Source organism: Astatotilapia calliptera, chromosome 6 (genome assembly GCF_964374335.1).
Source record: "Astatotilapia calliptera chromosome 6, fAstCal68.1, whole genome shotgun sequence".
Taxonomy (NCBI): domain Eukaryota; kingdom Metazoa; phylum Chordata; class Actinopteri; order Cichliformes; family Cichlidae; genus Astatotilapia; species Astatotilapia calliptera.
Genome location: NC_137427.1, coordinates 374,321 through 492,500, shown reverse-complemented (window position 1 = coordinate 492,500; position 118,180 = coordinate 374,321). Strand labels below are relative to the sequence as shown.

Below are 118,180 nucleotides of genomic sequence, written 5' to 3'. Positions count from 1 at the left end.
GTGCTGAGCTCTGAAACCTGACTGAAACTCTTCAAATAAACCTCTGCAGATGATCTGTTAGCTGTTTGACAACTACTCTTTCAAGGATGTTTGATATGAAAGGAAGGTTGGAGATTGGCCTATAATTAGCTAAGACTGCTGGGTCTAGAGATGCTTTTTGAGTAAAGGTTTAACTACAGCCAGCTTGAAGGCCTGTGGTACATAGCTGATCATTAGAGATAGTTGATCATATTTAAGATTGAAGCATTAGTCTGAAAGAAGCTGTTTTAGCTCCTCCTATTTTGAGGCCACCCTTTCTTCTGACCCTCAGCTGACCCTTCTCACCAATTAAGCATATTAGGTGATGTGCATCTCTGTAATGAGAAGGGGTGTGGTCTAATGACATCAACACCCTATACCAGGTGTGCATAATTATTAGGCAACGTCCTTTCCTTTGGCAAAATGGCTCAAAAGAAGGACTTGACAGGCTCAGAAAAGTCAAAAATAGTGAGATATCTTGCAGAGGGATGCAGCAGTCTCAAAATTGCAAAGCTTCTGAAGCGTGATCATCGAACAATCAAGCGTTTCATTCAAAATAGTCAACAGGGTCGCAAGAAGCGTGTGGAAAAACCAAGGCGCAAAATAACTGCCCATGAACTGAGAAAAGTCAAGCGTGCAGCTGCCAAGATGCCACTTGCCACCAGTTTGGCCATATTTCAGAGCTGCAACATCACTGGAGTGCCCAAAAGCACAAGGTGTGCAATACTCAGAGACATGGCCAAGGTAAGAAAGGCTGAAAGACGACCACCACTGAACAAGACACACAAGCTGAAACGTCAAGACTGGGCCAAGAAATATCTCAAGACTGGTTTTTCTAAGGTTTTATGGACTGATGAAATGAGAGTGAGTCTTGATGGGCCAGATGGATGGGCCCGTGGCTGGATTGGTAAAGGGCAGAGAGCTCCAGTCCCACTCAGACGCCAGCAAGGTGGAGGTGGAGTACTGGTTTGGGCTGGTATCATCAAAGATGAGCTTGTGGGGCCTTTTCGGGTTGAGGATGGAGTCAAGCTCAACTCCCAGTCCTACTGCCAGTTTCTGGAAGACACCTTCTTCAAGCAGTGGTACAGGAAGAAGTCTGCATCCTTCAAGAAAACATGATTTTCATGCAGGACAATGCTCCATCACACGCGTCCAAGTACTCCACAGCGTGGCTGCAAGAAAGGGTATAAAAGAAGAAAAACTAATGACATGGCCTCCTTGTTCACCTGATCTGAACCCCATTGAGAACCTGTGGTCCATCATCAAATGTGAGATTTACAAGGAGGGAAAACAGTACACCTCTCTGAACAGTGTCTGGGAGGCTGTGGTTGCTGCTGCACGCAATGTTGATTGTGAACAGATCAAAACACTGACAGAATCCATGGATGGCAGGCTTTTGAGTGTCCTTGCAAAGAAAGGTGGCTATATTGGTCGCTGATTTGTTTTTGTTTTGTTTTTGAATGTCAGAAATGTATATTTGTGAATGTGGAGATGTTATATTGGTTTCACTGGTAAAAATAAATAATTGAAATGGGTATATATTTGTTTTTTGTTAAGTTGCCTAATAATTCTGCACAGTAATAGTCACCTGCACACACAGATATCCCCCTAAAATAGCTCAAACTAAAAACAAACTAAAAACTACTTCCAAAAACATTCGGCTTTGATATTAATGAGTTTTTTGGGTTCATTGAGAACATGGTTGTTGTTCAATAATAACATTATTCCTCAAAAATACAACTTGCCTAATAATTCTGCACTCCCTGTATATAAAAACAGCAATAAGGAACCTGTAGCTGTGAGGTTTACTTATGTGTTTAATACCAGTGTCTGAATATGACAGGAAGTGAGGTCAGGCCCTCGGGTACTTGTCACATCATCAACTCTTCATCAGCTGTCCAGACCTCCATATGTGATTAATGCCGTATTTAAGCAGCTGTTTATTGTGACTGCATCTCTCTGACAGCAGGAGGTGGTGGTGGGTGGAGGCATTTACTCAGTAAACATGGAGCGCCGCCCGGCCCGGAAAGCAAACAGAGCTGCACAATCAGCGTTTCAGGTCAAAGTGATTTCCAAAGCTCACCGACCTCCAACACACTCGAAGCGCTTCATAACTGGGCTTTTATTTTAGAGGGCTCTGCTGTAGTTTCTCTGGTCATTTTTTATAAATGATATTTGGTCCTGAGCTTCTCTGCTCCTTCATCCTGCTCTCAGCTCCTCGTCCTCCTCTGTGGAGAACAGAAGCTCTCAGCTCTAAACTCATAAGTTCTAATATTCAGAGAGACGGTGGATATACACTACCTGTCAAAGGTCTGGACACACCTCACTTATTTTTACGACATTCGACAGCGTTGATACTGAAGACATCAAATATATGAAGCAACATGTATGCAATCATGTAGCAAAGAAAAAACAGATAAATGTGTTCATATTTTAGATTTCACCCTTTGATTTGTCGACAGCGCTGCAAACCCTCGGCCTTCTCCCAGTGAGCTTCATGATGTCGTCACCTGACATGGCTTCACCTCACAGGTGTGCCCGTCAGGGTTCATTGGTGGAGTTGGTACAGCTGACAGCCTATTTGACAACTGTTAGAATTCATCTTATGGGAGGAACCAATCAGCTAATTAAAGAGAAACAAGAGTCCATCATTACTGTGTGTATAAATCCTGCACTTAACACTATGTTACTCTGTTGGTGTCGGGGACCCGATCCTTTGGGTGGACCAGTTTTTGGCGCAGCGTGTTTTGGGGTTTAAAAGCCACAGAGACCCGGTATTTAGAAAAAATACATCTCTGCTGCTCCGATACTCCTGACACGTACGGGATCACTGCAGGTTTCTCTTAGGCAGCGGTTGTCCTTCTCTCCTGGATCGGCTGGAGCTTTCCCAGCTTTGACAAATGTCTTGACCATCAGTGACTGTTGATCAACGACAATCTGCAATTTTAATGATCAAGAAACTGACCTCACAGCCCATTGTTCACACAGTGGGCTGGTTTCAGTCTTTATTTCCTGTTTATAAGGTTGTAAACCTGCAGTCAGCTGAGACTGAAGGAGTCACCTGACAATGCTGAAACATCCAGATGAACAGAATCAACCTTTTGGGATTTCTGCACCTGGATAACCGCGCATCAACAACCAAGCAAAGGGTGGTGACTCTACAGAATCAAAGTTATTTCACACTTTTTGTTTCCCACGTGTTCATTCATAGTTCTGATGCCTTCAGTGAGAATCATGAAAATAAAGAAAAAAACCATTAAATGAGAGGCTGTGTCCACACTTTAGACTGTAAAAGGTCTGCAGCGCACATAGATTCGATAAATAGACAAATAGATGAGAAGTGAAACAGAAACTCTGAATGCCCCTCAAAGTAAAGCTTTGAGCGTTTTTGTGTCAGAGCCTGTCAGACCTCTCCCTCAGCAGCACTCAGTCACAGTGTGACGGCGCCCTCTGCTGGTTCCTCGCAGCATCTCAGCTGGACTCAGGCTCGAGTGCCAGACGTGCACCACCTTCTGTTGTCGTTGTGCTGGAAGGTGAAACTCATCTTCATCTTTCTGGGACCCCTGCAAACAGAAACCACCACACCACGCAGACTTTACAATATAGGCACCTTCAAGTGTCTGCTGTCTGTTTTGTGACAAATAGATCGAATTGAAATAAGCCTAATCTTGAAAGTAGAGATAGTGTCTGTCTCCTGAATCCAAACTGGAAGCTGGTTCCACAGAAGAGGGGCCTGAAAACTGAAGGCTCTGCCTCCCATTCTACTTTTAAATACTCTGGAACAACAAGTAGGCCTGCAGAGCGAGAGCGAAGTGCTCTAATAGGGTGATATGGTACTACAAGGTCATTAAGATAAGATGAAGATGCTGAGGCACTGAAATCAATATATAAATCATGATGTCACTGGCTTCCTGTTAATGTTACAGTGCCCGATGTCATTAAGCACCAATGACATCATGGAGAGGACCAGTCAGAGAGTAAATGAGTACATTTACTGTATTACTAATGTACTTGTAGTGAAGTTCTTCTGTTTTATTCTACTTTCATATGTTGGATTCAAATATTTCACTTTTTTTTCTGTCACTTTAATTATTGAAACATGCAGTCAGTTCTTTACTCACCAGGGGCCCACATGTTCAGTCTAGTGTCCTCTGACACTGAGCCATGTGTCAGAGCAGCTCTGAGCCACCGGCATGGTCCTCACAGGTGTCCCTGTAGATATGACTTCACGGAGACACCAACCCTCCTCTTCCTCCTCACTGCACTGTTAGCACTTGGCCCCAACCCTAAAAATATCCTTTTTTTTTTTTTTTTTTTGGCCTGTCCCGTTTGGCTCTTTTGCATCAGAATTGTTGTCTAAAGGCAAAGAAAGATGCCCAACGGATTTACTTTACCAAACTGACCATCCCAGCCTTGCCGTAATGGTCCATTTGATTCACCTTTTATTGTTCATTTTATTTTCACTTACTGAATACGGGACAGACTTGACTGGGGGAAAGAAGGGGAGAAAGAAAGAGGGAAAGAGAAACAGCTGAGAAGAGGGACGGGGGAGAAGGGCAAAAGACAAAAACCAACAGAACGGGCAGAGAAAAAAAAATGCATATATCAATCACCTGGATCACCTGCTGAGAAAGAAAAAAGAAAGCAAGCAGAAGAGAACAAGAGTAATAGAATAAACAACATCACAATGATATATGGGAATATGACAGTAGATACTAAATATTAAACATTATTGTGCAGCACATAAGATCAACAGAACACAGTGTGCTTTGAGGTAGGAGCCAAAAAAGGTGTAGTTTGTGGGTGTGATCACCCGTGTGTACACCTGTGAGCATGGACGTGCTTTCCACGTTTCAGATTTCCAGCTCGTATGAGACGGAGCTCATCAGAAGCTGGCCAAAGGCCACACCTACTCCATCGCGGCGGCCGAGCAGGTGAGGGAGAATCTGTGATCATGTGATCAGATCGACAGCTGGACAGATGCTCACAGGTGTAACGTTCTGCAGGTGCATCACTGTGGTTCTCTGGTGGAGCTGATCCAGATCAGGAACCCCTGGGGTCAGGTGGAGTGGACGGGCGCCTGGAGCGACAGGTGAGTCATGGTGCTCTGAGGTTCTGGAGCATCATCCTTAGCTGTGGTTTCACTGAACTTCCTGTGGTCAGCTCGAAGGAGTGGGACGGCATTCGGGCAGCGGAGAAGAGGCGGCTGGATTGCTGCGCCGAGGACGGCGAGTTCTGGTAGGTGGAGCCTGACGGTAGCGGGTTAAAATGTCTGCAGCTGCTGCAAACTCAGCCCGTCTCTGCCGCCTGCAGGATATTCTACCACGACTTCCTGAGTCACTTCTCCCGCCTCGACATCTGTAACCTGACACACTGACAAGCAACGAGGTCGGCTGCTGGAACTTTGCTGAGTTTGAGGGCACGTGGTGGGTGGGATCCATCGCCGGCGGCTGCAGGAACTACCCCGGTAGCCCACAGGAAGTGAAGCACTCTGGGTGATGATGTTTGATGTTCATGATGCAGAGCGCTCAGCTAACATGTGCTCCTGTGTCTCCGCAGCCACCTTCTTCATCCAGCTGGACGATGATCCTCACGATGGCGAGGAAGGCTGCACCATCCTCATTGGTCTGATGCAGAAAGATGCTCGAAGGGAGAGGCGCTTCGGACGTGACCTCAACACCATCGGCTTCGCCATCTACGAGGTTCAAACGCACCCGGCGCTGAGCTGATCACTTCCTGTTTAGCTTTGCTGTGCATCAACAAAGGTTTGGCGAGTCTCATGCTCTCTGTCGGTGTGCTTCCAGGTGCCCGATCAGGTGAGAACACAGCAGAAGTTCACCGAGTACACGGCTCCTGCGATGACCTCAGCAGGTTAGAAGGTCGATGCCTAAGGTGGACCTCATTCGTTAATATCTCCATGGAAACGCCCTAATGAGCATAAAAAACTAGCCCAAAAATCACAGTCACACTCAAACCTCTGTTAGCCAATCAGAATCAGGCTTCTTGACACATTCTGCCAACACCCACACCTGCGCATATAAAGAAACAGGTGGAGGTGCAGAGAGACGCCAAGCATCGCCATAGAAACAAAAAAATACAAGATGGCGCGGCCACGTCCAGACGCCTTCCTGACCGCTCTGCTCCGACTATCCACTTTTCTTGTTTTTTACCTATTTTTTGCTCTGGTTTACATCCCAAAATCCTCTAGTCTTATAGTATACGACAGCGGATCACTTGTAAACATCGGTGCCAAGGTTGCACATCTAATCTTGGACACTTTTAAACCTGACCCTTCCTGGCCGCCAGAGATTCTACACGGCGCGGAGAACAACAAAGGACGGGCTGCTCATCCGAGGCGCAGAACAAAGAAGCGCCGGGGGAAACGCGCTGGTATTAGGAACAGACTGAGACAGCAGGCGCATCGCGCACCACTGCCCAGTATCCTACTGGCCAATGTACAATCCATGGAGAACAAGCTCGATGACCTAAGAGCAAGGGTCACCTTCCAACGTGACATGAGGGACTGCAACATTCTGTGCTTCACGGAGACATGGCTGACCCCCACCGTGCCGGACCAGGCCGTAACTCCGTCGGATTCATTCTTTGTGCTCCGCGCGGACAGAACGGCAGAGTCGAACAAAACCAAAGGTGGAGGAGTGTGTTTCATGATAAACAGAAAGTGGTGTGATGCCAGGAGCATTTCTGCTCTCTCCAGCGGCTGCTCGCCACATCTGGAGTTCCTGAGCATTAAGTGCCGCCCTTTCTATCTGCCCCGTGAGTTCACCTCAGTCATCGCCACGGCGGTCTACATCCCACCCCAAGCGGACACAGGTATGGCTTTGTCCGAATTACATGATGTGCTGAGCTCGCTTCAAAACAAGGACCCGGGCGCAGCCCTCATTGTAGCAGGAGACTTTAACAAAGCGAACCTCAGACAAGTCATGCCAAACTTTTACCAGCATGTCTCGTGTCCAACGAGAGGGGATCGGATTTTGGATCACTGCTACACGCCATACAAGCAGGGCTACAAAGTGTCTCACACCCGGCTTTTGGGAAGTCTGACCACAACGCCATCTTCCTCATCCCCCAGTATAAACAAAGCATACGGAGGGAAGACGTGACCACGAGGGAGGTAAAACGGTGGACTGCCCAATCAGAAGCTACGCTACAGGACGCACTCAACGACGTCGACTGGGACATGTTCAGAGCATGCGCAGTCGACATCAACGAGTTTACGGAAGTAGCAGTATGCTTCGTCAGTATGCTAGCGGAGGAGATTATCCCCACTGCGAGAGTCACCACATTCCCAAACCAGAAACCGTGGATGGACAGATCGATCCGCACTGCAGTAAACGCCAGGACGCCTCCTACAACGCGGGTCTCGCCACTGGCGATATGAGCGCCTACAAAGCGTCCTCATATGGCGTGCGGCGCGCGGTGAGAGATGCCAAACGCCGGTACCGGGAACGTGTGGAGTCCCGCTTCCACAATGTACATTTCAATTCCTTTAATTTTAAATATGTTTATATTGTCTATCCTGTAAAATAGTCAGATGTCTATTCATATTAATGTACAGAATTCACCTGCTTGCTGCTACTACTGCACATTCACCCAGTGTATATACTATATATATATAATGTTCTTCCTCTACACCCCCCCCCCCCAATTTCTTTGCACATGTCGAGGAGCGTGTCAGGTTACATTTCACTGTGTGTTATACTTCTATAACTATGCATGTGACAAATAAAGAACCTTGAACTTGAACTTGAACTTGAACCAGGGCGACACACGGAGTATGTGGCACGGACTACGCACCATTACGGACTACAAAGCCAGGGACACTGCGCTGATCAACGCTGACTCTGCATTCACCAACGAGCTGAATCGGTTCTACGCCCGTTTCGAGGTTAGCCAGGCGGCTAATGCTAACTACCGCCTGACTACCGAGGACAGTGACGTCATCAGCGAGAGACCGGTGACCAGCATCGCGGAGCATGACGTCCGAGCGGCACTGAGGAGAGTGAACACAAGGAAAGCGGCGGGGCCAGACGGCATCACCGGCTGTCTGCTGCGCTGCTGTGCTGACCAGCTAGCAGGTGTGTTCACTTACATCTTCAACAAGTCCCTGGCGAAGTCTGTGGTCCCCACATGCTTCAAAAGATCCACCATCATCCCTGTGCCCAAGAACAGCAAACCCTCATCCCTGAACGATTACCGGCCAGTTGCACTGACCTCGGTAGTAATGAAGGTGTTTGAGAGGCTGCTGAAGAACATCATCTCCTCCTCCATCCCAGACACCACAGATCCGCTGCAGTTCGCCTACAGATCCAACAGATCCACAGAGGATGCCATCGCCCACGTCCTACACACCACTCTCAGCCACGTGGACAAGAAACAGGGTAACTATGTGCGAATGCTGTTTGTTGATTACAGTTCAGCGTTTAACACAATAGTGCCCTGCAGACTGTTCACAAAGCTGAGGGATCTGGGACTTAACAGCCGTCTGTGTGCATGGGTGTTGGACTTCCTCACTGGCAGAACTCAGGTGGTGAGGGTGGGCAGGTGCTTCTCCAACAGCATCACCATCAACACAGGAGCACCTCAGGGATGTGTCCTCTCGCCACTGCTCTACTCCCTCTACACTTCAGACTGTGTGGCCACCCATGGCTCCAACACCATTGTGAAGTTTGCTGACGACACAGTGGTGTTGGGTGCCATCTCCAACAACGATGAGGCGGCCTACATGGATGAAGTGAAGAATCTGGCATCGTGGTGCCAGGACAACCACCTCCAGCTGAACGTCAGCAAGACCAAGGAGCTGGTGGTGGACTTCAGAAGGGGTCAGCACAGAGACTACAAGCCCATCATCATCAATGGAGCTCCAGTGGAGAGGGTGCAGTCCTTCAAGTATCTTGGTGTCCACATCTCCTCAGACCTGACATGGGCTGCCCACATTCACGTCCAGACCAAAAAGGCTAGGCAGCGCCTGTATCACCTACGACAACTGAGGAAGTTCAGGGTCTCTCCAAAGATCCTCAGGATTTTCTATACAGGCGCTGTGGAGAGCATCCTCACACAGAACATGACATCGTGGTTTGGGAACAGCTGTGTGAAGGACCAAAAAGCTCTCCAGAGAGTGATCCATACAGCAGAACGCTGCTGCAGGATTGCTCTCCCCCCGCTTCAGGACACCTACACCAGGAGATGCCGGACTAGAGCAGATACTGAAGGACCCGTCCCATCCTGGCAACAAACTGTTCCAACTTCTGCAATCTGGTAGAAGGTTCCTCATCTTCCGGGCAAGGACAGAGAGACTCAAGAGGAGCTTCTATCCCCAAGCCATCCGTGCCCTAAACACACACACCCGCCCTCTCACATCATCTATAATTGACTGAGACAGGACTCTTCCAGACACTAAACCAAGGCACAATGTACATTTCAATTCCTTTAACTTTAAATATGTTTATATCGTCTATTCTGTAAAATAGTCAGATGTCTATTCATATTAATGTACAGAATTCACCTGCTTGCTGCTACTACTGCACATTCACCCAGTGTATATACTATATATATATATATATATATATATATATATATATATATATATATATATATATATATATATATATATATATATATAATATATATATATATATAAATATAAATAATGTTCTTCCTCTACACCCCCCCCCCCAATTTTTGCACATGTCGAGGAGCGTGTCAGGCTACATTTCACTGTGTGTTATACTTGTATAACTATGCATGTGGCAAATAAAGAACCTTGAACCTTGAAATGAACCAGCTGCTAGTTAACGAGAGACACCTGGAATGGCTAACTGAAGGCCGGACGGTCCTGATCCCCAAGGACCCCAAGAAGGGACCGGTCCCCTCCAACTACCGACCAATAACCTGCCTCAGTACTACATGGAAGCTCCTGTCAGGCATCATATTGGCTAAGATGAACAGGCACATGGGTCAATACATGAGCGGGACACAGAAAGGAATTGGCAAGAATACCAGAGGCGCAAAACACCAGCTACTGGTAGACAGAACAATCAGCCGAGACTGCAAGACCAGACTGACCAACCTGTGCACTGCCTGGATTGATTACAAGAAGGCCTATGACTCAATGCCCCACAGCTGGATACTGGAATGCCTAGAATTGTACAAGATCAATGGGACCCTAAGAGCCTTCATCAGGAACTCAATGGGGATGTGGCGTACAACACTAGAGGCCAACTCCAAGCCCATAGCACAAGTCACCATCAAGTGTGGGATCTACCAAGGAGATGCTCTGTCCCCACTGCTGTTCTGCATAGGCCTGAACCCCCTCAGTGAGATCATTAACAAGACTGGCTACGGATACCGACTACGGAACGGAGCAGTTGTCAGCCACCTCCTGTACATGGATGACATCAAGCTTTATGCCAAGAGTGAACGAGACATCGATTCACTGATCCACACTACCAGGCTATACAGCAATGACATTGGAATGTCGTTCGGACTGGAGAAGTGTAGTCGGATGGTAACAAACAGAGGGAAGGTAGTCAGAACTGAGGGGATTGAACTACCAGAATTAGAATTAGAATTAGAATTCAACTTTATTGTCATTGCACATGCACAGGTACAGGGCAACGAAATGCAGTTTGCATCCATCCAGAAGTGCTTTAGTGATATAGATATATTACAATATATATTAGCAATAATATAGATATGTGAGTATATTACAGAAATGGGTCTATTATGGTATGTTATAATGTACACGGTATGAAGTATGTTGTGAATATTCTATAACTATAAGTATGTACAGGCTGTAGTGAGTACAAGCTATGTACAGGATATGAACAGGATATAAATATAAAAAACTATACAGAATATGAGATAAATAACTTTACAGAATCTGAGATATACAGCTATACAGAAATGGGAACTATGCAAGTTGTAAACAGTTGTAGGATTAAAAATTATCGTATGTACAGAATGATTATTTACACAGAGCTATACAGTAGTGCAGTTAAGATAAGTGAGGGTGTAGATAGTTTCTACAGAGGCTATATAAAGTGCTAGTGGTTGTGAGTGGTGGTTCAGTCCATGTTATTATTGTGTTTGAGGGTACAGTTGTCCATTGTGGGTGTGTGTATGTTCAGTCCATGAGTTTAACGTGGGTCAGATGTCAGGAGGCAGAGTTCAGGAGTCTGACAGCTGTGGGGAAGAAGCTGTTCCGGTACCTGGTGGTCTTAGTCCGGAGGCTCCTGTGGCGCCTCCCAGAGGGCAGGAGGGTGAAGAGTCCATGTGATGGGTGACTGGGGTCTTTGATGATTTTCCCAGCCCTTTTCAGACACCGCTTCCTGTAGATGTCTTTTATGGCAGGAAGTGGTGCTCCGGTGATGCGCTAGGCAGTTTTCACGACCCTCTGCAACGCCTTCCGGTCCGAGGCAGAGCAGTTCCCGTACCAGACTGTTATACAGTTTGTCAGGATGCTCTCGATGGTGCAGCGATAGAAGTTCACCAGGATGTCTGAGGACAGGTGGTTCTTCCTCAGAGTCCTCAAGAAGAAGAGGCGCTGGTGAGAAGGCAACATTGCAGACATAGAGGACAGTTACAAGTACTTGGGGATCCCGCAGGCGAATGGGAACCATGAAGAGGCCGCTAGAAAAGCTGCAACCACCAAGTACCTGCAGAGGGTCAGGCAAGTCCTGAGGAGTCAGCTGAATGGTAAGAACAAGATCCGGGCCATCAACACGTACGCCCTGCCCGTGATCAGGTACCCTGCTGGGGTAATAGGCTGGCCAAAGGAGGAGATAGAAGCCACTGACATAAAGACAAGAAAGCTCCTTACCATGCATGGAGGGTTTCACCCCAAGTCCAGCACCCTGAGGCTGTACGCTAAGCGGAAGGAAGGGGGCCGGGGACTGGTGAGTGTCAGCACCACAGTCCAGGATGAGACAACGAACATCCAAGAATACATTGGGAAGATGGCCACAACTGACCGAGTGCTCAGTGAATACCTCAGGCAGCAGAAACCCAAGAAAGAGGAGGGAGACGAGGAACCATCATGGAAGGACAGGCCCCTGCACGGTATGTACCACCGGCAGATAGAGGAGGTGGCTGATATCCAGAAATCCTACCAGTGGCTGGACAAAGCTGGACTGAAAGACAGCACAGAGGCACTAATCATGGCAGTACAAGAACAAGCTCTGAGCACAAGATCCATAGAGGCTGGGGTCTATCACAGCAGGCAAGACCCCAGGTGCAGGCTGTGTAAAGATGCCCCAGAGACAATCCAGCACATAACAGCAGGGTGCAAGATGCTAGCAGGCAAGGCATACATGGAACGCCATAACCAAGTGGCCGGCATAGTGTACAGGAACATCTGTGCTGAGTATAACCTGGAAGTCCCGAGGTCAAAATGGGAGATGCCCCCAAGGGTGGTGGAGAATGACTGAGCTAAGATCCTGTGGGACTTCCAGATACAGACGGACAAAATGGTGGTGGCTAACCAACCGGACATAGTGGTGGTAGACAAACAGAAGAAGACGGCCGTAGTGATCGATGTAGCGGTTCCGAATGACAGCAATATCAGGAAGAAGGAACACGAGAAGCTGGAGAAATACCAAGGGCTCAGAGAAGAGCTCGAGAGGATGTGGAGGGTGAAGGTAACGGTGGTCCCCGTGGTAATCGGAGCACTAGGTGCGGTGACTCCCAAGCTAGGCGAGTGGCTCCAGCAGATCCCGGGAACAACATCGGAGATCTCTGTCCAGAAGAGCGCAGTCCTGGGAACAGCTAAGATACTGCGCAGGACCCTCAAGCTCCCAGGCCTCTGGTAGAGGACCCGAGCTTGAAGGATAAACCGCCCGCAGGGGCGTGCTGGGTGTTTTTTTTTTTTTATAATGTTCTTCCTCTACACCCCCCTCAATTTTTGCACATGTCGAGGAGCGTGTCAGGCTACATTTCACTGTGTGTTATACTTGTATAACTATGCATGTGACAAATGAAGAACCTTGAACCTTGAGAAACTGTATCATGTTGAGGTCTGAATGTTTCTAACATTTAATATGAACCCTGCTCTTTGGTGTTGATGTCTTTATTTCATCTTCCCCCTCCGACGTCACGTTCCCCGTCTGCGTTTGTTTCATGCGTCGCGTTCATCACTCAATGTTTCTCTTTTTAAATATTCAACCTTTATTGAACCAGGACGATCCCACTGAGATTAAAACTCTTTTTAAGGGAGACCTGGCCAAATATCACACAGTTACAAAGATTAAACACACACACACAAAAATAAAATGAAATGACAATCTACATGAAACAGTTACATGTTATGGAACTGGCCTCCAGGACTCTTAGTTTTGATTTAAAAAAACAAATGGTCCAAGGAGCGTGGAAAGAAAAGCGTCTGGACTTTTTTAAGGCTGTGTCCACACTAATGCGCTTTCATTTTGAAACGCGTGGTTTTCTCTCTCCCTTTTGGCCTCCCGTCCACACTGAGACGCGTTTTCCCTGAAAGAAAACGAAGTGTTTTGAAAACGCTGCTTTTGTGTCGCAGTGTGGACAGCGAAAAGGGAGACTTTATAAAACAATGATATATGTTAGTCATGTGATGCAGTGACCAATTAAACTAAGATAGTGGAGGGCATTACACAGCATTGTTTTGTCTGCCCTATTAAAGATTAACATCAGTCTGTATGCGCTCCAGAGAGCTTTTCTTCAAATTCTTCAATTCTCACTCGCTTTTGCAACTTTGCACTTTTGTGTTACTCGCAGCAACAACTCCACCTCATTGTTAGTCCATTTTAAAAACTCGGTGCTTTTCCTCGACATTTTGCCGCAACGTTTCAAAGAGCTGGAAAGTAAATAAATGGCAGACAGAAATGAGGCAGGTCGAATCTTCTTGCGTTTCACACATGCACAGTACTGGAACGTCAGCGTTTTGGGCCGTTTCAATGTGAATGAAAGACTCTGTGAAAACGATTGAAAACGATAGCGTGGACGCGTTTTCAAATCTATCCAGGCTAGTGCGGACGTGGCCAAAGTTGTCTGTGAGGTGTGAAAACAGGTGTGGGTCACAATCACCCCAAACCTTGGCTGATTGTGACCCACACAGTATCAACCATTCAAAGACACTGAAGCATTCATATGTAGAATATCTCCATAATGCAGCAACAGTAGAAATGTTGCAGCAACAAGTCGCTTCTTTGTATTAACAGAAAAACAACTTATTGTGAAAATCAAAGTTTGTTTGTCTACATGTGGTTTAAAGGTGAGTCATCAATAAAGACGGGGTGGCTGTAACTCAAGAGGTACAGCAGGTTGCCTACTAATCGGAAGGTTGTTGGTTTGATCCCTGGCTCCTCCAGTCTGCATACCAAGTATCCTTGGGCAGCATAATAAGCCCAAGTTGCTCTCTGATAGAGTATGAATGTAGTTAGGAAGCATCTCAGTTTAGAAGAAGTGCTTGTGTGAATGTGGCTTGTTGTATAGAGCGCTTTGAGTACTCCGGGAGAGAAGAAAAGCGCTATATAAGAATCGGTCCTATTAAAGATGCCTGGATATTTATACGTGTGAACCAACTTCCTTGATTGGGAAAACAACATGAGCTTTGTTTTGTCTGCATTGAGAACAGGTTTAAGTAATGAGTGCTGGACTTTCTGCAAGGAGTCAGAGGCTTGGACAGCAGTTGGACCACAGCTGTAAATAACTGTGTCATCAGCACAGAAGTGCAAGTTTGCATCTGGCACAATGTAAATGATGAATAGAAGAGGACCTAATACAGAGCCCTGTGGCACTGACACTTTCACTGCAGCTGTGACAGTTCTGTGATTTTTCCTCAAACATGATTCAGATAAAATATCATAGGTGTACAAAAACTGCTTTAACTACTCGCACACAAGAGCTTCAAGAACTTTGGCCAGCACAGATAGATTAGATGTTGGTCTAATCCCCCCCCCCACTCCGATGCGTTCATCGGAGTGTGAATTTAGCTTGTGTGAGTGGGTGAATGAGAGTAGAAAAGCGTTACAGTCTATTTACCATTTTACGCTGGAGGGTTTGTGCTGGATTTTACAGAGAGTCAAACACAGAGACAGACGATATATAGTGCTTGTTAAAGCAGTTCATAATCTCCTTCCTATCGTAAACAGGAACAGAGTCCTTAAAAACATAGGTGGGTAGAGCATTAGAGCTGTTGCTCACTGAAAGAGACTTAATGATTTTCCAGAACTGCTGTGGGTTATTTAGGTTCTCCATCCATCCATCCATCCATCTTCACCCGCTTTATCCGAGGCCGGGTCGCGGGGGCAGCAGCCTAAGCAGAGAGGCCCAGACCTCCCTCTCCCCAGCCACCTCCTCCAGCTTATCCGGGGGAATACCAAGGCGTTCCCAGGCCAGCCGAGAGATATAATCTCTCCAGCGTGTCCTGGGTCTGCCCCGGGGCCTCCTCCCGGTGGGACATGCCTGGAACACCTCACCCAGGAGGCGCCCAGGAGGCATCCTTGTCAGATGCCCGATCCACCTCAGCTGGCTCCTTTCGATGTGGAGCAGCAGCTGCTCTACTCTGAGCCCCTCCCGGATGGCCGAACTTCTCACCCTATCTCTAAGGGAGAGGCCAGCCACCCTTCGGAGGAAGCTCATTTCTGCCGCTTGTATCCGCGATCTCGTTCTTTCGGTCACTACCCACAGCTCGTGGCCATAGGTGAGGGTAGGGACGTAGATCGACCGGTAAATTGAGAGCTTCGCTTTTACACTCAGCTCCCTCTTCACCACGACGGACCGGTGCAGCGTCCACATTACTGCAGCTGCAGCCCCAATCCGTTTGTCGATCTCCGGCTCCCTTCTCCCATCACTCGCGAACAAGACCCCGAGATACTTGAACTCCTCCACTTGTGGCAGGAACTCATCCCCGACCCGGAGTGGGCACTCCACCCTTTTCCGGCTGAGAACCATGGCCTCAGATTTGGAGGTGCTGATCCTCATTCCCGCTGCTTCACACTCGGCTGCGAACCGTTCCAGTGCGAGCTGGAGGCCCTCACCCGATGAAGCCAACAGAACCACATCATCTGCAAAAATCAGAGATGAGATTCTGAGGCCACCAAAGTGAAAGCCCTCCGCCACTTGGCTGCGCCTAGAAATCCTGTCCATAAAAATTATGAACAGAACCGGAGACAAAGGGCAGCCCTGGCGGAGCCCATCACCCACCGGGAACGAGTCCGACTTATTGCCGGCAATGCGAACCAAGCTCTTGCAACGGTTGTATAGGGATCGAATGGCCCGTAGCAATGGGCCAAACACCCCATACTCCCACAACACCTCCCACAGGACACCCCGAGGGACACGGTCGAATGCCTTCTCCAAGTCCACAAAACACATGTAGACTGGTTGGGCAAACTCCCATGCACCCTCAAGTATCCTGGAGAGGATAAAGAGCTGGTCCAGTGTTCCACGACCAGGACGAAAACCGCATTGTTCCTTCTGTATCTGAGGTTTGACTTGCGGACGAACTCTCCTTTCCAGCACCCTGGCATAGACTTTCCCAGGGAGGTTCTCAGTGGTGACAAATAGTCTTCTGATTTAGCTTTCTTAATAGAGGAAATACATTTGTTTCTTAGTTGTCTGAAAGAAGCCAATCAGTGGGAGAACCTGTTTTCCTAACTTTGGCCAAGGTTACGCTCATGAATGATATCTGCCAGCTCTGGGGAGAACCTGGCATTTTTTCCTAAATCTCTTTAATGGAGCATGTTTATACACAATTTACATCCCTAAAAAATTGTCCACGCTACTCCTACACCAGGGATCAATCCTATTTTCCTCCAGTCATTGTTGGGACTTGGGCACCTCAGTGTTTCTATTAACAGCAGCATCACAGCGGACACTTAAGTCACAAGACCCCCAAGGATGAGAATTTATGAGAAACATTTGTCAGAATCAGGATAACCAAGGTAGACTTTTCAGGGCTTTGAACCAGCTGGGTAAGATTGATAGAATCACAGAAAGATTTGAAATCATGAAACAGCTTTGAGCCAATCCCAGTTAGAGTCACCGGCTAACCCAAGCTCACTGTAGTCTGGACAGGAAACGCTCCTGTAGAGGCAGAAGGACAACAAACAGATGAACCATTGTGGCATCAAACTTTAACATAAGCAGCAACAGTGCCACCTTTCTTAAGCCTGTAAGCCGGTACGATAAACACTGTATCCAGTCATGCTAATATAGTCATCAGAAATATACTTAGACACATTTCAGAAATTAAATATCCACATCTGTTGATCGAACCCAAACCCTGACCATATCCATTTAACAAACTGCACACACTAAGATGAACAATCTTCAGGTGAGGATTTAAATCCAGATGGTGTCTGAGCTCAGGGCCAGGTTAGGTTGCACATTATCAGATAAGAGCAGTAATAAGACGGGAGTCTTTGCTTCGTAATATTACGTACTGAATTGGACTTTTCGAATGTTGAAAGTAAGCACAATGTTTCATAACTCGTGAGGTAATCAGGCAAAGCAAGGAGGTTTTGAAGTTGAGGTACATCTTTGGGTGAATCAGGTGATAAGTTCAAGTCCTGTGCCAAATGCATTGATGGTTGTACAGGATGTAGAGCAGCAATGATGTATGTGGACCTGGGAACAATGAGCATGCTGTTAAATGTGCTCAGTGCCCCAAAGTCCCCCAAACCAATAAGGAAAATAAGGTCACTGTCATGGTCCTGCGGCCATGACTCAGTGACTTTGTGTTTGTGTTCTTTATTGTTATTACTTTCATGATTATTCGTGGCTGTTTTGGGATGGTTTGTGTTTGGGATTTTAGATACTGGGTTCTGGGTTTGTGCTCCCTCTATTGGTCCCTGGTGTTAGTGTTCCCCTGTCTCGTCAGGTTAATCAGGTCCAGCTGTTTCCCCCACCTGTGTGTGATTCCCAGTGTCTCTCTGTGTACTTATAGTGCGTGTTTTCCTCTGCTCCTCGTCGCGTCGTCTGTGTTCATACCCTGTGAAATTCCCTGCGTGCTCTCCCTGCTGTTCTCCCTTCATGTTCAGGTTTGCCACTCCTTTGTGTAGTTTCTCCCAGTTTAGTTCGTCCTTAGTTCAGTTTTGCCATCTCCACTTTATGCTTGGTATTGTCAATAAATCACCCTTCACGTCTGAAATAGTGCTGCGTTTGAGTCCTCCTTCCACTCTTCACACGGCCGCTGACCCGGACCGTGACAGTTACAAAGAGCCAAGAGCTATCTGTAACACACACTTGTTGATGCAGAGTTAAGCAAACATCAGCGAGCTGCACAAACCTAGACAAGCAACAAAGGCTTCACTGGAGCACATCTAAGACTAAAGATGTGATCACTGATTTTGGGACGAGCACTTACACATGAAGTCCTCTTCTAAAGTGCAGGGGTGTGTTTATCGACTCAGGGCTGAAGTTTAAAGCAAACTGAAGCTGTGTGTCAGAAGCCTCATTGGCGACTCTCGAGCCTCAGAGGCTTTCTCACTCGCACTTTGATAAAAACACGATGGTTTCATTTCATCAGCTTTTACTGATTACATGTTTAAGTAACAGCTGATTGGTGAAGCACATCCCTGTACAGCAGTTAGCCGTTTGCACGGCGAGTCTCAGCTGTTGTTGTTGTTTGCTGCCTGTGAGGATGGATGACTGCAGAACAAACGGCCTACAGGTGCAAATAAAATAACCACAACCTGAATCAAATAAATGCCTTGGTAGGACTCAGAGATGCCTCCGTCTCCAGGTCTCACCTTCTTATTCTTCTGCGGTCCGTATAAAGGTCGTTCTAACGTCCGCCTGGGCCCGGACGTCCTCCTGAGAGACCAGTCAGTGGCTCGCAGTCACGCCTTCATCAACCTGAGGGAGGTATGCGATCGCTTCAAATTGCCACCCGGAGAGTACGCCATCGTCCCGTCTACCTTCGAACTGCACCGCAAAGGAAGCTTCGTACTGACGGTGTTTACGGAGAAGGAAGCCCACACCAGGTCCCGACTTCAGGGTGACAGGGTTACGCTGTATAACCGCTACACAGTCTGACATCTGCTCTCCTGTTTCAGCCCCATGAGCTCCAGCAGATTTTGGACAAAGCGGAGTAAGAAGAGTTTAACGTTTCACCGGATTGGGCCCACAGGAAAGTCCTGCTGATGGTTGTGCTCTGCTCTGATTTCAGGGTCGGACATTACAACCGATGGCTTCAGCCTGCAAACCTGCTGTGACATCATCAGCCTGCTGGATGTATCCTTCATACGAAATCATGACACGCAGACAGTATCACATGCTAACGTGTGTTTGATAGAGTTTTAGGACACGCCTCCACTGGAAACTACAAAAAACACAGAAAACCAGAATTTTCTAACATCCATGCAGTTTACAGCCCATCAGCAGAAAACTGATACGTGATCCAGGAGTGATCGAACTGACTGAGCAGTTACAGAGTGTGAGCCAACCATCGATGATGCGTGTGACTCACCTGTGTGGCGTCAGGTGATCAGGTGTGCGGTTCCTGAACTGACCTCAGACTGACGGCAGCTCCAGACTGGGCCTGCTGGGTGAAGATGCAGACGTACCTGGTGAGTTCTCGCCTGTGTGTGAGCACTGTTACAGCTTCTGTCAGAGTCGGCATGGCGATGACCTCACTGCTCGCTGCTGTCGTGTGCAGGAGATCTTTAAGAGTCACGACTCGGACGGGTCTGGCACGATGAGCAGCCACGAGATGAGAGCGGCTCTGGCTGAAGCCAGTAAGACTCCTAAATTCAAATTTTATTTGTCACGTACACAGTCATACACAGTACGATATGTAGTGAAATGCTTGGACAACTGCTCGTGACCTAAAGAAAACAAAAAAGGGAAAGGCTATGAATAAGATAGGAAATAAATATGAAAAATTAAAAAGGGTAAATTTAACTAGGAAGGAATAAAATATAAATTAAGGTTAAAAATAAAATAACTGTACAACAAAATACACAATATAGAACTATATAAGAATGTATGAAGAAATCTAAATATAAATAAATATATACACAATAACAGCAGCTGTACAAGTATTAACCGGAAATGAAGAATATAGTGACCAGTATTGTGCAAAACCAAAGTCCAGAAAGTCCAGTGTGTGTGTAAGAACCATATGTGTGGGTCAGTACTGTGTGGTGGTGTGATTGAGAGACCGTATCGCCTGCGGGAAGAAGCTCCTCCTCAGTCTCTCTGTGTTGGTCTTCAGGGAGCGGAATCGCTTTCCTGACCTCAACAGAGAGAACAGTCTGTTGTTGGGATGGCTGAGGTCCTTCACCATCTTCCTGGCCTTGGTCCTGTAGATTGAGTGCAGGTCAGGGAGCTCGGAGCGGCCCCGCCCACTCTGGGCGGGGCCAACCGACGGCCCCCTTTCAGCCCACTCCACGCACTTCCACAAACTCTCCTTCAAAGCTGACATCTACTGCTGTGGGAGGAGCTACAGCAGGAGACGTATCCATGATTGGCCCTCTCAGGTGGAAAACAGAGCTCCTGGACAGGTCTACCTGGCATGCGTGTCTCACCTGGTGGCTCCTCCTCTTGTGTTTCAGGGTTCCAGCTGAACAGCACAGTGATCCAAGAGATTGTCGCTCGCTACACCGAGAGAAGCTACGCCATCGACTTCGACCGTTTCATCGGCTGCTTGATCTGTCTGGAGATGCTCTTCAGTGAGTTCCCACCGCTCCTAGTATTCCCACTGCTCACACTATTCCCAGTATTCGAACTGTTCCCACTCAGTGTTCCCACTGTTCCCAGTGTCCTCAGCTGTCTGTGGTTGTGCTTGTACGTAACGTTTTAAATGTTTTCTTATTTCCCACTTCAGGGATGTTCAGGACTCTGGATCCAGCTGGACCTGCAGCAGGTAAACCACACCTAAGCAGTGCAGTCCCTCTCTTATTGGCTGACATACATGAAATCATCACTGACCTCATTTCCTTCTGCAGTGGCTGTGCCTCACCATCAACTGACAGCTGCCACTCCAGGAGCATGCTGGGAAAATGATTTAGGCAGCACTGTCTTTGGTAAGCTGAAGGCATCGTATCCAAAGCAGCGTTAGCATCATGCAGTAGCTGAACAGTTTAACGTGCACGTTTGTGTTGGAGGATAATGTTGGCAAAAAGTCTAAAGAGGCTCCAGCGAGCATCGCGAACATGTTCACTGTGAATGATTTTGTTTCCTTGCAAGTAAAATAAACACGTTGGATTGGCTGCTGTGTCTCAGTTATAACAGATACCATGGTTACCGTGCAAAGGACAGGAAGCTGATGCTGCGGTCGCTGACTCTGAAACAGTCCAAATAAAATCTGAAGAAAAGCTTTTGTGTTTGTTTTCTGTTTGCGGCTGTTACCCAATCAGCACTCTGCCTCTGCTGGACGTCAGAGGAACTGCAGTGAGTCAGTGCCCACAGACTCATGCTAACATGTTTACAGCCTGATACACAAACTGGTCACAACACCTGCACCGTTGACTCACCTGTTGAAATTATCACCCGAACTCCTCCAAGGTCCGCGGCGTGTCCTGGAAGAGACCCACGGTCAGTACCCGCTCCAATCCCGCACCTGTCGCACCTGCGTTACCTGAAACACGCTGATCAAACGGGCCGCTGTCAGGGTTGATTGGCAGATTGATTGATGATCAGGCTGAGCATGAGTGAGTGATCACTTTTATCTGGTCAATGAAACTGACCTGAGAGCAGCCGAGCTACCTGTGGCTCTGCTCGGCTCTCAGGTGAGTCTCACCTGAGCGCCGCTGCTTAAATTAGATGTTTTTTGCATGGAGTCTGGTTTGATAGCAATCATCTGTTTTTGCTCAGCCTGCTTCCTCAGAGCTGATAATCAGCCGTGACATCACACACCTCTCAGACCACTCAGAGATCAGCTGATCACAGGTGTGATTAAAGTGCCTGAAGGAGAGCTCCTCAGGTGAGCTGACCCTGTTTCTTGATCACGAGCTTTCACTTTGATCAGTGAGATTGAACTGTCACAGAGCCGCGTCTGTCTGGTGATTATTGATCACTACGGAACGAGTTGGCGGCTGTGTGATGAAAACGCTGTTTCAGGTGCACACAGGAAGCACGATGACCTCACGCACAGGAAGAGTGACCTCAGAGAGCTGGCTGTTTAAAAACCCTTTTGCTCAGTTTTCTCCACCATCAATCAATCAATCAATTAGTCTTTATTTGTACAGCAGTGTTGGTGCACGTCAGGCAGCTGATGATGACTGTTGCTTATGTGCAGGAGCTGACCTCTGACCCAGAGTTCATTGTATCCGGGGCCTCGAGGACCGACATCTGTCAGGGAGCTCCGGGTGAGAAACTGCTGTTCTTTGATTACCTGCGCAGGTAACGCAGGTAACTTGATGACTTGATGTTTTTATCCACAGCGTTAATGTGCGCAGTGAAGGATTCCACTTCTTGTGTCTTGATTTTGACCCAGGTGTCGTCCACATATCTGTACCAGTGGCTGGGTACTCTTCCTTTGAAAGAGCCAAGAGCCTTCCTTTCCACTTCCTCCATGTAAAGGTTGGCTACAATAGGTGACACGGGGGAGCCCACGGCACAGCCATGTTTTTGTCTGTAAAAGCCTTCGTTGTATTTGAAATATGTAGTGGTGAGGCAGAGGTCTAACAGTGTGCAGATCTGATCGGGTGTGAAGTTGGTCCTGTCCTCCTTCACTGCGCACATTAACGCTGTGGATAAAAACATCAAGTTCACCAGGGAAGACACAAAGGACAACTGTTTGCCTTTCCTGGACTGCGCTGTGCACATTGAAGAGAACGGCAAACTCAACATCGAAGTTTACCGGAAGCCCACACACACGGACCAGTACCTCCTCTTTGACTCCCATCACCCTCTGGAACACAAACTTGGAGTAATCAGGACCCTACACCACCGGGCAGAACATGTTCCCTCTAAGCCTGAAGGGAAAAAGAAGGAACACACACATGTAAAGGAAGCACTCAAAACATGCGGCTATCCTAAATGGGCGTTCTTAAAGTCAGCAAAGAGGCACAGAAAAGAAGCTCAGACACCAGCGAGGGAGGATAAGAAGGACAGACGCAACAACACTGTCATCCCCTATGTAGCCGGTGTATCAGAGAAACTCAGGAGTTTTCTCCAAGCATGACATCCAGGTGCATTTCAGACCCAGCAACACGCTCAGACAGAAACTGGTTCACCCGAAAGACAAAACGCCAAAACACAGACTTAACAATGTGGTGTTTGCTGTACAGTGCAGCGAGGAATGCCCAGACCTCTACATTGGAGAGACCAAACAGCCACTTCACAAGCGCATGGCACAACACAGAAGAGCCACCTCCACAGGACAAGACTCAGCAGTCCATCTGCATCTAAAGGTCAAAGGTCACTCTTTGAGGATGCCAATGTTCACATTTTGGACAGAGAGGACAGATGGTTTGAAAGAGGAGTGAAAGAAGCATCTGTGTCCACTGTGAGCGACCATCTTTGAACAGAGGCGGGGTTTACGACACCAACTCTCTGCCATCTATAATCCAGTTTTGAGATCCCTTCCCAGACGCCTTAACGCCCACTCACATCCTGGGCCATCTGACCTCAGGAATTCGCATGATAAGGTGGGGCCAGGTTTCACAATGAACACACCCGAAACCCTGGCTGATTGGGACCCACACCCAGTTTCACACCTTGGCTCATGTGATTAGAGGATCATCAGGGGGTCCTTTTGTCCCTCTGTGGGGGGAAACTCCCACTAGGTTTATATCTGGGATTCTCCACCATTTGACCTTAGAACTGAAGAAGCTTCTCGGATGAGAGGTGAAACGTCTTCAAGCAACTTAAAGAAGTCCAGACGCTTTTCTTTGCAAGCTCCTTTGACTACGATGACCTGGATGACTGAGAACCTTCACAGACATCTGATAACGTTAGTGGTTCATATTAAAGTAGATAAAAGTAAATTCTTTTAATCGTATCTGAGTCGATCAATCGATGATGCCAGTCGTTAGAAAACGCACTCATGTGCGGGGGACACCTGAGACTGTTTGTGTTTCACATCCACAGCAGAGCTGGAAAATTCCACTCAGCTGCGTGTGTTTTTTAACAGGTGTGTGTGTGGCGAGTGTCATCTTGTCAACACAAACTATAAACATGCTGACAGGTGAGTGGGTGGCAGCTACTTCACTGTGACGTGAGCCTGTAGTCTAGTAATAGTTTCTATAGTAACAGAGGGAGACGCCCAGCAGAGTGTAGCCAATCAGACGGCAGCTTCCCCTGTAAAGGTGTCTGACTCCAAACAAGGAAACGGGTGAAGTTTTCTTTGAAAACAGGTGTGAAAAACGCCTGAGGCGGGTGTGTCATCCACCTGTCAAACATGTTCTGTTTACATCTTACAGCCTGTAGAGTAATCAGAGTATCAGCTGACTGCGTGGCATCACAGGCCCATTGGCAGGTTAAAGGACCAATCAGATTTGGCTTTGATGTCCATCAGCAGTTTCCCCTCGCCGACTTCATATTCTGTGTGTGCATTTTGTTTATTTGACTTAAGTCCCCCCCCTGTCTGTCGTCGTCCAGGTGACTGCTGGCTGCTCGCCACCATTGCCTCTCTGACCCTGAATGAAGAGATCCTGGCTCGAGTGGTCCCGCAGGGTCAGAGCTTCAGAGATGGAGAGTACGCTGGCATCTTCCACTTCCAGGTAGACTTTCAGAAATTGCCCCGCTGACACCTGCACGCCGTGGCGGCGGCTTTGCACTCACTAACACGTCTCCGGTCACTCTAGAATAGAATAGAGTAGAGTAGTCCTTTATGGGTGCTCCACCCGACAGGAATTCAATTCAGTTTTATTTATAAAGCACATCAAGGCGCTTTATATTACACAATAATACATACAGAGAAAAACCCAACAATCATATTACCCCCTATGTGCAGCACCTTGGCGACTGAGGCACCGACCACAGTTGGTAGGTGGGGTTATTAGGGCTTACCTGTGATGGTTTACCTGAGACAGGAGGATCTGGCGATGGGCTCCAGGGGTGGCAGGGGTCAGCCAATGATTTTTTTGGGTGGTGTTAATGACCCTCTGGGCAGACTTCCTGTTCTCAGTCATACCAAACACCAGGAGAGCTCGCTCTCCACTGATCATCCTCATCATTTCTGCTTCACTGGCAGGGCTAGGGGCCAGGACTCTCCTCTTCGTGTTTTTGGGGATGTTGCTAACTCCGGGTCCGATAACAGGCACCACACCCGCAGTAGATGCGCTCGGTGTGAGGTCTCGCAGCAAGCTATCAAATACGGCGCATTTCTCGGCTTTTTAAGAAAAAATGCTATGCATCGCCAGGTGTTTCATCGGATTCGAGGTGTTGCCTCCTTTGACAGTATCAGCTTAAAGCACTTGTTGCTGCTGAGTTTGCATATTTTGTTGTGAAGTACAGCCAGACTTTGACCGCTTCACCTTGGGCATTTTTAATCTGTAGCTCTGCTCTAAAAGAACGTACGTACCTGGGCCCGCCTACTATCCTTGGAAACGTAAAATGATTGGCTAGAATCTAAAGTGTGTCACAGCTCAGGAAAATAAAGCACCGAAATGTGCGCTGCTTTTCGGTCTGGTTACTACCGTTTATGTCAGAACCAGTGCCATCATGGCACCGGACACCGGTACCCATCCCTAGTCACGTGTGCTCCGCGACATGTCTGTGTGGCTGCGAGCAGAACATGAGCACAGCATGAGGTGCTCTCAAAGCTGTTTTGACAGAATGAGTCACCTGAGGAGGTGTCCGTGAGTCTGCCCCTCCCTGCTCAGGCGGAGGCTGAGTGTCTGCTGCCTCCTGCTGGCAGGTCGTTGCAGGAGTGAGACTGGAGAGTGGCAGGTTAGGTGTGAGGTCAGACAGATGCTTAGATTACAATAGAAGGCCTTTATTGTCCCTATACAGATGGACAATGATATACAGAGAGGAGAGGAGAGGGCAGTCGATGATCTTTTGTGTTGTCTTGACTACACTTTAGTGCAGCTGCCGTACCATACTGTGATGCAGTAGGTTAGCAGGCTCTCAATGGACGCTCGGTAGAAGGTCAGCAGCAGGTTGGAGTTCAGCTTGTACTTCCTGAGGACCCTCAGGAAGTGCAGCCACTGTTGGGCCTTCTTAATGACCGCTGAGATGTTGTCTGTCCAGGAGATGTCAGCAGAGATGAGGACACCAAGGAACCGGAAGGTGTGGACCCTCTCCACACACTCCCTGTTGATGTAAAGGGGGGCCAAGTCAGTGCTGTGTCTCCTGAAGTCAACAATGAGCTCTTTGGTTTTCTTAGTGTTCAGTGTCAGGTTGTTCTCTGAACACCAGGCCTCCAGCTTCAGGACTTCCTCTCTGTACTCTGCCTCGTCTCCCTTCGAGATGAGTCCGACTACCGTGGTGTCATCAGCAAACTTGATGATGAGATTGTTGTTGTGGGTCGGACTGCAGTCGTAGGTGTAGAGAGAATACAGGAGGGGGCTCAGCACACAGCCCTGTGGGGAGCCGGTGCCCAGTGTGCGAGTGGAGGAGAGATGGGGGCGGAGCCTCACAGTCTGGGGCCGGTTTGTTAGAAAGTCCTTTATCCAGACACATGGTGCTGGCGTCCACGGTGCGCTCAGGTCATCTCAAGCCTGCGTGCTGACAGCTGCTGACAGCTGCTGATGGCTGCTGTGCGGCATTGGTCTGTCAGGGTCGCCTTGAGGCGACTGCTGTTGCGATTTGGTGCTATAAAAACAGAGCTGAAGCCTCTTTCATCAGATGACCATGACCTTTAACCTTTAACCTGACTCACAGGTTAACACACCTGAAGGTGGCGGAGCTGTAAACTGCCCAAACTCCTGCCTTAATAGAGCTGCTCACACTGATCAGAATCAGAATCGTGTTTATTGGCCAAGTATATGTGCAGACACATACAGGGAATTTGGTTCCGGTAGATGGCGGCTCTCAAGCACAGCAATGTAAAACACACACACACACACACACACACACACACACACACACACACACACACACACACACACACACGTCTATATATACACATTACACATACGTACACAAAGCTGTGTAAACCAACTATAAATAACGAATCTAAACTTATATACATAAATACAGAAATGAATGAGGTGGAATGAATACTACAGAATGTACATAAGGTGCAGCTGCAGTCTGGCAGTGGGAGCAGTGTGACAGGTCAACTGTTAAGAAGGGAGATGGCGAGGGGAAAGAAACTGTTCCTGTGTCGGGTGGTCCTGGTCTGCAGGCTTCTGTACCGTCTGCCAGAGGGCAGCAGATCAAAAAGTCTGTGTGCAGGGTGTGAGGGGTCTGCGATGATTTTCCCTGCCCGTTTCCTGGTTCTTGAGAGGTACAGATCCTGGATGGAGGGCAGGGGCGTGCCGATGATCCTTTCTGCTGCCCGTACAGTCCGCTGCAGTCTGCTCCTGTCCTGTTTAGTGGCTGCTCCATACCAGACTGTGATGGAGGAGCACAGGACAGACTCAATGACCAGTGTAGAACTGGATCAGCAGCTCCTGTGGAAGACTGTACTTCCCCAGTTGTCTCAGGAAGTACATCCTCTGCTGGGTCTTTGTGAGGATGGAGTTGATGTTGGTCTCCCACTTCAGGTCCTGGGAGATGGTTGTACCCAGGAACTTGAAGGTCTTCACAGTCGACACAGGGCTGTCTGATATGGTGAGGGGGAGCAGAGTTGAGGGATGTCTCCTGAAGTCCACTGTCATCTCTACAGTGTTAAGAGTGTTCAGCTCCAGATTGTGCTGACTGCACCAGAGTACCAGCCGCTCAACTTCTTGCCGGTTAGGCAAGATCAGTTAATCAGTGTATTGATTATTGTCACCTGGCTGCTGCTGTGAGGTGGACTCACAGGTCTGTGACCCCGACCGTTTGTCTACCTGTAGACAACTGTAGCTGCCTCCACCAGTGTGTGAATGTGAGAGTGAATGAATAGTGGCATTGTAAAGCGCTTTGGGTGCCTTGAAAAGCGCTATTTAAATCCAATCCATTATTACCTGAGCGACAGACTGCACATTTTCCACAGGTATGTGGAACAGGTGACGTCAGTGGTTCACATCAGTGGAGGAGGGAAAACAAATAAAGTCCAAATAAAAGTGTTACACGCTGGTATCATTTCAGCGTCCAACAAAAACATGAAACCACTTCAAACGAGTGAACAGGAAGTGCAAAACACTCATTCCTGCAGCTCTGTATCTGTAAAGCTTTTATTCTGAAAGCCTCTTCACCGGTCTGTCTGTGATCAGAGGACTCTTACTATGAAAAGTCTCTGAGGTCAATTCCCTTCCTGAACTCTGCTGCAGAAAGATGGCACTGGGAAGCTGGGGCTGGTCGAGTTTAAGGTGCTGTGGACCAAGATCGAGAACTATCTGATGAGTACAGGCCGGGAGAGCGTGATGAAGGCGAGGGTGGTGGAAAGATTAGTACACCGGTTCCTCTGCGCGCTCACCAAACCTGACACGCACACATTCTCACTAATCAGGTGTTATGACACCTAGCAGCAGGCTGCCGCTCTTTCATGGCGATAACGTCTCATTTGTAGCCACAAAAGTTTAACATTATCTCATGCAGAGCTTAAATAATGCATCAGAGCACCACCTAGTGTTGGGTTTTTGCCACAGCTGCCCCAAATTACCAGTATCAATAGTTAATCTACCAGTGTGCACAAACACTTTAATCTAAATTAAATTTTTAACTAAAATAGATAATTACTGCTGTTACCATGGACTCAAATGTACTTTTTTACTTAAAAAATAATAAAGCATATTATTGTCTGTGAAGGTTCTCAGTCATCCAGGTCATCGTAGTCTAAGGAGCTTGGAAAGAAAAGTGTCTGGACTTCCTTAAGTTGCTTTAAGACATTTCAACTATCAGCAGAGAAGCTTCTTCAGTTCTAGGATCAAATGGTGGAGAGTCCCAGATTCAAACCCAGTGGGATGATAATAATAATATGTTTTATTATTATTGTTTTATTATTATTTTTTATTATTATATGTTGTTAAGATAAATTATTAGTTAGTTCATTCCTGAACAGAAGCAAATTTTGGTGGTTTGACGTTGTGATTTATTAATTAGTGACGGCTCAGAGACGTCCACACTGTAAAAAATATTCTTAGTTTGTTAACTTGTTTTTGACAGGCGCTTTAAATCTGTTCAGGACTGTATATGATCATGTTGCCTGGCAACCGCATTAAAATCCCAGGTGAAACCAGAGCGCGTCACTGTCAGATCTCTGGAAGGTGGCGCGACCGCTCGCTGGAGCGACCGCTCGCTGGAGCGACCGCTCGCTGGAGCAGCCCTCTTTGTTCTACAGTCTTTGTGCAGCTGATCGCACAGCTGGTGTTGGAGCTTGTTGGTCTGGTGACTCAGGCGGGCTCTCCATCAGTCCTCGTTTATAAAGTGCTTTAAGAACAGTGGCGCTCAGTGGGGTAATTAGCCTGTAGCGCTTCGCGGCCCGTTTGACTCGAGCTAAACATGTAAAAGAATGTTTGTGGCAGCTGCTCGAAGCTTTATTGATCTGCTGTGATATTGATAGTATCGATTAGTTTGGTCCTAGCGCTCCTTCATCCTCCATCCGCTGCGCTGCCTTTACCCTAAGATACACAACTTCTTTGTGCCCAATTACAAAAGAGGCAGAGTTTGCTGCAATCAAACTCCGCCTCTTTCATGTGATCTCGCTCGTAGCTAGAGTAATGAATCCCAGACGTGTGCCTGATCATGTAATTGCACACCTGCTGCTTCAGTGACGCCGGACAGCGAACCCATCCTGGAGCCAGAGGTCATTCCACCGGGCATAGGCGTGCTGATCTGACGCCGCTGTGATGCGTTTCTGTTGTCAGAGTCTAGCGTGACAGGGACGTGGACAATTCAGGGTCCATGAGGTCGGCGGTGGAAGACGCAGGTGAGCTTCGTCAGGCCTGTTTGCTTGCTTGAGTGCTTACCTGTATGTGCTCACATGTGTGACCTCTGACCTCTGTGTGCTGCAGGTTTCTCCCTGAACAATCCGCTCCATCAGGTCCTGTGGCTTGCTACAGCGAACCTGATCTCACCATCGACTTTGACAACTTCGTGGGCTGCTTGGTGCGTCTGGAGGCCATGTTTGGTGAGTCGTCGCAGCCCTGAGTCACAGATGTTTCCATCTTCATCCTCCTCTTCATCCTGTCCATTTCCTCTCTGCAGAAGCTTTCAGCGCTCTGGAGAAAGACGGGTTGGGAACCATCGAGCTCAACCTGATGGAGGTACCATCTTCATTATTAACCACACAGCCATCCTCACTCAGCGCTGAAGCAGGCTCCACCTACTGGTGACTCTAAGCAATTAAGAGTTGACCTTTTCATGACCCTTGAAGGGTTCCTCACCTGTAAGGAGGCGGAGCTCTGAGTGTAATGAAATGACAAAACGGTGAACAAAGTTTTTTATTAATATTCAAACCCAAAACAAAGACACAGCACCTCTGCAGGACACCTTTAAAGCTGCTGAGACTCTTATTTAGAAAGTCTACATGTTTACTTCCTGTTCACAACAGGAATTTCAGGTGAATGTGAAGCTGCTGGTTTCTCGTTTATAACCAATCTATGGGTTGGACGGGTCGTAGCTTTATTCAGGAAATGAAACTTTATTCTGAAAAACAAAGTTTGGTTTTAAGCTGAGTTGTCACCCCTGGCAGGCTTTTATTTTGAAAGCCCAGACTTGGTGCGGGATCACCTTTGAAAAGATTTAGGTGTGTTTGGTCACATGATTTAACACCTGTGTTTGTGTCTTTGCAGTGGCTCAACGTGTCGCTGCTCTGAGGTCCTCGAAACGCCAGGTGATGAACCTGCTGGGTGCTGGTTTCTGATTGGTTAATCCTCCCTGTGCTGTGATTAGCTGAGTGTTTCATAATGTAACCTTTCACAATAAAGAGAATATCGAGAGCAGGGCTGTCTGTCCTCTTTGAAATCAAACTTCATGTGTTCAAAAAGTTCGCCTCAGCCTATCATCCAATGAGAAGAGGGTCTCTTTATGACATCATCACTGCATTCTCTGGGAGGCGAACTCCTTGGCCCACCTCAGAGCCTTGGTGATGTCATTGCTGTTTCCTGTTCCCTTGGCAACCACCTCTGAGCCACCGGCGCTCCCGTTGAGGTGGTAACACACAGCCACTGCCCAATCAGAAGCGACGAGGGATGGCGAGACCTGCAGAGGAAGGGGCGGTCAATTAGGCGCTTCCTTTTCCTGATCAGACATTGTCCAAACAGCTCTGAGAATGTTCACCGTGTTTTAGTGATAGAAAGCTACCGTCAATAGAGCACTGTTACCACGGTAACTGACTGAGCATTTAACTGTCTCCTGGAAGCAGAAAAGTTTGATCTCAGAATTAACAAACTCAGAGTTTCATTTACACCTTTGTTTAAATAAGAACGGCTTTTTTGATGTCACATCCTGTTAAGCCTCACATTTAAGACAAACATCACAGTGGGCGGAGCCTGGCTGCTTAATGGTAGTTACCTTGGGAACCTGACAGGCACACAAAACCTTGCCAGAATGCCTCTGGTGAGCGAGCAGCATCACATGACTGAGAGGAGCAGTGGAGCTCAGCTGGTTCACCGTCTTCATCAGAACCTGAAACATTAGAACCACATCAGAGCAGAACCTCAGTGATCCGACAGAACCAGGCTCAGGATGTCCCCGCCCCTCCCTGAGCCTGGCTCTGCCGGAGGTTTCTTCCTGTTAAAAGGGAGTTTTTACTTCCCACTGTCGCCAAAGTGCTGCTCATAGGGGGTCATATGATTGTTGGGTTTTTCTGTCTGTATTATTGTAGGGTCGACCTTACAGTATAAAGCGCTGTGAGGCGACTGTTGTTGGTGCTGCATAAATATATTGAATTGAAAGTTCTTCGTTCCCACTGTCACCTAGTGGTAGGATGCTTCTTGAGGCACCTTCTGTGATTTTGTGCTGCATGAATCAAACTGAACAGGGATTAAAAGCATGAATTTAAAGTGTGTGAGGCTTCATTAGGAACGGTCTCTACGTACTGACAGAGAGCTGGTCTCCACCAAGTCCACCAGCAGCTCCGTCCTTCCGTGTTTCTCCTGCAGGGCCTGAGCTTGCACTGCCGCCTGAGAAAAGCATGATGGGAAAAGAGTGTCAAAGCAGCCACACACTCAAACTGTCCCCCATCACACAGTCAGGTGGATCACACGTAAATCACCTGGGTTTAATGACATCATCAGCAGAGCACCAATGGGTGGGGGTGTAATCAGCTCTGATTGATTAGCTCTGCGTGCGTCTCAGGGCGTGCTCACCTCTCTGGTCTCCAGTTTCCTGACGGCGGTGTTGCTCGTCCTCTGCAGAGCGCGGAGTCGACTCTGCAGCTCTCTGCGCTGCCACTGTGGGATGGGGGTGTTATCCACAGCCTGGGAGACACAGCACAGGGTCAAAGTGCACACAGGCTCACACGGGACGCTGGGACGTGTGCTGTTCCTGGGTCAGTCCACAGCCTCATACACAAACTGTTTGGGTGTCTATAGATAATATTTCCTCTGCTGATTATAACTCACCTGTTTAAACTCTATAACGTTTGGATTGTTAGGGGCGTGGCTTCTCTGACTGACAGGTCATCGTACTTACATCTGAGAGGACGCCCACCTCCTTGGAAAAGCACTGGGCAGTGTCCAGGCAGGAGGGGGCGGAGCGTCCAAGTCTGGCTGACAGCGAGTCGACGTCCTGAGATAAAACGTGCCCCGCCTCCCGAGCCTGAGAGCACAGAGTGTTAAAAGAGCTACGTCTCATTTTATTCCACCTAATCATTATGTCATGACTTCACTGACCCGTGCCGCTTCCTGTCCCGTCACGGCAACGATCCGACTGATTCCTTTCACCAGCTGCCTCTCAGAGACGATCACCAGGTCCTCGATGGCGCCGGTCTGCAGCAGGTGACTGAACACAGAGACGGCCGGCAGAGCGCCAGGTGACACGTCTACACCTGCTAGTTAAACTTAACCTCTCAAACAATGACAGGTCACATGACATCTGATTATCCTGACTAATGGCAGCTGTAATATAACTGTAAATAAAAGATGGAATGGCTGCTGTGACGTCATCCCCTGGTTTCTTATTTAAAGCATGTTCACCTCCTTTTAACCTGAGGGGCGTGTGTGTCTGTCTGTGTGTCTGTGCCTGTGTGTGTGTGTGTGTGTGTGTGTGCCAGTGTGTGTGTGTGCCAGTGTGTGTGTGTGTGTGTGTGTGTGTGCCAGTGTCTGTCTGTGCCTGTGTGTGTGTCTGTCTGTCTGTGCCTGTGTGTGTCTGTGTGTCTGTGTGTGTCTGTCTGTGTCTGTGTGTCTGTGTCTGTCTGTGTCTGTGTGTGTCTGTGTGTGTGTGTCTGTGTGTGTGTGTGTCTGTCTCTGTCTGTGTGTCTGTGTCTGTCTGTGTCTGTGTGTGTCTGTGTGTGTGTGTCTGTGTCTGTGTGTGTGTGTGTGTGTCTGTGTGTGTCTGTCTCTGTCTGTGTGTCTGTGTCTGTCTGTGTCTGTGTGTGTCTGTGTGTGTGTGTCTGTGTGTGTGTGTGTCTGTCTCTGTCTGTGTGTCTGTGTCTGTCTGTGTCTGTGTGTGTCTGTGTGTGTGTGTCTGTGTGTGTGTGTGTGTGTGTGTGTCTGTGTGTGTGTGTGTGCCAGTGTCTGTCTGTGCCTGTGTGTGTGTCTGTCTGTCTGTGCCTGTGTGTCTGTCTGTGTGTGTGTGTGTGTGTGTGTGTGTGTCTGTCTGTGTCTGTCTGTGTGTGTGTGTCTGTCTGTGTGTGTGTGTCTGTGTCTGTCTGTGTGTGTCTGTCTGTGCCTGTGTGTGTGTGTGCCAGTGTCTGTCTGTGCCTGTGTGTCTGTCTGTCTGTCTGTGCCTGTGTGTCTGTCTGTGTCTGTCTGTGTGTGTCTGTGTCTGTCTGTGTGTGTCTGTCTGTGTGTGTCTGTCTGTGTGTGTGTGTCTGTGCCTGTGTGTCTGTCTGTGTCTGTCTGTGCCTGTGTGTGTGTCTGTCTGTCTGTCTGTGTGTGTGTGTGTCTGTCTGTGTGTGTGTGCCAGTGTCTGTCTGTGCCTGTGTGTCTGTCTGTGTGTGTCTGTCTGTGTGTGTCTGTCTGTGTGTGTGTGTCTGTCTGTCTGTGTGTGTCTGTGTGTGTGTGTGTCTGTCTGTGTGTGTCTGTCTGTGTGTCTGTCTGTGTGTGTCTGTCTGTGTGTCTGTGTGTCTGTCTGTGTGTGTGTGTCTGTGTGTGTGTCTGTGTGTGTCTGTGTGTGTGTCTGTGTCTGTCTGTGTGTGTGTGTGTGTCTGTCTGTGTGTGTGTGTGTGTCTGTGTGTGTGTGTGTCTGTCTGTGTGTGTCTGTCTGTGTGTGTGTGTCTGTTTGTGTCTGTGTGTGCCTGTGTGTGTGCCTGTCTTCATGAGGACCAACAGTCACACACACCGGTCCTCACAAGTTTGAAGCCTTCTTGAGACTCAAAATGTGGTTTTAGTGTCAGGGTTATGTCAATGAAGGTCCTCAATAAGATAGACACACATACAAGCCCGTTCAGCTGTCTGTGTGTGTGTGTCTGTCTGTGTGTGTCTGTCTGTGTGTGTGTCTGTGTCCAGGTGAGCACAGACTCACGTTCCACAGCAGAGCTCCACAGACGTCTGTCTGTCCGACTGTTTGTCCAGAAGCTCGGTCACCGGCAGCTCCACTGACACGACCCGAACAGGATCAGGATACACCTGCAGAAACAGGTGACGGTGGCAGGTGAGACAGCAGGTGAGACAGCAGGTGACCCAAAATGCGAAGTCTGAGCTCACCTCATCCACTGTCCTCAGGCCGCTGATGCCGCGAGCTCTCTGGAGGGGAAGCTCCTGACTGTGAACGATCTGATTGGCTGAGATGATGTCATTAACGCACCTTTCCACTTGCTGCAGCTGTGACACGCTCAGAGAGCCCTGAGGACAACACACAGACGCATCAGAACCTGCGCGGCCTGCACCATGCCGCCATTGTCGGGCTCACGAATGGCGGCCTGACCTTTACGCTGAAATCGAAGCGAAGGCGATCGGCCGACACGTGCGAGCCTCGCTGCTGCACCGAAGCACCCAGAACCTTCCTCAGGGCGAAGTTCAGGATGTGCGTGGCCGTGTGCTTAACCATGCAGGACAGCCTGTGCACCTGGAACCCCAACAGGAAACAGGAAGTCAGCAGAGGAAACAAGAAACACTCTTACAAGGTGAGATCAAATCATGAAAGGCAGCAACAAAGAAACTGAACACGGCTACACGACACAGCGCCGACGGTAAAGAGTGAGATCAGCACAGGTGGAGGTGACAGAGTCGCCACCAGACCCAAGGCAATTCTGGAGGAGGCGGTGCCTCGAGTCAGCGTCGCAGGGAATCAATCTGTTTCACTCGTCCAGGATTTGAGGTTGATGGAGGAATTTGAGAATTCTCACCGCTTTTGTTCATCGTGGTCACAGAATTGTGGTCTGATTAAACTGAAGGTTAGATGTGATGAGCGGAGAGATGATCCCAGCCCGACTTTGGAGCCATCACCGTTTGTCCAAAGCATCGGGTCCACATGTGAATAAATGTGCGTGTTTAATGTGCTCAAATATGTTTCTCTTCCTCCTAAAGTAAAAGACGTAAAGAGAGATCGACCCACCAAGAGTCGCCGCAGTGATGTGACTGATATCAAACTGTGGACGCTGACACAGAGGTCACAGATGCTTTAAAGCCAACACGTGGCGGCTCAACAAATTTAACGAAGCGAGCCCGAGATTCTCCGTTCAGATGACCGTAGCGTCTCCATCGCTGTTGAGTAGTCGAGGTTTTTTGCTGCCGAACTTTTCGTGCTGCTGGTTTTTGCATTGTTGTTTCACCTTCAGACCGAACTAACTGAGCTTCAGAGCGACAGCGGCCTGAGAGCAATCGAAGCTGCAATCAAGCACTTTGATGCCACAGCTCCGATTTCATGCTGCTCGTGTTCGGTCCGTGTGTGGGAGCGCTGGGCTGTGCACACACCGTTACTCTGGCCCTTAGTGAACTGCCCCTTTAAATGTCAATTGAACCCAGCTGTTTACCTGATCCAGGTGCAGCTGGAGCTGGTCGCCGGTCTTCAGGTTGTCGGCCACGGTGACCCGATGGACCACGTAGCCCCCCGCCCAGACCACCGCCTCCACAGGAAAGAGCACGTCCTGAGAGACAGGAAAGAGGTGGAGTCATAGGGACACAAAAATGTTTCTCACGATGCACTGAGGGAGGCGCCTGCTGACCTGCAGCTCATACAGGGTGAAGTAGCCCTGGTCATGTGACTGGCCCCCCTGCTCGGCGTAGAAGCAGGTACGGTCCAGTATGACGCTGCAGCGCTGACACTCGGAGACCTCCGACACCAAAGCCTGCCCGTCGTAGAGTGCGAGAACTGTCGCACGGCACGGTGGGAACACTGGGAGGAAGTATGTGGACATCATTAGCTGACCACCGAGGCTCAGGTGTGTTACCTGTGCAGGTGGAACATACCGTATCGACCCTCGGCCAGGCGGTAGTCATATTTGAGACTGTCGTCGGTGTGAGGAACGCCAAGACGCTGCAGCTCCGTCAGACTGAGGACGTCCAGTGTCACCTGGGCACGGTCACCTGCCTGCAGCTCTAAAGCCACCTGAGACACACAGACAGGTGTGTGGATCTCATTCCAGTAGGCAATGAAAACCTTTGTCTTTTCAGAATAAAAGCAGCCTTCTCTGTCCTTCACAGTAAAAGCCCTCACTGTTTCCAGATTAAGACGAGTGAATTAAGCCCCACCTTCTGGTTCTCGGCAATCAGGCGGTCCAGCTCCTGGCGGTCTACATGGACCCCCCTTTCCTCCAGGATCAGGTCCACCAGGTCCAGAGGGAAGCCCAGGTCCCGGTGGAGAGACCAAGCCACTGAGGCTGCCGGAAGAAAGGAAATAATTAACCAGGTATGAACACCTGAGCCCAACAGGTGGGCTCGGCTCAGGCCATCGTCAACCTCAGACTGTTAATTAAAGGCTTCATTAACATCCTGATTAACTCAGGTGTGTTCACGAGGTGTGTTCACGTGTCAGAGTCTGGACCTGGACTGACCGGGGAAGACTCCATGTTTGTAGTCCTTCCTGCTAAGCGTGCGCTCGATCAGCCTGCTGCCCTGCTGCAGAGACGACAGGAAGTGAGCCTCGTTCTCGTTGATGATGTCCACAATCTGGAAGACAAACACCATCTGATGACAATTTCCTGCTATATCACGTGACCCAACTTTCATGATCTGACTCTGAAAGTCAGGAGCGATGAGGTCAGAGGTCATAATACAAACTCACCCGGTCTGTCTCCTGGTGCAGCTCTGGATAAATGTTACCCTGGCAACAGAAACCAGGTAATCGATAAAACAGCCTTCAATTTACTGTAAAATGCAAAATAATGTCAGTTCAGAGGCATTATGGGATGGTGTTTTACCAGCAGGTCGGCGACGGTGGGAACTAGGCTGGCGAGCGTTCCCTGGGGAGCACGAAGGACCTCGACACAGAACCGAACCGCCCGCCGTAAAATCCTCCTCAGCACCAACCTGACACCCACACACAGGTAAACATAAGATGCCTGCTTCTGGCGTCACGCTGACAGCTGATTGGTAGGTGACTCACTCGGCTCCTGACATGCCCGGGTAAACTCCGTCAGCGATGCACACCGATAATGTCCGGACGTGGTCAGCTACGACTCTGTAGGCCAGATCCACCTGACCAACATCCACCGCCCCCATCCTGCCCCTATACGGCTCCACCCCCGACCTCTGAGGACATGGTACACGTGTCACCATGACAACCTGTGCAGGACACCTGTGTGTGCTCTTGTGTGTGCCGGCATACCTGGTGGATGGCGTGCAGCAGCGGTGTGAACAGATCTGTGTCATAGTTGGAGGTTTTGCCCTGCAGGACGCTCACCAGTCTCTCCAGACCCATCCCAGTATCCACGCTGACCTGGGGCAGCAGCCGCAGACTGTGGTCCACCTCCCTGAGACGGGATGGGACCAAGATTCAAGACAAAGGAAGTGCTCTACGCATGGACTAAAGTAACTACGCATGGACTAAAGTAACTACGCATGGACCCTAAAGTAACTACGCATGGACTAAAGTAACTACGCATGGACTAAAGTAACTACGCATGGACTAAAGTAACTACGCATGGACCCTAAAGTAACTACGCATGGACTAAAGTAACTACACATGGACTCTAAAGTAACTACGCATGGACTCTAAAGTAACTACGCATGGACTAAAGTAACTACACATGGACTCTAAAGTAACTACGCATGGACTCTAAAGTAACTACACATGGACTAAAGTAACTACACATGGACTAAAGTAACTACACATGGACTCTAAAGTAACTACGCATGGACTCTAAAGTAACTACGCATGGACTCTAAAGTAACTACGCATGGACTAAAGTAACTACACATGGACTCTAAAGTAACTACGCATGGACTCTAAAGTAACTACGCATGGACTAAAGTAACTACACATGGACTCTAAAGTAACTACGCATGGACTCTAAAGTAACTACACATGGACTCTAAAGTAACTACACATGGACTCTAAAGTAACTACACATGGACTCTAAAGTAACTACGCATGGACTAAAGTAACTACACATGGACTCTAAAGTAACTACGCATGGACTCTAAAGTAACTACACATGGACTCTAAAGTAACTACACATGGACTAAAGTAACTACGCATGGACTCTAAAGTAACTACGCATGGACTCTAAAGTAACTACACATGGACTCTAAAGTAACTACGCATGGACTCTAAAGTAACTACGCATGGACTCTAAAGTAACTACGCATGGACTCTAAAGTAACTACGCATGGACTAAAGTAACTACGCATGGACTCTAAAGTAACTACGCATGGACTAAAGTAACTACGCATGGACTCTAAAGTAACTACACATGGACTCTAAAGTAACTACGCATGGACTAAAGTAACTACGCATGGACTAAAGTAACTACGCATGGACTCTAAAGTAACTACACATGGACTCTAAAGTAACTACGCATGGACTAAAGTAACTACGCATGGACTAAAGTAACTACACATGGACTAAAGCAGACCTTCCCAAAGTGTGGGGCCCGCCCAGTGCTTTAAAGTTTGCCATACACACACAGTACGGTAATATTACGTTGAAGCACAGTACGTGGGAGGGGGAGATACAGGAGAGGTGGAGGAAGATCTCAGCCTGGTTTTCTCTGTGGTGGGGTTGGGTGGACTGTCCCAGGCTCTGTGGGGCCGGGGGGCGCTGCTGCACTGGGCCCCGGTCTGGATGGGCCTGGGCCCCCTTTCCCTGGCGGGTCGCGGAGTATGGGGGTGCCTACTGGGGTCAGCGGGGGAGCTGGCCCCAGGGAGGGGTCACTTGCCCCTCCCTTCCTTCCCTGCCCATCTCCAGCTGCCTCCCTCTTCCCGCTCCACCACAACCACCCACACATGCAGGGCCTTGGAGTAGGGGTATGTCACCAGGGTGCAGAGGAGGCTACCCCCCCCCCCCCCCCCCCTCTGTCCCCTTCTGGCTGCCTCTGCCTCAATTTTATCCCACAACTTAGACATTCACATTACTCACACTCTCATTACACATACATATAGGATCTTGGGGGTGGGCACGATACACGGAGTCCAAAGTACCATCAGGGTGTACACCCCACCCCTGGCATCGTTGCCCACCTCTCAATTTTAAATACACGTAGACATTGAGGGCTAGCAGGAGGGACTATGCGCTTACCTGCTGCTCTCTGGCAGGTAGCTCTATGCCCTCCTGGGTTTTAAATGCACCTTAGAACACACATGCATCAACACTACAATGAGCGGGTGGAGGGAGGTTTGGAGTCTTCTCTCACCCCCGTTCTCTGCGGCCTGCTGGAGCAGGGGGGGCTAGGAGGAGGAGTTGGCCGTCCGACTGCGGTCTGGAGTGTGGGGCCTCCCTGCTGCTGCGGAGTCAGGGCGGTCTGCCTCCCCCCACTGCAGGGAAAAGGGTAACACCACCTGGGTCTGGGTGCAGTTCCCCCCCCCCAGGGGCAAGGGTACCTAGACCCGGTTCGTAGAGTACGCTTGGGGAGTGTGATCGTGTGTACAACGTCTCTTTATGTCTGTCTCCACGTTGGTTGAGTGTGGAGTAAGTGCATATGAGAGCATGAGGGTGGGAATGGATGTTTGTGTGTGCCTGTATGTCTGTGTCTATATGTCAGGTTGGGTGTCAGGCGCCACCTCTCTGGGGACATCTCAGGCCCTCCAAGGTTTGGAGGCCTATCTCCACCCACCACCACTTCCCCTGCCAGTGGCGGACTCCCTCAGGTGTTGGTGTGTTGGTGGTTCTTTGTGTCCGGGGGTGGGTGTCCAGGTACACACCGGCTCACTCCTTGGCGGCCGCTTATCGGGGCCTGGAGCCTGGGGCTCGCTCGGGCCACTTCGGAGGTGGGGTGCCCTCGGCCTCTCGGCCTGGGGCTCGGTCACTCAGGCACAGCTGGCTGCCGGCGTCACTGCAACCCCCCCTGGCTTCTGCTCCGCGGCTGCTGAGTGAGCCCTCATCTGGGACTCTCCTCAGCTCTTTCTGGGACAGTGGCGCGGCTGCCCCTCTGTGGGTCTTCCTTGGTCTCTTGTGTTCTGGGGGCCTCTGGATGTCTGAAGTTTTGATCTCCTCCATACCTGCTTCATGCCCTGGAGGACGGGGCTGTGGCCCCCCCACACTCCCTAGCAGATCGTTACATGGAGAAACCTTTGGAATGCAAGCATGCTGATCCACACAGGTATGCACACAGGTGTACACACGGGTATTCACAGACGCGGACTACAGCTTTCTTGGCTGCTGCCTCAAAGCACATTGTACGCTGTCTATCTTGCGTGCTGCACAATATCGTTTATTATTTAGTATCTACTGATATCTACTGCTAGCTAGTTTATTGTGATGGTGCTTTTTTTTATTATGTTGCTCTTTGTTGTTTGCTTTCTCTTCTGTTTTTTTTCTCCATACAGGTGGCCCAGGTGTTTTTTTTCTTTTTTTTGTTTTTTCTTTCTTCCCCCCCTTCTCACCGTCTCTTCTCCCCTTTGGTTTTCTTTCTCTCCCTCTCTTTCATTCTCTCTCCCTGTCCTATCCCCCAGTCATGTCTGTCCTGTTTGTAGCAACTGAAAATAAAATAAATTCATAAATATAATAAAGGTAAATCAAATGGACCAATATGGCAAGACCATGATGATCCACTTGGTAAAATAAATCCGCTTGGCATCTTTCTTGGCCTTAAGACAACAATTCTGATGCTAAAGATCCAAACAGGACACAAAAAAGAGAGAGAGAGAAAAAAAAGGAAGCACAGTACGTATCACTCCGCGAGGCTCCTCGGTAGCCGTAATGCTCCGACAATCCATCAAGCCTCTGTAGCTTAGCAAAGTTGTACTAAAACATTTTTTGACAGATTGCTGAGCGCCGTGCAGCACATAAAATCGGTTCGCGGCCATCAAGCACAACCAGAATTCATACATAAGGCGCGCTGTCAACTTTTGAGAAAATGAAAGGATTTCAGGCCATGCATGGCGTTAGCGTGGTTAGCTCGTTAGCGTGGTTAGCTTGTTAGCACGTTGACGCCGTCCAGCCCCACGCACGGGGCGATGTGCAGTAACTCGTTAACGGAGATTTGCCGTGTCCAGCTTGTCGCTGCCTGCAGGCGAAGCGATGGGGGAGGAGGGGGAGCTGTGTTCAGTGAAGGAGAGGCGAGGCCGAGTAACGTTGCGTAGAGACAAAAGTGGACGAAAGAGAGGCAAACCTATGGCTCCACAACTATAATTATAACGTAACATAGACTATATTGATATAAACGATATTGTCACATTTTATATCTCGTATAAAAATATATCGATATTTTTAAAGAACCTCGATATATCGCCCAGCCCCAACTACACATCACCTTGTTTTACTTACACATATTACACAGGTAATGTTCCATTCAAACAAAATCGCGGGTCTTCCTCTGCATCACATAGGTATCACTTTCTAGTTTTAACATATTGTAACGATGGTTAAATGTTATTTTACAGTGACAGGTTGGTTATCTCTGCACGCTGTTGTTGTTTCTTTAAGATACATACTTGGTTGTGCTGCAGGAAAAAGGGAGTTAATGTGTGCAGGAAAGGGAGGGGGTCTTCGTTGTTGTGTGACTGTACGCGGCTGAAGTGAGGTGTTATATGAGGGCACTCTCCCCTGAGTTAACGGCCCGTTTGCCTGTGTTACGGAATAAACGGACAAACTGAGATCAAAACGTCTGGTTCTTGAGAACGTTAAAGTGTAACGATCCCATCTTTCCCAAAGTCTCTCTCCTTTCTCCCTCTGCAGCTGCAGTGAGAAGGTAATCTATTCCATATGATGGATTACGTTAATAATGTCTATGACCAGCTTCCGTGTGGGGGGGCTTGTCTGCAACCAACATTTAGTAATCGCCTTTTTGCATGCAACCATAATTATTTTCAGGAGTTTTCCCAAGGTACATGGTACTAAAGGAGAAGTCCAGTGTTACTTCAAGCACATCCACCAGTATTTATCTCTTCCCAAAAGGTCTTCAGTTTAGGGCATGACCAGAAGACATGGAAGCAACCTGCAGCGACCTCCCCGCACTCCCTCGAAGCGCCTGAACCACTTATTTTGGATTTCTGCTTTGGTGTGATGAAGAATCTACTTAAATTCTGCCATCCAAAATCTCGCCATGTTAAAGAATTTATGCCTCGAGGTGCTTTATATAATCAATGACTGACATATGTTGTTGAGCTCTTTTTCATAGATATGAAACTTCTGTACACTTTGCCTATAGTACCTCTTATAAGGTTCTCACCATAAGCATCCACAAATATTTGGATCACCCCCTAGCATCTGCGTCAAGCATTCTAATTTCCTTCCGGAAGAAGCTCTGAACCTGTAGGTAACGATAAAAATCTTCCCTGCCGATCTCGTAAATCTGACACGTCCTCAAAATTGATCAGCTCCCCATGCTTCACTATCTTACAGATCGCAGTGATTCCATGCCTGGACCACTCCCTGAATTTATGTTCTAACAATGCTGGAAGGAAGCGTGGGAGATACGCTGGCCATCCCAGCAACCCTATTTCCCTATTAACTCATTCACTGCCATTGACGTCTATAGCCGTCAATGGCAGTGAATGAGTCAATGGGTTTAACTCATTCACTGCCAATGGCTGGCAGTGAATGAGTTAACACAAAGAATTGTAATCACATCTGCACATTTTTTCAGGGAAAAACTTACACATAAATTTTGCATCTGATATGCCTGTCGCAAACTCTCAAGAGACCCCAGAACAGACTGTATTGGGAAATCCATCAAAGAAAGCTCAATGTGCTTCCATTTTGCCTCAAACTTAGAGTTACACCAGCACAGAGGTCTGATCTGGGCTGCCAGATAGTAATCCTCAAAGCACGGTAGAGCCATGCCCCCCCGCTCACCAGGCAGCTGCATTGTTGCATATCTCACTCTCGGCCTTTTATTTCCCCATATGAATCTTGAGCAATGCATATCCCACTCCCTAAATTGTTTTGCTGGAACCTCCAGTGGAAGTGCTGCAAACAAATATAGCAGCTTTGGGAGGATATTTATCTTTATCGCTCTAACTCTGCTGCCCAGATCGAGGTGGAGCAGACCCCACCTCTCCAGATCTTCATACATCTTCTTGTTCGCCCGATTATAATTAACTTCATATAACAATGCAAGGTCTTTTGTCAGCAGGATCCCCAAATACTCCATTTGAGATTGATGCCATCCGAATCTATATCTTGCTACCAATTGTCTTGAGGGGTTAAAAAAAGAACGTCAAGATGTGAGTTTTTTGAATGTTTAGTCTATAACCAGACAGTCTGCCATATTCTTCCAGTATTTCCATAGCAGAGGAATTCCCTCTTCCAGGTTTCCTAGTGTTACCAGCACGCCATCCCCGTTGTAACCCCCTCGAGTGTCTTCCCTGATGCATTGAGCCAACGGCTCAATGAAAAGGTTAAAGAGCAGCGGGCTCAACGGGCAGCCCTGCCTGCAGCCACGTTGTAGTGTTATCCGATTTGAAAGGCTTCCATTAACTTTGATCCTCGCTGTTGGAGACATATAAATCATTCTTATACACTGAATAAACCCGTCACATAGCCCAAATCTCTTCAACACATGAAACAGAAACTCCCACCTGACCGTATCGTATGCCTTTTCCGCATCAAGCCCAATGAGAACTGTTCCAGTTTTCCCTTTAAGTATCTGGCCAATAATATGAATGGCCCTTCTGATATTATCGTGTGTTTGTCTGTTACCAATGACGCCTGTTTGATCCTCCAGCATGGGCATCAATGTACTCAACCTCCTAGCCAAAATCGCGGCAAATAGTTTATAGTCTATATTTAACACGCTAATAGGTCTATAACCTCTGGGGTCAGTTTTATCCTTCCCTGCTTTTGGTATGACAGAGATATACACCTCCCACCACGATGGTGGGAGCGCCCCCCCACTCAGAGTGTAATTAAAAGAGGCCTTTAGTAGTGGGATTAAGGGTTCCCTCATCTGCCTATACCACTCTGGTGGGAATCCATCACATCCTGGGCTTTAAAAGTCTTGAGTTTTGAGATCCCAATGTTGAGCTCTTCTGCTGATATTTCTCTGACGAGTTTTTCATTCTGCTGCTTACCTATAAATGGCAGATCTAAGCTGGATAAGAAATTCTGAATCTTATGGTAAATGGCCTGTATTTATATAGCCCAAAGCGCTTTACACATCCAGTCACACACAAATTCACACACTGGTGATGGCAGCTACATTGTAGCGCATTGACAGAGGCGAGGCTGCCGGACACTGGCGCCACCGGGCCCTCTGACCACTGGGCTGAGTCTCCATGATAATAGCCTAGCAGCTTTGGGTCCTGCCTCATACCACCGTTGTCTATTATATTTTAATTTTCTTTCAATTTCTTCACTTAAAATTTTGTGGATCTCCTGTTTAACCGGCCTCATCTGCTCCAACACACGGGGGCACCTTGTAACGGTGTGCAGTTGCTCCAATTTTTGCTCTCACCTTCTTTAGGACTGCACATTTTGCAATAATTTTACCCCTAAGGCATGCTTTAGCTGCTGGTCATGATGTCGGTTTGGATATGTGGTGAGAGGGAAACATGAAGGTGATACAAATCATACATATATACCAACAACACAGTGTACATCACCGTCACAACAGCGTTTGTTTTAGTTCAAAGGCTTTATGGTTTTTCCTGTAACACCTGGTGGTGTAGTCGGTGATTTTTTGTCAGTTCAGCCTTTTATATTATGTTTAACCCGAGTGACCACCCGGTCAGCTGGTGGGTAACAGGCATCTCCAAAAACGTTAGAGCACTTATGCAAATATGTGATGTCTTGATGAGTCGAGCAGATATTTGAAGTTTACACAGAAACATTCTCACATGAAAATATCTTAAAAGTTTATTTTGTGACCCAGAAAGAGTAACATTTCAAACTCCGCCCCTCTGTGTCCCTCCGCCACTGCTTCCTTTGAGTTTTGGACCAAATGCATTCTGGGATATTGCATTTCGTCATTTCGAGCTGATTGGAGACCAAAACAGCCAATCAGATTTTTTTGCATCCAAGTCTGTGATTGGCTGGTTTTGTGGCACAGATATAACGGTGTAGAGAAAGAGTCGAGCGCACACGGGCAGAAATGTTGAGAGCGCGAGCGACACAATGCGAGCGAGCGCAAATGCAAAAACTGAGTGAGAGGGGCTGGTGTTGTGTGTGTGTGTGTGTGTGTGTGTGTGTGTGTGTGTGTGTGTGTGTGTGTGTGTGTGTGGATAATAGCAAACACTGAAATACAGTTTTTGCATGCAGCAATGAATTTTGTTCACTCAAATTCAGCTTTTCTTCGCTCAAAATAAATTTCTCCTCAAAATGAAACACTTGCACCTGCAAACTTTTTTTACGTGCGCTCAGAATAGTGGCACAAAAATGACGCCATATTTCTGGGGCTAGCTTTAAACCCAATCCTCATAGTAATCCCGAATGATCAGATAAATCTCTGTCCTATTAAACAATCCTTCACTCTGTGGAGATCTTTACTAAAAGTAAAACAATAATCAATCCTCGAGTACATATCACGTCTCGCTGAATAAAATGTAATGCGTTCATTTTTGTGTAAATATCTCCAAATATCTATAAGCCCCAACTCAGCATTGTTTATACTTGTTTCTCTAATTTAGTTCCCCTCCGGTCTCGGCTAGTTGTATCCCATTTTGGATGGAGAATTGAAATCTCCTGCACATATACATGTTCCAACACTTTCTGCGGCAATAAGCCTGAATATCTCCTTAAAGAACCCTGTACTACTACCAGGGGGTGCATATATATTACACAGCGTGACGTCTTGCTGTTCCATTTTCCCTTTCACCAACACAAATCTTCCCTCTTTATGTTCTCCAGTAAACTCAAAAGCTTGTTTGGTATCAGAATGGCCACTCCTCTTTTTTTCCCAGTTCTATGTGAGGCATAATAAATATTTTTGATCCCCGTTCTCTTCCACTCCTCATGTTCTTCGTTTGATATTTGATATTTTGATTTTTAAACTTTGAAACTATCTTATGACTAAGGTAGTCTCATGTGGACTAAAGTGGTCTCAGGCAGATTAAAAGGTCTAGGTGAGTCATGTACAGTACCTGTTGTACTGCATGAAGACCAGGTTCCAGATCTCCACCACCTCTGGGCTGTCAGCGTTGACGAGCGCCGCCGCCTCTCGCCCACCGACGTGGTCGTAGTGGATCTCGGTGCAGGGACCACAGGGCCCCGTGTCCCCCATCTCCCAAAAGTTGTCCTTGAGTCCGAATGGCAGCAGACGGTGGGTGGGGACCCTGAAGGGACAGCAAGGGTCAGCTGACCTGTAGCAGTGCGGCCCCAGCTGCAGACAGATGTGCACCTACCCGATCTCCAGCCAGATGTTCCGTGTATCCTCATCCGCTGGCAACCCTGCTGCTGCATCACCGCCAAAATAAGAGACATACAGCCTGTCAGCAGGTATCCCGTAATGCTCTGTGAGGAGGCTCCATGCCATCTGACACGCTTCCTCCTGAGTGCACACAGAGCAGGGTGAGCCTCTTTTAAACAGGAAGTAAACTCCCACCTTAAAGAAAACAGGAAGGGGACCCACCTTGAAATAGTCTCCAAACGACCAGTTTCCCAGCATCTCAAAGAAGGTGTGGTGGTAGCCGTCCCGGCCCACGTCATCCAGGTCGTTGTGTTTGCCGCCGGCTCGGACGCATTTTTGGCTGTTGACCACGCGGCGGTACGACGCCATATTGCTACGAGGGTCCGCTGTGCCCAGGAAGATGGGCTTGAACTGTGAGCGCCACACAAAGATGGAGAGAAGGCTCTGATTGGTTAAATCACAAGGTTTTTTTTAAAAAAAAGTGCTTCTCACACGCGCGCACACACAATAAAACATACACACAGAAGGACATATACGCAGACCACTTCCTCCCCCGCCATCTGTGTTTACCTGCACAGGTGTGACAACTGTTGTTAATCTGGACTAAAATATTCAATAAAACGAAACATCAATAAAGTCTAATCGATCCGCAGTCAGCCTCTGACAGGCTCTTATTTTGAAATCTCCCGGTACCCCCGGACCGGGTCGGGTCTGTACTGACCTGGTTCATGCCGGCGTTGACGAACAGCAGGCTCGGGTCTCCTCTGGGCCGGACCGGGGAGGACGGGACCGGCAGGTGTCCGTGTTTGTCCCGGAAAAACTCCACGAAGGCGCTCCGGACCCGGGCGGCGGGCAGCGGCGGCGGTGAGCCGCTGAAGGAGCGCTCTGAGGCGGCGGAGAGGAAGCCCGGCGTCCCGCTGAGCGGCCGGAGCCTCCGCAGGAGCAGCATCATCATCCAGATCACAGCGAGCCGAGCCGAACCGGTACCGCAAGGACTGCAAGCTGCCAAGACACGCATGCGCACAGCCAGCCGTTTCTTCTTCTCGTGAGGGTGTAAAACCGTCAGAGCTGCGCCGCCACCTGCTGGTGTCACGGTGGAACCGCAGCGTGACGTCATACACAGCTGAGCGCAGGTTCTCCTGCAGAACATCAGCTGATCACGGAACCAGAGAGAAAGGTGACGTCACGGGTCCCCGTCGGAGAGTAACTAAGAACTTGTACTGCAGATTGAGAGTAGAGCTGTCTTTAAAGTCACGCAGCAGCGCGTTTCTGCTGTTTCATTGTTTACGCCTCTTGTCCTCGGCCTGGAAGCTGCTGTCCCCGCGTGAATCTCAGTGACACGTCGCTCCGTGTTATAAACACAAGTAAAACATCAGCAACCAGTCACATAATAACACAAACATGACGTTAAACAAAAAGCAGCGCTGGTATTTCCGAGCCCGGGCCGGTCCGCGAAGGCCTCAGCAGCACCGCGAGGCTCCGCGCGCCCATCAGACCTGATTAATCCCACCTGAGCTCGCGGGCTCGCGTTCAGTCCGTGTGCAGGTGACGGAGTGGCGGCGCGATGCAGAAAGGCCTGAAGAAGTACTTCGTGAACATGGACGAGTACCTGTGCAGCCTCGGCCTGTACCGGAAGATGGTGGCACGCGATGCGTCCAGCCTGTTCCGGGCCGTGTCCGAGCAGGTGAGCTGGGTGGCGGGAGGGAGGCGTACCGAGTACAGTTACGGTGTGAGGGAACTTTGTTTAAACTCTGGGTCAAACTGGGCGAGGTCAAAGGTCACAGACGTCAGTGCACACAGTTTCATTCCGCCGCACAAAGCAGGTCTGCGGAGAGTGTGGGCCGAACCAGAACCAGGAGGCAGCGAGCTCATGAGGAGGGACAGCAACACTAACACGTGTCAGTGACCTGTGGACTCCTCAGAGGTTTCACCTGTCCTCAGATGTCTGTGTGAAGCTCCTCCCATCAGCTTCGCTTGTTACTCTGAGTAATCCATTACCTGTGACTCTTACCTCAATGGGAGTGTAGTGGATTACTTTTCTCCTGCAGGAAGAGATTGTCACTCTTGTGTTTTGTTAGAGGTGCAACTTCCTGTTTCCTTCCCGCTGAGGCGTTTGGCAGGTTCCCCAGGAGCGACACACCTGAGCTCACCTGAGCTTTGCTGCTCAGCAGTCTGAGGTTGTCCCTAACTCGTCCCCCTGACTGTTAGTGACGGCTGTTTGTCATCTCGGAGTGGTTTCTGGGTGTGTGCGTCAGCGTGATGGCGACCCGCGAGGCTAACCTCAGAAAAACTGTTCTCGTGTGTGTGTGTGTGTGTGTGTGTGTGTGTGTGTAGTTGTATTTCTCTCAGAATTACCATCAGAAGATCCGTCAGGACTGCGCTAACTTTATGAGAGCCAATAGATGCAACTTTGAGCCGGTGAGTTCAGAGTATTCTGAGTATGAGAGAAATACTCAGTTACTTCATTGTGCTGTGTTTTCTGTCCTCTGCAGTTTGTTGAAGGCTCGTTTGAGAAATACCTGGAACGTCTGGAGGATCCAAAGGTGAATATCTCTGACCTTTGACCTTCAGTCAGCTGTTCACCTGCAGGCAGTGTGTTAACCTGTGTGTGTTTTCAGGAGACGGTGGGTCAGGTGGAGATCAAGGCTCTGTCTCAGCTGTACAGGTGAGTGATGCAGGTATGCTGTGTTTTCTTCGATGACCTCAAAGCAGTCACGGCGTGTTTCGAAACCAGCTGACCTGAGGGGTGTGGCTACCAAACCAGAATTTTCCTTTTGTTTCTTTTTTTGTTTTATACCATCCTAAATCACAATACAATTTTATTTATATAACGCCAAATCACAACAAGCAAGCACTTTGGCGACAGTGGGAAGGAAAAACTCCCTTTTAACAGGAAGAAACCTCCGGCAGAACCGGGCTCAGGGAGGGGCGGGGCCATCTGCTGTGATTGGTTGGGGTGAGAGAAGGAAGACAGGATAAAGACATGCTGTGGAAGAGAGACAGAGGTTAATAACAGATATGATTCAATGCAGAGAGGTCTGTTAACACATAGTGAGTGAAGAAGAAACACCCAGTGCATCATGGGAATCCCCGGCAGGCTACACCTGTTGCAGCATAACTAAGGGAGGAGTTTGAAGCCTGATCTTGAAAGTAGAGATAGTGTCTGTCTCCTGAATCCAAACTGGAAGCTGGTTCCACAGAAGAGGGGCCTGAAAACTGAAGGCTCTGCCTCCCATTCTACTTTTAAGATAAGATAACCTTAATTTCCCACGTGTGGGACTAATATGTTTTGTTACAGCAGAAAGTGGACAGTGCAAAGTTATATATATCAAAAATTAGAGAACACTGAAATAGAATAAGATACTGTACACAACTGTACAGAATAAAATAGAATAAATTATACAATAGGATAAAAATAGAATACAAATGCTATATACAACTGAGTAAAAATACAGCAGGTACAGCCTGCTCTGCCCTTTCCTGTAGAGGGCGTCTGAGTTATGAGTCCAGTCCAGTCTGTTGTTCAGATGAACACCAAGGTACCTGTAGCTGTCCACAGCCTCGATGTCCATACCTTGGATGTTCAGTGGTTGCAGTGGAGAATGCTTGTGCCTGCGGAAGTCTACCACCAGCTCCTTGGTTTTACTGGCGTTGATCTGGAGGTAGTTCAGCTGGCACCAGTCCACAAAGTCTTGAGTCAGTCCTCTGTACTCCTTGTCGTCCCCATCAGTGATGAGGCCGACTATTGCAGAGTCGTCAGAGAACTTCTGCAGGAAGCACTGGGTGGAATTGTGGGAGAAGTCTGCAGTGTAGATGGTGAAGAGGAACGGAGCCAGAACCGTTCCCTGTGGGGCCCCCATACTGCAGACGACCCTGCCTGACACACAGCCCTGAGTCCTCACATACTGTGGTCGGTCGGTGAGGTAGTCCAGGATCCAGGTAGTGAGGTGATGGTCCACTCCAGAGTTCACCAGCTTGTCCTTTAGAACCGAGGGAAGAATGGTGTTGAAGGCACTGGAGAAATCAAAGAACATGATTCTCACAGTGCTTCCAGCGGTCTCCAGGTGAGCGAGGGAACGATGTAGGAGGTGAATGACGGCATCATCCGCTCCAATGCCAGGCTGGTAGGCAAACTGAAGTGGGTCCAGTGATGAGCTTATTAGGCGCCGAAGCTGAGCCAGGACCAGCCGCTCCAGGGTCTTCATCAGGTGGGATGTGAGAGCCTCCGGCCTGTAGCTGTTGAGGTCCTTGGGGCGTGAAGTCTTTGGCACTGGTACAACACAGGAGGTTTTCCAGAGCTGTGGGACTCTTCCCAACCTCAGGCTCAGGTTGAAGAGGTGCTCCATCACCCCACACAGTTGGTCCGCGCAGGACCTGACGACCCTCGAGCTGATGCCATCTGGACCCGCTGCCTTCTTGCCATTAATCCTCCTCAGTTCCCTCCTAACCTGGGTGGTTGAGAGAGACAGGCTGGAGCCTTGTGTTGAGTGTGTATTGGATGCTGTTGTTGGGGGTGGGGGGGAGTGAGCAGGGTGAATAGAGGAGGTGTGAAGTGTCTGAGGTGGAGCAGCAGCAGTGGGGGTGGGTGAGTCTGCAGCCGATGTTGCAGACTGCCTCATGGTTGAATCAAATCTGTTGAAGAAATGATTCAGTTCATTTGCCCATCTCACATCCCTCCCAGGCAGAGAGTTCTGCTGTTTGTGGCCTGAGATGGTTCTGAGGCCTCTCCAGACTTCACCAACGTTGTTTTGTTGAAGCTGGTTCTCCATCTTCTGCCTGTAGCTCTCCTTCCCATTCCTTATCAGTCCCCTCAGCTCTCTCTGCACCCTTTTCAACTCCTCTTTGTCCCTGGCTTTGAAGGCCCTCCTCTTCTGCTTAAGGACGGCTTTCATTTCTGCGGTAATCCACAGTTTGTTGTTGGAGAAACTCCGCACAGTCCTGTTGGGTGCGGCGTTATCCACACAGAAGTTAATATAGTCAGTAATGCAGGTCACAAGGCTGTCGATGTCCTCTCCGTGGTAGTCACAGGTCACCTCCCACACAGTAGATTTAAAACAGTCCTTAAGAGCCTCCTCGCTCTCCTCCGTCCATCTCTGGACTGTGGTGGTGGCTCCCTGCGCACTAAGGGCTCATACACAGGGACAAGGAGCACCAGGTTGTGATTAGGGGTGGGTTTTGATAATCGATTCATCGATTAAAATCGACAAGCTGATTCTGATGTTTCGGCGGGTCCGCGCTTTGTGTTTACGTCCTTTTTGCGCTGATTCTAGAGCTGTTAGTTTTATCTCTCAGTATATTTCAAGAACAGTTTCCCGTTTAAAAATCTGTTTTCTTCATTATTCGCTTGCTTGTTACGCACAAGGCTGCCGTTGTTCACAGCCTGTCGGCCGCTGTTTTTTTCCCTTTTACCTACTTCCGAAGAGAAAACCTCATTTCTGCCGTTCAACAGGTTACTGAACAAATTTAAACTTTCTAAAATTATGCAAAATGCAAAACGCTGTGTCTCTAATAAAACCGCTGTAACTCAGAGGTAATGTTCATATGTTGATTAATGGTTTTCTTTCGTTTTTGATCTACTGCAGAATATTTTTTATAAAATCCCAGGCCAGGAAAATCTCCTTCATGTTTTTCTGTTTTATCTTCAGCTACTTTGACACAAAGGCCTCTGCTGTGATGCTCACACCTTTGATAAAGTCTTGCGAGTGTCAGCTTCCTTTATATAGATACAAAAATATGTTAATGTACAGATCTGAATTATAATATTTCTGACTGTCTGAGGCAAAATTTCCCAGATTCGAATCGATTCGATTCGGGACCTTGTAAATCGGAATCAAATCGATTCTAGAAATCAGTGACGATACCCAGCCCTAGTTGTGATCAGAAACCTTTAAATACTCTAGGAACAACAAGTAGACCTGCAGTGTGAGAGCGAAGCGCTCTAATAGGGTGATATGGTACTACAAGTGTAAGAGCCAAAGTCAATGTTTATGTTTTTCCTTTTTGTTTTGGTGGCACAGGTGTATAGTTTTACCTGCGTCTCAGGTGATGGTATGTGGGTGTGGTCACAGTCTATTTACCTGATGTCGGTGTTCGCAGCAGGTGTGTTGGGTGAGTGGTTTGTGGGCAAACTTTTCTGTTGACCGTCATTTTTTGGCACACCAGTTAATCCATGCGCTAGTTGGAAATTGATTGAAAGCGCAAATGTTTGTTTTTGTTTTGTTCTTAAAATAAATGCGCAAAGTACAAGTACGACTCATTATGGATTATTGGAGGCGCGTCACAGGGACGCAACCAACTCAGCCGGCCGCGGCTTTATTTACGGATGAAAGTCGCAACAACAAGGTTATTAAGATAAGATGGAGCCTGATTATTTAAGACCTTGTATGTGAGGAGCAGGATTTTGAATTCTGGATTTAACAGGAAGCCAAAACAGGAGAAATCTGCTCCAAATGACTCCAAGGTTCCTCACAGTGTTACTGGAGGCCAAGGTAATGCCATCCAGAGGAAGAATCTGCTTAGAGACCATATTTCTAAGATTTTCAGGGCCGAGTACAATAACCTCAGTTTGATCTGAATTAAGAAGCGGAAAGTTAGCGGCCATCCAGGTCTTTATGTCTTTAAGACATTCCTGCAGTTTAACTCATTGGTGTGTGTTATCTGGCTTCATGGACAGATAGAGCTGGGTGTCATCTGCATAGCAGTGTAAATGTATGCTATGTCTTCTAATGATGCTGCCTAAGGGAAGCATGTATAATGTAAACAGAATTGGTCCTAGCACTGAACCCTGTGGAACTCCATAATTAACCTCAGTGTGTGAAGAGGACTCTCCATTTACATGAACAAACTGGAGTCTATTAGATAGATATGATACAAACCACTGCAGCACAGTACCTGTAATACCTACAGCCTGGTTGGAGATTGGCCTGTAGTTAGCAAAGAGCTGTGTGAACAGATGACTTTTACTCAGAAAGATCAATTGGAGAAAAAGAGTCTAAATGAACATCAATGGTACTAAGAGTAGCTGTAGATAATATTACATCTGTGGGATGATTATGGTAGTTGCTCAATAGCTATTCAGGTTGCAGGTTCATCATCTCTCAGATTATTTACCGTTGTGTTATCATCATCATCATCATCTCCTACGTCGTTGATCGGAGCAGACGACACTCACAGGGATCATTCTGTGTAGGGCTGCTCAATTAATCGAATTTTAATCATGATTACGATCTGGGCTTTCAACGATCATTAAAAATGACTGAGCCGATTATTAGCCCCTCCCTCATTTATCCGCGACACCTCAAAGGCCGGTCCGTGAAAATATTGTCGGGCATAAACCGGTCCGTGGCGCAAAAATGGTTGGAGACCGCTAATTAAGAGGAAGCTCGGAAAGCTAAGCAGAAGTTATTTGGAGAGTGACTGCTGTTGGTTGAAAAGAGAGGTAAAAAAAACTTCAGTGGTGTTGCACACTATTTTATATTATTTTTTAAAGTCATTGTTAACCCTTTAAAGCCGGTCAGAGCAGCACGCTCCGATTTGTGTAACTATTTTTAAATCCCTGTAGAACCTGAACCGTGTAAGCTAGCGCAATAATTTGTTTTGCATATGAAACCGGAGGAGTTGTACTTACATCTGATGCCATCAGCTTGTCCTCGGTCACGGTTTCCTTCCACATAAAGCTTTGCAAAAATTGCATTAAAAGCGCTTGCAGGAACAAAAACATAATATTACAGAAACAGGCTTTGCCAATCCGATCAGCTGTTCGTAACACTTCCCACAGTGAAACAGACGTCAGCGCGAACTATCACATGTCCGCCATTTCCTCCCCGAAACCGGAAGTGACGTCATTTTCGCGGAAATTGTAGTTTTTTTTAATGGTAGGCCTTAAAAGCCTATACTGGTCATGTTTGACTTTTCTGAATAGTTGCTGGGATGCTTAGAACTCGAATTGCACTGCTGGAAATAGTTTATTTTGATGCACCTGCTGCTTTCTTTGCAAATTTGCATCATAGGATTGTTTTTTGTTTTTCCTGCAGTATATAAAAATTGCTGTATCTCCAAAATAAAACTATGAAGACACTCAAAATAAATTTCCTGTTGTTGTAAACTATTTTTGCAACTTTATTGTATTTAAAGTTTTGAGGGATAAACCTCTTAAATTTCTCCAAGTAGAAATATATATGTAAAAAAAACAAACGATTTTCAATTTTTTTGTAGTTTATTGCACTTTTTTGCAATTAATGTAATTACTATGCACTTAATGCAGACATATTATTAAAATATGGGCTATAACAGTTGTATAGCAACTTGAAATGCTCCCACAAACGGCACTACAGACTGTAAAAATATAATATAAGCTCTGGCGGACTTGGTTCTATAGTAGGTCTTAAAGGGTTAAATAAATATCGTCAAATAATCGAGATCTCAATTTCAGTGAAAATAATCGTGATTATCATTTTTGCCATAATCGAGCAGCCCTAATTCTGTGTAGTAGAAGAGTCACATGACCTGTGAAACGCCTGTTTTTACTGAAGCAGAGTTCATATTCAGCGTGGGGATCCCGTTATCTCTGACTCGAGTGCTAAGATTTGTTGATGGAGCTAAAGCAGAGAAACGGCTAACACGTATTGAACTTTGTCCGTAGCCACACCCCTTAGGTGATTCACTCCGAGGGGTGGAGCTTCACACTGTAAAGAGGTTTAGATTGGTTTAAACTGTTTTGCGCTTCATGATGTTTAAATTAAAGCATTTGAAACACACTTGACCATCTCTGCTTCTCAGTGAGGAGGTGCAGGTGAAAAGTGAACATGTTATAGACGTGTGAGGAAAAACCTGCTTAAACAGGACTGGGGATTGGCACTAAGGGGCCACTGTAGGGGGCGCTGTGCAGAGCAAACACATTTACTGCTGGCAGTAATAGGAACATATCCAGGGTTGCAGATAAGTGGTCCGCAGGTGTGCATTTGTTGTCAAAATAAAAAACACACACCAGATAAGAAGTTGCAACGCGCGTCCATAAGATTCTCTGGAGGAGGACAGACATTTGTTTAGAACTAGGTGTCGAAGAAGCAAGCCGCTTTGGTGTTCCTCCACCTCCAAAGAAATGTCAGGAGTCCGAACCGCAAAAGAAGCGCGTATTCTCGGAAGGGTGGTTGCAGGAGGTGAGCTGGCTTCAAACCAATGGTGAACACACAGAAAGGAGGTGGAGGAAAAATAAAAATGCAATCAACCATCAAATACTTTGCGAGCAACTTAAAATGTACAATAATACACTAAGGAACTCAAGAAATTCATACTTTGCCAAAATAATCAGTAATAACAAAAATAATCCCAAGGTCCTCTTTTCCACCATAGATCATTTATTTAACCCTGATTTTAACAGCTCCCAAAGAAGCCCCACAGACTCGCTCTGTGAGCAGTTTGCAGACCACTTCAGGGGAAACGTCAGCGCCATCAGATCTGATATTTTATCTAATCGCGATATGTTTGTAAACACATCTGAGGGCTCGATTGTACCTGAGGAGACACTGGACAGCTTTGTCCTGGTTAATGCTGAGAACCTTCAGAAAGTTCTCTCCACAGTGAGACCCACCACATGTCTTTTAGATCCAATTCCTTCTTCACTCTTTAAAACACTTTATGGATTTTTTGAGGCTGAGCTTTTATACATGATGAATTGCTCTCTTCAGTTGGGTGTCTTCCCTGCTGCCTTTAAAACGGCGGTGGTGAGGCCCCTTCTGAAGAAGAGCAATTTGGACTGTAATGATTTTAATAACTACAGACCTGTATCCAACTTACCATTTTTAAGTAAAGTCTTAGAAAAACTTGTTTTTACTCAGATTAATGACTTTCTCAATGATAGACAGATCCTGGAGATATTCCAGTCTGGATTTAGGGTGAACCACAGCACAGAGACGGCTCTCCTAAAGGTTTTAAATGATCTTAGATGTAACTGGGACGCCCAAAAGCTCTCAGTCCTGGTGCTACTGGATCTAAGCGCAGCCTTTGATACAGTAGACCACGCTGTTCTTTTAAAACTGGATTTTATCATCTAAAAAATATAGCCAGAGTCGCCCTATTCTCTCTCGGGCCAACACGGAGATGCTGATGCATGCTTTTATTACCAGTCGCATTGATTACTGCCCTGCTCTCTGGTCTTCCTAGGAAGAATATTTCAACTTTACAACTCTTGCAAAACTCGGCAGCTCGTGTGCTGATGAAGACCAGAGGGCGGGCCCACATTACACCGGTTTTAGAATCGCTGCACTGGCTCCCCGTGTGTTTCAGGATCGATTTTAAAGTTCTTTTATTGGTTTTTAAATGTCTTAATGGTCTTGGGCCTTCTTATCTCTCAGATCTGCCTTTACCATATGAACCCTCGCGGACCCTGAGGTCCTCTGGTGCTGGCCTTTTGATTGTCCCTAAAGTCAGGACACATACTCACGGAGAGGCAGCGTTTCAGTGGTATGGTCCTCGTCTGTGGAACAGCCTGCCGGAGGAGCTCAGGGCCGCAGAGAACGTACATGTTTTTAAGAACAGGCTCAAGACCCACCTTTTTAATTTAGCTTTCACCTAACATTTATTTATTTTATGCTTATTTATTCTATCCTGTTATTCTATTTATATTGTTAATTTAGGTTTTACCTAATATTTATTGATTTTATTCTTATTTGTTTTTTATCTTCTTACTCTATTTATATTTATACTGTATCCCATTCTTATTTATTTTATCTTTTTATTCTGCATATACTCTTATTAGGTCATATCTCCAGTGTTTCCTCAGAGGGGGCTCTCTGCACCGGGGCTGCTGGGGCTCTGTGGGTCCTCTCAGCCTGGCTGGGGGGCTCCTTTGCCTCCCTCCTGCCGTGTGCCCGGCCTGGAAGCTGCGGTCTGTGACCGGCTCCCTGTGATAGTGTTTCCTCACCTGGCTCATGTGTGCCCAGCCCAATTTTACTGTGTGTGTGTGTGTGTGTGTGTGTGTGTGTGTATCCATGATCGTTCATGTTAATGAGAGTGTGGGGAGTGAGTGGTAGGGTGGGCTGCTTTTAACCATGTAAAGCACTTTGTGCTACATTTTTGTATGAAAAGTGCTTTATAAATAAAGACTGATGTGTTGCAGAATGTGCTGTGAAAATCCTGCTCAAGCGGACAAAGACACTGCCTTTTGTATGGACGCAAACGCGCGTTGCAACTTCTTATCTGGTGCGCGTCTTTTATTTTGACAGCAAATGTGCACCTGCGGACCACTTATGTGCACCCGTGAATATGTCAGTATCAGTTTGAGTCTGTGGCGTGATGACATCATAAATGAGGCGTCCCTTATCGCTCTGGTTCAGTACGACTCTGAGTCACATGACTCCATGTGTGCAGGCGCTGCTTCCTGATCTACCGTTACCCGGGGAAACCAGCCACCATCATCTCGGAGGACGACTTTGTGGACAAGGTAAGGTCACGTGACCCTGAGGTCTGTGAGGTAATTGGCTGGTGCTGACTGTCAGTCTTTTGTGTTGCCGAGGTGACGCTGTGCTGCTCCATCAATGGTCACTATGACATTGTTTACCCAAGGAGTTACCCCGCCTCTGCCGCCCTCTGTCAGTGTGAGTGCTGCTATCTGATTGGCCGAACACAGAAAGTCTATAGTTCCTCTGCACTCAGAGTGTGTGTGTGTGTGTGTGTGTGTGTGTGTGTGTGTGTGTGTGTGTGTGTGTAGCTCTTCTGTATGAGCTGCTTTACACTCAGGTATTTGGCTTTGAGGAGGCGGAGCTCTGCCAGGCCATGGAGGCCTTCAGGGTCGGAGGTCGTCGCTATAGAAACAGTCCATCCATGTGCAGTGATGTTGACCTTGGATATGACACACCTGAGGACCGCGGGCACAGGTAAACACATACACACCTGAGGACGTTGCGGCAGAGCAGCTCTGACCTGGAATCATGGTAACCAGGGCAACGGTGACAGACGAAATCAGAAACTGATGAAGCAGCCATCGTCATGGAAACATCAGAACTGAGGGCCCATTTGTTTGTGCTCTGCAGTGAGGAGGCGGAGCCAGGCGGACCCATCGAGGAGAAACCACGAGCTGTGACGGACGACTCAAAGGTAGGAATGCTGATAGATGCCGATTGGATCGCCCGAGCATTCGTGGATAACAACACTAACAGCAACAAAAGTACCAAAAACTTAAAGAAAAATGAAACTTAAAAAACAACCACAGTGCCGAATCCTCCAGAACGTTCAGAGGAGCCACCAGGGTCTTTAGAAACACGCTCTACTTCCTGCTTCACGCCTGAGGCTCTGCATTGACGACCTCTGCTCTGCAGCTTTTAATGTCTAGTTTCAGCCTGAGTTTGTTCAGAGTCCTAGGACGCCATCAGCAGGACCTGGAACACGTGAACTCGTCATTGGTGAAGTAAGAAAGGTAAAAATGCAAAGAGCCAAATGATGCCAGAAGAATCCGTGACGTGCAAGTCAGTGGCATCCAATCATAACTGTTGAATTTCACTCATTAAACTGGAGCTCCGCCTTCTTGGATGATCTGTTGGTACGGTAACCTCACAGCAGCCATATTATTGGTCAGGTGAAGCTAGCAGTCAGCAAACATGGAAGTTTATGGGACTGACTCACTGCTGCCTCTGCTGGACATCAGGAACTGCAGCTGATGTAATGTTTTTGTTGTTCAGCCTCCTGCAGAAGCTCCGCCTCCCTCCAGACTGTCTCTGCCCTACAAGGTGATGAAGTCTCTGGACGGGGACGTTTACAGAAACCTGGAGTTCGATGTGTGGCAGGACACCTGCAAAGGTAACGCAGGTTTAACTAATCCAGACCAGCGTCAGGATAAAGTAATGCTGGTGAACTGAAGCTGGACACTGTACAACTGACAGCTGTGTAATCTGATTACTTCCTGTGACGGTCTAATCTGATCACTGTGACAGAGATGCAGAAGACGGACTACATGGTGTTTGCAGGGAGGCAGTACTTCCTGGGAGACAAGTGTCAGGTAAGAAGACTGTATTACTGAAAACTTTATAACGCGGATGTGAACAAGGTTCAGACACAGAGGTCAGAGTTCATTCACACCAAACCGCCTCAGGCTCTGACCTCACAGCCGGCAGGTTATCTAGATGCTACAGGATACAAAGGGAGAGTGCCCAGTGATGCTTAATAAGGCTGGCGCTGTTTATGACATGGTGAATTATTATTATTTTTATTCTGATTTATATCGATGTGCAGAGACGGACGTCCTCGTCAAAGCTCTGTCAACATTTTACATGACAAGAAAAAAAGGAACCGCTCTCTGACCTTTGACCTCACCTGCAATAAAATAATCCACCAGTGCATCTAGGCTCAATCTCCTTTACAAACTCTTGACACTTCCTGTATTCCTTTCAAATTAAAAGCTGTCAGCATTTCACTACACAGGAGAACTTCACTTCTAAAAGAGGCTTTTATGCTGAAACATTTGGAGGAAGTAGTTTTGGAGAATGTAATTATCAAGCACGTAAACATCAAGGGGACTCTGGGTTTCGTGACCTGGGGCCCGTTCTTCGTACCTCGCTTACTACATCCAAGATCAAATGACACATCCAAGACCAAATCATTGCGCTAACCGTGAGCTCGCTAATCCGGTTCTCCGAACACACCTGCTGTTGACGATTAGTACAGCTGGACGCAGTAATGTGAGATCACTGGGTGTCGTAAAAGGGGCTACGCATCGATAGTAGAAACATTGATCGGCAACCCGCTGATTGGTCGGCAAAAATGTCGAAGGAGCGCGCTCGGTATTTTCCAGCAGCAGAGCAAGAACTCTTCATTGAGGGATTTCAGGAGTTTCAGAGTTTAATTAAAACACAAGGGAACACTGCAAAGGCTGCAAAAGCAAGGAGAGAGGGCTGGCAGAAAGTTGCTGACAAATTAAACTCGTAAGTAATTTAATAATAACAATAATAATAATAATAATAATGGATTGGGTTCATATAGCGCTTTCCAAGGCACCCAAAGCGCTTTACAATGCCACTATTCATTCACTCTCACATTCACACACTGGTGGAGGCAGCTACGGTTGTAGCCACAGCTGCCCTGGGGCAGACTGACAGAAGCCAGGCTGCCATATCGCACCATCGGCCCCTCTGGCCAACACCAGTAGGCGGTAGGGTAGATTTATCATATCACACCATATTATCCAATATTATATTACATTATATTATATTATAATATGTTATATTATATCCCCTTTCACATTAGAGCCACAACAGGACCCACTAGAACATGGGAACAAGTAAAAGTGAATAATAAGAATATTCTACAGAATGGTAATATTTATCACTTATATTGCTTTGAGTCTCTTGGAAAGAGACCCTGGAATAATCTGTTTGTTTGTTTATAACAGCAACCAAGAAAAGGGCAGAGCAAAAAAAGACAGGTGGTGGTCCTGCACCCCCTCGTCAACAAGTTGGTTAAGTAAATAATATCCTCACGGGAAAATCGATATCTCTCTATGAGCACACTGTCGCGCTGAGCTAAAGGATCCTGTCTGTCCCGCAATATACGCTGAATTCTGAGGACTCTCCTTATCAATCTTGCACCTTCCACAATGGGTTGCTCGCGTATACGGACAGGACATGGCTGCGACAGGCTTCCCAAATCCACCTTCGCTTTTATAGCCGTGGTCTCTCATCTTGATTACACGAAGTAATTTACAATTACTACTGTGAAATATGAATTAAATCTGTAATAATCACATACATGTAATAGAATGTTAATAGTACATTTCCCTTTTTTAGGAAATGACCTGTGTGAAATCAATAAATGGATCAGGTGCTGCATTATCTTCAGTTACATTGATGTTATTTATTTATGGTGAAACAGTGGTGGAATATCGCTGTTGCTTTCGTATGAATGACGCGGAAATACCTGCGTGGCCGCGATCTAATCCTGTTTACATAAAGTAAACCTGCTCCCCAGCAGGTTTACGCTTACGGCTCTGTTGCTATGACAGCAAGTCCCGGATGAGCTTCGGGGAACCGAACGATCCAAGATCACGCGAAATCGTCAACAATCTAATCCAGCTAACCTACTTAGCGCGGTACGAAGAACAGGCCCCTGAGGCGTCTCGGTATGCGTGTTGTGAGTTTTTGGTGAGGTCACTACAGCGAGGGGTCAGAGGTCAAACTTTAATCAGCTGTTCAGACACGGAAAGCACTGAAAAACAGTTACTGTCTGTGGTTACTGGCTGTAACTCTTATGAATGAAGCTCCAAAAACATTTGTGGTACTATAAGATAGGTGGCATTTTATTTTTGGCTCCACCCCCTAGCCACCATGTTTGTGACATCAGGAATGAAACTTGTTTCAGGTGCGTCTGGAGCCGAAGGGCAAGTACTACAACGCCTTCATCCAGGAAGTGGGAACGCACTCATCCGCCGTCACGGTGTTCATCGAGGAACTGGGCGAGAAGTAACACACACACACGGCAGGATCACGTCCATCAGTGCCGCTGTGACATCACTCACGTGTCTTTCCTCACAGACACCTGGTCCCTCTGACGGACCTCAAACCCGTGAATCCGGTTCCCGCCTGGAATGTGGCTGCGCCCTCCAGAAAAGGAGACCTCGGTGCTTCTTTTTTTTTTTCCCCATCCACTCCCTGTTTTGTTTTATCCTTTTCCTGTGTTACTCACCTGACTTCCTGTACGGTCTCTTCCTGTCTCTCCCTCAGACCCGGACTCTCGTGGTCAGCGGCATCACCGCCATCGCTACTTCAGGAAATCTCGTGGGATGAAGGGAACAGAGCTGCTAATCCCACCTCCTCCTTCCTATGGAGGCCCCGCCCCCTCGAGTCTGCCACCTCGCTTCCAACCGGCGGGCCACCCCCGCCCACCCCCTCCTCCATCACCTGGAGCTATGACCTATGACCCCTATGCCCCCCCTCACCATCACCATCCCCCCCCAGCCCGAACACCACGCTACGGAGCCTCAAGGTGAGACTTTACCTGAGATGCACCTGTGCAGTTTGACTCACAGACACAAATGTTTTAAATGCACTTTTCTAAAGGTGGGACCCGCCCCCTTAGTTTCCTGATCGATGTCAGTGGCTCCGACCATCGGTAAAAAATATCATGTTAATGAGGTGTGTGTGTGTGTGTGTGTGTGTGTGTGTGTGTGTGTGTGTGTGTGTGTGCGTGCATGCGCGCAAATGTTTCTGGTCAGAAGCTCCACCCGTTTCCTGAACCGTCACCTGATTGGTACTCAGCTGACCTATTACCATCCTGGTCGCAGGTATTATCAGGACTACGAGAGCTTCACCTTCAGGTCCCGGTAAACGCACGACACGCCAACACGCACGACACGCCAACACGCACGACACGCCAACACGCACGACACGCCAACACGCACGACACTGATGTAACCACCAGGAATGACCGGTCAGCTGATCTCTGAAGCAGCTCCTGTTTTTAAAATGAATCGAGTCATGTGACATGAGGTGCTGTAATCGCAGACAAAGTCACTCTGGCCTGAAAGAGGATGTGATGTCAGTCGGTGGGTTTTTATTTTCTCCTCCGTGGTTTTTTCAGGCGCAGTCGGCGTCAGCTGGCAGCGGCTCTGAACAAAGAGTGTCAGTTTGGTTTTCCCGAGGCGGTGGAGGAGCCGGCCGATCTGGACGCAGCCATCTCGTACTACCAGCTCGATGGCGCCGGCGACGGCGTCTTCCCTCCGCTGCCAGTGAGTATGTGCTGGGAAAAATCCTCCGATGATGGCGGCGCGTGTGTGCACGGAGCGCTGAGGCAGGTGGGAGGGGCCGTGTACTTCACGTGGTTTATGGTAAACACGTTTAAATGATGGTTACTCAAAAACCAGATTCTACATTACTGAGGACAGGTGAGGTAAGCAGCGACATCACATCTTTAAGAGTGTCCCAGATATTTGTCCTCTGAGACGTCAGACTCCATTTTATTGTGTGTGAGCTGAGATGAGTGACTGAGGTTTTTTCCACTTCCACGTGACCACAGCTATCGCCCCCTCTAGGCCATTAACAAGAATGCAGTTTTAAACTCCTACAAACATGTCTATCTTTTATATACAGCCTTTTCTTGGTTGTTGCTGGCAGCCAATAGAAAGGGCCCTTGAGTGAGGCGACTGATGATTGGTCACAGACTTGTTGTCGAAGAAGAAGACTCAGGTGTGACATTTTCAGGTCACATTTTACTGTTTCCTATGCAGGGCCCCACTGTGGCTCCTCCCCCCTCCATTGGTCCCCCAGCCCCTCCCTCTGGCTCCTCCTATAGAGTTCAGAGAGGCTCTGGGCCCCTCTCCCCTGCCCCCCCACCCAGAAACACTCCCGTGTGCTCGTCAGAGGAGGAGCAGGAGGACATAAGCACAGTGGAGGACCAGGGTGAGGACGCCACTGCTCACTTCAGATTTTCACTTCCTTCCCCTTAGTAACCTTTCACAGTAAAAGTCTAATGAGAGGTTTTTACTGTGAAAACTCATCAGAAACTGACTTTAAGTGTGTGTGTGTGTGTGTGTGTGTGTGTGTGTGTGTGTGTGTCTCCCGCATGCAGCCGAGTACACGGAGGACTTCATCTACAGTTCACAGGGTGAGTAACGTGATCCCGCTGTGACACGCCTCCCTGCAGCAGCCATGTTGGTGACTCCGTCTCACACTATTTCAGATCAGAGTTTCCAGACCTCCGGAGTTTACAGCGCCACTGAGACCTCCACCAATCAGGTAAGAGCTGACCTCTGTCTCCTGTTAGTGTGATGCAGGTCAGCATAATGTTGCACATGAAAACTGGTTTGAAATTCGCACGTGTGAAGAGGTCATGTGATCAGTGACCCCATGAAGCTGTAATCAGTCTGTTTTTATTTTATTTTGAAAGGATGAGCAGGAAGGAGGCGTGGCTGACTCTCCCACGAGATCAGACGTGAACTTCAGCTACAGCCAGCAGGTACGTCCCGCAGCGTAGCTTGAAGGTGACATCATCGCGTGTGTGACAGCAGTGCCAGGGTAGCTCAGTGGTTGGCGCTGCTGCCTCGCAGTCTGAGCGTCTCGTTTCAGACCCGGGAAAGTTCAACTTCCTGCTTCAGACTTCAGGAGAATATCGTTGCGACCGCGCCATAGACTGCAGCTGCCATCTCTGCTCCGCCTCGTCTCGGTGGGCGGCGACAAGCTGGACAGAGAACGGCCCTAAACATTGTTCGTCCAATCAAAAACCTGTACAGCAGGCCTAAAGCGCCTGTCCAACGTCATCCTCCAGAGGTCGCAACCTCTGAAGGTGGTGGTGCTTGGACTTTGAGCACTTCCTGTTCCTGTGACGCGCCGAGCTCTCTTCTTCTCTTGGTTTTGGTCTAACGGCAGTCGGGACAAAGTCTGAGTGTGCATTTCCTGTTTTTGTTCAAAAACATAAACACATTCATTCCTTTCTTTCTACATACGGGAACAGGGATATCTGGCGATATCTGCATCTGACTGAAAGGAGTATTCCTTTTTCTCTAACGTCCATCACACTTTTTCTAGGATAGACTACTTGACTAGTATTGCACGTGCCTGTGAATACCGTGCCATAGTTATATCAGACCACGCCCCTTTAATTCTGACTGGCTATGCCTGACTTACCTAGAACAGACAGGAGTTGGCGTTTTAACCCCACACTACTATCTGATAATACCTTTCTGGAATTTATAAATAACCAAATTAAGCTCTTTTTAGACGCCAATCTTTCCCCAAATATTTCTAGCCTTTTAGTTTGGGACTCAATGAAGGCCTATCCCCGAGGGCAGATCATTTCATATACAGCTAATGTAAAGAGGGTAAACTTCAAAGAAAGGCAAGAATTAGCTGATAAAATAAAACACTTGGACCATCACTATGCATACAATAAGGACTCTGAGGTTTACAAGAAACATATTGAACTCCAAACCAAATTTGAACTTCTTTCAACTCATGCCGTGGAGTAGAACTATTTATTTGCTGTGCTGGAAAGATATGGGTTCGGTCCCAACTTCATCTCATGGATCAAGTGCCTATACTTGTCCCCTGTTGCGTCTGTTTGCACTAATAGCCAGAAATCAAAACCATTCAAACTCAAACGTGGCACACGTCAGGACTGTCCCCTTAGCCTGTTGTTATTTGATCTAGCTACTGAACCTTTAGCAATGCTTTTTCGAAGCAGTAAACTTGTCCAGGGCATACAAAGAGGTCAAACTGAACAGTCTCTCTCTATGCTGACGATTTATTGCTTTTTATCTCAAATGCACATGCTTCCCTAACGTCTATATTGTCTCTACTCACGCGTTTCAGTCAAGTCTGTGGTTATAAATTAAATCTGTCCAAGAGCGAACTTTGTCTATCAAATGAAGAAGCGTTTCCAATAGATTTGTTGGGTTTCCCCTTTAAAGTGGTCAAGGAGCAGTTCACCTACCTGGTATTACAATTACAAGAAAGTATAAACAACTTCTCAAAGCCGACTTTTTTACACTATTGAAGAATGTCAAACAAAGCCTTCAACAGTGGTCACCCCTGAACACAACTGTGGTCGGACGAATTAATTCAATTAAAATGAATATCCTTCCTAAATTCTTACACTTCAAATCAAAATGTATTTATAGAGCACATATTAAAACAACAGTGTTGACCATAGTGCTTCACAGTCAGTGAAAACACAAGACAATTAAAACAAACAATAAAACAGGACAACAAACAATAGGTAACAACACAATAAGCTAAAACAGCCAACGAGTTAGAATCAAAGGCCAAAGTAAAAAGATAAGTTTTAAGACGTGATTTAAACGACTGGATCGACTCGGCAGTACGAACATGAACAGGGAGGTTATTCCAGAGTCTGGGTGCCACGGTTGCAAAGGCCCGGTCACCGCTCGACTTCATTCGAGACCTAGGTTGTGCAAGGAGCCTGTGATTGGACGATCTAAGTGCTCTGTTGGGATTGTGTAAGTGGAGGAGTTCAGAGAGATAGCTGGGCGCTAAATTATTCTGAATTTTAAAAGTGAACAAAAGAATTTAAAAATCTATGCGATATTTGACAGGGAGCCAATGTAATTTGCTTAAATTGGAGTTATGCGTTCATAGATTCTCGTACCTGTTAAAAGACGCGCAGCTGCATTTTGAATTAACTGAAGCCGGTAAAGAGAAGAGTGTTGGAGGCCCGAGTAGAGGCAGTTACAGTAGTCCAGTCTGGATGTGATAAATGCGTGGACAAGCTTTTCAAGGTCCTTTAAAGGAAGTAATGGCTTTGCTTTGGATATCTGACGCAACTGGCAAAAGCTGTTTTTACCACAGTGGAGACGTGTTTCTGAAGTTTAAAAGGGCCCTCCAGGAACACTCAGGGGTTCCTTACAGTGAGCGAGAGATGGCTAGCGAGAGGGCCAAGGGCATCAGCTAACCGGTCTAGCAGAGTGTGACTACCAAAGACTATGATTTCGGTCTTATTTTCGCTCAATGTAAGAAAATTATGTGATAACCAAAATTTAACTTCATGCAAACAGTTGAACAGAGGTTGCAAAGAAGCAGACACATCGGATTTCAGAGGTGAATAAATCTGGATATCATCGGCATAACGGTGAAAGGAGATGTTGTATTTACTAAAAATTAATCCCAACATGTACAAAGAGCAGGACCGAGCACGGACCCTCGAGGCACACCACAGTAAATAGGGGCAGAAGCCGAGGAGTGTTGCCCCATAGCAACAGAGAACGACCTCTCTGAGAGGTAGGATTTAAACCAAGTTAAACCGTACCTTTGAGACCAACTTATTTCAATCTTTACCAGTCTTCATCCCCAAGTCTTTCTTTACAACTCTAGACTCTCCTGGAATCTCCTCTTATATTTGGAAGGGTAAACGACCTGGAGTAGCTAAGGTGCATTTACAGAAACCTAAGATTGAAGGGGGTCTGGCACTCCCCAACTTCCGCTTTTACTATTGGGCTGCCAATATTCGGTCCCTGACCTACTGGTTCCAGTCTGGGGAGGGTGTGGGCCCCACCAGCTGGCTGGCAATGGAATCAGGCTCAACTCAGGGAATTTTCTCTTGCCTTCTTTCTGGGTTCTTCTCTTCCTTCATCCATTGACAACTTTACATCTAATCCAATAATTCGGCACTCCCTCAGGGTTTGGGCGCAGTTCAGGAGACATTTCAATCTTAATTATTTTTCACTTAAAAGCCCCATCCTTTCAAACCACCTATTCCTCCCCCAGCTTTGGACAACTTGTTCCAGGTCTGGTTTAGAGCAGGTATTATTTACTTTAAAGGTCTCTTTATACACAATAAACTATCATCATTCGATCAGCTGGCAGGAAAATACATCTTCCCAAAACTCACTTTTTTAGATAGATTTTACAAAGCAGACATTTTTTGCAATCCCACCTCTCAAATTTTCCAGAAGCTCCAGCTGCTAACTTACTGGACGAGCTCCTTAATTTGCAACTATCAGGCAAAGCTGTAATGTCTCGCATCTATAATAAACTGTGCAGTGTAACCCCAGCTCCCATTCTCAAGTCCATGAGGTGGACTTGAGAGGTGGAAGGCCGCTGCCCCGCCCTCCCATGTTCGGTGGCTTGCTGATCTCATGTCATGTCTCAGTCTGGAAAAGATCCACTGCTCCATCCAGAACCAAAAGGGCTGCCTGCAGAGCTGCAGGTGTTCGCTCACTGCTGTGTGTGTGTGTGTGTGTGTGTGTGTGTGTGTGTGTGTGTGTGTTTCAGGTAGTGAAGCCGCTGTCAGTCATCTGCTCGTCTCCATCTTCCTCTTCCTCCTCACCCTCCTCTTCCTCATCACGGCTACCAGCAGCTGCTCACCTGCCGTCAGCCACACATGCGCAGACACGCTCAGGTAAGCAAACACTGCCCACCTCAGTTACTTCTCTCAGAGCTCTGCCCTGTTTAAGGCCCGAACCCGCTTTAATTGGCTCTGATTGGCTGCACCTCTAAAACAGGAAGTCTGAATATCAGGGGGAGGGACTTCTGTCACCTCTGAGAGCTTTAGCTGACACGAAGTCTTTCAGTCTCATTGGTTCTCAGTAGGTTGCCATACACTAACACGTTTTCTGGTTCCAGTTGCCATGGCGATCCCAGCTGCTTCTTCCTGGTTGGTTAATGAGTTGGGTGAGCCGCTCTGCACTGTGGTAGCCCCGCCCCCTTATTCATATGACCCTAATGGAAGTGATTTACCAAGAGGTCAGAAGTCAAAAGCTTGTGTTTACAGTTTGTATCCATATGGATCAGTTTGATTTATGTGTCTGTGTGTGTCTGTGTGTGTGTGTGTGTGTGTGTGTGTGTGTGTGTGTGTGTGTGTGTGTGTGTGTGTGTGTGTGTGTGTGTAGACTGCAGAGTCCTCCAGTATTACTTCAATTTGGGCGTCCAGGTAAGAGACACCTGAACAGTAAACAGCAGTCTTTGAAGCGGCGCTGACAGGTGAAGGTGAGACGCCTGAATGAACTCACGGAGCATCACAGAATGTTGATTCTGTTCTGGACGTTTTCAGTGGGAGAAACCTTTCGTTATCATCCAGGTGATCCTTCAGTCTCAGCTGACTGCAGGTTTCCGACCTATAAACAGGACATAATGACTGAAACTAGCTCAGCTCCTCCACTGGCAAATCTGTTTTAGCAGCAGAAGTCTGAGTGCACCTGAGTCACTTGCAGGTGTGGTAAACATCTTCCAAGGACACTCTGATCACCTGGGTCCTGTGGAGGTCATGTGACTGGTGTTCCTCTCCTTTAACCTGTGGCTGCCGTTTCAAAGAGACACACGTTTCCTTCAGGTTCTTTGAATGTTTATAGATGATTCTGCAGGTGTTTCAGGTTCAGGTGATGACATGATGCTGTGAATTTGTCATGTGACCGTCATGTGACCATCTGTCTCCTCAGTGGTACCATCAGAGCTGCTGGCAGCAACAGCAGCAGGTGTATCCCGCCTCCTCACCTGAGACTGCCTACCCCTACCAGCCCTACACGCCCTACCTGGGCCAGGAGCCCCCTCTGCACGGTAAGAGTGATCGGTTCCAGCAGGTGGTGCTGCACTTCCTCCACCTGTATACAAAAGATGCAAGTTTCATCTTTTAGCTGAGCCTTCACTTCCGTAGCAAAGCCTTTCACAATAAAACAGTGCGATCAGGTAGGCGGCAACTGTGGGGAACACATGACTAACAGGAAGATGTGTGCAGTGATGTCATTACAGCATGGATGGTCCCTCAGGTGTTTTAATTTAAGCTCCACCCCCTTTACTGTGACTTGATCTGTCCCATCTTCCGTCCCCAGCTGCCTCCCAGCCGTTCTCTGAGACTGGGCGGATCTCCCATCAGCCCGCCAGCTCCTACCCAGAATCCTCCAGGTCTGCAGATGGACAGACAGAGGGACACAACGGCGGTCAGTACTAGTGACACACCTTTACCTTTGGAGTGCACACGCTGCCAAAACAGGAAGTGTTTGTCAATAAAACAGTGTAGAAGTGCCGGAGGTCAGCAGGTCTGTTGGTGAAGCTTTACAGCTGCATAACGGTGAGAGTGGCGTGATGAGGAAGGAAGGGTGGGGCGAACCCTACACCATCCAGCTGTCACATTCCTGTACCGAATGACTACTGTATTGTTATTAAGGTGAAATTTGACCGGATGAACATAGCAAACAGGCGTGGCAACAGACAGGAAGTGCGATGCAGTAATTCTGGAGTCAGGTGCAGTGTAAATGAAGACAGAAGCACAATGGGCCAATTGCAGGCGCTGTTAGTCATTGGTCAGGTCACATGATTAGTCTGCCTCCACGTTAAAACCCAAATTTTCTGCATTATAAACGAATTTACTTTGAAAATATAAGCATGTGGTTTGTCTCCTCAGGTGTCTCCATGGAAAGCTCCTCCTCCATCAGTCCTACTCCTCCAGGCTCCGCCCCCTCCTCTGCTCTCCTCTACCCAGATCAGTCGCCCCTCCCTCCTCCTCTCCCACTACTCCACCTGCCATATGAAGCTCCACCCCCAAGCACCTACCTGACTACAGCCCCTGCACCTCCTCTTCCACATCCCGCCCACCACCCTCACCACTCTTCCTACCACCCATGCCTCCCTTCCTCTGTCCACTGGGGGCCAATATCGACTGGAGGCCACGCCCCACGACTCTACTGCCCTGCCCCCAACCCTTCTCACGTTGTTGGATACATTGCTGCCCCGTCCCCTCACCACACAGCCACACACTACATCCCACCCACTATGTAACGTGCATATTAGCTCAAGGCTAAAACCCCTTTTGTTTTGAATTAGTGGTAACATTATTATGAACACTTTTCCTGCAGCAAGACTTTCAAAATTAAAGTTAGGATTTAAAGGTAAATATTGGCTGGATGTTAATGGATGTTGCTGTTGGTTAAAATTCATGTTGTGACAGCCAATATGAGGTGGTGGGTGTGACCAGTCCCTATTTGTGGAGGGATCTCTTTGTGTTGATGTTTTGTTGTTTGGGTTTTGGGTGAATAAAGTTTGTTTCACCAGCAGATGGCGTTTTTGCTTCATCTGGTCACATGACTATTGTCCAGTTAACAGTCCCAAACATCAACTTCCTGTTTTTTATGTTTTGAGCAAACAGGAAGTAAAATAATAAAGCCAGAAAGGTGCGATTCTCCACAGGGCGTGAGAGGGGGGGGATCAGAGGGGAGTTACAGATGATAGGTCGTCATCTCTGGCGAGGGGCCAGCGCCTCAGTGTGTCAGTTTGAGCTCTCAGGTAGAAAACTCTCACCTGTGCAGGTTAGGGGTGAGTGTGATTCATAGCAGCAGAAAATTTGAGAGCTTTGGAGGCTGACTCTGATTTTCTTTGTTTCCATGGAAACTAAAATCAATAAAGGCATTTTTTTCCATTACAGCTGCTGTGACATTGAAGTTCAGTAAGTAATCTGATTACACTGATGGATGTTTGCACGACTGCTTTGTCCAGACCTGTGATGAGCAGCGAAGCCTGAGACGACCCCCCCCCCCCCCCCCCCCCCCCCAATGAGTCGCCTGTCGTCATTTTTTTTAAACCTTTATTGACACAGGAAGTGGCGTCACAGCCAAGAACAGAAACGCGGTGATTGAGGGACGTCCCTCAGCCCAGGAACTCTTTATCTGGATTTGCTTATGGTGACATCATCATTCGGGATGAGCTCACGTGGATGTAGCTGCTCCATCCACCGCCGCTTGTTTCAGAGAGAAAAGCGCCACAGGTTGTATGAAAATCTGCAGATGGTGTGTTGACTCAGCCTGATACATGTTTAAATTATACTGTATGTGTATTGATCACTGTGGTTTTTATAGATCTGATTGGTTAACGGGTGCTGGTTTCATACCTGCTGATAAGGTACCATGGTAACATGCAGTTACCTGGATTAGAGGTCTGTTTGTGTGTTTATCCATTTGTTTTGTTGATGGAACCATGAATTCTGCAGTTTACCATCCTGGTTTAGTCAAAGTCCTGATGGCTTCATGCTCTAAAACCCTCCAGTGTGACTGAATTACAACAATTCTGCACAGACTGTTTTCTAAAACAGCGAGAGAACAATGAGCAGAACAGCAAGCATAGCAAAATATTACCTTTTAATTTCAGTGTAACATACAGCCGCCTGATAACAGCACCACAGGTAGGTTACTTACACAAACACTGGACGTTTGGAACGTGTCCTTATTAACCCACCGGCAACAGTTGCCGTTTTAACCCCCACACATCAACAAAATTAAACATACAGTGAGTAGGACAAGTCTAAGGAATGAAATGCATTCACTTATTTTGCAGTGAAAAATCTGGGATTAGACGGGTTCCATCATTTCAAAGAAACAAAGAACTGGACAGGTTGGACTTTTATCGAGCTGCTGTGAAGCCTCTGGTGCTCCGGGACGACGGCCCCAGGAGCTCAGATCATTGGTCTGACCCCCACCCCACCCTCAGAGATGGAAGACCTCGCTCGACCACAAAAATCAGGTGTGCTGATGACATCACAGTGACCTGATCTGAGGTCAGCGCCACCGCTGTAAAAACCAATGTACTATGACAGAGAAGTCGCTCCGGCCTCGGTGCTCGGGTAGGTTACGTATGTGTTGTCACGGTAACAGTTTTGCTGGGATCTCTATGGTCCAGAGGTCGCGACCTCCCGGAGCTCTCAGTGGGGCCTTCAGCCAGCGAGGGTTGGACAGGTTAGTCAGGTGCTTCTCCTGCAGACCAATCAGCACGGCCGACTGCTCCAGGCACTGTAGGTCCTTCCCCTGGAGGGAGGCGGGGCAAAGCCAGGTCCGGCCCACATCCACCAATCCTAAAAGAGACCACAGGGTTCGTTCAGGGATGTGTAAATGTGGCAGAGTAAATAGGGATTCTAACCTGCCACCACGCCGCGGCCAAACCGCTCCCCGGACTCCAGAAGTGCCTCAATCTGAGCGCTGTCCATCCCCAGCAGGCCGCTTAGCACCGCCCTCCAGTCCGACCCCTCCCAGTTACGCTGAGCCACGTGGACCGCCAGCGTCTGGTTCTCCAGTGGAGCGAGCAGCGGCCTCCAGCGGCTTTCCACCGTCTTTACCCCGTCCAGAACCAGGCCGGCATACGGCTGCCGGAACGACAGGCACGGCACCTGCACCGCCATGTCTGCAAAACAAGCGCACCCAAACAGGACGCACTTTTCAGACGTATGAAACATTTTCAGTTTTTTTTTTAGCCCCTTTTGCATTAGTGCCTGCTCGACTCGCCACAACTCGACTCCACTGGGTTTCCACTATAATCAGTACCATCTAATATGGGTGCTCGTTGTTATAGCAACGTGTAAGCTTAATTAAAATGTGACACGAATGCGGGGGCTGTTTGTCAGATTCCGGGAGCACGGCGTTGTTTCTTGGAGCAAACCGTCCTAGCGTACATTCCTGCGGTCACACAATAATTCCAGCATAAATTTAAGTAGATAGGACGGGTTGCCACTTAATTTTGTGTTGTGCACATGCGCAGAAACAACAGGTAGGATGGTTTGTGAGGTTGGATGGATTCCCAGAACACATTTCTCTCGTTTTTTTGTGAAGTAGATGTTCTCATGACCCATCCAGTGACACCACTGACCAGCCAATCAGTGGCATGCTGTCCGATGATGTAATAGTTTAATACCTGCTCGGATCGCTTGGAACCCGTCCGAGCAGGTACTAAAACAGTACCAGGAACTAGTGATGTGACGTTCTGTATCGAGGCTTCAAATCTTGTGTCGCGTAATGGAGGGGGCGTTTCCCCGATACGCGTATCGAGGCTTGCTTCATTGATGGGAGGAGCTGAAAATGATGACGTCCGAAGCCTCGCTGCCCAGCTGTACCACGTGACTGGTTCAGGAAGTGGTTCGAACTTTGCCGCGAGCTATGACAGCGATATAAACCCCTCAGACCCCATTCAAAATGTGGGTGTTTGATGGAGGCAGGGTACACCCTGGACAGGTCGCCAGTCTGTCACAGAGCTAACACATAGGGACAGACAACCATTCACACTCACATTCACTCACACATTCACACCTAGTGGCAATTTGGATTATCCAATTAACCTATCCCCACAAGCTGCATGTCTTTGGACGGTGGGAGGAAGCCGGAGTACCCGGAGAGAACCCACGCAAACACGGGGAGAACATGCAAACTCCACACAGAAAGACCCCGGCCTGATGGTGGAATTGAACTCAGGACCTTCTTGCTGTGCGGCAACAGTGCTAACCACCGTGCCACCGTGCTGCCTACAAATTTCTACAGAAGATGTATTTTCATAATACTGATGGTGCAATACAATTTATGTTAAGCTGTCTTGACTTTTGTACAAGGTGAAGTGTTTGCTATGTGCCAGGGAGCTGGGCTATAACAACAACACCTCATCCATGCTTAGGCACTACAGAGCTTTGCATGAGAATAAGAGGAACACCGATTGTGGAGCAAGACCAGGTGAGCCATCAAATGCAATGATAATATAGCATGCAGTAATGTTACTAAATGATATAACAATATTATACAACTGTTATAAGTTACGTGTGTGATATTTATATTTGTGCTTTGTTTTTATTGATTGAGGACTCTCAGCCATTTAGCATTGTGGAGGAGAAAGGATTTAAAAGATTTGTTAAATCATTAAATCCTAGCTATGCTCTCCCCACTAGAAAGGTCACAAGAGCAGTGAAAATTTAGTTTTTACAGAAGAAAATGTGAACAGGCAGGACTGAGGCCTCAGTGTGTAGCTGTCCATACCTCAACGTTACAAAAGCACAACTACTGTCCACACCCCAACCACACCTCACCTCACAGTAAATGATCGTTCCCATACTGCCAGTATAAATATACACAGTATACTGCATCACTACAATATACATGTTTTACACACTCCTTTTGTTGTTGACATTTACAGGCTGTGTGCAAAAGGCCACACTCTTCAAATTCTTGCCAACTAATATTTTACGTCCAGTAGGTGTCCTACTAGAGCAAATGAAGCTTCAAGAAGCTTTGCACTGGAGTGAACCAACTGGATGAAAAGCTTCAGTGCTTCATGAAGCTTCATCTGCCCATCACTACCAGGAACTGTGACCGAATGTAAAACCCTGAAAGCCGAGCAGCTACAAATGGAAAAGGGGCTGCAGTGCAACGTGAGGCGGTACCGGACTGTAACCGGAGCTGAGCCGCTTGTTCCGCCTTCACCACAAAGGTCTCTCCGTACAGGAGCAGAGACTCACTCGAGCAGGAAGCCGCTGGTTAGCAGAGAGTTGGCTCTCGGAGCTTCTTCCCGGCTGTGTGTGTGTTTGTCGGTGACGGCGTGACCTTTAACCCGGCGGTACTCAAACAGAAATGCCGCTCCGCTCCCGCTGATTTTTCTCACTTCCGCTCTGGCGGCTGCTCTTCTTCTCTGTGGGAAATAACTGCAGTACTGGACTCTCCTGCCCCCACAGGAAGAACTGAGACGAGTATATAAATGGATGAATGTAAATTTGACTCTTCCTCATTATCAAAGCTTTGTATCAAAACTTTATTTAACAGTACAAAAACATTCCTCTGTCTCGATGCATGCCCGATGATCCAGGTAAGGCTGAAATGACGGAGCAGATCCACCACTGAAAACTCGGCGTCCAGGTGAACAGAATTAAAAGTGTGAAAAGGTGTACACTGCACCCGTTTTAAACAACAACACACCTGATGTCATCATCAGGCTGAAACCAGCGTCGCTCGCTGTAACGATGACTTCAGCAGAAACTGTGGGCGTGTTCCTCACTGAGATACGTGACCATGATCGGAGCTGTTCCACCTCTCCAAACTCCATGGAAAGGAGCTTTAGTGCTCCCTTTAGAGTAGGATACACCAAAGCATCCTTGATGAAAGGAGAGGAGAAAACGCCATCCCATCCGACCATTCATGAAAAACATAACCAAAGCAGAGCAGATCATGTAAACGTTCATCATAACGTTCCATTTTCCATTTCAGCCATAAGGTGCTGATGTATTTCTAGTTTTTATCAGCAGCTGAACCCTGAACGTCACACTGCTGGAATACAAACTACTTCCTGTTGAGTGGTTCCTGCATGAAGAGCGTTCATTAGTAATGACTTTTGTTGTGTTACAGTCTGTTTACTTCAGGTCAGCTGGGATCAGTGATGATGGAGGAATTTTACAGGGAACGACCTCCACAGCAGGAAGATATAAGAACATGATATGGATTTCATTTTATAGTTGTATTGTAATTTATATACAGAAATGCAGCCAGTTGGCTTCAGTAAGAATCAGCAGAGAGAATATGTGACTCAAAAACACAGAAGAGCCTACTAACCAAAATAATGCAGTGTGAGCTCATGTTCAGGAGAATCAGTCTGATAGAAGAAATACTTCTGAGCACCGTGCAAAGGTCTCAGGATTAGGACTTGGGTGGAGCTCCGATTTATCCCGAGGAGAGCTGCATCATGGGGCAGGGATAGCTCAGTAGGTAGAGTGGTTGCCCCATGATCGGAAGGTCGGGGGTTCGATTCCCCTTAACAGCTACCCTGAGGTACCCCTGAGCAAGGTACCGTCCCTACACACTGCTCCCCGGGCGCCCAATGGCTGCCCACTGCTTCACTGAGTGAATGGGTTAAATGCAGAGAGCAATTTCCCCACGGGGACCAATAAAGTACAATAATAATAATAATCATTACAAACTGAACTCTGTTACTATGGTTACTGTGGCACATGCATGAATGTGTGCAGCCCTTAGTTTGAATAGCACAGGGCAATATTGAGACAATGTGACGCACTGGCAGATTTCGTGCAGTTTGCAGTAACCTGTGTGTGACAGAGTTTGAAGCGACGTTTAAAATTCTCTCCTGGGAGTGAAGCAAACACGTGCATAAGGCCCAAAGTGCTGCTGTTCACAGCTGTCAGCACAGACTCTGTTTGTCTCTGTGAGGCAGTAAATCGGACCCAAATGTTCCTCCGGCTTTAAAATTCCCGCCTCTGTGGTGAAGGATATTTACACAGGCTGTTCTCGTTCATATGACCTCCACCAAACAATAGAACACGCTGAGACAGAGGACGATGCACGTTTGTAGTTTCAACACGGCGGACATCCTCACACCGTCAAGGAGAGAGAGTGTGAGGTCGTTCCACTTCTCTTTTCCTAAGTCCTCAGCAGGAGGTGAGGAAAGGAGACAGATGTATGGTGAGGTAACACGTTCCTGCTGTATTTTACTTGCATCTATTTGAAGGAGTGAACGTAAACACAAATATTGTTATTTTATATGCAGGAAATAGGTTTAAATGTTAAACACATTTCTTCAAGTCAAAGACCGTTGAATATAATGTAATTTTTCCTTGATGCATAAAGTTAAAAGATTAAAACTAATAAAACAAGTTTTAAAAAGAGACTTTAAATATTTAATGATTGAAATAAATCACAAAAATCAACTCTTGATTTTATCTATAACTTTTGTTCTATTTTCAGTTTTTTTCACCCACATGCAGGTCACAGAAACAGCACTGCACGAACAGCCAATCACACATGGTACAGGACAGGGAGGACACGCCCCCTCTCCACAGCAGCAGGGATGATTATGCATGATGTCAGTAGTTACTATGATGTCATCACATTGCATCTCACACTGTAGAACAAGATGCATCATAACAGAAGAAATAAAAGAAATATAAAAACTAAAGCAACAAATATAAAGAATATGAAGAATAAAATATAAACAAAATAAAATGTAAAAACAAATAAACAAAAATATTAAAAACTGAAAATGTATTTTTAAAAGTTCTGATAAATTGAAAATGATGACATTTGATGTCCAAGCAGCAAAGTGATACATAAATCCAGGTCAACTTTTGTTTCATCACGAACACAGACGGTCGGCGTCCTGAGGGGGGCGCTGTGCCAAGGGTTCATTTTCTGAGTAACGTCTGTTAAACCTGCTGCTGTCAATAAAGTTTCTGCGTGTCACCATCAGCAGGTTCATAAAACACCATTGGATGCCACGCTGACTCATTAACATCAAACAGGAAAACAAGAAAGAAGTTTTGGCTCTCTGACGAGTCACTTCCTGTCTGGCGCACTCTTCCTCCTCCTTAGTCGGACCACTCCTGGTCCTCAGGCTCAGACTCCTCTTCTGATTCGCTGTATTCCACGGCAATACGTCGTGACAAGATGGTGGCAACGTCGTTTCCTGTCGGCTCTCGTTTCTTGGCCTCTTCCTGCTCGCGCTGCTCCTGAACCTTCCTCAGCTGGATCCCTGCAGACACGAGACATTGCATCAACACGCAGGACCACACCAATCCACACCAGATCACACACACATCTGTCGGACCACACCCACCAGGTCACCCTGGCCACACCCGCCCACACCAGACGAGCATCACCCAGTGACCACCTCTATAATCTGTGAACTGTCTGCGTCCTGACTGACCTCTGCGGATAGCGGCGAGGAGGTCACTGCGGGCGTCATTCATTGGCACGTTCAGTCCTGCGGCTAGCTTCCTGCCATCCGCCGCCGGGGGCACCGGGGGCGCAGCAGCAGAGGAGGGAGCTTGGCTGCTAGGACGGGAGGGGATGTAGTTAGCTGGGGGTAGTGGTGGAGGGGAGGGGCTATAGGGGTGGGGCTGGGCAGCAGTGCCACCTGTGGATAGAAAAGAGCAGGAGCTCCTGATTTCACGTGGACATGCAAAAGCGCCATCAGAAACCAAAAAATAGCTGGGTGCTTGTTACCTTGGTTACCAGGCACAGCTGCAGGGTGCAATGGTGTTGCCATAGCAGCAATGTGGATGGAGCTGTTTGGAAACACCACCTGTCCTGCTGATGGCATGAGAGGTGGAGGCGGCGGAGGGGCCGGAGGGATTTGATGATCACTGAGGAGGGATGGAGGTTAAAGGTCAAACATGTATATGTGCATAATGATAGTGATTATAATTTGAAGTGTGTGTTTACTTGGCTTCCTTTGCCATGTTGGAACGTGCTCCGTTCTGATTGGCTGGACCAGTGAGCAGCTGTGGGCGATGCTGATGCTGATGCGGCTGGTTGCGGCCCAGAGAGTGCTGGCGAGCGGTTGCCGCGGATACTGCGGAGGTGGGTCTGAGGGCACGGTCCAATGACTGAGTTTGCCCAGACCCACTGGTCGCCATGTCAGCATGATCTTTTCTATCATGCCCATCGTGGTGAGGACTGGCCGGGAAGGAGAGGTCATCTGACATCCCTGACCTTTGGGGGAGGAGTTAAAGTTCTGATGTCAGCTTATTGGACTGGGAAGTAGGTGTGAACATGCAGGTGTTTACCTGTCGGGTGACACTGAGCCGTCAGATGTATGGTGAGGTGATGGCGTGACTCGAGCATCTGGGCGGAGCTCCTTGTCATAAGCCATCAGGTTCCACTCCTGCCGCCGGTTTCGCGCTTTCCGGACCTTCCCAAGAGAAACAGTAATGACAAGTAATGAGATTTAATGAAAGTTCACAAACTTATCAAAACATGCGACTTAACAAGTTTTAACCAAACACAAATTACTTCACCTTCTTCACCTCCCGCCCTGAGGACTCCTCCACATGTCTCTGCTCCTAGAAATAAATGACCAGTTAAAGCAGCACCTTATTTTCACATACATGGATGGATGATCGTGGTTGGATGCATGGATGATGGATGGATGATCATGGTTGGATGCATGGATGATCGTGGTTGGATGCATGGATAGATGGATGATCGTGGTTGGATGCGTGGATAGATGGATGGAAGATCGTGGTTGGATGCGTGGATAGATGGATGTCGTGGTTGGATGCATGGATAGATGGATGGATGATTGTGGTTGGATGCATGGATAGATGGATGGATGATCGTGGTTGGATGCGTGGATAGATGGATTATCGTGGTTGGATGCGTGGATAGATGGATGATCGTGGTTGGATGCGTGGCTAGATGGATGGATGATCGTGGTTGGGCGCGTGGATAGATGGATGGATGATCGTGGTTGGGTGCGTGGCTAGATGGATGGATGATCGTGGTTGGATGCGTGGATGGATGGATGATTGTGGTTGGATGCATGGATAGATGGATGGATGATCGTGGTTGGATGCGTGGATAGATGGATTATCGTGGTTGGATGCGTGGATAGATGGATGATCGTGGTTGGGTGCGTGGCTAGATGGATGGATGATCGTGGTTGGATGCGTGGATAGATGGATTGATGATCGTGGTTGGATGCGTGGATAGATGGATGGATGATCGTGGTTGGATGCATGGATAGATGGATGGATGATCGTGGTTGGATGCGTGGATAGATGGATGGATGATCGTGGTTGGATGCGTGGATAGATGGATGATCGTGGTTGGATGCGTGGATAGATGGATGATCGTGGTTGGATGCGTGGATAGATGGATGGATGATCGTGGTTGGATGCGTGGATAGATGGATGATCGTGGTTGGATGCGTGGATAGATGGATGATCGTGGTTGGATGCGTGGATAGATAGATGGATGATCGTGGTTGGATGCGTGGATAGATGGATGATCGTGGTTGGATGCGTGGATAGATGGATGATCGTGGTTGGATGCGTGGATAGATGGATGATCGTGGTTGGATGCGTGGATAGATGGATGGATGATCGTGGTTGGATGCGTGGATAGATGGATGGATGATCGTGGTTGGATGCGTGGATAGATGGATGATCGTGGTTGGATGCGTGGATAGATGGATGGATGATCGTGGTTGGATGCGTGGATAGATGGATGGATGATCGTGGTTGGATGCGTGGATAGATGGATGATCGTGGTTGGATGCGTGGATAGATGGATGATCATGGTTGGATGCGTGGATAGATGGATGATCGTGGTTGGATGCGTGGATAGATGGATGATCGTGGTTGGATGCGTGGATAGATGGATGATCGTGGTTGGATGCGTGGATAGATGGATGATCGTGGTTGGATGCGTGGATAGATGGATGATCGTGGTTGGATGCGTGGATAGATGGATGATCGTGGTTGGATGCGTGGATAGATGGATGGATGATCGTGGTTGGATGCGTGGATAGATGGATGGATGATCGTGGTTGGATGCGTGGATAGATGGATGATCGTGGTTGGATGCGTGGATAGATGGATGGATGATCGTGGTTGGATGCGTGGATAGATGGATGATCGTGGTTGGATGCGTGGATAGATGGATGATCATGGTTGGATGCGTGGATAGATGGATGATCGTGGTTGGATGCGTGGATAGATGGATGATCGTGGTTGGATGCGTGGATAGATGGATGATCGTGGTTGGATGCGTGGATAGATGGATGATCGTGGTTGGATGCGTGGATAGATGGATGGATGAACCTTCTGCCGTCTCTTCTCCTTGCGTTTGTTCTCGGTGGCCTGCAGCATCTTTTCCTTCCACAGGTTGAAGAAGTACGATGGGTCGGTGTAGAACTTCAGACCAGCCTTCTTGTCGTCCCTGCAGACACAACAACAAAAACTCTGAGTTTAAATTACCTGCAAGTAATTTAAACTCTTCCGCCTACAACCTGCAGGACATTGTGGGCGGAGTTTAAACTAACCTGTAGGCTGTCAGGATGTTGAGGGGTGGTGGCTTGTCACAGCGTTGGTACATCTCCAGCGCTGGATTAGGGATGGAGCTCCGTGACACCACCTGCTGGTCCTGAATGGTACTGCTTCTAAAAGCTTTCCGCATATTGATGTCCTGCAGCGAGACTGGAAGCACACGGAAGAGATACAGAATCTATAAACAGGTGGAGGCGCTGGATGGTCACATGATCTGAGGGCAGTGATTCTCACCAACCTTCCTCCACGGTGGAATCCAGCTGAGTGACCTTCACAGCCAGCAGGTCCACTCTCTCCTGCAGGCTGTTCATTCTCAGGTAGAAGCTGTTAGCCTCTGTGAACAGCTCGCCAAAAATGTCCTCCGCATGGCGACCTGCATGCCATCATCAGGAAGTAAGACATGTTATTACTACGCCGTGGACCGAGTGAGCTCACACAGACTTCTATCCACAGAAAACGACCCTAATTCAAATTCAAATTCAAATTTTATTTGTCACGTACACAGTCATACACAGTACGATATGTAGTGAAATGCTTGGACAACTGCTCGTGACCTAAAGAAAACAAAAAAGGAAAAGGCTATGAATAAGATAGGAAATAAATATGAAAAATTAAAAAGGGTAAATTTAACTAGGAAGGAATAAAATATAAATTAAGGTTAAAAATGAAATAACTGTACAACACAAATTAGAATGAAGGGTAAATTTAACTGGGAAGAATAAGATAAAATATATAAATTAAAGTTGAAAATAAAATAACTGTACAACAAAATACACAATATAGAACTATATAAGAATGTATGAAGAAATATAAATAAATATATACACAATAACAGCAGCTGTACAAGTATTAACCGGAAATGAAGAATATAGTGACCAGTGTTGTGCAAAACCAAAGTCCAGAAAGTCCAGTGTGTGTGTAAGAACCATATGTGTGGGTCAGTACTGTGTGGTGGTGTGATTGAGAGACCGTATCGCCTGCGGGAAGAAGCTCCTCCTCAGTCTCTCTGTGTTGGTCTAAAGGTCAATTCTAACGAGCGACCGGGAGCTGTTCCTGCACCCATGCTCCCGTTAAGCAGAGCCACTCATAATGATTACGGCTTTGATTTTAATCTGATTTTATGAAGTTGAGCTCAGTTTTCTGGGAACACAAACATTCACCACGAGCTTCTGTCAGTGACAGGATGAATGTGTACACCTGCACACAGGTAACGCTCACACACAACTGACAGTCAAGGTTTTGAGAGGAGGTGTTTGTGTGTGTTTGGACTCCCACACCTGGGCTGTAGGCGGAGCTTCACTCCACGTATTTTTAGCATGTGATGAGAGCGATTCCTGCTTCAGTATGACCACAAAAATAAACTTCCTGTTTTATTCAGTCAGACTGAGACCAGAGGAGTCCTCTCCTACTGGGTCTCAGAGATCTACTGCCATCTTTATTTACAGTCTGTGATACTGGGTTCTCTGTTTTTACCTGGCTGCACTAAGCTGATTGGTTAGCTGTGGCTTAGGTTACTAACAGAAGCAAAATGAACAGAAAAGGTTTGAGCATCGATGGTGTCTCACTGCAGGAATGATCTCATCACATGATTTGCATTGAATAAACTTTATTAAACTGTAAATGCAGAGTGCATGGAGGTTAGCTGAAGCATCGGAAACCTTCAGCTCGTCCCCTCATCGAGAACCAGAGTTACAACGATAACCGAAACTTACTGAGTCCTCCCAGCTGTTTGATGACCGCAGCCAGCGTGCTGTTGGTGACGCACTCCAGCTCACTGGCGACCCCATCAGGCAGAGAGCCGCGGCACAGGTACCGAGGCTCGATGATTCGCTTCACCAGCGGCATGGCTCACCTGGAGACAGAGAGACGGATCACTTCCTGTTTCTCTCTCATTTAAACGCTGACGCTCCTTTGAAAAACTAGTTCATGCATTTATTACTTCCAGGCTGGACGACTGTAATTCATTATTATCTGGAAGTCCTAAAAACTCCCTGAAAAGCCTTCAGCTGATCCAAAATGCTGCAGCAAGAGTCCTGACAGGGACTAGAAAGAGAGAGCAGATTTCTCCTGTTTTGGCTTCCCTTCACTGGATTAAATAATCAGGCCCCATCTGATCTTAATGACCTTGTAGTACCATGTCACCCTATTAGAGCACTTCGCTCTCGCTCTGCAGGCCTACTTGTTGTTCCTAGAGTATTTAAAAGTAGAATGGGAGGCAGAGCCTTCAGTTTTCAGGCCCCTCTTCTGTGGAACCAGCTTCCAGTTTGGATTCAGGAGACAGACACTATCTCTACTTTCAAGATTAGGCTTCAAACTTTCCTTTTTGCTAAAGCATATAGTTAGGGCTGGACCAGGTGACCCTGAATCCTCCCTTAGTTATGCTGCAATAGACGTAGGCTGCCGGGGATTCCCATGATGCACTGGGTGTTTCTTCTTCACTCACTATGTGTTAACAGACCTCTCTGCATTGAATCATATCTGTTATTAATCTCTGTCTCTCTTCCACAGCATGTCTTTATCCTGTCTTCCTTCTCTCACCAAAACTGGCCGCATGTTTACATGTTGACACAGTTTCTTCCCCCAGGTCGTCAGACTCCTGAACACTCAGTGACTGGAATGACACACACACCTTCGCACATGTTACTACCAAGCACTTATCTGCAGTATCTCACACACATCTATAGACACCAAGTTACTTTTTGCACAACGATCAGTATTTTGCACATTTCTTGTCTTGTATCTGTCTTGTCTCGTTTTGTTGCACTTTAAGTCCTGTGTTCATCAGTTATATGTCATATGTAACACCAGGGTGTCGGAGGAACACTGTCTCGTTCCACTCTGCACTGTACCACTGCACATGGTTGGAATGACAATAAGAGCCACTTGACTTTAACAGTTCCTCTTAGGATCCAACATCATTTAAGATAAATCACAACAGCGCAGCCTCAAAAACTGTTTGATGCTTCCAACCAAAACAACACAAAACACATATAAGGTACACATAAGGTAACAAACACAGGGCGCCGTATGATTGTGGAGTTTTACTATGAGTCTTTACAGTATGAAGCAGCTTGAGGTGACTATTGTTAGGATTTAATGCTCTATAAATAAAATGAATTCATTCAACTTCAGACTCTGCTGATAAATACTGATCAAAACTATGAGATCAGATCAAATCAGTGAGTTCCTACTAAAGCTGGGCAACCACTGCGATTTTTTCAGTAGCGTTATTCAGCTCCTGCTCAAACTATACAATTGACTCGCAGGGGTTAGAAGTTGGTAGGTCACGATGCAGGTCTATACGGCCTGACGCTCTGATGCGACCTGAGTGCTCACACTGTGCGTCCATAACATGAAGGTAATCTGTGATTGAGCAGCAACGTAAATCCAACCATTTTCACGGTTGTTGTGGTCGTGATGATTTTGTGAGGCCACATGGAAAAGGCTCGGATGAGCGAAAGTTCTACAAGTGCCTCCATCGCTTGTGTCCAGATCACACGCTGCACTGCTGTGCTTCTCAAGGTTCAAGGTTCAAGGTTCTTTATTTGTCACATGCATAGTTATACAAGTATAACACACAGTTAAATGTAGCCTGACACGCTCCTCGACATGTGCAAAAAAATTGGGGGGGGGTGTAGAGGAAAAACATTATATACACACATATATATATATACATACATATAGTATATACACTGGGTGAATGTGCAGTAGTAGCAGCAAGCAGGTGAATTCTGTACATTAATATGAATAGACATCTGACTATTTTACAGGATAGACAATATAAACATATTTAAAATTAAAGGAATTGAAATGTACATTGTGCCTTGGTTTAGTGTCTGGAAGAGTCCTGTCTCAGTCAATTATAGATGATGTGAGAGGGCGGGTGTGTGTGTTTAGGGCACGGATGGCTTGGGGATAGAAGCTCCTCTTGAGTCTCTCTGTCCTTGCCCGTCTTTTTCACCGACGTTTATGTGTTTGCGCGTGCGCAGTGTGAGAAGCTGCGGTGACACCCTCACGACGGTCGTGAGGTGATGATTGGGAGCTGGTCGTGAGGTGTTAATCGCATCTCGTTAACCCACGTATACTACATGACGCACGATGAAGGCCAAAATCGGGCCGATCACCAAAACGGTCGCACGACTCAAAAATCGTCTCAAAATGGGCCAAAAATCGCAGAGTGTGAGCCCAGCTAGTACAGCAGCTCCTCTCATGTACAACAACAGGTGATTACAGTCATGCACCATGACATCACTGCCTGACCTCTGACCCCCAGCTGTGCTGAGTTCTCACCGGGAAACTGCTCAGATTACACCTTCATCACCCTCATCATCATCCTCAGTAACCGACAGTGATTGATTGGCTGCCGGTCCTCAGTGGTGCAGAGGAATCTGTGTGTGTGTGTGTGTGTGTGTGTGTGTGTGTGTGTGTGTGTGTGTGTGTGTGAATGCTATCTCAGAGGCAGCGCCATGGAAACAGCACATTATGCTCTGCTGCCCACAGACAGCACCATGGTTACTGTTGCTAGGAGACAGTGGGAGGTCGTGCATCCCTTCACACAGCCATGAATAGAATGTAATCAGATTACTGTAACTACCATCTGCTGTTTCTAAAGCTGTACGATAGATACCTGTTAATCAGTGACAGCCAATCAGAGTCCTTCCTGGATTGTCTGTTACTACAGACTGATGTCATTTAACTGCTCCAACAGCACAAACACAGTCCAGAGGTCCAGTTCAGGTGAAGCTATCTGTCAGTCAGAGAGGCCACGCCCCTAATGATGCAAACTTGAAGCTTTAATTTTAACAGTTGAGTTATAAAAACATCCTCGTGTGTGTGTGTGTGTGTGTGTGCGTGTGTGCGCGCGCGCGGTTCCTCCAGCCTCGAGTCTGGACTACACTTCCCAGGAGTCCACTCAGGCGAGAGTGATGTCAATTTCATCATCAGCTGATCTACTCCAGAACTCCTGTCGGAGAACCACGTGACCCACAGAACCCCCTGCTGTCTGCAGATATCTCAAGACTCATGACGTCATGTCTCACAGGTGCACTTGCAGTTACGCGCACACTTGCAGAAATGAGTGCGTGACCAAATGCAGTGTGTGTGTGTGCTGATCAATAGCCGATGACGTCAGGGTCGGATATTATCACCATCATCTTCCTCAAAAACAGACGGTGTTTGATTGGCTCCTATCGTCAGTAGCGTGGATAGTGTGTTTGTGTGTGCGTGTCAGAGAGACCCTCACCCACGCGGATCGATCATGGTAACGCTTTCAAACCGATAGGACGGATCGATCAGACTCACCGGGCTCTGGCGGTTCCACTCCGGTTCGTTCCACTGAAGCTGCCTCGTCACAGAGCAGCGCGCGGCGGACTCCTCATCCTCCTCCGACCGGGATGAAGGCTGGAGAGGCGGGGGCGGGGCTGGACCCGGCTTCTGTCCGCAGTCACGGAGCTGCAGCGCCGCCTGCTGACTGCGCGCTGTGACACGTTTACCACAAATCCGCGTGAACGTGCACACCTGCGCACGGAGGTAACGAGCTTGTGTGTGTGTGTGTTTGATTTTTGCTGCAGACTCACACTGAAGCCTGGACTGTGATTAGCGGTCAGACTGAGGCTGATCATGTGACAGCCTCATCTCGGCCCCCTCCCACACAGCCTTAATTGGTCAGTTCATTCTGACCAGCAGTCGGGAGACGTGTGTCCGAACTCTGAGTGCTCTTTGACTCCACAGGAAGCACACCCACCCACACCCGCCTACCATCATCCAGCAGGTATGCAGCTGCTCTGTGTGAGCTCATGCTCCTGTGAGTCTCCATCAGAGGAGCCGTAGATGATCGCTTTGTCCTCCACCTGTGGAGGCTCTCTGAGCTGAACTCTCCCCTCCTTCAGCTCAGAGACCCTCAGCCTCTGTGAGAGCAGCTTTCTGCTCCCGTCATCACACTACTCCACCCCATTGAGACGACTCCAGCTGGAGACCCACGCTCCACAGGATTCAAGCCTCAAATCATTTCCTGCGTGTCCTCTACGACTTCCTGTCCAGTGCCTGGACAGAGAACGGCCAACATTCAAAAAACGACACTTTTGTTTGCTCCTAAAAAACTTTATTGAAACATGTGACTCAATCAAATTCACACTGAGTGGTTATCAAAACTGAGACTTTATATAAAACATCATCAGGGTTTTATGGGCTCTTCCTCTCCTCGTGGTCACACACAGGTGTCTAACGCTAACCTCCACTCCTCGCTCACCAAACAGAACGGTGCGAGCACTCGATGGGGCGGAGTCTCTATAGACCAGACTTAACGAGGATCGATATTTCAGTCGTCCATCAGAGTCTCTCGCATTCAAAGCCAGAACTGGTCTCAGAGGGGCGGGGCATGTCGATGTAGAACACCTCCTTGTTGACGGGTGGCGGCGTGGATGGCGGACTCACTGCCCCCGAGTCCTGGGTCAGGGCCTCGTGGGGATGGTTCACTAACGAGTACTTCTTTTCAGGCCGGCTCAGATGAACTTTGAATCTGGCCCCGCCTCCTGTGGCAAGACGACCGTCAACCTTGGGTTTGAAACGCTTCAGCTTGACGGTGTCTTTGGCGTCACGCGTGCACGGCAGCAGGACCGCCACGTCTTTGCGGAATTTGGAGCTGAGACCAAAGTAGATGAGCGGGTTGTAGAAACTGGCAGATTTGGCAAAGAGGCGGGTGAAGATGCTGGTGAGGTTGGGCACGTGGAAACCCCAGGCGGACCACATGGACACCACGGCGTACGGCGACCAGGCCAGGATAAAGGCTGTGCAGATCACTATGGAAACCTGCAGAGACAGAGAAAGTGATCGAACTTCCCGAACGGCACTCTGGTGGGCAGGAGATGACAGCGACAAACACTCACGACGGTCACGTCTCTCTCGATCTTCCGCTGGCGGTCGGTCAGGTCTCCCTCGGCCGACAGCGCGTTGCCTCGCTTCACCGTGTTGATGATGGACACGTAGCAGAACAGCATGACGAGCACGGGGATGAAGAAGCAGCACACAAAGATGGAGACGATGTAGGACTTGTAGACGCTCGAGTAGTTTGCCTTGGCCCAGTCAATCTCACAGGTCCCATAGCCGCGATCTGCACAGACGACAGACACTGTCACTAAAGGAAGGCCTTCCACTGCTCACTTCCTGTTCTATAAGGGCGCAGCGGACCCCTGACAGACCAATCAGCACGCGGCAGCAGGACACTGGTGTTTTATGGTCCCTGCTTTATCTGAGCCTCATTCACTCTAACGCACCGCCCTGGAGAGACCTGCAGCCACTTCCTGTACTGTGAGGGGGTCAGGGGTCAGAGGTCAGGGTATTCTTGCCTGTGTAGCTGCCCCAGCCGAGCAGCGGCGCCCCGGACCAGAATCCAGCTGCGATCCAGATGAGCGACAGACACACGAACACACTGGTCCTGGTGATGTGATGCGCTGAAACACACACACTCACTCAGGTGACATGGTAATAACATGTTAACACTATGATGGTGAACACCTGATGGGCGGACCTCTGACCTCGGCTTGGGTGGCATCCTTTGATGTAGCGTGTGATGCTGATCACGGTCAGCGTGTAGATGCTGCTCAGACCGAACACCAGCGTGAAGAACCCGTCCACCTGCGTGAGAACACATCACAGGTGAGCCCGTCACGTCCCACCACAGGCTGAGTCTGAGCTGGGACGTCAGTACCTGGCAGGTCCAGATGGAGGAGATGAGGTAGCCGCTGTCCTGGAAGACGTTGAAGATCTCGATGATTCCTCTGGAGTATCCGAACACGGAGATGCTGGCGTCTGAGACGGCGAGGTTATAGGTCAGGTAGTCGGTGGGCAGCAGCGAGGCTCTCTGCCTGTAGAGGACGAAGAGGACGATGCTGTTCCCGAACCAGGACATCCATCCTGGAAACACACAGGTGCATACAGGTACTTCAGTGTGTACAGTAAGTACACAGTGTACACACAGTACTACACAGGAGCAGCTGAGGGTAATCCAGCAGGTCACTACTAAGAACACTTAAAGTGCAGCTGATGTCCAGCAGACAGGTGAGAGCGACACCTGCTCTGTTACCCACAGCCAGAGAAGCTCATCAAAGCTGCTGCAGCTGAGAGTGCTGCTGTGCCCACAGCATGATCAGAGTATTGATCGCTGATCACTGACAGACTGAAGCCAAATAACATCACACAGATGCAGGACACAACGATGACACAGCACATGTGTCTGTGTGTGTGTCTGTGTGTATCTGTGTGTGTGTTTGTCTGTGTGTCTGATTGTGTGTGTGTCTGTGTGTATCTGTGTGTGTGTGTGTCTGTGAGTCTGTGTGTGTGTGTGTGTCTGTTTGTTTTTGTCTGTATGTGTGTCTGATTGTGTGTGTGTGAGTCTGTGTGTGTGTGAGTCTGTGTCTGTGTGTCTGTGAGTCTGTGTGTGTGTGTGTCTGTGTGTGTGAGTCTGTGTCTGTGTGTCTGATTGTGTGTGTGTGTGTCTGTGAGTCTGTGTGTGTGTGTGTCTGTGTGTGTGAGTCTGTGTGTCTGTTTGTTTTTGTCTGTATGTGTGTCTGATTGTGTGTGTGTGTGAATGTGTGTGAGTCTGTGTGTGTGAGTCTGTGTCTGTGTGTCTGATTGTGTGTGTGTGTGTCTGTGAGTCTGTGTCTGTGTGTCTGATTGTGTGTGTGTGTGTCTGTGTGTCTGTGAGTCTGTGTGTGTGTCTGTTTGTTTTTGTCTGTATGTGTGTCTGATTGTGTGTGTGTGTGAATGTGTGCGTGCGCGCTCACCCAGCAGCAGTAGGTAGACTCCTATGATGGTCTCCCCCTGGTCAGTCAGGGGGGGATCTCGCCCCCCTCCCAGGATGAAGCTGTGGTTCCTCCAGGGGGGGCCGCCGGCTGCAGCGCCGCTGAGCGACATGTTGCGTGTGGCGTGTAAATGGCGTGTGTTCTGCAAGTACCGCCGGACTCTGCAGCTAATCTGAGGTGAGATTACAGGCTGATCCTGGTTCAGCACTAGTGACTCCAAAGCAGCACCCAGCAGGCCCCAGCTCACTGATTGGCTGAAGGAGTGATGATGTAATAAACTCATTAAAGGATTCAGACTGATCTCTGCTGATGTATTGATCTGACTTCAGTCTGGAAAGTAACTCAGTACGTTTAGTGTACTGTGAAGTACTCCTTTGAGGTACTTTCACTTTAGTACTGAGAAATCTGGACGCTGCATGAAAACAGACATTTCATCACAGGTGACGGGGGCGGAGCCATGAACAGTCTGATGAAATCTGATGGTTTTTATTTCAATTTCTTTTTTCATGTTGTTCTTTTTCATCTTTTATTATTTCCCATGTTTGTGTTTTTTCTTTATAACTTTTCATTTTACTACTCTAGAACATCATTCAGATTTCATGTTACTGAGGTCACGGTTTGACCCCACAGTCAAAGGTCAAAGTTCAGATGGTTTAGCTCTCTCTCATTCTCTGGGCTGGAATTTTATGTATTTGAGTCTGAATAGAGAGCACCATCATGAGGACCTGAGCGCTCTCACGGGGCGTTGCATGTTATCGGGATGTTTGGTTTAGGTTGCTGAGCATGTTCTTTCAGTTTTTCCTGCCGTGGAGCAGGTCATTCCTCCATGTTCCTCGTGTCATATATAAAAGCAGGTGTAACGCTGCGACCCGACACTCGAATCTAATCTATGAAATCTTTTCACTTTTTTATTTGTGTTATTGATTATTGTCATATTGGCACAGCTGGGCTTCCACAGTCGTCCTCCTATCTCCACGTGCTGCAGCTGTTCAGGCTGGAGGTGTGCAGGAAGAAGGATGACCATATAAGGAGAGGCGGGGCCATAAAAGGAAACGCGTTCTTTATATGGAGAAAGGTGTCCCGGTCGTACAGCCCAGAACTGCGTATCATTGCGCACAAGCTTCGGTAAGTTCGCACCTGTCCGCACCAGACCATAAAGACTCCCTACCCCGACACTTCCGGTGAGAGGTAAGGCGATTCCGAGCCGCGGGGTGGCTGCAGTGGCTGTGAAGTGCCGGACTACCTGTCAGAGCGGACGGATATCTGCGGAAGCTGCCCGTCATTTCCTTATGTGGAGCGGAGTGAGCCGTGGGGGGCCGGGCCTCGCTGCTCTGTGAAAACAACTTCACAACTTTTTCTAATTTCTGATCGATCCGGATCGATTTCCTGCGGAAAGTGTGCCCGGCGGCTTCCCCTCACGGCCCGCGGGCTCCCGGAGCTTTCTAACGGACTCACCGGGCGACCTGTCGCTGTAGAGCCGCTGAGCGCTTAGCCTAGCCCCGTTAGCCACGCAGCTAGCGGTGCGGCTAGTCGACCCCGACCCGGCGCGGAGCTCCGAGCCCCGCCGAGGGTCTCTCCGGCGCACCCGGAGGATCCATCTTCCGGGCCCGGTGGGAGGGACGCTGATAAGGATGCTGGCGGGCAGCGGGGCCGAGATGGGCTCCAGAACCTTACCTGGACGCATGAGCAGCACAGACACAGCCGGACCGGAACCGGACACGGCCCGGGAGACTGGCGAGGGGGCGCCGGAGGACCGGGACTACAGCGCCGAGGGGGCGTTCAGCGGCTCCGACCAGGACTCGGACTCCGCGGAGGACGATGACACGGGGGGCCTGGGTGGGGACCGGAGGGGCGTGAAGCGGGAGAGGAGCGAGCGGGAGGTCGGGCATCAGGCGGCGCAGAGCTCCGGAGGCCTCAGCGGGGCGTACAGTGGTCTGAGGCCCGGGGCGGCGGGGGTGAAGCCCGGCAAGAAGACCCGAGGCAGGGTGAAGATCAAGATGGAGTTCATAGACAACAAGCTGCGGAGGTACACCACCTTCAGCAAGAGGAAGACCGGCATCATGAAGAAGGTGAGAGGCAGCAGGGGTCAGAGGTCAGCTGTGGGTTTACTCTGACATTGAAATTTTCACGTTTCGTCTCAATCTAAGCTTCTAAAATCCAAAAGTATATGAAAGCTTCACCTGCCACAGAGCACAGGTGTATCATCACCCTGTTCTCACCTGCAGAGCTTCACCTGGAGGCTCGGGAGCAGGTGGAGGCTAAAAAGGGTGACGTTGTACCAGCTCAGGTCTGCAGGTGTGTCTGAGCGTTCAGTAAGGTTCTTTAGGAGCGTCTCACCTGTAGACAGGTGAAGTTTGGCTGGAGCCAGCAGGGTGCAGCAGGTAGAATCAGTCAATAAAAATCAAAGTAGAATACAGTAGAGCTCAGTGAGTAAAACTCAATAAATACAGATGAGCCACTGTCTCTGCTTTCAGCTCAGTTTATCTGACAGGTGAGGTTAGTGGTACAGCATCAGTCAGCTGTTCACTCCAGGAACTGCACCATGTCTGCAGGTGTGTTTAGACCAATAGCGTGTTCACCTGTTGTACCTGCTCCCCCACCCAGGCGTACGAGCTGTCCACGCTCACAGGTACGCAGGTGTTGCTGCTTGTTGCCAGCGAGACGGGCCACGTGTACACCTTCGCCACGAGGAAGCTGCAGCCGATGATCACGTCAGAGACGGGGAAAGCTCTGATCCAGACCTGCCTGAACTCGCCAGACTCGCCGCCGCGCTCCGACCCCTCCTCCGACCAGAGGATGAGCGCCACGGGCTTCGAGGAGACCGACCTCAGCTATCAGGTGTCAGAAGCTGACGGCTGCTCCGAGGCTGCCAAGGTAGCGTCCAGGTGCTGTTACTTAAATGTCGGGATCAGCGCTTTTAGCCCCGCTCCTTAAATACAGATGTCGTGTGTCTGCAGGATCTGGTCAAACCGGCCTTCAGCCTGGCCAGCTCCTCCTCCTCCTCCACATCCTGCTCCTCTTCATCCTCAGCGTCCCTGCAGGTGCAGACCAGCGCCCCCACCTGGCAGCCGCCGTCCTCGACCGCCAATGGGACGCTGCTGAAGACATCAGCCGGGGTGGTGCTTCCTGGAGGCTTTACTTTGATGTCAGGTAGGTGGGCGGAGTCAACTGCTGACACAAGGCTCGTGTTTGTGTTGTTTCTTAGCTGGCAGGTAAAAGTAAACATTTCAATGGCCACCAGAGCACCTGCTGGTCTTTCACCTGTCCACACACTTTTGGCTTTCCTGCTGCTTTTATTCAGCTAATCTGTCTCTGGACTCACCCCTTGACCTGTCTGCAGGTGGCTCGCTGCCTCCGGGTGCACACACCATCCCCCTCAGCCAGCTGCAGGGCCAGTCTTTGGCCATCCAGGGCCCCGTGGCCCCAGGCCCCACCCCCACGCTGCATGCTCCACCCACACAGCCAGCTACGTTGCTGCGGCTTCCTGCAACCGTGTCGCTGTCAGGTCAGCACACTGCTACGCCGTCCTCCTGTCAATCGGTGCGTTTTCCTTAGCTTGCCTGCCAACAGGTGAATGTTAGCTCCGCCCTCTTTGTGTCATCAGGACCTGGAGTCTCTCAGCAGCTGCAGACAATCCAAGTACAGACCAGCAGCCAGCAGGCAACCGCCAATCACAGCAGCTCTGACATGCAGAGCCCCGCCTCCTCCACAGGTATGAACACAAAGACACGTTCCGTAACGGGTTAACGTAGCATCGCCAACCTGACCATCTTCCTCTCTCTGCAGCAAGTCTTCCCGTCTCCATCGTCTCCTCCCCTTCCTCCTCCTCTTCCTCGGTAGCAGGTCACATGATGTACCCAGGCAGTCACACGGTGATGTATGCCGCACCAACGCCCTCGCTGGGCGACGGCAGCCTCACAGTCCTCAACACCTTCTCTCCAGCAGGCCACACCCAGTCACATGACCCAGGTGACCGACTGTTAATATTTGCTGAAATGAAAACGTTTTCAGAAAAACCACAAACTCTTTTCTTCTTTCAGCCGCCGTGCCGCAGGTCTTCCTCACCTCTCTTCCTCCAGGCACCACTCAGATCCCAGTTTCTGCAGTCCAGCTGCACCCGGTACCACAACACGCCAACTGCACACCAACTGCACATGACACATTAATGACACATTCACGCACATCCCTGCAGGCGGCCGTTAACATCGAGCCAAGTCAGTTTTACTTGTAAAGCACGTTTAAAAGACATCGAGTGTCGGCAGCGTGCTGAACAGGGAGACAATGTAACCAAACACGAGATAAACGAGGTCAAAAGATTACAAAACGTTTATGTACACACAAGTATGTGAATGTTTGTAAACATGGCTGCGCTCACTGCAGTGACACTTTGTTTGTTTGTTTGTTTGTTTGTTTAGATGGTCATCAGTCAACAGAGCAGCAACAACCTGACCGAGCTGCAGGTCGTCAGTCTGGACGTCCACCAATCAAAAGACGACTGAGATGAACGCAGATGATTAGTTTCCTCCTTTGTTGCGACGGTTTGATGGACTTCGTGTTTACGTGTTTGTGTTGATCATGTAAACAAAAACATGTCGTCATCAGTTGGTACTTCCTGGAACGCCGACCCGATGTCCAGGTCAATGTAGTGATGATGTCACTCTGCCAGGCGTCTTTCATTTGAGATGAAGAAAGTGCCAAAAGTGTGCGGACGCTCGTTTGTGTGGCGGTATCGCGCGCGGTGACACACGGACAGCAGGAACACCAGGAGCATCACTTCCTGTATGGACCTTTCAAAGTAAAACCTGGATCTGTATTCTCTGAACGTTCATCTTTGATTTGCAGAAATGTGAAAATGATTTCAGTTGTTATTAAAATGTTTCATGTGAACGGCTGAGGATTAATAATCATTTCGTTCTATGGCGAGCTGACCCTCCAACAGACAGACACGACCAATACGACACACGAAGAAGAAGCAATGACGGGCAGGTAAGAGTGAGAGCAGTTAAGAAAGTGCTTCTGCTCAAATTTATAGTTTTTACACAAACAACCAATCATATTCACCCGTCAGCGGTGAAAGGATGAGGTCACATGGGGGCGGGGTGGACTTTGACGTTTGTGAAAGAAGCGATGTGGGAGTTCTTACCACAGGTGCATCCAGGATGCCGCCAGTATTTGTAAGCTAGTTTGCATTTAGCAGTGATTGGTGGACGACTGTCAGCTGACCTGGAACCTGCACAATGACATGAGTTCAGCAAAGCCAAGATTGTCTTATCCTGACATCATCATCAGGAGCAGCGGCCTGCACTACCATGTATCCAGCTACCCTACACTCTGTACCACAAAGGTGCTTCCCTTCTCACCGGGGTAAGTTGCCATGGTAACCCATGATGCGAACAGGTTAGGTTCGAGGAAGGCCTGAGGTCTGTTTCGCTGACGAGCAGCATCGATTATAACACAGCTTTATTGGCAGCACACAGATTTGCAGCAGTGTTATTGTTCTGTGCACACTAACATCTGATCCTGCTGCACAGACTGAGCCCAGGTTTGACTTCAGCAGTGAGTCTGCAGCTCGACCATCACGTGCAGCGTGTGGAACCAAAGATCTCAGATGTGGACTCATCAGCCTAAAGCACAGATGGTCTAATGTCCACTCCTTGTGTTTTTTGGTCCAAACAAATCTGTTCTGCTTGTTGCATTTCCTTAGTCGTGGTTTTTCAGCGGCTATTTGACCGTAAAGGCCTGATTCACACAGTCTCCTCTGAACATGTAGAGATGTGTCTGCTGCTGGAGCTCTGTGTGGCATTTATCTGGGCTCTGATCTGAGCTGCTGTTAACTTGTGATTTCTGAGGCTGGTGACTCGGATGAATGTGTCCTCAGCAGCAGAGGGACTCTTGGTCTTCCTTTCCTGGGGCGTCCTCATGTGAGACAGTTTCATCGTAGTCTTGATGGTTTCTGTGACTGCACTTGGGGACACATTCAAAGTTTTAGCAATTTTCCAGACTGACTGACCTTCAGTTCTTAAAGTAATGCTGGACTGTTGTTTCTCTTTACTTAGCTGATTGGTTCTAATATTTATTCTAACAGTTGTCAAACAGGATGTCAGCTGTGTACCCACTTGACTGCTTCATAACACAACTGATGGTCCCAGCTCCACCAGTGCACCCTGACAGGCACACCTGTGAGGTGAAACCATTTCAGGTTACATCAGGAAGCTCACTGAGAGAAGGCCGAGGGTTTGCAGCGCTGTCAACAAAGTGAAGGGTGGAAGCTAAAATACAGTGGCGTGCAAAAGTATTCGGCCCCCTTGAACTTTCCCACATTTTGTCACATTACAGCCACAAACATGAATCAATGTTATTGGAATTCCACGTGAAAGACCAACACAAAGTGGTGCACACGTGAGCAGTGGAACAGAAATCATACATGATTCCAAACATGTTTTACAAATAAATAACTGAACAGTGGGGTGTGTGTAATTGTTCAGCCTTTATTCTGACTTTGATATTAGATAAAATGAAGATTGATAAAGTTTACCTTTATGTACAGAATCTGAATATCGCAAAATATTCTAAACATTTGCAATAATATCGTATCGTGGGATGTATGGTGATTCCCACCTCTAATGTCAAGTGTTGTACTGAACGTTCAAGGATGATAAAACATAATGTGATTATCCGGGCCGGGTCACCGGGTCCTCAGCTGAGGAGCCCAGACCTCGCTCTCCCCGCCCACCTCCTCCAGCTTGTCCGGGGGAACACCGAGGCGTTCCCAGGCCAGCGTGTCCTGGGTCTGCCCCAGGGCCTCCTTAACCGTGGGACATGCCCGAACACCTCACCCTGGAGGCGTTTAATTTGTATGTCAGCCAAATTAAAAACGGTAAGTTACCATAAATTGTTTTTTAATTTAGAACTTTGTTAGTGTCAGTGGAGAAACATTTAGAGTTGCTCACTCAGAAAAGTCCAGTTCTTAGTACTGTGTACTCAGTGAATACTTTGTCCTAACCTAGTCACCTTAAGTACATTTTTATTTTTTTGAGGCAACAAATTTGCATAATTTTTTGAAGTTCTGACAACAAATGAGATTGTTCAATCAGTACTTTTACTGCAGTATTGTCAGCACTAGTGCGTGTACTTCTACTGCAGTACAGAACATCTCTACTTTTGCCTCCTGTGATGCAGGCAGATGGGAAACCTCGGACAATTTAGCAGTTGTAGTTCTTTTAAATAAAGCTGCTTCAGTGTGACCTCACAAACAAACTTTATTTAAACATCCAGATTATCTCGTGTCTTTCCTGATATCGCTCCATATTGTGACAGATGCCAAACTGCTGAAGCCTCACTGATCCACATGTACTGGTCTTGTCCCAGTCTCCTTCAGTTCCTGACAGAGGTTTTTCATACCCTGTCCAGGATTCTCAGAGTGACACTGGCCCCGACCCTCTTCTCGCTCTGTTTGGCATCAGTGGGAATGAGGTGCCTCTAAAAGACGGGAGCCATCATTCACCCTCCAGGTGGAGGGACGCTGCCTCTCCCACTCACACACACGGGGGATATATGACCTCATGTCGTGTCATGCGGGGTCGTTTCCTTGATGCATTTCCAAATCTATACCAATTTTTCAGGTTCATGCACCTGCCTCATGTCAGCTGTGGAAATACAGTGACCTGGGGGGAATGAATGGGATTATTTTGCAGGGACTTTGTTATCTGGGGAAACACTTTATTTATTTTTACACATATACAGTAGATGTGTCTGTGTATTTATTTTCTTTATTTTCCTTTCCCCCCTAAATTCTACAGCCTTAAGTGTACGGACCAATGACCCCAAACGTACAAACTATCCTTCTCTTCTCCTTTTGTTTATATGTATAAAGAAAAAACTCTTAATAAAAAACATTATTTAAAAAACCTCATTTAAACAACAGAGTAAAAAAGTTTATAAAGGGGTAAAATCATCGGAGTATTTGGTGATTTTATACAACAGCAGCATCAGTCCTCAGCTCCTTCCTGTCACCTGGCTGCACAGGTGACCTCTTTCACATTTACCAGACTGTTAGTTTACACTTTTGTGGTTTGTTTATGTTTGATTACGTCATCACCTACAGGCTGCCCAGTGTAGCGGCTGACGTGATGACATCACACCTGTCAGTGTGTCTCAGGGTCCAGTTTAAATCCTTCAAAAACAGAAGAGCGATACAGAAACATTTAGCTTTACTCAGGTTTTATGGAAACATATCGTTAGTTTCATCTCTGACAGCATCTGATCAGAATTTGTACTTTTTTTTACCAAAACGTGTTATTTGGTTTTACTGACTTTAGTGAGAAAGACTCGCATGCTTTTCCCTCATCGATCAAACTCCACATCTGTAAATGTAAGCTGTCCACTCTCAGGACAGAAACAGAAAGTTTGTTCCTGTCTCAACAAGAAAGCTTTAAAAACATGAATATTTGTAATATTTTAATGTCTTATTTAATTATTCAGTGTGTCTGTGTTACTTTCCCCCGTTTAATCTGTATTTCTATCCTGTGTGTTTACAGTTGTACAATGAGATACAGAGCATCTCCAACCAGTGGCGTGTCTAGAAAATGTTTGTTGGGGGGGCCAGGTAGGGGCACAGATTTGGAGAAGGGTGGCAGATTTAATTGGCAGATAATGTTTTAAAAAAAAATTCTACCAACCGTTAACCATAATTCAATAACCCTATAAACCTAATAACCAAATGCACTTTTAACTCTTATTAGAATGAGATTTTAACCACTACGGTGCAAAGTTTTTAGATACTGCGTTGATAAAGTACAAGAGATACAATCAGTCAGTGTTTACTCAGCATTCAAGGACATCAATATTTGCATAGTATTTTTACTGACATGTAGTGCACATATGTTTTGGGCAAAAACATTTTTGAAAATTAAAATACGAACATTTGTAACAAACAATTGACAAATTAGCCAGTTCCAATGTAAAACTTTATCTGCCTGTTAAAAAAAGAAGATAATCTTCTCACAAACTGGTGTTTGATTTTGAAACAGGAAAAAAGTGGGGAAACAAATGAAAAGACGAACATTTGAATAAAACCTGAAAGCAAGTAAATACTTTCTATGCTGCCTTATGGTAAACTTTGGTAATATTGATAAAGAACAACACTGGCTGATGATGAAATACAGTCAGCTGGCATGGTGACACTGCCAGTATTAACCTGCAGGGCTGGACTGGGACAAAAAAAATTGGGCATTTTTACTACAGACCGACCCACCAGGTAGTAAAGCCATAAAGACTTTGACTGAAAACAAACCCTGTTGTGACAGTGATGCACAGTCTTGTTGGTATATGTATGATTTCTATACATTTTACGTCAGATAAAAACTTTGGTTGTAAGATTTAGATAATTATTTAATAAAAACTAGGTATTTTAAATGAGAATAAGAAAGAAAAGTATTTCTTTGTGCCCCCCCTTTCCCTGTTAATGCCCTACCTGCCCCCCCTGGCAAAACTTTCCTAGACCCGCCCCTGCACAGTTACCAGCTGTCAGCTACATAAAAAAGGATCCTGGTGTTATTTGTCTCTCAGAAACAGCTCATAACTTCAACTCATTCATGTCACCTAAAAGGTAAACCTGTTTCTCCATCACCTGTTCAGCTCTGATGGTTCAGTAAGGACATCTCCTGGTTTCATCTTCATGTTTCCCTCTCACCAGATAACCAAACCGACATCATGACCAGCAGCTTTGCAGCTGTGGCTCCAGCAAACATCAGCTGATACTAGAAATTAATATTAAATAAATTCTAACAGCTGATCAAGCTTAAACGTGCTGCTGTTGTTTAGCGCGACATCCGCTGGTTTCCTCTTTCGGCGCAAAGTGGGCGATAAACAAACAAGAGAGACGATCAGCTGATCATTGATCAGTTTCATGATTGAAGTAGAAACAGGAGAGAGAGGGGGGAGAGAATGAGAGAAGAAGAGGCAGCTGTGCAGCATAAACACAGAATAACTCCAGCTTTGTGTCTTTTTTCCATTCTAGCTAAAGTCCGGGACAAACTGCGTCTCTTCTCAGCTCAATACGAAACGTGTAATATTTTCTCTGAATGAGGGACCATTCCATTTTTTTAAGGAGCCGTTGGCAACTCTACTAACCTTATGAATAAAATAAAGTTCACTATCAGTAACATCATAGCACCCACCCAGCTGTATAAAAACTCCGTCAAACTGGCTAGAACGCAGTATGAGTTATTGCAACTGACAGTAAAAAGTCAGCAACATGAAAATAAACTCCACCTAAACTTGGTTTATATCTGACCCAGATAGACTGCAGGTCATAACTTCTTACCTGAAGTTCAGTTCACCTGACACTCGGACTGGTGGCTGCTTCGGGTCTCTCCTCCTGCCTCCCCTTCCCTCATCCACCTGTTGCCTCTGTGGAAGCCCCGCCATAGCCACCACCAAACAACTGAGTTATTTCTACACATCGACCTGCATCTGGCCAATCCACCACCTCTCATTGTTCATGCCGTTACAAAAAAAATAAAAAATAAGTCATCGGGCATATGCCCGGTATGCCCGATGGCCAGTCCAGCTATGTTAACCTGCAACCAAATCTGCAGCTCCATACAGCAATGTTACGACTTAGATTATATCTTATAACTCATAACTCTTATGTTAGCTGCCCTCAGTAGCATACTGTCTGAAATATTCCACAGCTGCAATAATTCTTTAAGTGTTATTTTTTTCCTTGGTATTCTAATTTCACCGAAGTTTACTAAACTCAACAAACTTGATATTACTTACCGGGACATTTATTCTGTCCTCATTTTCTTTCACCGAAAAATTGTTTCCAGCAGTGCCATCTTTCGCGCTTGGCTCTCCTACCTTTGCTAACGTGATGCGCATAGCGCAGAAGCCGATGCTGCATTCACTTACACTCGGATATCTGAGCGTCACCGTGAAAACATAATCGGACATTTGATATTTGATTGAATTTTATTGTTTTGCCTTTGGGGTGGCACCTGGGGTGGCCAGTCTGGTTTGGGGGGTGGCCTGTGCCCCCCCAGGCCACCCCGCTGGACACGCCATTGTCTCCAACTCAGTGCAAACGTGTGTGTGTGCGTGTGTGTGTGGGAGGGTGCACAGTTCTGCAGCACTATATTTATATGAACAGTATTACCAGAAAAAACGGGGGGGAAAGGAAACAAATGTACAAATATACAATCCGGTGTCAGAAGTAAATATGTAAATAAATAGTGTGTTTTGTATATATAGTTATAGGCTGTTATTCCTTGTTTTCAGAAGGGCCGTCTGTCCCGTGTTGATCGATCACTGAGACACTTTCTTATTCATGTATTGATCAGTTTGTCATCATTCGATCAGGTTTACATTTTATTCTGTGTCGGCCTCCGAGTACGCTGATAAAGAACCCGGAAATTTGTTATTTTTTCTGCTGTGACGTAAAATCCTCGTCGCCCGCTGCGGACGTCATCGGCGTAGCGACACGTGCTTCTTTCTCTCGTTAGCAGTTAGCTTAGCAGCGCGGCGAAGCGCGGACTGGTGAATCCGGACTTCTGCGACATTCAGTAGGATTAAAAGCTCCGAGGAACATGGCTGCTGCCGGGGCTCAGGGTAGGAAGAGAATCCTGAAGGAAGAAGATATGACCAAGGTGGAGTTTGAGACCAGCGAGGAGGTGGACGTCACCCCTACCTTCGACACCATGGGCCTCCGGGAGGACCTTCTCCGCGGGATCTACGCCTACGGTAGGCCGGGGTTCGGCGCGGCCTCCGGGGGAAAGCTAGCTCAGCTAGTCATCTGTAAAGCTAAAGTCGGCGCAGTGTGTTTGAGTAGGCGAATTAAAGATATTTCACTGTCCTCGGTTCGACCCCGGGGGCATCGTATCCGGAGGGGTGCCGTTAGTCTGACTCTCCGGCTTTTAGTTCTTTCCAGAAGCTCTCCAATTAGCATTAGCTCGACCTGCTAACGTGTCTGCGCACTTTCAGTGGCGGAGAAACAGATGTTCTGATAGACCTGACTTTAGACCGGACTCTGGGGCTGCTGAGCCGGTGTGTGACCCGGCTTGGTCCATGGCTCAGTGTGATGTAGGAAACAAAAACTTTATTGAAATGTGTACAAACAAAGAAGCATTCATCTGTTGATCATGTTCAGTTAAATTATTTAAGTGATAAGTAATTTGTGGGCTGATCCGAACAACCTTCAGAGACTCTTCAAACAGCTCGAGATCAGCTCTGAATTCTCCCCATTTGTCAATAAAATGTTTTCCATTAAACTGTTAATTAAATTCCACTTCAGCACTGAGTGAGCTGATTCCCCGGCCTGCAGGCATTACAAATTCTGTCTATCACAGAAAACATCCACTTTAAATCTGAGTGTAATAAAATCATTAGTTGGGTAAAACTCATATAAAATGTTAAAACTGAGCTCTTCTTTTAGGAAGGATTGGATGTGAGATGTATATTTTTCTGATATTTTGGTTAAAAGTCTTTAAGGATGTGCTTCCTTTTAACCGGATTAGAAAAAAATGCTTTCAGTAAGATAATTATAATACTTTTTAGATTTTTCTGCCACTAAATTCAGTATTTTCAAAGTGGTGGTGGTGTGGTAGAGCCGGGATCTTCTCTAACCTTAGATGTTAGAGAGACTAGCATCGCTGTTATCAGCTGATTATAACCTCGGTGAAGTTTAAACAACAGCATCGTAGTCAAAGGAGCTTACAAAGAAAAGCGTCTGGACTTCTTTAAGTTGCTTGAAGACGTTTCACCTCTCATCCGAGAAGCTTCTTCAGTTCTAAGGTCAAATGGTGGAGAGTCCCAGATATAAACCTAGTGGGAGTATCCCCCCACAGAGGGACAAAAGGACCCCCTGATGATCCTCTAATCGCCTGAGCCAAGGTGTGAAACTGGGTGTGGGTCACAATGAGCCAGAGTTTCGGGTGTGTTCATTGTGAAACCTGGCCCCACCTTATCATGCGAATTCCTGAGGTCAGATGGCCCAGGATGTGAGTGGGCGTTAAGGCATCTGGGAAGGGATCTCAAAACTGGATTATAGATGGCAGAGAGTTGGTGTCGTAAGCCCCGCCTCTGTTCAAAGATGGTCGCTCACAGTGGACACAGATGCTTCTTTCACTCCTCTTTCAAACCATCTGTCCTCTCTGTCCAAAATGTGAACATTGGCATCCTCAAAGAGTGACCTTTATCCTTAAGATGCAGATGGACTGCTGAGTCTTGTCCTGTGGAGGTGGCTCTTCTGTGTTGTGCCATGCGCTTGTGAAGTGGCTGTTTGGTCTCTCCAATGTAGAGGTCTGGGCATTCCTCGCTGCACTGTACAGCAAACACCACATTGTTAAGTCTGTGTTTTGGCGTTTTGTCTTTCGGGTGAACCAGTTTCTGTCTGAGCGTGTTGCTGGGTCTGAAATGCACCTGGATGTCATGCTTGGAGAAAACTCCTGAATTTCTCTGATACACCGGCTACATAGGGGATGACAATGTTGTTGCGTCTGTCCTTCTTATTCTCCCTCGCTGGTGTCTGAGCTTCTTCTAAAAGAAGACCAGACACCACAGGACAAGACTCAGCAGACTCAGACCTTAGAACTGAAGAAGCTTCTTGGATGAGAGGTGAAACGTCTTCAAGCAACTTAAAGAAGTCCAGACGCTTTTCTTTGCAAGCTCCTTTGACTACGATGACCTGGATGACTGAGAACCTTCACAGACAACAGAATCACCAGCACCGCTTTCATGAAGCGATGTTTTTACTGGTCTGAAATTGTGTTTATGAACCCAGTAGAGAAGAACCTGTTGATGGGGAACCTATTCCATCCAAAGTCACCTGAATCACCATGGGTTTAATAATGTGGTGTGATGTGTGTGAGGCCAGTGCTGGGTAAACCGGCTGTGTTCATGTTCCTTTGCAGGTTTGGGAGTTGCAGTAATTAGTCCTGGTTACATACTTGCTGTGAGCTCTAAGCTTCTTAGATCTTTCCAAACGAGTTGCCCGTGAGACCGTCGGATTTATTTAAGAGCATCTATGAAATAACCGTCTCATTCTTCAATAAAATGTTTGTTTTACATCCGCACTTAGAGCACAACTAAATCAAAAATATCGACAGTCATTAGTTTCTTTTAGTTAAAGCCACCGAACAGAACGAGCAGAGACGCTGAGTGTGGCCGATGTTTGTCAGAGTGAAGGCTGCAGCAGCCTGTCTGCACCTCAGCTTGTTGTGTTGATGGCTGAAGTATCGTCACGGTGTCTGTAAGCTTAAAGCAGACTCTGAGCAGAGGAAGAGGAAGTTAACGTCACTGTTGGAACATTTCTACACAAATAAATGTGGAGTTTACTCTTTACCCGCTTGAACATCATCACCATCACCTCGCAATGAATCCTGGGATAGGGTGGGCTACGAAGGATACATCCGGCCCAGGGCTGTGCGGTATGCTATCGTTTGTTTCACGGTGATGCGAAATCCACTGTTTATGGATGCGGGGACAGAGAATCCCAGCACGACCAGTTTAGACGAGGCAGAACCAGGTAGCTGCAAACAGACGGACCAGTCCACACAAATCCAGGACCTTATTCCTAAACGAGGGCCGCCTCTGTTGCGCGGACACGGTTTGGTTATGAAACGTCTGACACGGAAAACGGCACAATGTAAGTTCTGGCACAAAGCGGCGCCACCTCAGACTCGAACAGCACAGAGCTCTTCTCAGGTGGCAGAGAGTGGAGAGAGTTTACGGACGTCAGGTGCTCCAAACCAACCTCAGACTCAAACGCTACAACGGGCGTTTTCCCCGCAGCACGCCGTGTAGAAAGACTCACAAAGAAAATGGCGGCCGTTACAACTTCTATCTAAAAATAGATGGTTTCATGCATCGGTCAGAACACTCCGCTGAAAACGCCTCACACGGGTCGAGTTACAGAAAAAGCACATTTAGTGACAGATGAGGTTATCGGGAGATAACCGGGTCATATCGCCCAAATCTGTGGAAAAAAGGAGGAAGCTTTAATTGGGACCGCCTTCGCCTTCCCGGGGCTGCTGCGTGCTTCAGGTTACTGTAATGACCCTGATGTCACTGAGAGGCGTCGTCTCGCTGCTTTCAGGAACCCCGGGAGGATTTCAGATTGCATAAAGTGTTTCAGAATTATGGTCATTTAAAAGAATGTTGAGAAACCTGTGGCCGGGTTAAAATAAAGTTGTTTGAAGGACAGATGTTTTGTGCACTTTGCTAGTTGTAAATAAAGTTTTCTGGCAGTGACGCAGTGTTCGTGTTGCAGGATTTGAGAAGCCGTCAGCGATCCAGCAGCGAGCCATCAAGCAGATCATCAAAGGCCGTGATGTCATCGCTCAGTAAGCGTTTCCCTCCTCTCTCCTCGTCCTTTCCTCTTCCCTCGCTGTTCTTGTTGCCGTGTAGCTCTCGTGCCTCCAAATGTTCTAACAGCTGCTGTCTGCAGGTCTCAGTCTGGAACGGGAAAGACCGCCACCTTCTGCGTGTCTGTGCTGCAGTGTCTCGACATCCAGGTGAGTCTGTTGCAGCCTCGGTGGGCGTGGCCTTTTCAAGCAGATGGGTTAAACTGTTATTGTGACACTGTGATGCGTTTCCTGTCTGCAGGTGAGGGAGACGCAGGCTCTGATCCTCGCTCCGACTCGAGAGCTCGCTGGACAGATTCAAAAGGTATGCCTGCGCCTCGTCACAGCTGGCCGATCACCTGTGATCATATGTGCTGCATTCTGATTGGCTGTTTGCACGTGCGCGCAGGTGCTGCTCGCTCTGGGAGACTACATGAACGTGCAGTGTCACGCCTGCATCGGGGGCACCAACGTGGGCGAGGACATACGCAAGCTTGACTACGGCCAGCACGTCGTGGCGGGCACGCCAGGACGAGTGTTCGGTGAGTTTGAGTAGGTCATGTGACCCGCACCTGCTGTCATCGTCGCGTCCGATCGGTTGAGGTGGGAGACGCTCCAAATTCAAATTATAATTTGATAAAACGAGATCCAGTCAGACGAAACCTGTTTCCAGGTCATGATCTCGGCGCTCAGGATGGCGAGAAGCCCATTAACAACGCCACCTTGAAACAGGAAGTGAAAACGTTTATCTGCTGGTGCCTTTGGCCTGGCAGTGTGAAAGAGGCGTGATGTCGTTCACTACGCTGCCAAAAATATTCGCTCGTCTGCCTTCATGTTCGCGTGAACTCGATCGACCTCCCGGTCTTAATCCACAGGCTGGACGCACGTCCGTGAGGTCGATGCTGGAGGAAAAGGCTCACAGCCCCGTGCTGTTCTGTGGGGCTGAGGTCAGGACTTCCACACCAGGAAGGGGCTGTTCCCACAGGGCTGGGACCGGGAAATTGTCCAACATGTCGCATTTCACTGGAGCAAACCCACCTCCACCAGGCTTACACCTGTCTGTTCATAAACCTGTCAGAGCTGGACGCAGCCGCGGCTCTGCTCCACGATCACACACATAACGTGAACAATGTGAAAGACTATGGGCTCAAATTGTGGTCATAAATATTTTGTACTTGTAAATCAGTTTTGTATGAGTAAAAAGAATTTGTGTGTGGACTTATGCGTGTGAAACTCTGCACTCAAGTTTTAGGTTACAAATACGAATTTTGACTCTATTTTTCTTCCTGTCAGCTGATTGGTCAATGTCATGTCAATCACAAATTTAACTATGCAATCAGAGAACAGATGGGTTTGGCTGTCCGGTTGTTCAGTCTGACGTCACTAGCCGTGTCTGGGTCTAAACTCCGCTGCAGGTCCATATATCAAACGATCACTGTGGCATTACTGAGAGTTGAAAAACTGTCTAAAGTCTTTCATCTTTAATAAAATGATCAGCGTTCTGCTCTACCAGGTGTAACAATTGAGTTTAACATCCAGGCATCCATGAAAACGGAATTTATGACATTTAACGGAGTTAGAAGTTAGCAGGGAGTTAGCTCGCTAGCTTCTATCTAAATACAATATAGCATGTCCTGACTGCGGGGTTTTGGAAACAAATTAAAACGTACAGCTCTGTTATCACTTCCAGCATAAATGAAGACAGAAAACTAAACAGCAGTGACGTTTGTAGGGTTACTGAAGTTGGGCTAGCTGGTATATAATGATGTGCTACGTGACAGCTAGCGACACAGCTATGTTAGCATAATATAAACAAGCTAACTTTTTTTCCACTCGATAAAAGTTAACGTGAGTGTTCTCGGTGGTCAGGAACAAATGTAATCGCATGGCAGGATGCTGTAAAAGGACCAAACTTCAGCCAGGAGAACAACTGAGATAATCCATCCACAATACGAGGTTAGTCATTCATATACTGCTGCATGGGCTGGGCTGTAGTTACATCCTAAGGTTTTAAAAACTGAGCTTAAATAAATGATTAGCGGTAATAAAAGCCGAGGGAGGTCAACAGTGATCACTGACTGTTTTAGGAGCTTTTTGAGATCAAATAGAAGAAAATACAAAACATTAAACATGTTAACAACACAAAAGCCATATTAAACGCAGACTACTTTAGACCCGGAAGTAGGATTCGTCACGTCATCACTGAACAACCGGGTTGGAGGGGGGCTTTACGGAGCTGCAGGTCCTTGAAGGGTGATACAGTTTGAAGCTGGAGGATCTCTATATAAATATCCGATAGCAGCTAGGTCCCCTAACTTTGAGCAGCTGTTGAAAGGATAAAGTTGTGCTATATCAGTGGTTAGAAATACATTATTACTTTAGGATTAGTTTAACACAAAGTCAGGGCTGACCCGGGACCATGGCTGTGAGTCACAGTGCGCAGCATGAAGGTCCTTTCACATCGGACGCAGCATGTGCTGCTAATGCTAACTGCTAACTAAAGGCAAAGGATCCAGGATTTGTTGCGCTGGCTGCTGGGCTCTGTGTGCAGCAGCTCTACCTGTACTAGATGCACCTGTCGTTTCTATCTCTGACTTTATCTCCTCTACAAGAGTTTCTGTTGTTTTCAAATGTTCTTCAAATGTTCAATAAAAACATGTATCGTTAATTCATAACCAGAAAGCTTTGTAACTATCCCCACTAGTGAAGACTGTGTCATTTCCACAACACTGAAGGAAAACGCTGGGCTGGCATGTAAAAGGACATTTATTCCCTCAGGACCTGAAGCTCCATAAAGCACCCCTCCAATAGCCAAACTCTGATTGGATAGTTAAATTTGTGATTGACATGACATTGACCAATCAGCTGAAAGGAAGAAAAATAAGGTCAAAATTTGTACGTGTAACTTGAAACTTGAGTGAAGACTTGACTAAGTCCAAACAGAAATTCTTTTTACACATACAAAACTGATTTACAAGTTCAAAATATTTATGACCACAATTTGAGCCCATGAAAGACAGCTGCTGGAAACATGTGAAACATGTTCGTTTACGTAAAAGGTTCTGTTTGTGCTCTGAGGTCTCGCTGGAGAGGAGAACGTAGTCGGTTGCTCCGGGTGTTCTCTGCACGCACAATCTCACACACACAGACGATGTTACATTGAAGTAAGGCTGTTCGATATATCTCGAATGACGAAATAAAAACATTTATCGTTTCATATTGTGCTATCGTTTGTTCCATGGTGTCGCAAAATAGACTTTGCGGCAATATTTGTTCATGGTTTTGACGGTCACTGTACTGTAAATGTTTAAAATTCTGTCCCGTGTAGACGGGAAAGGCAGCGTTGGCTCTGATGCCGCGTCGAAGCGTTTTCTTTCTCTGCGTCCATCTTTGTTTTACCAACTTTCTCCCAGGTGCTGACACGCTAGTGACAAATGGCGCCATCTGCTGGCCTGAAAAAGCAACTGCTTTTATTACTCTTGTTTATAATAAAATCTCGATATTGCCAGACTAAATATCACAACATTACGCTGTATGGAGTTTTATTAATCACTCCTGTGTGTCTGGAGGAAATGTCTGGGCACCATGTGTAAAAAGTTGTTCAGCTTCTGGCTCCTGATTGGCCAGCCTCTGACTGCAATAGCCAATAGGAGCTCACCTTTGTTTGTTTACTTCAGACATGATTCGGCGCCGCAGCCTGAGAACAAGAGCCATCAAGATGCTGGTCCTGGACGAGGCAGACGAGATGCTCAACAAAGGTGAGCGCGTGTCACCTGGAGCAGGAACACACCTGAGAACTCTGTGATGTCACACCTTAACCACCAGACTGAAACACCTGTCCAGCGTCTAACTTCCTGTCGGCTTTCTGTGTCCAGGTTTCAAGGAGCAGATCTACGACGTGTACCGCTACCTGCCCCCCGCCACGCAGGTGGTCCTGATCAGTGCCACGCTGCCGCACGAGATCCTGGAGATGACCAACAAGTTCATGACCGACCCGATCCGCATCCTCGTCAAACGGTCAGTTTGACGAGGATGCGGATCGGGTTTCTGGCAGAAATGTGGAGCTGAGATTATTCAGAGTGAAACCTGATCCCACCTTACTCTCACCCTCTCTCTCTGTATGTTGATGTCTCTCGGCCGCAGTGATGAGTTGACCTTGGAGGGGATAAAGCAGTTCTTTGTTGCCGTGGAGAGGGAGGAGTGGAAGTTCGACACACTGTGCGACCTTTATGACACGCTGACCATCACGCAGGCCGTCATCTTCTGCAACACCAAGAGGAAGGTCTGTGCACGTCCTCCTGTGTGAGCAGGTGTAGCGCATCAGAGCATCATGGGAAACGTAGTGTGTTTGTGTTTCAGGTGGACTGGCTGACAGAGAAGATGAGGGAGGCCAACTTCACGGTGTCATCGATGCACGGAGACATGCCGCAGAAGGAGAGAGAGTCCATCATGAAGGAGTTCAGATCAGGAGCCAGGTGAGCGGACCAGGACCAGGACCAGGACCAGATTCTGATTCAGAGACTGACCTCTGGGTTTTTGTGTTTCAGTCGTGTGCTGATCTCCACCGATGTCTGGGCTCGAGGCCTGGATGTTCCTCAGGTTTCACTCATCATCAACTATGACCTGCCCAACAACAGAGAGCTCTACATCCACAGGTATCCCTCCACACAAACTAGTCCCCACGTGTCCTTCTGCACCAGTCAGGGAGGAGACTTGAGCAGAGTGCTTTGGGGGAGGGGCTTAGACAGGTTTGGGTCCGGTGGTCCTTTGAGGAGAGCAGGGGGTGTTTATTCGTGACTAATGCTATGACCTCTGACCTCCTTCAGGATTGGCCGGTCGGGGCGTTATGGGCGTAAGGGTGTGGCCATCAACTTTGTGAAGAATGACGACATCCGCATCCTGCGAGACATCGAGCAGTATTACTCCACCCAGATCGACGAGATGCCCATGAACGGTACGAGGGAGCCAATCAGGGGCCTGCTGATGTCACTGTTCGCATGTTGTTGTTGTTGTCGGTCTGATTCTGTTCACTGATTGGTTCACTGTTTTTCTCTCTGCAGTTGCTGATTTGATCTAACCTGGATGACATCACACCAGAGCCCCGCCCCTTCAATTCATTTTTTTCTTCCTGTTTGTTTTTTAATAGTTTTAGATGTATTTTTTTTTTAATGTTGAGGTTAAATGACTGTAAGACGGCAGGTTTGTTTTTGTAAATAAAGTTTTGGTTCCAGATGTTAAGGTGGCGTGTCGTTACTATGAGCTCATCTGCAGCGACCAGTCAAAACTCCTAAAAGTAGTCACAGCCGTGAGGAGCAAGACTCTGTCAGGCTGGCTCCACCCCTCGAGGTAACCTGAGGTTTGTCTTTGGAGGTGAACCAGACGAGCGCTCCTTCAGCAGAGAGTGTTACAGCCACAGTGCGGAGCAACGCCCACTCGATGCTGCTGAACACACCTGTGTTCTTACCACTCCCACCACAGCCTGTGTACATGTGAGGAAACCTGAGTGTATTTGCTGTGTGCAGCAACCACAAATAAATACTGCAGTATTTGGGTGTTCTCTTTCTGACCTTGTGCTTTAGTAACATGTGTCTGATCACTTGTACAGTGGACAGGTGTTACCTGACTGTCACAACTGTCCCCAACCACAGCCACGGACCGGTATGTGAGTCGTTTGGCACTGGACGCAAGAGTTGAGGCCTGGGTGTGAAATTTAAATGGTAAATGGCCTGTATTTGTATAGCGCTTTTACTAGTCCTGCCTAGGGACCCCAAAGCACTTTACACACCCAGTCATCCACCAATTCACACACGGGTGGAGCCACAGCTGCCCTGAGGCAGACTGACAGAAGCGAGGCTGCCATATCGCGCCATCTGGCCAACACCAGTAGGTGGTAGGTGAAGTGTCTTGCCCAAGGACACAACGACCGAGACTGTCCGAGCCGGGGCTCGAACCGGCGCCCTTCCAATTCACAAGGCGACCTCCCAACTCTTGAGCCACGATCGGCCTTCACAGAACACCTGATCAGGTGTATTCACATGAATCATTGATGACGATGCAGCTGCAGTAGCAAACGTACCGTTCACTGCGCTGCTCTCTGATTGGCTAATCAGGAGTTATCTTCTTCTTCTTCTTTTTTTTGTAAATATTAAACCTTATTAAGAAACAGTATACAGAACATGTATACAACCAGAACAAAATTAACATATGCCAGGGGGTGTAATACAAAGAATTACAAACATTCAAATAATTTGTAATTACTACAAATAGTAATAGTTTTCATAGCCTTTTGGTTAAGTGATCCACGAATCAATTTTATGTAACATAAAACATCATTATAGTAATGTTTAAAATTAGGGTTTTTGTTACTGTATTTGCATTTGTGAAAATAAAATTTAGCTAAGATAACTAACAAGTTTATTATAAAGTAAACATCTTCTTTTTTTTGCCTTCGAAAGAAACAAAATACAACATTTTCCCATTTCACAGTAAAGTCTTTGTAGAGATGTCCAGCAATGAATCTACTGAAGTCTTTCCAAAATGTTCTAGCGTATGAACAGATCCAGAAGAGGTGCTGCAGTCTCAGGATGGCTTCCACAAAATCCACAGCTCACATTTATGTCCCTTTTGAACTTTGTCATGTAATGATTAGCAGGATAAAATTTGTGCAGTATTTTAAATGAGACTTCCTTCACTTTATTCGTTACAGATACTTGTTAGGAATTGTCCATACTTTTCCAGTTAATGTCACTGACAAAGGAATCCCAGTAAGAGACCACATGTGGGACAGTTAGAGATTCTGTCCTGAACAAAGCACGAATATTCTTATTACTTTTACTGTGGTTTGTTAGACAGATTCTTCCTATGTGTGAGTTCTCTTCTTCTTTTGTAGTGTGTAGTGTGACGGTGACGTATTTCCGGTGCCGTCGTCGTGAAGCAGCTAGGCTGCCGAAAGCGGAAAAGAAGAAACGCTTTGTTGTTCTGTTTCACAGACGCGTCGATATCTGTGGTCTCACCTGGCGGACAGGTGAGTGCAGAACCTGGTAATACGAACCGGATCGAGCTAAGCGCTCTGACCGGGAGCTGAATATCGCGCTTAGCTTTTGCTAATTGAACTAGCTGTGCTAAGAGTGGCTCCGCGCTAGCCTTAGCACAGACCGGCCATTGATCAGTGGTCATGAGAATTTGCATAATTAAGATTAAGGACCTCCCAGCCCATTGTTCCTCAGTGGGCTGGTTTCAGTCATTATGCAAATGTCCTGTTTATAAGATTGAAACTTGCAGTCAGCTGAGACTGAAGACGTCACCTGATGATGACGAAACGTTTCTCCCACTGAAAACATCCAGATGAACAGAATCATGCATCAAGACGATGCAACATGTGGTACCCGGAGTGTGGAATATGTAAACAACTCTAACCAGTTAACCTGGAGCTCCGCCTCCGCTGTAGCCTGGCTCCGCCTCAGGTCAGGCCACGATGATGTGAAGGATGGGTACTTCACCCGAAAGAGTTTAGGTTAAAGGTTATGGTTTAGGGTTAAAACAGGGTTCCTGTTATAGCATAATTGTGTTCTGAGTGCGTGCAGAACATGGTTATTACACGAGCCAATCATGGCTAGCTCTGATTGGCTGCAGTAGGCTTTTCTGGGTCACATGTTTCTGACAAATTCCTCATCTTTCTGCAGGAGTCGCATCCCCACCTCCTCTCAGCAGATTTTCTGCAGGTCGAAGGTCATGGCACTGATCTCTTTGGAGGATCTCGATGGATTGGATGACGAGCAGCTGGACGATGACATCACAGACAACCCCGAGCCAATGGATGAAGATGAGTCGGAGCGCCTGATGAGTCACTGGCAGGCTGTCGCCAGCACACACCAGGTGTCAGTTCCTCAAGGTCAGGGGGTGGGGCCAGTTTCTGTGTGATGCAGGCACTGATTGATCAGGGGTTGATTGTTTATGTGCTTATTTCTGTACAAGGCCTCTGATTGATGCTCAGCATGGAGATATTCAGGTGTTTTTTTTCACCTGTCATATTTCGCCCCAAAAAGGGGTGTAGCCACTCAGAATGAAAACTTACCTGTCTGAGTGGCGCCGCCCCACCGTAGTGCTCTGATCCATGGTGGAGGCTTCGTGGTAGCCACTGCCGCCTCTCCTCAGCTGGTTGCTGTCTCACTTCAGTTCAGTTTTATTTACACAGCGCCAAATCACAATAACAGTCGCCTCAAGGAGCTTTATATTGTAAGGTCGACCCTACAATAACACATACAGATAAAACCCAACAATCATATGACCCCCTATGAGCAGCACTTTGGCGACAGTGGGAAGGAAAAACTCCCTTTTAACAGGAAGAAACCTCCGGCAGAACCAGGCTCAGGGAGGGGCGGGGCCATCTGCTGTCATTGGTTGGGGTGAGAGAAGGAAGACAGGATAAAGACATGCTGTGGAAGAGAGACGGAGGTTAATAACAGATATGATTCAATGCAGAGAGGTCTGTTAACACATAGTGAGTGAAGAAGGTGGTTAAATGATTACATCCTTAAAGTCCGTTACAGCACTTTCAGAAAAACATCTGCTGTGATGAAATCTTCACTGCTGTGTAATCAATTACTGCACAGAAAACAGAACTTCCTGTTCTGTTTTCCAGAAATGAGAGGACCCATACAGGAAATGACACGCAACAGCCAGCAGAGGGAGCCCCTCCCCTTCACACCCATCTCAAGCCACGAGAAGGTAAATGCCCTGACCCTAAAACCTAACCCCGCCCCCTCTCCGTCAGTGCTGATGTGTGGTACCACCCACAGATGGGGGAGGTGCAGTACGAGGAGCGGCTGTACCCGGCCGGTCACTGGGCGTCCGTGACACGAGGAGACGACCTGTACGAGCAGAGCATCTCCATGGCCTTCATGAAGCTGATGCGCTTCATCTGCAAGGAGAATTCTGCAGGTCAGGCTACGCCCACCACCCGCCAGCCACACCGCACGCTTGCTGGACCGTTCAGCTGCGATCGATGCCTGCAGGTCACGTGATTGTGTTGTTGCTCATGTACAGGTAGATACCTGGGGATGACCGTACCCATCATCAGTTACATCCGTATGGCGAAGGACGGCAAGACATTTGAGAAGGATGTGGAGACGGCGTTTTTCCTTCCCGCCGCGCTCCAGCACAGCCCGCCGCAATCCTGCGACCCTGACATCAGCATCGTCTACAGACAGCCAATCAGAGTGGTCACCAGGTGAGAAGATCATTGCCACATTGTGGTTTGTGATGTGGGCGGGGTCACAGAAGACAACCTGAACAGGAAATGTGACATCAGACAATAATAATAACAACAACAATAACAATTAAATGATTGAAGCTCCAGAGGTTAAAGTGCAGCAGCGAGCTCAGCACTGATTGGCTGTTGTGGTCATACTTCAACCATCAGCAGACATGAAGAGGTGACAGGAAGTGACCCGTCAGATGGGGGTTTCGAATGCTGAAGCCCTTTCTCAATTCTCAAGTACGCAAGTCCAGACTTGCTGAGAATGCGAGCAGGACTCGAGCAGGACTCGACAAGCGTACTTGATGATTTCATCGGTCCGGCGTTTTTACTGCCGTCCCCTCTTAGTTTAACTGTGAGTAATATGTTATATAATAATAATGGATTGGATTTATATAGCGCTTTTCAAGGCACCCAAAGCGCTTTACAATGCCACTATTCATTCACACATTGGTGGAGGCAGCTACAGGTGTAGCCACAGCTGCCCTGGGGCAGACTGACAGAAGCGAGGCTGCCATATCATCGGCCCCTCTGGCCAACACCAGTAGGTGGTAGGGTAAAGTGTCTTGCCCAAGGACACAACGACCAGGACAGAGAGCCCAGGGATCGAACCGGCGACCTTCCGGTTACAGATGCGCTTCCCAACCCCCTGAGCCACGGTCGCCCACAGTTATGAAGCTTAACTTTAATCTCAGCCAAACCGGTTTACTCAGGAACAAATAACAACAACAACAAATAAACAAATAAAACATAGCATGTTTAAGTGATCTAAGAGACTTATCTATCATGGGGGGTTGAAAACGATGTGCTGGGAGTCCGCTGTTCTCGCCGGCTATAGTGATCCTCGACCTCCCGGTCTGCTACGGAGCTGGCGGGTCACAGATGTCTCTGAAAATGTCAGAGCGCGTTTGGACAAATGCATATCTTGATAAATCGAGCAGATATTTGATGTTTACGCAGCTACATTCTAGTTTATTTTGTGACCCCGAAAGAGATGGTCTTTTTAGCCGCGTTTGAGTTTTGGACGAAATGCATTCTGGGATATTTTGCTGTACCAAATACACAGAAGTCACCACTGATGCACGCTCGATAAAACAGGCGGAGCGAGAACACATCCGGGAATTTTTCGCGTCCTCGGCTTGATGCGTAGTTTGAATTGGAACGGTACCTGGTCTCCGACTGATGACGTATCACCGGTGCAACAACACACAAGTACGAATATTGAGACAGGCCCTGAGTCATCAGATCGTGGGCCGGGCGTGCGTCGGGTTTCGCGTCAAATTAACGACTCTGCTTTCTGATTGGGTGCAGGCCGTTCTTCGGGACGACCACGGAGGAGACGGTAGGCCGCCAGATCCTGCTGCTGTGGGAGATTCTCGGCGCCACTGATGAGCTGCACAGCGATCGGTACGCCGTGGCCGTGTACGAGAACCCAGGTGTGCCGCGACGCCGGAACGAGCTCTGGTTCATCAGGCGTGATCTTTAGGCTCCTCCCATCATGCTCTATTTCAGCACGTCCACTCACAGCTTCCTGTCAAACTGACATCAGAGCAGTCATCTGTTATGAGGACACTAAGCCCCACCCTTTCTATTAGCTCACACTTCACAGGTCTGTTCTGATTGGCTGGAGCAAGGTGATGATGCCATAAGGGCTGATTGTGATTGGTTTGTTGGTTTACTTACATCGTGTAACATTTATTTACAGACAAAAAGGAGGCTCTGCCCGCATCTTTTCAGTAATGCAATCATCATCGGTGATGTAATCGTGACCGCTGCCATGGCGTCCATTCGCATCTCTTTGAATTTCTGCAAAACAGGAAGTGACATGGTGTCGGTACCAGCACTTCCAGTTTAGTCTGATTGTAGCAACCAATCAGCTGAAAAAGCCATCTGAAAAGGAACCCCTCCCCCCGGTGCTGTCTAAAGACTGAGGTATTGATCACATGATCAGCGGCAGCCTGAAACCTTAACACATGTGGTCGAGTGCGGCGAGCCCGAAGGTCTCATACATGTCATCGCCAGAGGGGGGAGGGGTCACGGGTCAGTATGTTTTTTATGCGCCGACATCACCAGTGCGTTCAGATGATTCCTCTAAATCATTCAAGCACATCACACGTCACATGACTCCTTCAGACATCCTGCCGTCTCGCATGTGGTTCCTCGCAGGACTGTGATGTCACTGTGATGTCAAAGGTTTTGAATGTTGTGTAGATTTTGTGTGTTGTTGTTTTTCCTGCTTTGTGTAAAAATCTTGAAATAAAATGTTTGATTTCAAAAACGTTTGACTTGTTCTCTGACTCGGCAGCTCTGATTGGTTCTCGCTGGCACCTCCGTTTATGAAGCCACTGCTTCTTACGCTTCGATGGTTTCAGTTTCCCATTGGCCTGCAGGTGGCGCTGTGTGGGTCCAACAGCGACGCTCACTTTGATACTGAAAAATGCTTCGAACGATGGCAACGCCGAGTGAAACGCTTTCCTGTGTTTGTTCTTTTGGATAAACTTTATTTCCACCAGCTTCTTTTACATAGTTTCTTTTTTTCTAGTTTCAATCCTGTGTCGCTTTTAGTGTGTGGGGGGGCTGAGAGGCGGAGTCTTGCTGCTGGCTTTGCCGATGTTTGCAGTCCAGGCGGAGCTCCTGAGCAGCAGGTTAGATTTGTTTGGTCGTCTCTGTTGTCACTCGATAAGAAGTTGACAGAAGTGACGCACTGCGATTTTCAATGACATCAGTTTTTGAGGTCGTTCTTGAACGCACGTGACCCGTTCCTGTAAGTCTGCAGGTGCTCATACCTTTACTTTCACTGAGAAAT

General features: G+C 47.7%; 9 protein-coding genes, 1 long non-coding RNA gene and 1 pseudogene across 19 annotated transcripts; 6 read left to right on the top strand and 5 right to left on the bottom strand.

Annotated features, from left to right (window-relative positions):
- The first annotated feature begins 19,774 nt into the window (after positions 1-19,774).
- Positions 19,775-21,329, top strand: LOC145419308 (calpain small subunit 1-like). Its single transcript, XM_080302248.1, has 4 exons — positions 19,775-20,684; positions 20,840-20,878; positions 20,961-21,038; positions 21,238-21,329. The coding sequence occupies exons 1-4, from the start codon at positions 20,528-20,530 to the stop codon at positions 21,279-21,281; spliced, it is 318 nt and encodes a 105-aa protein (XP_080158374.1). The 5' UTR covers positions 19,775-20,527; the 3' UTR covers positions 21,282-21,329.
- A 5,255-nt stretch (positions 21,330-26,584) lies between these two features.
- Positions 26,585-30,935, top strand: LOC113023348 (calpain-1 catalytic subunit-like; annotated as a pseudogene). The gene is made up of 5 exons (XR_013909368.1): positions 26,585-26,602; positions 28,323-28,442; positions 29,866-29,920; positions 30,006-30,121; positions 30,199-30,935. The product of XR_013909368.1 is annotated as a calpain-1 catalytic subunit-like (transcript).
- On the bottom strand, positions 30,421-48,131 carry aars2 (alanyl-tRNA synthetase 2, mitochondrial (putative)). 2 transcript variants are annotated; one of them, XR_003272582.2, is made up of 22 exons: positions 47,703-48,131; positions 47,204-47,392; positions 46,977-47,122; positions 46,716-46,907; positions 37,864-38,008; positions 37,642-37,787; positions 37,457-37,565; positions 37,321-37,359; positions 37,091-37,205; positions 36,789-36,916; positions 36,507-36,645; positions 36,263-36,432; positions 36,071-36,184; positions 35,023-35,163; positions 34,803-34,940; positions 34,621-34,724; positions 32,829-32,937; positions 32,629-32,754; positions 32,210-32,414; positions 32,034-32,117; positions 31,507-31,620; positions 30,421-31,194 (listed from the first exon to the last, which is right to left on the bottom strand). XR_003272582.2 is itself a non-coding variant. In XM_026169537.2 (22 exons), the coding sequence occupies exons 1-22, from the start codon at positions 48,129-48,131 to the stop codon at positions 31,030-31,032; spliced, it is 3,153 nt and encodes a 1,050-aa protein (XP_026025322.2). In that variant the 3' UTR covers positions 30,421-31,029. The 2 variants fall into 2 exon arrangements, 1 of the variants encoding a protein (XP_026025322.2); XM_026169537.2 differs by having other exon boundaries at positions 32,304-32,414.
- A 400-nt stretch (positions 48,132-48,531) lies between these two features.
- Positions 48,532-71,462, top strand: alg13 (ALG13 UDP-N-acetylglucosaminyltransferase subunit). 6 transcript variants are annotated; one of them, XM_080302244.1, is made up of 25 exons: positions 48,532-48,665; positions 49,316-49,399; positions 49,474-49,524; positions 49,600-49,646; positions 58,349-58,421; positions 58,494-58,575; positions 58,689-58,854; positions 59,011-59,074; positions 59,656-59,773; positions 59,908-59,972; positions 62,327-62,427; positions 62,500-62,585; positions 62,689-62,950; positions 63,183-63,248; positions 63,545-63,692; positions 64,191-64,362; positions 64,532-64,567; positions 64,643-64,698; positions 64,850-64,918; positions 68,689-68,815; positions 69,040-69,159; positions 69,306-69,346; positions 69,852-69,969; positions 70,242-70,349; positions 70,814-71,462. In XM_080302244.1, the coding sequence occupies exons 1-25, from the start codon at positions 48,546-48,548 to the stop codon at positions 71,185-71,187; spliced, it is 2,754 nt and encodes a 917-aa protein (XP_080158370.1). In that variant the 5' UTR covers positions 48,532-48,545; the 3' UTR covers positions 71,188-71,462. The 6 variants fall into 6 exon arrangements, with proteins under 6 accessions (XP_080158370.1, XP_080158368.1, XP_026025327.2 ...); XM_080302242.1 differs by having other exon boundaries at positions 63,183-63,281; XM_026169542.2 differs by having other exon boundaries at positions 63,183-63,287.
- A 1,058-nt stretch (positions 71,463-72,520) lies between these two features.
- Positions 72,521-75,841, bottom strand: LOC113023534 (protein EOLA1). 2 transcript variants are annotated; one of them, XM_026169613.2, is made up of 3 exons: positions 75,668-75,841; positions 73,315-73,575; positions 72,521-73,249 (listed from the first exon to the last, which is right to left on the bottom strand). In XM_026169613.2, exons 2-3 carry the CDS (start codon positions 73,571-73,573, stop codon positions 73,041-73,043), a joined length of 468 nt encoding a protein of 155 aa, XP_026025398.2. In that variant the 5' UTR covers positions 73,574-73,575; positions 75,668-75,841; the 3' UTR covers positions 72,521-73,040. The 2 variants fall into 2 exon arrangements, with proteins under 2 accessions (XP_026025398.2, XP_080158365.1); XM_080302239.1 differs by having other exon boundaries at positions 73,315-73,606; positions 75,668-75,833.
- Positions 75,842-77,807: 1,966 nt separating this feature from the next.
- Positions 77,808-87,558, bottom strand: LOC113023511 (actin-binding protein WASF3-like). Its single transcript, XM_026169577.2, has 11 exons — positions 87,281-87,558; positions 83,692-83,831; positions 82,218-82,352; positions 81,976-82,129; positions 81,755-81,872; positions 79,949-79,993; positions 79,718-79,842; positions 79,374-79,643; positions 79,155-79,294; positions 78,856-79,065; positions 77,808-78,681 (listed from the first exon to the last, which is right to left on the bottom strand). Exons 2-11 carry the CDS (start codon positions 83,822-83,824, stop codon positions 78,518-78,520), a joined length of 1,494 nt encoding a protein of 497 aa, XP_026025362.1. The 5' UTR covers positions 83,825-83,831; positions 87,281-87,558; the 3' UTR covers positions 77,808-78,517.
- A 499-nt stretch (positions 87,559-88,057) lies between these two features.
- LOC113023513 (opsin-5-like) lies at positions 88,058-91,192 on the bottom strand. Its single transcript, XM_026169580.2, has 6 exons — positions 90,760-91,192; positions 89,685-89,890; positions 89,512-89,611; positions 89,323-89,427; positions 88,864-89,087; positions 88,058-88,786 (listed from the first exon to the last, which is right to left on the bottom strand). Exons 1-6 carry the CDS (start codon positions 91,058-91,060, stop codon positions 88,307-88,309), a joined length of 1,416 nt encoding a protein of 471 aa, XP_026025365.1. The 5' UTR covers positions 91,061-91,192; the 3' UTR covers positions 88,058-88,306.
- An 898-nt stretch (positions 91,193-92,090) lies between these two features.
- On the top strand, positions 92,091-95,664 carry LOC113023510 (serum response factor-like). 2 transcript variants are annotated; one of them, XM_026169575.2, is made up of 8 exons: positions 92,091-92,846; positions 93,382-93,651; positions 93,735-93,927; positions 94,118-94,282; positions 94,382-94,489; positions 94,564-94,746; positions 94,818-94,897; positions 95,193-95,664. In XM_026169575.2, exons 1-8 carry the CDS (start codon positions 92,409-92,411, stop codon positions 95,274-95,276), a joined length of 1,521 nt encoding a protein of 506 aa, XP_026025360.1. In that variant the 5' UTR covers positions 92,091-92,408; the 3' UTR covers positions 95,277-95,664. The 2 variants fall into 2 exon arrangements, with proteins under 2 accessions (XP_026025360.1, XP_080158364.1); XM_080302238.1 differs by lacking the exon at positions 94,118-94,282.
- A 2,354-nt stretch (positions 95,665-98,018) lies between these two features.
- On the bottom strand, positions 98,019-101,673 carry LOC145429169 (uncharacterized). Its single transcript, XR_013909385.1, has 3 exons — positions 101,560-101,673; positions 101,102-101,187; positions 98,019-98,950 (listed from the first exon to the last, which is right to left on the bottom strand). It is a non-coding gene; the product is annotated as an uncharacterized LOC145429169 (long non-coding RNA).
- A 555-nt stretch (positions 101,674-102,228) lies between these two features.
- eif4a3 (eukaryotic translation initiation factor 4A3) lies at positions 102,229-111,356 on the top strand. Its single transcript, XM_026169584.2, has 12 exons — positions 102,229-102,519; positions 106,046-106,118; positions 106,223-106,289; positions 106,381-106,443; positions 106,528-106,660; positions 109,796-109,876; positions 109,994-110,135; positions 110,262-110,400; positions 110,478-110,593; positions 110,666-110,773; positions 110,945-111,072; positions 111,179-111,356. The coding sequence occupies exons 1-12, from the start codon at positions 102,366-102,368 to the stop codon at positions 111,193-111,195; spliced, it is 1,221 nt and encodes a 406-aa protein (XP_026025369.2). The 5' UTR covers positions 102,229-102,365; the 3' UTR covers positions 111,196-111,356.
- A 1,643-nt stretch (positions 111,357-112,999) lies between these two features.
- Positions 113,000-117,652, top strand: soul4 (heme-binding protein soul4). The gene is made up of 6 exons (XM_026169600.2): positions 113,000-113,142; positions 113,801-114,009; positions 114,760-114,845; positions 114,917-115,058; positions 115,164-115,347; positions 116,686-117,652. Exons 2-6 carry the CDS (start codon positions 113,850-113,852, stop codon positions 116,858-116,860), a joined length of 747 nt encoding a protein of 248 aa, XP_026025385.1. The 5' UTR covers positions 113,000-113,142; positions 113,801-113,849; the 3' UTR covers positions 116,861-117,652.
- The last annotated feature ends 528 nt before the right edge of the window (positions 117,653-118,180 follow it).

Excerpts from the sequence above, each read along its gene's own strand:
- LOC145419308 (XM_080302248.1), top strand. The coding sequence starts at position 20,528 with ATGCGTGTCTCACCTGGTGGCTCCTCCTCTTGTGTTTCAGGGTTCCAG. Across the intron at positions 20,685-20,839 it reads CTGTCTGGAGATGCTCTTCA|GGATGTTCAGGACTCTGGAT; the intron begins GTGAGTTCCCAC and ends TTCCCACTTCAG. Across the intron at positions 20,879-20,960 it reads TCCAGCTGGACCTGCAGCAG|TGGCTGTGCCTCACCATCAA; the intron begins GTAAACCACACC and ends TTCCTTCTGCAG.
- aars2 (XM_026169537.2), bottom strand. The coding sequence starts at position 48,131 with ATGTTCTGCAGGAGAACCTGCGCTCAGCTGTGTATGACGTCACGCTGC. Across the intron at positions 34,725-34,802 it reads GCCTGAGGACAGTGGATGAG|GTGTATCCTGATCCTGTTCG; the intron begins GTGAGCTCAGAC and ends CTGTTTCTGCAG. Across the intron at positions 32,415-32,628 it reads AGGTGGGCGTCCTCTCAGAT|GCTGTGGATAACACCCCCAT; the intron begins GTAAGTACGATG and ends TGTGTCTCCCAG.
- alg13 (XM_026169541.2), top strand. The coding sequence starts at position 48,546 with ATGCAGAAAGGCCTGAAGAAGTACTTCGTGAACATGGACGAGTACCTG. Across the intron at positions 58,576-58,688 it reads CTCTGCCGCCCTCTGTCAGT|CTCTTCTGTATGAGCTGCTT; the intron begins GTGAGTGCTGCT and ends GTGTGTGTGTAG. Across the intron at positions 64,363-64,531 it reads AAGCACAGTGGAGGACCAGG|CCGAGTACACGGAGGACTTC; the intron begins GTGAGGACGCCA and ends TCCCGCATGCAG.
- LOC113023534 (XM_026169613.2), bottom strand. The coding sequence starts at position 73,573 with ATGGCGGTGCAGGTGCCGTGCCTGTCGTTCCGGCAGCCGTATGCCGGC. Across the intron at positions 73,250-73,314 it reads TGGCCGCGGCGTGGTGGCAG|GATTGGTGGATGTGGGCCGG; the intron begins GTTAGAATCCCT and ends GGTCTCTTTTAG.
- LOC113023511 (XM_026169577.2), bottom strand. The coding sequence starts at position 83,824 with ATGCCGCTGGTGAAGCGAATCATCGAGCCTCGGTACCTGTGCCGCGGC. Across the intron at positions 82,130-82,217 it reads GGATTCCACCGTGGAGGAAG|TCTCGCTGCAGGACATCAAT; the intron begins GTTGGTGAGAAT and ends GTGTGCTTCCAG. Across the intron at positions 78,682-78,855 it reads CCTCGCCGCTATCCGCAGAG|GGATCCAGCTGAGGAAGGTT; the intron begins GTCAGTCAGGAC and ends TCGTGTCTGCAG.
- LOC113023513 (XM_026169580.2), bottom strand. The coding sequence starts at position 91,060 with ATGAGTTTATTACATCATCACTCCTTCAGCCAATCAGTGAGCTGGGGC. Across the intron at positions 89,088-89,322 it reads CGGCTGGGGCAGCTACACAG|ATCGCGGCTATGGGACCTGT; the intron begins GCAAGAATACCC and ends TCGTCTGTGCAG. Across the intron at positions 88,787-88,863 it reads TCGAGAGAGACGTGACCGTC|GTTTCCATAGTGATCTGCAC; the intron begins GTGAGTGTTTGT and ends CTGTCTCTGCAG.
- LOC113023510 (XM_026169575.2), top strand. The coding sequence starts at position 92,409 with ATGCTGGCGGGCAGCGGGGCCGAGATGGGCTCCAGAACCTTACCTGGA. Across the intron at positions 93,652-93,734 it reads GCTGCTCCGAGGCTGCCAAG|GATCTGGTCAAACCGGCCTT; the intron begins GTAGCGTCCAGG and ends GTGTGTCTGCAG. Across the intron at positions 94,283-94,381 it reads TGCAACCGTGTCGCTGTCAG|GACCTGGAGTCTCTCAGCAG; the intron begins GTCAGCACACTG and ends TTGTGTCATCAG.
- eif4a3 (XM_026169584.2), top strand. The coding sequence starts at position 102,366 with ATGGCTGCTGCCGGGGCTCAGGGTAGGAAGAGAATCCTGAAGGAAGAA. Across the intron at positions 106,444-106,527 it reads TCGCTGGACAGATTCAAAAG|GTGCTGCTCGCTCTGGGAGA; the intron begins GTATGCCTGCGC and ends ACGTGCGCGCAG. Across the intron at positions 109,877-109,993 it reads AGACGAGATGCTCAACAAAG|GTTTCAAGGAGCAGATCTAC; the intron begins GTGAGCGCGTGT and ends TTCTGTGTCCAG.
- soul4 (XM_026169600.2), top strand. The coding sequence starts at position 113,850 with ATGGCACTGATCTCTTTGGAGGATCTCGATGGATTGGATGACGAGCAG. Across the intron at positions 114,846-114,916 it reads CCATCTCAAGCCACGAGAAG|ATGGGGGAGGTGCAGTACGA; the intron begins GTAAATGCCCTG and ends TACCACCCACAG. Across the intron at positions 115,059-115,163 it reads CTGCAAGGAGAATTCTGCAG|GTAGATACCTGGGGATGACC; the intron begins GTCAGGCTACGC and ends GCTCATGTACAG.